Source organism: Vulpes vulpes, chromosome 9 (genome assembly GCF_048418805.1).
Source record: "Vulpes vulpes isolate BD-2025 chromosome 9, VulVul3, whole genome shotgun sequence".
NCBI lineage: Eukaryota > Metazoa > Chordata > Mammalia > Carnivora > Canidae > Vulpes > Vulpes vulpes.
In genome coordinates, this window is record NC_132788.1 from 104758592 (window position 1) to 104894319 (window position 135728).

Sequence of the window (135728 nt, forward strand, 5' to 3'; positions counted from 1 at the left end):
TTTTTCTCCTTTCCCCTTTATTCCCTGTCACTATTTTTATATTCCCCAAATGAATGAGACCATATAATGTTTGTTCTTCTCCAATTGACTTATTTCACTCAGCATAATACCCTCCAGTTCCATCCATGTCGAAGAAAATGGTGGGTATTTGTCGTTTCTAATGGCTGAGTAATATTCCATTGTATACATAGACCACAGCTTCTTTATCCATTCATCTTTCGATGGACACCGAGGCTCCTTCCACAGTTTGGCTATTGTGGACATTGCTGCTATAAACATCGGGGTGCAGGTGTCCCAGCATTTCATTGCATCTGTATCTTTGGGGTAAATCCCCCACAGTGTAATTTCTGGGTCATAGGGCAGATCTATTTTTAACTCTTTGAGGAACCTCCACACAGTTTTCCAGAGTGGCTGCACCAGTTCACATTCCTACCAACAGAGCAGGAGGGTTCCCCTTTCTCCACATCCTCTCCAACATTTGTGGTTTCCTGCCTTGTTAATTTTCCCCATTCTCACTGGTGTGAGGTGGGATCTCATTGTGGTTTTGATTTGTATTTCCCTGATGGCAAGTGATGCGGAGCATTTTCTCATGCTTGCTGGCCATGTCTATGTCTTCCTCTGTGAGATTTCTCTTCATGTCTTTTGCCCATTTCATGATTGGATTGTTTGTTTCTTTGCTGTTGAGTTTAATAAGTTCTTTATAGATCTTGGATACTACTCCTTTATCTGATAGGTCATTTGCAAATATCTTCTCCCACTCTGTAGGTTGTCTTTTAGTTTTGTTGACTGTTTCTTTTGCTGTGCAGTAGCTTCTTATCTTGATGAAGTCCCAATAGTTCATTTTTACTTTTGTTTCTCTTGCCTTCATGGATGTACCTTGCAAGAAGTTGCTGTGGCCAAGTTCAAAAAGGGTGTTGCCTGTGTTCTCCTCTAGGATTTTGATGGAATCTTGTCTCACATTTTGATCTTTCATCCATTTTGAGTTTATCTTTCTGTATGGTGTAAGAGAATGGTTGTTTTTAAAACACCATCTGGTAACAAAGTTAGCCATGCATTTATTAATTCTAGTGCTGGAAATCACTCCCAGAATCCAATTACTTTGAAAAAAAAATGAGTGGGAAATATCAGAGAGGGAGACAGAACATGAGAGATTCCTAACTCTGGGAAACGAACTAGGGGTGGTGGAAAGGGAGGTGGGTGGGGAGTGGGGGTGACTGGGTGACGGGCACTGAGGGGGGGCACTTGATGGGATGAGTACTGGGTGTTATGCTATATGTTGGCAAATTGAACTCCAATTAAAAAATTTAAAAAAGAAAAAGAAATTAAAAATATTAAAACAAACAAAAAAAAGAAAGAAACAACTGCTGTGACCCCCATGCTGCTGGTCTGGGAGTATTCCCACAGGATACGTTCGAGATGATACTATATAAACAAAATCAACCCAAGAAACAAGTAGGTTTGAAAATCATCAAGCAAAGAAGACAATGCAGGTCTTTTGACTACAAGACCCTTCTGGTGACATGCTCCTAAGCAGGATGGTGGAGGAATTTTGCATTGTAAGAGAGCAACACTCTTTTTAATATTTATTCATATGGGAATTATTGAATTCTGAAAATGCTGAATGATGCAAAATCTTCAGGAGCATAAAATACAACCGATTGCCAAGAGAGAAAAACCTGTCAGGTGAATCCAGATGTTGGACAATAAATCTTGGGCAAGGTAGCAATAGCTAGAAGAAGAAAATACACTTTCCTTCATTACTAAAAATCATTCCTTGAGTATTTAATAGCACATGATATACAATATTGAGTAAGGGTCTCAAAGGTCTCCCAGTGACCCCTTCTATCTCTTGAAATAGAAGCCAAGATAGAGAAAGGTCTCAGAACTGCGTTCAGGAGGAAGATACAGATGATGGCATTTGTCCCATCCATGTGTGACCACGGGGGGCGCTGTCCAGAACCAGCTCAGGTTTCTATTCTTTGTCAAATAGCACAGACAGGAGGAGTCTCAGGCCATAGATTACAAAGAAGCAAGGTCTCTTCTAGGAAAAACTTCTGATGACGTCCGTAGTTCCTCCTATTTGGGGAGACAATAGGTAGAACAATCTGAAGAGAAATTAACACCTCAGGAAATGACAAGCCAGAATTTTTCTAAGGTCTTAGCTCAGTAAAGACACCCTAATATCTGACTTTATAACCTTCTCTCCACCCCAAGTGCAATCTATGATGACCTTTTTATTTATCTGAACTTTCACAAACTTTTATAATGTATTTGTTTACCATGTGCCAGGCAGGACTCTAAGCAAGTAACACATATGACCTTGCTTACTTCTCATGATGAGAAAGATACTACTATCATCCTCATCTTACAGACGAAGTCCTGAGGCACAGAGATAGTAAATGGCTAGCGCAAGCTCATGCAGCCTGGAAGTGGTGGAGTTAGGACTTGAATTCAGGCACCTTGACTCCCTACACACAGTGACAGATCACTAAATGCTACAGAGGATCAATAAAGATTGTAAGATTGAATATATGCTTTTTATTTTTTTTACCTTTACTTTTATTTAATTTTTTAGAGTGTGTGAGCAAGTTGGGGGGAGGGGCAGAGAGAGAGGGAGAGAAAGAATCTCAAGCAAACTCCATGCCCATCATGGAACCCAATGCAAGGGTCAATCTTAAGACTCTGATATCATGACCTGAACCAAAATCAAGAGTGGGATGCTTCACTGACAGAGCCAACCCAGACACCCTGAATATGTGCTTTATAGAAGGTAAAATATTGTCCAAAGATAAGAGGATAGGATTACGGTGTGGAGCCTTCTATACAGTTGACTCTTGATAATTTGGTGTTAATAAAAGTAGTAATAAAAGCTGACATGGTTCAGAGTAGAACAAAAAGCTTCCGTGTACACTGTTTTGTTCCTCAGTCCATCAGACATTTCAATGATGAGTGAATTGAGGCTCAGAGAGGTTAAGCCACTTGCCCAGCATCTGCCAGCTAGAGCCTGAAAGAATCCAGATTCCAATTCAAATAGGTGAACCCCAAAATCCATGCTGTGGATTCCACTACGCAACATGTGTTTGGAGACCACATGGGCTGGGACAGTTCTTTTACACAGTTCAGGTAGACACTGTCCTGAACTGCAATCCTTTGACTGCTGGTGATTTCAGCCAAGGGTTGAGCCACTGGCATATGCTGTTAGGACACTATCAGCAGCCAGTTGTCCTCTGTGTGAAAGTACATGTCCCAGGAAGTGGTCCTAAAGTTGTTGATGATCTGGAGGGAATCCCTGTACCCAGATGAGTAGCTCTGAGCAAACCCTGTGGACTTTCCCACTCTGCGTCCTCATCTATAAACAAGGACCTTAGACACTCAGCAAATTAAATGAGCATCTTTTATGGGCTAGGCATACTCTAGGTAGAAGGAAAATGATAGTAACCACATCCCTGAACCTACAGGGGGCAGAGTTTGACCAAAGGTAAACACTTTCATGTTTTCCAGACTAAGAGAAATATCATACAGAGAGGACGTCATGCAGAGAATTAAAATAGAAGGTGGTAATAGACAGTGAAAGGCTGTCACCATGGCCCCTTTCCTGGAAACCAAACTCCCTCCACCCCATGTGTCCTGATTTATCTTCACGGCTCTGTATCTTTCCATATCCCATATCACTTTGTGAAATAGTGTATAATCCATGTTTGGGGGCTCATTGTTGGCCTCCCCCATCAGAATTTATTCTATGAAGGCAAGGATTTTAGTCAATGTATCCTCTGGTGTTTCCTCAGAACCTAAAACAGTGACTGGCAATATGGGACAATTAGTAAATATTTGTTAAATAAATGTTGTTAGATATATTTAAATTTTGAGAAATATCATTTTGATATTTATGTAAAGACTGGAAAGAGAGAGAGAGAGATGAGAGGAGAGAAGAGAGAAAAGAGAAAAGAAAAGGAGAAAGAGGAAGAAAGGAAGGAAAGGAGAAGGAAGGAAGGAAAGAAAGAAGGAAGGAAAAAGAAAAAGAAAGAAAGGAAAACAATTCCATTGGTTTTGGTTTAAAAACCAAAAGCCACCATCATAACAGAGGAAGTAATGCCGTTTCTCTTTTCTTTCAGATCAAGGGACCAGGAAGCTCCTGGCAGTACAAGATTTTGGGTTCAGCAAGTACACAGCACTGCAGAGAAGCTGGTCTTACCATTTTCGTTTGGGTCATAGAGCGAGTTACCTCAGTGCTCTCAGTTTCAGCCCCTCTGCAGATCCTGCTAAAGCATTTCTTATATTCCATTCGCACCTGAGGAATATAGAGGTTTGTTAAGGAGGTGCTTGATAAGGGAGAAAGGACCTTGATTAGCAGGCTAAAGATATACATGGGAAGTCCCATGGCTACCTTCTCATTGGTTTTCTGTATACTCTCAGCTATCCTTTTGTTGATTCATTCTAAAATTCAAGTTCCTCATTACAGAAAAGGTATTTACTAAATGTCAGGCATCACCTACTCCTTCTAGATTGGTGGTGGTGATGATGATCCTGACAATGAGGAGGATGAGGATGGTGAAGGTGATGGTGGTGATCAGGGAATACCTGATGGTCATGATGATGACTCTGATGACAATGAAGATGATGGTGGTGGTGGTGGGGATTATAACAATAAAGGCCACCATTTATTGAACACTAGCAATCTTCAATACACTTTATACACAATATATCATTTCAGTCTGACATAAGCCAAATGAGGAAGGTTCTTCTGTTATCCCCAATTAAAGATAAAAAATCTGAAGCTGTTGGAAATAAATGGACTTGTCTCATATCCTACAGCCAGCATTCAATACCTCTTCATTCTCACTCCAGAGCCCTGACACACTAACCACTATGCTGAACCAATCCTTAGATTTCATGAATTCCTTCCTGAAACATGCTTAACATGTTTTAAGATAGTTAAACATTTCATATTCAACATTATTTCACTAAGACACTTAAGTTATACTTTATTCTAGGTGTGAGAAATACTAAGCATTAAGAAGGCCCTAGATAATGAAAGAGAAATTAATGAAGTGTTATGATGGCATTTTTGCCACCAGCGTTTAATTGCTGGTAGTTCTGATCAATAGAAAAGGGAGAAATGCCAGAAAAAGTTTCCAATCTTCTAAGAGAAATAAAAATATAATGATGACCCTCCTAAGAACTTAATGTGTGCCAAGGACTGTGCTAGGAGATTTATATTGCAATAGCTCATCTAATTCTCAACCCTGTGAGGCAGGTATTGCCACCTATATAGGTGAGAAGTTTGAGGCTCAGAGAGGGTAAGAAGGCTGCCCAAGGTCACAGGGCAACCTACTCAGTAGAAAACCTGACATTAGAGCTGAAGTCTCTCTGTTTTTGGTATATTCAGCCAAATTTTTCAGTGCCCTGCCCTAAAGTGTACTACACTATAAGAGGTTATGTGTCTTTCTAGTGAACTTAGGTATGGCCAAGTAATCTGCTCTGGCCAATGAAAGAAAGATAATTAAGCTACACTTATCAGGATCTCCTTTCCCTTTGCCATGAGAATATCAGTGTTCTAAATAAAGGCTGCCCTTCAACCTATGTTCCAGAGTGAAAACAATGTAGATCAAGCCATGGCTATGTAGATTGGGCAAGAAATAACCTTTATTTTTATAAACCACAGAAATCAGGGGGTGATGGCTATTTGTTACTGCAGCATAATCTCCCTTATCCTGACTGATACATGCTCTGCTATGGACTGAACTATGTCTCCTCAAAATTCACATGTGAAAGCCCTAACCTCCCAGTGTGACTGTATTTGGAGATATGATGCCCTTTATAGAAATGATGAAGATTAAATGAGGTCATAAGGGTACAGCCTTGATCCAAAAAGATTAATGTCCCGAAAAGGAGAAGCATGAAATCTCTCTCTTCCATGTAAGGCCAGAGCAAGAAAGTGGCCCTCTGCAAAAAAGAACAGAGCTCTCACCAGAACCTAATAGCACAGGCACACTGACCTCAGATTTCCAGCCTCTAGAATTATAAGAGAAATCTCTATTGCCCAAGCCATACAGTCTATGGTATTTTGATATCATCTGCAGCAGACAGAAGCACACTCTTAAGAGATAGGTTGGAAAGCGAAGGCTAGTTAGGAGCTAGGGCAGCTCAGAGCACATGGCATACTGAAGCATCACCTAAACCCTCTTCCCAGAAGGAAAGCAGCACCAAATACAAACATAAAACATCAGATAAGGGTGAGAATGGGACCAACCATTCAGTAAGACTTTTTGTCTTGGCGGGCAAGAGACAAAATAATTAGGCTTACCTGGCGATTAAGGAGACAGTGTACCACAAAGAGCAAAATGCCTTGCAGGACATTGATGATGGTGAATGTGTACGCCATGACTAATCTGATCACCTTCCCCAGCTCTTCAACCATAAAAAATCCAAGGCCCCAAGAACAGCCCAGGATAAATAGCTGAGCAATGGCTTTAAATGTTATGACTCTGCAAAGGAAAAGGAGCAATAATGACTATCATTGATCACTATGTGTTGTGCACTGTGGGTTTGCACAAATCACCTGAGTTAAACTTTACATCAACCTCATGTGCTTAAGTGGTTCATGCAAAATCATACAGCTCAAATATGAGAGAAACCCATGTTTCAATCATTATCGAGAATAATGGTTTCTCCTAATCTTGGAAATGATTTATCTGCAAGTCTTTTATTTAGATCTATTGGAAGCAGTGTGGAACATGCCTTCTAGGATATTTTTTTGAAAATGTGTATTGAGGATGATATCATGACTTCAGAACATATATAGCTGTTGGGTTCCTTCAACTGAAAATTGTGTTTTATAAAACAGAACAGGGTTGTTGATGGCAACTGTCTAGGAGAGCTTACGTGTGTGAGAGGATATGTGTGCCTGCACATAGGGGTGTGAGCCTACACTCCTCCAACACGTGTAGAGGGATGAGGAAATACCTAGAAGGGTGATGTTTGACCCTTCAGGATGGAAAACACTAAGGCTAAGAAATGTTAGTTTGGTCTGAGAAGTAGATGAGATGAGAGCTAGGGTCTGAAGTTGGAAAGATATTCATTTAAGTTCTGTATACATGACTCACCAATGCAAGGTTCTAGCCCACTGTTGGGTAAAATAAACATTTGTTCATCTTATCAACGGGGGCTGGTACTCATATCTACCACATAGATTGGAGTTATGAGCAATCAGTGAAAGAATATTGGTAAATTTCCAACATCTACCAAGTCCCTAGTTAACGTCAGTTGCTCTTATCATTAATTTCAATCATTTAGAATAGCACAGTAAGAACTGAACATCTCCAATAAAGGATAACAGAGTCCCTAGAAGTAGGTGGATTTACAAGGTGGGGGAGGCAGGATAACATTGATTCTCTTGGCATGAATTTCATATGATGATTATGTTACACAAAGGAGGCACCCAATAAATATTTGTTGAATAAAGAGATCAAGGAGTACATGAAGCTACCTAAAATTATAGTTTTTACCTCTAGAAGTTGTACCTCACATACCCTTTACCCAGTCCTAGGAAATATTGTATCAGATTTTTGTATGGGTTTTTCTTTCCTAGGTAGAAAGAAACGTAGTCCTGTAGGAGAAACCTGTGGATACCACTGATTCTGGGACCTTCTTACCTGGTGTCCTGAATGGTAGAAACTTCATGATTGAGGGAGGAAAGCTTGCTTCTTAAAATCCACAGAATTTGGAAGTATAACACCAAGTTTATCTGTGGACACAAAATGAAAACCTGAATTGGAATTTTATTTTGAGGCTATGGCAGGCAACTCAATTTGAGATAGACCCAAGAATCTTTTTCCAAAAGATACGGGCTTCATAGAATGCTATGCACATATGCTCTGGTCTTTTATACAGCACATGGTATGTATATGTACCTGTGGCACTTGGTGCTTGATTAGGGTGACTATATAGTTATCATTCACACCAAGTCACCTTGGAAGTTAAAGAGTACTATTAATTTCTATACCGGGATAATGGATGTGATCAGGAAGTTCCTGATGAACAGGAGAACATGTCACTCTGTGCAGAGTAGATACTTGTTAAATATTTGCTGAATGAAGATACATGGGATTTTTAGAAGAATTCCCAGCAGAGGGTTATACTCCATCAAGCAACAAGTGAACCAGGGGGAAGCAGGGAAAGACAGATGAAGACAGCATTTCCAGAAAGAGGAGTTCATCACCATTAGGTTATATTTTCTTAGCTTCACATCATTTCTACTTTCACAGAAAGAATCACACTCTATGCTTGGCCAACCCAGGGCAGGCACTCCCATAAATAACTATCACTAGTTACTCACCAAGATAATGACAGCCACTGGTCCCATGAAACTCCAGATGAACGCTCTATCGAGCTTGAGCCAGCAGCTGTCGAGAGAAGGTTACACATGGGTTCGCATCTGACACAAGCTGTATACTCTAAGTTCAGTTACCCCAAATGTAAGTGGGGGCAAACAGAAGTATTGAAAAGATTAAATGATTACAGCAGCTATATTGCCAAATCTTGATGTTAAGTAGAGTCAGTCCTCTGACTTTGTTCTTTCCTTCAATATTGTGTTAGCTCTTCAGGATCTTTTGCTTCTCTAAATAAACATTAGAATCAGTTTATCAATATCTACAAAATAATTTTCTGGGATTGTCATTGTGAATGCATTGAACCTATAGGTCAAGTTAGAAAGAATTGACTGACTCCTCGGCAATATTAATTCTTCCTCTCCATGAACAATGACCATCTCTCCATTTATTTGAATCTTCTTTGATTTCTTTCATCACGTTTTTGCGGTTTTCCTCATCTGGATCTTGTAGGAAAGATCAAATGAGATCATGTGTATATAGGTTTTGAATATGTTTCCTGGCGAAGAGGTGGGGCTCAGTTAATAGTACCCTATTAGTAACGATTGGTATAAGAGAGTAAAAATAGTAATTTAACTAGAGCAAGAAAACCTACCAATGAAATGAAGTATATTCATGTACGAAGTACGCTGTTGCCCAAGTACTTTTTATTATGTCATGGCTTATGTTGGCAAAGATAGTCAAATTATTCTGAACAGAAACCTGGCAGCATAAAACTATTAAATCTAACAAGTTTGTCAACACTTAGTGAACAGAAAAGCTCCTGTGCTTATGTTCTATACCAAGTGTTACAAATGATAGCCCACAGGCCAAATCCAGTCCACCACTTGTTTTTGTAAATAAAGTTTTATTGAAACACAGCCACATCCATCCATTTAATATGGTCTATGAATTGGCTGCTCTCCCATTCCAAGGGCAAAGTTCAGTAATTGTCACAAATACCATATGGCTCATGAGACAAAAACAGTTACCACTTGATGCTTTATAGAAATTTGGTCCACCCCTGCTCTATGCTACCATAATATCCCCAGAATCATTCTGGCAGGATGTTTGGTTTAAGCTGGAGACAGGGCATCTTTTTTCCTTCAAGGGGATCACCTTCATTACGTTGTTTTAGCACATGCCCGCCTACTCCCTAACAGAAACCCCATTGCCAAAACACTAACATCTTCAACTAACTTTGCAGAGCTTTGCAAACTTCCTTAGTAAGGCAATAATCCCTTTAGTGAAGAATTCTGACTTCAGCTGTGATCTTGAGAAAGTTTCTTCGATGCACTAAGCCCCAATATGACATCATGAACAGTGCTGACCCCACAGGATTACAGGGAGAATGAGATGAAATATAGGCTATCTCTGAGGCATCACAAGCCTTCCAATTTGCTGCTATTGTTACTCTTTTCATTTTGGGGATGAATCTCAACCTCTTCAGCCACTCTTTCAGAATCCTACAGAGCACAGAGGCTACAGGTGGGCTTTTTCATCCTTAAAGTTATTGAATGTACTTTTTGTCCCTAATATCCTGAAGTTGTAATCAAAATTTAATGTGTAAGTACATTTGTCTGAAAGGTACATTTCCCTGTTTGGGGAAATAGGCCCTGGATTTCACCAAGTCTCAAAATGATCCAGCCCCCAAAGATGCCGAGGACCATTTCTCTAGGGATTTCTAAGAGAAAATAGAATTCTGGCTTATAAAGAGCCTGGTTTGAGGAATAATTTACAATGGGAAATGGACTGAAATGTCTTTGGTTTCTGATCATGTGTCAGCCATAGACACCACTTCCACCATCAAGGCATACATCATGCTTACTGTGTGTGTGTTCCATAATTTTGGGGTCCTATTACTGCAGACACAGCCACAATCAGAGCTGGAATCCCATAGCCAAAAGGGTACATGAACTTCTTCTTGAATTTGCCTGCACTGGTGTAGTTGGCCACCTTGAGATTCCTAACAGTGAGGAAGAGATGCAACCCTTCAAGGAGCATCCAGGTGAAGGCGGCCAGGTAGAGGTAGTGCAGCACCCCTGCAATGATGGAGCACAGCACCTGGAGGGGAGACAAGAGTTAGGAATGTCGTTTGTACCCCTGTACCCAAATATGTCCTCAGCATTTAGCATTACTTGGGTGTGGCCTGCATTTTCAATTGTAACACCTGTAATATTTTACCTGGGAGCAACACAATTTGGGGAGCTCTCAGTGACTCCATGCTTACCTCATATACAGGGCAAGCTAGAAATGCCCAGGAATGAATGTCATAGGAAGAGTCCTCAGATCCATGACAGATGAAAGTTGGTAGATGAATAGTCCATGGCCCTGGCCCTTTGTGTGGGTGTGATGCTTATTTTTATGTATCAACTCAACTGAGGTAATGAATGCCCAGATAACAGGTAAAACATTATTTCTGGGTGTGTCTGATAGGGTGTTTCAGGAAGACATTAGCATTTGAGTCAGTAGGCTGAGTAAAGAAGATCACACTGACCAATGAGGGCAGGCATCAACCATTCCACCTGAAGTCTAAAAGTAACATATGGAGGAAAGGAGAATTTGCTCTCTCTGCTTGAGCTGGGACATCAAGCTCTCAGACATTGGTGGTTGTGGTTCCAATAAATAAAACAGACTGTTTTATAAAAACGGATTTTTTTTTTTTTTTTTTTTACAGAAACAGAGTGGGCCAGAGATCAGATGCCTCAGCACTTACTCTGTCAATCTGCTCATTTCCTAATGAGGAAATTGGAGCCCAAAGATCTCACCCAAGATCACACAGCTAGTAAAAATAAAAATGTATTTGCAACCCTGTCTCCAGAGATTGTACTTACTCTTAACCATAGCAATGTACTGCCTCCCAAGGAGGAAAACAGTGCTTGTAACCTTCTGGCTCTGAGATCATAGTCTTTTAGGGTTAAAAGGAGTTTTGGAAAACAGCTAGTTCCAATTCTTACTGGATATTATGATGCCTGTGATCATAATGGAGACAAAAGCTAATGTCGTTAGTATAGCAAAGCCACTGTCACTCAGAATTAAAAACTCCCTCCACCTCTGATTCCAGACTATAGATTGTCATTAGGATGGGACTTCCCAGCTAGAGAATACACCACCCTGCTCCCCTGTTATCAGGTAGGACCATACTACGGATTTATAGCCAGTAGAATGTGAAGGGACATGATTTACACAACTTTCTAAGAGGGCCTGTATAAACCTCCCTGGTGGGACTCTGCCATGTTTTTTCTTTTCAGTTGGGTGAAATGAAAAGGACTCTTGGATGACCTTTAAAGTTGTGCATAACTGTTGGTAGGAATGTGAACTGGTGTAGCCACTCTGGAAAACTGTGTGGAGGTTCCTCAGAGTTAAAAATAGATCTGCCCTATGACCCAGGAATTGCACTGTTGGGGATTTACCCCAAAGATACAGATGCAGTGAAATGCTGGGACACCTGCACCCCGATGTTTATAGCAGCAATGTCCACAATAGCCAAACTGTGGAAGGAGCCTCGGTGTCCATCGAAAGATAAATGGATAAAGAAGATGTGGTCTATGTATAGAATGGAATATTACTCAGCCATTAGAAACGACAAATACCCACCATTTTCTTCGACATGGATGGAACTGGAGGGTATTATGCTGAGTGAAATAAGTCAATTGGAGAAGAACAAACATTATATGGTCTCATTCATTTGGGGAATATAAAAAATAGTGAAAGGGAATAAAGGAGAAAGGAGAGAAAAGGAGTGGGAAATATTAGGGAGGGAGACAGAACATGAGAGACTCCTAACTCTGGGAAACGAACTAGAGGTGGTGGAAAGGGAGGTGGGCGGGGGGTGGGGGTGACTGGGTGACGGGCACTGAGGGGGGCACTTGATGGGATGAGCACTGGGTGTTATACTATATGTTGGTAAATTGAACTCCAATAAAAAATTAAAAAATTAATAAATAAAAATAAAAAATATGTAAAAAATAATAAAATAAAATATTTTACAAAAAATAAACAAATAAAGTTGTGCATAGAAGGGATGCCTGGGTGGCTCAGCAGTTGAGCATCTGTCTTCAGCTCAAGGTGTGATTCCTGGGTCCTGGATGGAGTCCCACATCGGGCTTCCCTTGGGGAGCCTGCTTCTTCCTCTGCCTGTGTCTCTGCCTCTCTTTCTGTGTCTCTCATGAATAAATAAACAAAATCTTAAAAAAAATAAAGTTGTGCATAGAAGACAGAAAAGCTTCCATCAGCCTGAGGTTGGAGGATAGACACTTTTCAAACCTGTTTGTCCACCCTCTATGGTACAGAAGGGGGAAATTAATCACTCTTGTGATAACCCACTGACATTTTGGAGTTTATTTATTATAGGAACTATTGTTACCTTACTTAATACCATCAGCCTAACTCTCAATCAGCTTGATAAATGGCTTCTCAGCAAGTACAGGTCTCATTCAGAGCTACAGATGAGGGGAGTTGAAATGGAAACTTGCTTTTCCCCCTAATACCATCACTGCTGACTCTTTATTTTGTAATTTTTTACTTATTTTAAAAAATTTAAAATTTAAATTCATTTAGTTAACATATAGTGCATTATTAGCTTCAGGTGTAGAATTCAGTGAATCATCAGTTGTATACAACACCCAGTGCTCATTACATCAAGTGTCCTCCTTGATGCCCATCACTCAATTACCCCATCCCCCCACCCACCTCCCCTTCAGCAACCCTCATTTCCTAGAGTTAAGAGTCTTTTGGGGGCACTGGGTGGCTCAGTTGGTTGAACAATCAACTCTTGGTTTCAGCTCAGTCATGATCTCAGGTTGTGGGATCAAGCCCCTCACAGGATTCCATGCTCAGCAGAGTCTGCTTGGGATTCTCTCTCTCTGCCTCTCCCCCTGTTTTCTCTCTCTCTCTCTCGAAATAAATAAATCCTGGGAAAAAAGAGTCACTTATGGTTTGCCTCCCTTTCTGTTTTTATCTTATTTTATTTTTCCTTCCCTTCCCCTATGTTCATCTGTTTTATTTCTTAAATTCCACATATGAGTAAAATCATGTGGTGTTTGTCTTTCTCAGACTGATTTTTAAAAAGATTTTTATTTATTTATTCATGAGAGACACAAAGAGAGAGGCAGAGACATAGGCAGAGGTAGAAGCAGGCTCCCCAGAGAGAGCCCGATGTGGGACTTGATCCCAGGACCCTGGGGTCATGACCTGAGCCAGAGGCTGAGGCTCAACCCCTGAGCTACCCACTCATCCCTCAGACTGATTTCTTATGCTTAGCATAATACTCTCTAGTTCCATCCATACTGTTACCATCACTGCTGTCTCTTGTCTTCTCCCTCCTTCCTCAAGACAAGATGGCTAGATTTGATTATGACAGCAAGGTGATTTGGTTAAATCACCTACCTCAGGCTTAGTTTGATTAATCCCTGTAAGGAAGAGCAGGTGGGCCAGGAAGAGGCAAATGGAGAGCTGCAAGTGGAGGGAGGTACTCATGTTCTGGATGGATCGGCATAGGAGGAAGGTGAGGGCTGCCAGGAGGAGGCACAGCAGAGAGAGGCTCAGCCCCACATAGGTGATCACAGTCAGCACAGGATCCACCTATAACCCACCAAAGGAAGAATCCATTATCGTTCCAATTCTGCAGTTATGTTTCTGATGGAGAGTCTGATAGGCTTCCCAGTTCAGTCCCTTATACAACTGACTTGACCTCTCTGAGATTTGATGTTTCCATCTTCAAAATGAGTGCACTCATAGCATCCAGCACACAAGGCTATCAAGAAACCAAAACCCTAGCCTGGTGCTATCCAAAAGAAATATGTGAGCCACATGTGGAATTTTAAATTTTCTAGTAGTCATACCTTTTAAAATGTGAAAAGAATCAGGTCAAATTAACTTAATCGTATATATTCAAAATATTATCAGTACAATGTATTGAATATAACATAATCAATATAACAAAAATGCAATCAGTTCAGATTACAATCAATGTAAAACAATTGTTAATGAGATATTTAAGAGAGGGGGTCCAAGATGGTGGAGGAATAGACCTTAGTTTCATCTGGTCCTGGGAATTCAGCTAGATAGCTATCAAATCATTCTGAACACCTGCAAACTCAACTGGAGATCTAAGAAAAGAATAGCTGCAACTCTAAACAGTCACCCCCCCCCACCCACCTCCCTTTCCACTACCCCTTGTTCATTTCTCAGAGTTAGGTATCTCTCATGGTTTGTCACCCTCACTGATATTTTCACTCATTTTCTCTCCTTTCCCCTTTATTCCCTTTCACTATTTTTTATATTCCCCAAATGAATGAGACCATATAATGTTTGTATTTCTCTGATTGACTTATTTCATTCAGCATAATACCCTCCGTTCCATCCGCCGAAGCAAACTTAGCAGGATGAGCACTGGGCGTTATGCTATATGTTGGCAAATTGAACTCCAATTAAAATAAATAAATAAATAAATAAATAAATAAATAAATAAATAAATAACCACTTTCTGCAAGGTAGAAGGAGTTGAGAAGTGAATCTGAGGAGATAATCTGGGAAGATAAATCATGGAGGGGAGGGAACATCCAGAACCTGGCTACCGGAAAGTGATATAGCAGCAGAGAGCAAAATCAGAACTTTTAGAAGTCTGCTCCAGTGAGGGATGTCCCTGCCTGAAAGGTGCTCAAGTGGTGAAACCAAGCTGTATCCTAGGTGGAACAGTGTGGTCTCAGGATCCTCAGGGTCATAGGAAGAGTAGGGGTGCTGGAGTATGGTAGAGTTCTCAGGCATCAGAACGAGGAAGCTAGCTGCAATCAGGGAGCCCAGGAGCGGGCTCTTAGTTCAAGGTTGCCATATACCAGAAAGGAACAGAGACAATATACAGAAACAATGACTTTACAGGTAATACAATGGCACTAAATTCATATCTTTCAATAATTACTCTGAGTATAAATGGGCTAAATGCCCCAATCAAAAGACATAGGATATCAGATTGGATAAAAAAGCAAGACTCATTGATATGCTGTCTGCAAGAGACTCACTTTAGACCTAAAAACACCTCCAAATTTAAAATGAGGTGTTGGAAAACCATTTATCACACTAATAGACATCAAAAGAAAGCAACAAGAGGCAATCCTTATATCAGACAAATTAGATTTTAGACCAAAGACTGTAATAAGAGATAAGGAAGGACACTATCTCATAATTAAAGGGTCTATCCAACAAGAAGATCTAACAATTGTAAATATTTATGCCCCTCACATGGGGGAAGCCAATTATATAAACTAATTAATAAGAAAATTAAATAAACACATAGATTATAATACATTAATAGTAGGGGATTTTAAACTCCACTCACTGCAATGGATATATCATCTAAGCAGAAAATAAACAAGGAAACAAGGGCTTTGAATGACACACTGGACCAGATGTACTTCACAGATGTATACAGAGCATTCCATCCTAAAGCAACAGAATACACATTCTTGTCAAGTGCACCAAAAACATTCTCCAGAATAGATCATATACCGGGTCACAAATCAGCTCTCAATCTGTATCAAAAGATTGAGATCTTTCCCTGCATATTTTCAGACTCCACCCTGAAATTGCTAGAATTTATATAGGAATTCAGGAATGTGGCAGGATATAGAATAAATGCATAGAAATCATTTGCATTTCTATACACTAACAATGAGACAGAAGAAAGAGAAATTAAGGAGTCGACCCCATTTACAATTGCAACCAAAACCATAAGATACCTAGGAATAAACCTAACTCAAGAGGTAAAAGATCTGTACTCTAAAAGCTAGAGAACTATTATGAAAGAAATTGAGGAAGACACATAGAAATGGAAAAATGTTCCATGATCATGGATTGGGAGAACAAATATTGTTAAAATGTCTATGCTACCTAGAGCAATCTATACATTCAGCGTAATCCCTATCAAAATACCATCAACTTTTTCTCACAGAGCTAGAACAAATAATCCTAAAATCTGTATGGAACCAGAGAAGATCCCAAAGAGCCAAAGGGATGTTGAAAAAGAAAACCAAAGCTGATGTCATCACAATGCCGGACTTCAAGCTTTATTATAAAGCTGTAATCATCAAGACAGTATGGTCCTGGCACAAAAACAGACACATTGATCAATGGAACAGAATAAAGAGACAAAACATGAGAGACTCACTCTGGGAAACGAACAAGGGGTAGTGGAAGGGAAGGTGGGTGGGGGGACAGGGTGACTGGGTGATGGGCACTTAGGAGGGCACTTGACCGGATGAGCACTGGATGTTATATTATATGTTGGCAAATTGAACTCCAATTAAAAAAAAATACAAAAAAAAAAAAAAAAAAGAAAGAAAGAAAAAGAGCCCCGAAATGGGCACTCAACTCTATGGTCAACTAATCTGACAAAGCAGGAAAGAATATCTAATGGGAAAAAAAAAAAAACTCCTCAACAAATAGTATTGAAAAAATTGGACAGCCACATGTGAAAGAATAAAACCGGACCATTTCTGACATCACACACAAAATTAGACTCAAAATGGATGAAAGACCTAAATATGAGACAGGAATCCTTCAAAATCCTGGAGGAAAACAGAGGCAGCAACCTCTATGACCTCAGTTGCAGCAATTTCTTGCTAGACATGTCTCCAAAGGCAAGGGAAACGAAGGCAAAAATGAATTATTGGGACTTCAAGATAAAAAGCTTTTGCACAGTAAAGCAAACAGTTGACAAAACTGAAAGACAACGGACAGAATGGGAGAAGATATTTGTAAATGTCTTATCAGATGAAGGACTACTATCCAAAATCTATAAAGAACTTATCAAACTCAGCAGCCAAAGAACAAATAATCTAATCAAAACTGGGCAAAAGAGATGAAGAAACAGTTCTCCAAAGAAGACATACACATGGCCAACAGACACACGAAAAAATGCTTCGCATCATTTGCCATCAGGGAAATACAAATCAAAACCACAATGAGGGGATCCCTGGGTGGCGCAGTGGTTTAGCGCCTGCCTTTGGCTCAGGGCGCGGCCCTGGAGACCCGGGATCGAATCCCACGTCGGGCTCCCGGTGCATGGAGCCTGCTTCTCCCTCTGCCTGTGTCTCTGCCTCTCTCTCTCTCTCTCTCTCTCTGTGTGTGTGTGTGTGTGTGTGTGTGTGTGTGTGACTATCGTAAATAAATAAAAAATTAGAAAAAAACCACAATGAGATACCACTTTGCACCAGTCATAATGGCTAAAATGAACAAGTCAGGAAACGACAAATGTTAGTGAGGATGTGGAGAAAGAGGAACTCTACATTGTTGGTAGGACTGCAAGCTGATGCAGTCACTTTGACAAACAGTACAGAGGTTCCTCAAAAAGTTGAAAATAGAGCTCCCTATGACCCAGCAATTGCACTATTTTTTACCTGAAAGGTACAAATGTACTGATCTGAAGGGGCACTTGCACCCCAATGTTTATAGCAGCAATGTCCACATTAGCCAAACTCTGGAAAGAGCCCATATGTCCATCAATCGATCAATGGATAAAGATGTGGTGTATATATATATATATATATATATATATATATATATTCAATGCACTACTATTCAGCCACCAAAAAAGAAAAGAAAAGAAAAGAAAAGAAAGAAAAGAAAAGAAAAGAAAAGAAAAGAAAAGAAAAGAAAAGAAAAGAAAAGAAAAAAAGAAAAGAAAAGAAATCTTGCCACTTGTAACAACGTCAATGGAACTAGAGGATATTATGCTAAGCTACATAAATCAATCAGAGAAAGACAATTATCATATGATCTCACTCATGTGGAATTTAAGAAACAAAATAGTGGTCATACGGGAAGAGAGAAAAAATAAGACAAAATCTGAGGGGGAGACAAACTATAAGAGACTCTTAATCATAGGAAATAAATTGAGTATTGCTGGAGGGGAAGGGGCTGAGGAGATGGGGTAACTGGGTGACAGATATTAAGGAGGGCATCTGATGTCATGAGCACTGGGCATTATATAAGACTGATGGATCAGTGACCTCTACCTCTGAAACTAATACATTATATATTAATTAATTGGACTTAAGCCTAAAAAATAAAATAATTTAAAAAAATGAGATATCTGATACTTTTTTTATATTAAGCCTTCAAAATCCAGCGCATATTTTTTTGCTTATGACACATCTGAGTTCAGATGCTATTGTTTTCAGTGATAAAAGTGAAATGAAGTCCTACCAGTGAAGTTGTATTTAATGGAAAATATTTCACACTGCTTCTTAATTTACATAAATTAAAATTAAATTAAATTAAATTAAAAAGTTGGTTCTCAGTCACACTAGCCACATTTCAAGGGCCCAATAGCCACATGTGCCTGATGATCCTATTGGACAACATAGGTCCCCAAAGTCAAATCCATGAAGGTTGGGATTTCTTTATCTGTTTTGTTCTCTGCCATATCCTCAATGCCTAGAATAGCATCTGGCATATAGTAAGCAGTCATATGCAAATTTGTTGAATGAATAAAATGAAACCATGTATTTAAATGTGTAATATAATGGTTGTCATCAGTAAATGTTCAATAAATGAGAGCGTAAATAAGTAGGAGAAGAAGTTAGGTAATTTCTTTAAGCCTGGCTTATCCTAGATGTGTTTGGGACCTGGGAAGTTCAAGGCCCTATGCTTTTTCATTGGTGGCAGTCAGTTGCCTTCTTTCCCATCTGACTAGCTGTAACTTTCTTTTGCAGAGTAACGGATGTTTGAGTCCAGATTATCTTAGATCCCACCACTGTTGGGGCTGACAACCCAAACTTTCCAATGTTTGAGGGTTTTCTCTGCTAACTTAACCTCACTCTGCCCGTGCCCATGGACATGCCAGAATTAACATTCCCCACCCCCAGATGCACGTTTCAACCAATACCTGAAAGGAGGTGGTGTATAGATACCCCAGCTCTCCTGCTGTTCAGTTAGGATGACTCAGGTGCATCTCCTGCACTGACTCCCAGAGTACTTGAGAGGGAATTAAGTCCTAGATACCCACAGTAGTGACCAGCTTGATAACGTTCTCTGTGTTAGTTTCTATTTTTTTCTTGTTTCATTTCCCAGCCCTTACTGGTGCTTCCTGGAATTACCTCTCACGTAAGATACTTCCACTTGACTCCTTATCTTAGAGTCTTTTTCTAAGACATGGAGAGGACAATATCACAGTTTTTGGGACACAATCAGATACTAGGAGGGGACCATGGATCATGGTACCTTGGGAACAAAATCCATGAGGACAGCAAAGCTGGAAAGGTGGAAGCACTTGCATTTGGTGTGTGAATCATTGCTGTGCACATGGTAGCAGCCCTTTGTTGACCAGGTGCCCCCCTCCTCTGATCCTTCCCAGAAGACGCAGAAAGGTTTTGTTCTTTCACCACCAGGCTGAAAATAGAATAGCATAAAAGTGGAGCTGTTTCTGGTTTTATTATTTCAATTTTATAGGTTAGTCAGGGATGTGTTACATTGGAAAATAGAATAGGAAAATCCCATTATCTAGAACACTAGTGAGAAAGAGTTTCATATGACCACACCTGCTGTGGAGTTTATTCTTCATTTATTCTTCCCTTCTCTGGTCACTTCAGAGCCTCAGGGATTGGCCTTTATGAACTGCTTTCCCCAGGCTCCATATCATTGGGACAACTAATGAGAGGAACTGGTGAGAAGTCCTTAAACAAGAGGAGGAGGAGGTCAAGTGTTTCTTCCAGTTGCTTCTGCTTCAGGATATCTCTGTCTCCAGCAGGGCAACCCTTCTGTGTGCCTCCAGCATGCACTGGGCTCAACAATGCTCATCCTTCCATTGCCTTTTAAGGCTTAAATGTGATAATAGCTTCCCCTTCCCCTGGTGCAAATCTCTGAGTACCTCAACATTTCTTGTTGGTCCTGTTAACTGAATGAGCAGAGTTGGATTCAGTTTCTTGACAGGACCCTGATAACACACCTCTCTGAGGTAATGCACAGAGAAGCAGTCATGGATTTTGCTCACCTGAATATGTTGGAAGGTCAGGAACACAGGTTTAGACAGACGTACTTTTTTCTTCATACTAATGGTGCCACTCACGACACGAGAGTTCAGTTTCATTTCCTGTGTCCCTCTTTCATCATTAAAAAAGGATCCATTCAGAATATCCCCAAAACTCTGATAAGTGATGATTGCAACTGCACTTTTATCTGAGAAAACAGAAGAGAAATCACTTTAGAGGGCATCCATATTATGGGAAATCTATATACTAGTGTCTTGTGTGAGAGTCATAAGGCAAACATTACATTGCTCTTGGAAATCCCTTATGTTGAATCCCTGGGTTGCTCAGTGGTTTGGTGCCTGCCTTTGGCCCAGGGCGGGATCCTGGAGTCCCAGGATCGAGTCCCACATCGGGATCCCTGCATGGAGCCTGCTTCTCTCTCTGCCTCTCTCTCTCTCTCTCTCTCTCTCTCTCTGTCTCTGTCTCTCATAAATAAATAAATAAATAAATAAATAAATAAATAAATATCTTAAAAAAAGAAAAAAAAGGGAATCCCTTATGTTGCCCCACCAATACATTACATGTGGTTTGAGGTACAGCATTTTGTATATATAATACAAATTATAATGCACCACACATTATAAGAGATATATATGTAAAATACCTGTTAACGTATTGTAAGAATATATACAAGCACTTATACCTCAAAATCATGAGGCAAGATATTTGTTCTCAAAAGAGCAAATAGAACTCAGGTAGTATAAGGAAATCACACATTCCCATCTTCCATCTCAAGCTCATTCTGGGTTATCTAATTCAGAAAGTTATGGAAAGGTATGCAGGATGACACATTTCTATTTAATTCATTCTCTCATTCTCCTTCCCTCTCTCTGTCTTTCTCTGTTTCTCTCCTCTCCCTCTCATTTTCTTTCTCCTTTTTGGGCAACAATAATTTAATTCACAGAAGGTAAATTCACATATGATGCTCTGTAGTGTGATGTAGTATTTCTTTTTTTTTTTGAAGATGTAGTATTTCTTAAACTGCAATTATTCCTGGGCCACAATCCCAGTTTTAGCCAAATCCACTTACCACCTGTATTATTATTTACTCCATTAAAAAAAATCAACTCATTTGGAGATCTTTTTCCTCCCCCTTCTCATCCGACAGCTCACAATAAGGAGTAGTGGTTAATCAGTGATTGGGAGTTTTCTGGAGAAAATACAGTAGGTATTTCACTCTCTCCAGAGAACTAGGTCATGCACTCATTCACTAATGTATTTATTCATTCTTTCATCAAATATTTATTGAACATCTAGTGTGTGCCAGACAGTGTTCTAGGCATTTCAATGCAACAGTGAAGAAAACAGGCTGAGTCCTTGCCATAAGAGAGCTGATATTGTAGTGGGAGTGATGGACAACAAATAAATTAAGAAAAAGTGCATAGTGTGCATGCTGTGCAGAAATTTAAATGAGATGATGGAATAAAGCAGGTGTGGCAAACTATGGCCTGAGAATCAAATCTGTCCTACAACCTATTTTTGTACATAAAGTTTTATTGGCACACACATGTCCCTTCATTTACATATCAGCTATGGCTGTTCTCCCACTACAATGTCAGGGTTGAGTAGTTAAAGTTCATCTGGCTCAAGCAAGGCAAGGGAAACAAAAGCAAAAATAAACTATTGGAATTCATCAAAATAAAAAGCTTCTGCACAGTGAAGGAAACAATCAACAAAACTAAAAGGCAACCTTTGGAATGGGAAAAGATATTTGCAAATAACATATCTGATAAAGGTTAGTTTTATAAAGAACTTACATAAAACTCAACACCCAGAAAACAAATAATCCAGTTGAAAGAAGGGCAGTAGATATGAACAGACATTTTCCCAAAGAAGACAGATGGCTAACAGACACATGAAAAGATGCTCAATATCACTCATCATCAGGGAAATACAAATCAAAACCATGATGAGATACCACTTCATACCTGTCAAGATGGCTAAAATTAACAACACAGGAAACAACAGATGTTGGCAAGGTTGCAGAGAAAGGGGAAACCTCTTATACTGTTGGTGGGAATGTGAATTGGTGCAGCCACTGTGGAAAACAGTATGGAAGTTCCTCAAAAAGTTAAAGACAGAACTACCCAACGATCCAGCAATTGCACTACAGGATATTTATCCAAAGGATAGAAAAATACTGCTTTGAAGGGATACATGCACCCCAGTGTTTATAGGAGCATTATCAACAATAGCCAAACTATGGAAAGAGCCCAGATGTCCATCAACTGATGAATGGAAAAGATGTAAGATGTGGGAGATAGATGGCTAGGTAGATGATAGATAGATAGATAGATAGATAGATAGATAGATAGATAGATAGAAAATGGAATATTACTTAGCACAAAAAAGAATGAAATCTTGCTTTTTGCAATGACATGGATGGAGCTAAAGTATATGCTAAATGAAATAGGTTTGTCAGAGAAAGACAAATACTATATGATTTCACTCACGTGTGGAATTTAGAAACAAACCAGATGAACATAGGGGAAAAAAGAAAAAAAGAGGGACAAACCATAGAACAGATTTTTAACTATAGAGAAAAAACTGAGGGTTCCTGGAAGGAAGGTGGGTGGTGAGATGGGTTAAATGGGGGATGGGTATTAAGGAGGATACTTGTGATGAGCGCTGGGTGTTGTATGAAAGTGATGAATCACTAAATTCTATATCTGGAACTAATATTACACAATATATTAATTAACTGGTATTTAAATAAGAACTTGAGAAAAAATGACTATTTGGTCCTTTCACAGAAAAAGTTTGCTGATGTGTAGGACAGAGGAAGACTAGGGATTATATTAAATAAGGTGATCATTAAACACTACTCAATGGAAAGAGTACTCAAGGCAACAATCATCTGCTGCCTTCAAGTGCTGCCTTTTCAGACTATCACATGGAAACAGAGCATGCATCAGCCAGTCCCTTTTAAGGAAGCATGTCAAGCGTTCCCTGTTTGAACCTCAGTGTGTCACAAAGTACTCACTATGTCTCCCAAATTGCCAGGGTAGTGGTCATCATGTAGAGTCTTCCCTACCTTGAAAACTTTCTAAGTCCTTACCTCTTGGCACAATCACCTAGAAATGAGACAACAGTGCCTAGGATTTGAAGATCAGAAGAATCCATCTTAAACACAGTACCTCTTGTGGTTCCTTTGAAAGCATCGGTACAGTTGATATTCATAGTGTTATTTCCAGCTTCCAGAACAGTCTTCTCACTTGTCTCATTGCACCTCTTGATTTCATAGACTGGAAACATTAAGAAAATGAGTCCTGCTTTGCTTGCTTCTCATGCATAAGAAGTTAGTTGAAGAACTCCCTTCTTTGAAAGACTCCCTACTGATGATTTCTTTTTCTGCGTGCATGGTAGACCAGATGGCACTCCCTTTTACAGATGGTCAAAATGGCCCAAGCAGCATACAGTGGCCACAGCAACCCAGGAGAAGGGAGGGAATGGCTATGCTTCCTGGAGAGGTGGCAAGCTCATCCTTTATGTATAATATTTAAAAGATCAAAAAATCTTTAAATAATTATACTGGAGTGCCTGATAAGGGGGTCGGTAACTTAAGTCTTTAAGCAGGAGAACTAAATATTTAAAATTTTCCAAGGAAAGTCACCTGAGAGCAGGTCTGCATTTGGGAAGAACCCCTTGAATGAATTCTCTATGTCACATAAATATAGAAACACAAGGTCTCAAAATAGATCACCTTCATAAAATGTTTTGGTCATAAGGAAATTACTGTTGTTTCTTACCTATACCAAGTGTAGAATTATCATGCTTTCCTGGAGAAGCTAAACCCTCAGTCCATATGTTCACTTCCATTTCTTGAAATAGCTGTGTAGCTATCTTTGCAATCTGCTCTTTGGTGGTTCCATTGTTCCTCAGAATTTCCTTTCAAAGAAATAAAGCTAATTAAGTAGGCTCTTCCTGAAACTTGAAAAAGCAGGAATATACTTGGTTGTGGTTGGATGATCCCAAGAGGCAATAGCACTGATCAAGGTGTAAGCTCTGTACTTTCAACCTGATATGTGTCTTCTCACTGACCACATACAGCCCTGCGAAGGGCATATCATTCACTCCATTGTATTTATGGGAACATGAGGGCCTAAGGATGAGGTGTCTAGAATCCATGAAAAGTGCCTTATGGAGGAAGAAGATAGGAAGAGGATGGGAAGTGGTGACAGGGATAGAGTGAAGCCATAACGCTGGTACTTGAACAACAGTTGAGGCATTGAAAGCCTTTCCCACAGGTTCTCAATGTCTATTGACATTTGAGACCAGATAATGTGGGGGCTGTCCTCAGGCATGGCAAAATGTTTAGCAGCATTCCTGGTCTCTATCCTCTAGATGCCAGTAGCACCCTAGTTGTGACAACCAAAAATGTCCCCAGACATTGCCAGATGTCTCCTGGGAGAAAGGACAAATCATTCCTGTGTGAGAGCTGGTGTGTTCTGAAAGGCAGAGGGGGGCATGGTAGTTATTTGAACAAGAGAATGATAAGGCAAGACTGGCCAGTTGCTTCCCAGATCTAGGCTTCACTTCACTCACCTGAATGTTTCCTAAGGATGATGTCCCCTTACTGGTGCCCTCTGGGGGAAAAAAAAAAAGTAGCCATTGAGTGGAATGTGGGGGGGGGGGGGTAAGACACCTGGCCTACAACCCCTTTCTAATTACTCTCGAGTTGGGTTTCTCCCTGATGCTTCCCATTCTTGCCCAAGCCCCCTCTAAGAAGTCCAAATGTCTTCTTCTACAGTAGAAATTTAAAAGAGGATTAGGGCAAGGCCTCCAGTTCAAGAATTTAGTCAACAGTATTTATTGAACAGCTACTAAAAGCCAGGAATAATACTAAACCTTATGGAAATAAGTTCACAAAGAAACGAAGGGTATTCCCTTGTGGAATTTGCAGTCTGGTGGGAAAGTCACTAGGTAAACAATGACAAATAAATGATTAAGTGATTACAACGGTACAGCATGTTCTTAATATATAGGATAAGATACCTTGGGAGTACACAGAGAAGTCCTAGAATATGAAGGGTTCAGAGAAGGCTTCCCAAAGGAATGAATACTAACTAGGTTAATAACACGGAAATGGTAATAATGCCTGCAGTTGTCAACACAACATGGCATATAAAGTGCCTTAATACACACTATCTCATGTAAAGAAACACAGAAGTTTCTAGAACAGGGTTAGGTAGCTTAAGAGCTAATATTTATTGAGCCTTCCTAGGTGCCTAGCACTGCATGGATATTTTACACACCTTAATCAAAACAGGTAGGTGAGGTGTATTAGTTTCCTATGGCCGCTATAACAAAGTACTACAACCTGGGTGGATTTAAAACAATAGATATTTATTTTCTCATAGTTCTGGAGGTTAAAGTAAAAAATCAAGGTTATTGGCAGGGCCACACTCCCTCTGAAGTCTCTAAGGAAGATCCTTCTTTGCTTCTCCTAGCTTCTGATGGTTGCAACCAATTTTTGGTGTTCCTCAGCTTGTGACAGCCTCTGTGTCTGTCTTTGCGTATCACTCTTTATGTGTGTGTATCTCTACACCCAACGTCCCTCTTCTTATAAGGACACCAGTCATATTGGATTGAGGCCAACCCTCATCTGGCATGACCTCCTCTTTATTACTAGTTCTGCAAAGACTTTCTTTCCAAATAAGATCATATTCCCAGGTTCCAGATGGACATGAATTTAGGGAGATTCAATTCCCCCCAGTATATGAAATAAGTAGTTTTCTGAAGTGACTCTCAGTGATCCCTGCCATTTGGAACCCTCCTCCCCCCGACCAGACCCAGTGGCTCACTGCTAATGAACAGAACACAGCAAAAGTGATAAAGTGTCACTGCTGAGACTGGGTTATAAAAGACTACAACTTCTGTTTTGTTCACACTCTTTCTAGCTATTCTCATGTGCTCACTACAACAAAGCAAGCTGGAGAGGCTGACATATCTAAGATCTGAGGGCAGCCTCTCACCAACTACAGAAACTGAAGGCTTCAGTCCAGTAGCTTTGAAAAACTGACTCCTGCCAGCAACCACATGAATGAGCTTGGAAGCAGATCCACCCCTAGATGAGCCTTCATGTGAGCCTTCATCCTTGCCCAACACTTTGTCTATAGCTGTAAGAAACCCTGGAGAGAAGGATGCAGGGAAGTTATACCTAAATTCCTGGCCAACAGAGACTGTGAGACAATATGTGTTGTTTTAAGCCACTACCATTTGGGTAACTTGTTATGCAGCAAAACATAGCTCAGACAGTAGATGCTATTATTATTCCCACTTACAGGTGAGGCATATAGAAGTTAGGTCATTATCCAAAAAGTGGGTAGATAAGTGATAGAGCCATGAGTTAAGTCCAATCTATTGAACTCAAAACACAGAATTATACTAGGAATGAGCAACTAGTAAACATGCTGTGGTTAGTGAGATCCAGGTTCTCAGTAACACAGAAGCAGCTACAAATAAGAACAGAAGGAAGGCTAGAATGAGCCCTGGTGTTGGATGGGAATTTGAGGTATCAGTGTGAACTCATAGGCTTCGGTATATAGACAGATAAAAAGATACAGAACTTGACGGGATGAGCACTGGGTGTTTTTCTGTATGTTGGTAAATTGAACACCAATAAAAATTAATTTAAAAAAAAAAAAAAAAAAGATACAGAAATTGAATTTAAAGTGAGAGAGGGAGAAACAAGTAGGGAAGTCCAGCAGAAAATCTGAGATGTCATTTTGGAAGCCCAGGAAAGAGACCCAGACAGGAGACATACTCTTGCAAGGCAGCCACATGAAGATGGTGATTGGTGCTGGGGGCTTGCGTGGTACCTTCTGGGAGAAGATTACCAGGAACAACAATGGGATGCAGAACAAGAGCCAGTACAGATCTCTGCTCTCTTACCCTGGCCTGAAATTGATGGAGCCCTCAAAGTCTTCCCACACTTCCTTTGCCATGGTGGAAAGAGTATTTGGAAATCCTTACCATAACATGCTTCACGATCTACTTTAATGAAGCTAGCCACCCAGTTGAAGATAGAATTAGAGATACAGCTGCAGTAATAACTTCCAATTTTATTTCTGCAGTATGCTTTGTTCTTGCACTTTGACAGCCCAGCCTTACACTCATCAATATCTGCAAATCAAGAGAAAACATTATTTTTCATTCTCAGCAAACTATCCCAACTTACTTTGCACAGGGACTCTCAAGTACCCACCATCATTCATAAGCATTTGTTCTTAGATAAGAAGACTCACTATTATAAAAGTGATAGTTCTCCGCCAGTTAATTTATAAATGAATACAATCCTAGTGAAAAACATCTAGCCAGACTTTAAGGAGTAAAACAATGGATACAATCATGCAAGAATAGCCAGAAAAACTCTCCAGTGGGGACTCATTTTACTGGACACTGAAACATACTTTAAAGCCTCAATAAAATGAGTGCTGCTGCTGCTGGGGATTTACCCCAAAGATACAGATGCAGTGAAACGCCAGGACACCTGCACCCCGATGTTTATAGCAGTAATGTCCACAATAGCCAAACTGTGGAAGGAGCCTCGGTGTCCATAGAAAGGTGAATGGATAAAGAAGATGTGGTCTATGTATACAATGGAATATTACTCAGCCATTAGAAACAACAAATACACACTATTTGCTTCGACGTGGAGGGACCTGGAGGGAATTACGCTGAGTGAAATAAGTCAATCAGAAAAGGACAAACATTATATGGTCTCATTCATTTGGGGAATACAAAATTAGTGAAAGGGAATAAAGGGAAAGGAGAGAAAATGAGTGAAAATATCAGTGAGGGTGACAAAACATGAGAGACACCTAACTCTGGGAAATGAACAAGGGGTAGTGGAAGGGGAAGTGGGTGGGGGGTTGGGGTGACTGGGTGATGGGCACTGAGGGGAGCACTCGGTGGGATGAGCACTGGGTGTTATGATATATATTGGCTAATTGAACTCCAACTAAAAAAATTAAAAATAAAATAAAATAAAATGAGTGCTGATATATGAATTGATAAATAGGCTAATGAAATAGACCAAAAGTCCAGAAATAGACCCAAGTATATATGGAGCTTTAGAGTCATGATGATGGTGGTATGTCAAACCACTAAAGAAGGACAAATGGTTCTTTCTATACTTGGATCACACAGTTTGTTAAATCAGTTTAAAACACACTGTGAAAAGCAAGGAAAGAGATAGGGCAAATGCATATACCCTTAGGAAATGGTACAAATGAAGCAAATGAAGCAAAAGGCTCCCACCATCTAAATCCTGGCATGTACTATTTTCCCGTGTCCTGCATCTATCTGCCCCATCTACCTGATGGACCAGAGATGAGGTTCAAACAAAGGGACCCACAGATAGAAGTTGCCCTGAGTCAATGACTTACATTTATTCCCTCTGTTGGAAGGACTCAGGACAAGTACATATAACCAATAGTTGCAACTTGCCCATTAATCTATGGGTTATATCAGGCTATGGGTGTGTGTTCTGAGTAGAGGGTATATGGGCCAAAGTGGTTATCACCAGTGAGTGACTGAATGAAGACTTAATAAATATTAAGTGCTTGTGTATATTTTGTTTATATTTTGTATCTTGGGCATTAAAAGACACTTATTTATTTAATTTGCCATAAGCATTTAGCCCCTATGTGCCTTGTGTATATTTATTGCTTCATGACTATTACTCTTGGTCTCTCCATTCCATTCTATGCTTAACACACACATGCTCTACCCACCAACTACTTACCTATTCTAACACATCTTATGCATTTCATATATCCCATTGGATTTTTTCTTTCTTCTACAGCAGAACCAAATAGTCTCAAACAATGTAACAAATGCATATTATACCACTGCACACTCCCTTGTCTAGAATAGGATTCCCCTTTATCCTGATTCAGAATGAGGGTTTTTTTTTTTTAAAGATTTTATTTATTTATTTATTTATTTATTTATTTATTTATTCATGAAAGACAGAGAGAGAGAGACAGAGACAGAGACACAGGCAGAGGAAGAAGCAGGCTCCTTGCAGGAAGCCCAATGTGGGACTCGACCCCAGGACTCCAGAATTGCACCCTGGGCCAAAAGTAGGCGCTAAACAGCTGAGCCACCCAGGGTCCCAGGATAAGGTTTTTAATAAAATAAAATGAGACCCAGATCTCGCACAATTCTTAAAAATAAAGTCTACATGGATCAAAGATCTAAATGTAAAAATGGAGCCATATAAGTATTAGAATTAAACAGAAGTGAATTCTTTGATTTCAGTGTAGGGAAAAACATTTATTTTTTATTTTTTGGAGAGTACAGGAGGGAGAGGGGCCAGTGGAAAGATAGAGAGTGCATCCAAAGGAGGCTCTGCCCCAGCACAGTACCCAAGTGGGGCTCAATCTCATGACCTTCAAGTTCACTAGCTGGGCTGAAATCAAAAGTTGGACTCTCAACTGACTGAGCCACCCAGGCATCCTGGGGAAAACATTTTTATGATTATTTAAGTACCTTGATAAGTTTGCCTACATAAAAATTTTTTTAATTAGTTGCATGGCTAAAAACATAAACAAACAAAGTCTAAAGACAATTGATAAACAGACAGAAAATATTCTCAATATATACTACTGACAGGGGACCAAAATCTCTAACATATAAAGAACTCAAAAATTGGGAGAAAAAGAAATGAACATTCAATTTTTTAAAAGTAGGGAAAAGACATGAACAGACAATTCAGAAAGAAGATATAAAATTATCCTGTAACATAAAATGTTCAAAATTGTTCATAATTAGGGATGCCTGGCTGACTCAGTGGGAGGAGTATACAACTCTTAATCCCCGGGTCATGACTTCAAGCCCCGTGTTGGGTGTAAAGATTACTTTAAAAAAATTGTTCTTCATAAGAGAGGATCATAAAACATCTATTGATATACCATTTCTCACCGGCAATGTGTTCTGACAACATGCTCTATTGGCAAGGCTATGGGGAAACACGTACTTTCGTGTATTGCTGGGGAATGCCAATTGGTACAAGTTTTCTAGAATTAAATTTGGGATAGCTATTCAAGCTACATATGGATTTACCTCTTAAGTAAGTCACCTCACCTCCAGGACTCTATTCTAAAGACATATCTCCTACAAATATTGGAAAGAGCCTAAGTATTCAACTAAAATGCCCCTATGTAGAATAAGGTTGAATAAACTCTTGTTCATCCACACAGCTACACAACAGAATGGAGAAGATCTCTATGTGATTTGTAGTAATTTCTAGGATATATAATTAAGTGAAAAAGCAAAGTGCAAAAGGGCATTTCTGGTTTCCTGTCAAAGACGTCTAAGTCATGGAAGACAAGAAAAGACTAAGGATCCATTACAGATTGCCAATTCAGGAATGTGGCAACTAAATGGGATCCTGAAATGGTTCTTCTTCTTTTTTTTTTTTTTTAAAGATTTTATTTATTTATTCATGAGAGACAGACAAAGAGAGAGAGAGAGAGAGAGAGAGAGGGGGGCAGAGACATGGGCAGAGGGAATAGCAGGCTCCCCACAAGGAGCCCAGTGTGGAGCTTGATCCCAGATTTGGAAATCAGGACCTGAGCAGAAGGAAGACGTTCAACTGCTGAGCCATCCAGGCATCCCTTAAATGGTTCATGAAGCAGGGAAAAAAAAAAAAAAAAGGCTTTGGGAGTATAACTGTGAAACTGGGGGGAAAGAAGGCTGTTGTTTAACATCCTTATATCAATATTAAATCCTTAGTTTTCATCATTGTAATATAGCCATGTTGTTGGTTAGCCTGAGGTGAATTGGGTGATGGGGTAATAGGGAATTATCTAAGCTCTTTTAAAAAGTTTTAAAAATAGGGATCCCTGGGTGGCTCAGCGGTTTGGCACCTGCCTTTGGCCCAGGGCATGATCCTGGAGTCCTGGGATCAAGTCCCATGTCGGGCTCCCTGCATGGAGCCTGCTTCTCCTTCTGCCTGTATCTCTGCCTCTCTTTCTTTCTCATGAATAAATAAAATCTTAAAAAAAATAGCTACATCCAATGTTGTATGATTCCACTTATAGGAGGTCCCTAGAGGAGTCAAATTAACAGAGATAGAAAGTAGATGGTGGGAGTCAGGGGCAGGGGCCAGAGGAGGGAGAATGGGGAGTTATGTTTAGTAGGGACAGAGTTTCAGTTTTGCAAAATATAAAAAGTCCTGGAAATGGATGGTGGGGATGGTTGCAGAACATTGTGAATGTCCTTAATACCAGGGAACTATACACTTAAAAATAGAAATGATGATATTTTGTTGTGTATATTTTACTACAATTGAAAAAAAATTTTAAATAAATAAATAATCCAATATCATCCAATTCTACTCCCAGGAGGTCCCCAGAGGAGTCCCATCCACAGAGACTAGATGGTGTGAGCGAGGGGTGGGGCAGGGGGTGGGAAGTCAGTGCTTCGTGGGGACAGTTTCAGTTTGGGAGGATGTAGGGTTCTAGAGATGGATGGTGGGGATGACTGCACAACAATATGCATATATTTAATATCACTGAAAGATACACCTAAAAGTGATTAACACGGTAAATTTTAAGTTATCTGTATTTTGCCACAATAAAATAAAATAAATCCTAAGTAGTTTACAATGGTCAGATTTGCCTTCTGAATTTACACAACTCCACCAGTCAGATATTCAGGAGTGGTTTTTCTCTTTGGCACTCAAATAGACCTTTAGAATTTGTGGAAATGAGAAAGGATCTTGGCTAGAGCAGAAGGGAGTAGTGAAAAAGGAAATGGGAATACTAATTGGAGTCAGATCACGGAAGACATTGATTGTCAAGATAGTAAGTTATTCATTTGTCCTCTTGAACAATGAATACTTGAGGCCAGATCATGGAAGATATTGAATGTCAAGATCTGAGTTGAGGCCCAATCATGGAAGATATCTGAGTGCCAAGATGGTAAGTTATTCATTTGTTCTCTTGGGCAACACATTTTTATTGGGCCTCTGTTTTGTGACATTATTCTCTGTCCTCTGCTTAGAGCAACGAACAAAACGGACATGGTCTCTACCCTTGTGGGATTCTCAGAGAGACAAATAAAAACTGGTGCTTGAAACTTCAAGGTCCTGGGAACTCTACCTTCCTCTAAAGAAAGACATCAAACCAGGTTCAGAAGGAGTGAGGGGGACACCAGGGATAGGGCCTTCTCTAGGGGCACTCATACAGCCCTGACATGTTCCACCTTGTAGTACGACTGCGTCTTTGCCTCACTCGCACCCCACACATGCCCCCACCTCAGTCCAGATTTCAGGATGTTGTGGACTGAGTCTCTACCTTCACATTTCTCGTGGGGCTTGATGTACCTCCCCCCAGACGCGGACTGAAATCCATCTTTACAAGCACAGTGGGTGCTGTTGAAGCAGCTGGCGTTTTCAGGGCACACGGGACAGAAAGCTGTAGGGAACACAGGATCCTTTCGTTAATTTACTCATTCATTCAAGAAACATTCTTTGAGCACTTACAATGTCCCAAATGCTGTAGTCAGAAAAATGTCCTTTTGGGAATAGTTCTGTTGGCCTTCACCATGCACCCCTCCCACTGCTGATCACAGATGCTTGCAGTGCCTGCCCCACTCACACCCAGCCTCTGCCACCAACACCACTTCTGCTCAACAGTAGAGCTTCCAGCTGTCAGCATTTGTGGGTCTTTATCTGAGAGCTTTCTCTGGTCACCAGAGTCCTCTGTGCTTACCACATGGCAGGTTATCAGATCCCTCAATCAATGACTGACATGAGTCAGTGTGTTAAACAAACAAAAAAGGCTTTTTTATTATCAGGGAAAAAAAATAAGTGTTGGCAAGATGTAGAGGAACTCTAGCCCTAGTGCATTGCTGGTAGGTGTGTAAAATGGTGCAGCGTTGTGGAAAAAAAGTATGGTAAGTCTTAAAATTTTTCAAATTAGAAGTACCATACAACCCAGCAATTTCACTTTTACGTATGTAGCCCAAAGAAATGAAAGCAGGGATTTGAAGAGATGTTTGCACCCTCATGTTTGTAGCAGCATTATACACAGTAGCCAAAATGTGGAAACACCCCAAGTGTCCACTGACAGATGAATAAACACAATTTGGTCCATCCATACAACAGAATATAATTTAGCTTCAAGAAAAAAGAAAATTTCAACACCTGCTACCACATGGGTGACCTCTGAAGATTAAGATATATAAATAAAGCAGTCACAAAAGGACAACTACTGTTTGATGCCACTTATGGGAGATCCCTAGAGGAGTCAAATTCCTAAAAACTGAAAGTACATGGTGGATCCTGGGGCTGGTGGGAGGGGAAATAGGGAACTGCTGTTTCATGGGGAGAGTTTCAATCTGGCAAGAGGAAAAATGTTCTGGAGGGGGATAGTGGGGATGGTTTCACAACAATGTGAATGTGCTTGATGCCACTGAATTTTATGTTATGTATGTTTTACGAAAGTTTAATAAGATAAATAAGAAGATTAAAGCTTCCTTGCCCATCTAGGAGAATCATGCTGGGATGCAACTCCTGACTACATTAGACTCCCCCTCAACACAGCTCCCCCTCCCCCGCCCCTGCCCAAGTGTAACCTGCTTGACAATGGACCCTTATGGCTCCTCACCTTCCCGAGTAATTTCCCCCCGCTCCCAGCTGGTACTTCCTGGGATCACCTCCCAGATAAATAACTTGCCCTCAGGGTCTTTTCACAGGGTGTGCTTTTGGAAGGGGACCCAACCCAAGACATGGAATTAAAAATAGAAGTATCTCCTGCCATGACTTAGACACAAGCTCTGGGAAAGAAAGAGCAGAGTCCACTGTCCATCAGCTGTGTGACCTTGAGCCAGCTACTTCCCTAGAGAGCTATTGGTCAAGTGAGGATACTGTCCAGAACTTCTTTGCAGAAATGTCAGGATTGAAAGAGATGTGTGTGGGATTGGCTTAGCACAGAGCCTGGTGTAAAGCAAGATGATGGAGAAGGGAGGACAGTCCTTGGGAGCTGCAAGGAAAAGGCAGAAGGTGGCAGAGATTTACACTGTCTCCCTTGAAAAGGGGCCCCTTATCTCCCCTCAAGGCAGGTTATGAACCCTAATTTCCTTTCCCTGGCATTTGGAAATGAGTAAACTCACCTCCAGAATTCTTGGCATCGGATCCTGACAGAGCCAGCAGGACACTAAGACCTGGAACAGAGAGTGGGCGTGGGCAGGGGGGGGGGGGTAGGGGGGGAAGCAGTTCAGCTGGGCTGAAGCCCATGGGGGTTAGGCGCTTCGTTTCCCATTGCCCGGGTGTAGGGCGCTAACTTCACTGCCGGTCTACAAACACCAGAGTCACAGAGGGCATCATATATTCGTAAAGCATGCTAGGGCCATCTGATCACAGCTGTAAGAGAGTCTGCACCCAATTTCAATGTTGAGAGCCCAGGGCTGGGTGGGCTGATCCCCACACCAACAATCAGTGCTCTGACACCAGTTGGGTGTCTTCCGATACAACTCCATTTCAACACCATCTACCCAGAGACAGCATCAGATCCCATAGGCTGAAAGCTCGCTCCCACAAGCCTGCCTCTCACTTCAGAAGCCGTGGAAAGGCTGGGTTGTCACCACCCCCTTCAGTTGTATGAATTTGTTAGAGCAACTCAGAGAACTCCAGAGAAACATTCCAGCTACTAGATTGCTGGTTTATGAGGAAAAAGAATCGCTTGAGAACACTAGATGGAGGAGAGGTGTGGGGCAAGGTACAGGAGAAGGGTGCTGAGCCTCCATGCCCTCTCTGGGTGGCCATTCTCCAGCTTTACCAGCCTCAGCAGCCTTTATCTTGTCCAAGGGACTCGATAAACTTGTGGCTTCACACAGCCACAGCTTTATCAGATCATTGGCCCTTGGCAGTTTATCAGATCATATAGGCCCTTGCTGATATTTCCCACTCCTAACTCTGGGAAACGAACTAGGGGTGGTAGAAAGGGAGGTGGGCGGGGGGTAGGGGTGACTGGGTGATGGGCACTGAGGGGGGCACTTGATGGGATGAGCACTGGGTGTTATTCTATATGTTGGCAAATTGAACACCAATAAAAAATAAATTTATAATTCTAAAAAAAAAAAAAAGAAATGATCATAGGCCCTTGGTGAGGAATTCACCCACCAGCTCCAGCCCCTCTCAGGAAATCAGGGCGTGGGGCTGAAAAGGCCAACCTTCTAATAACATGCCCCAGGCCACCAACCCCACCCTGCCGTTGAGTTTCCCAAATCACTCCGTTACCATAACAGAAGACACTTTTATCCCTCTTCTCTCTGGGAAACGCCAAGGATTTTAGGAGCCCTGTGCCCAAAATGGGGACAAAGCCCAAATACGTTATTTCTTATTATAAATCTTATTATAAATGTGTCCCGATTACTGAAAAGCCACCAGCTCAGAAAGCTTTTTCTCCGAGTCTAGTATCAAAAGGCCAAGTGCCAACCTTCTTTCCATATGCAACAGTCCATCTGGACCTGTCCAGACTTCTAGCCCCACACTGTCCGATGGAGTTATAGCGCAAGCCATATAGCTCCTTTTAAAATTTCCAGTAGCCACATTTTTAAAAGACAGATGAAATTCATTTCATTACTATATTTAACCCAAAAGAGCCAAGCTGTGATCATTTCAATCCACATTCAATATATGACAAATTATTCATTAAGTATTTTATGATCCTTTCTGTATGCAAGATAGTCTTTGAGACCAAGTATGTATTTTGGACATGTGGCTGATCTCCACTCGGGCTAGCTTAGTTTCAAGTGCTCAGAAGCCACATGTGGCTGGTAGCGATGGTATTGCATCGGCCTTGATCCCTAATAAGCACAGGCCTGATCCCTAATAAGCAGTACTTTTTTCTGGAGTAAGAGCAGATATGAATAGCACAGACCATAAGAATCCTCAGAGTCCAAGACTATGGCATATCTGGAATGGATGAGCATGTTTCGGGCATGGTCCATTTTGAGGACATTTTTAGATGAAGCTTTATATTAAATTTGAGGATGAACTCAGAAATGCAGAAAACTTTCTCACACATTTCCTAATATCAGTCCCTCAAGGTACATAGGCAGCAAATAACCAGGCACTTGAAAAATGGGTTTCCCGCATCCTTTCATCGCAAGTTGTTGTGATGGGATCTTTTCCTAAAATCTGGAGGCATCTAGGGGAGCCTGGGTGACTCAGATGGCTGAACATTAGATTCTTGGTTTCAGCTCAGGTCATGATCTTCTGTTAGTGAGATCAAGACGGGCTCTTCCCAAATAAACTATTTACATCTGAGTCTTTATCTCAGTTCTGCTTGGGGAGAGCAACTAAGAGACTCAGTGTGAGAGTTTCTAACAGGACTGGCACACACAGTCATTTTTGCACAAAGTGCCAAATTTGGGGAAGTAACCCAAACTAGGATGCTGCGGTCATGGGCAGAAGAGAATCCTGGGCAGCCCTGGTGGCTCGGTGGTTTAGCGCCGGCTTCAGCCCAGGGCCTGACCCTGGAGACTTGGGATTGAGTCCCACGTTGGGCTCCCTGCATGGAGCCTGCTTCTCCCTCTGGCTGTGTCTCTGCCTCTCTCTCTGTGTCTCTCATGAATAAATAAATAAATAAATAAAATCTTTAAAAAAAATAAATAAAAAGAAGAAGAGAGAATCCTTTGTTGTACTCACCTGAGAGCAGGGGCAGGCATCTGCTTCCCATAGCACTGAGATAGCAGGAGCAACAACAACCTGAGAAATGCTCTCAAGCAAGAGGTGGCAAGGATGTCTGGAATAAATAAGCCCCATGAAAGTCAATTTCAGATGGTCACAGATTTCAGAGGCCAAGTAGCCGATGCTTCTCAAAATCCTTTAATTTCTGCCCATCTTTTGACCCAACAATTCCACTTCTGGGAAATTTTGTCAAGGAAAGGGTGATTGAAGGAGAGTAGGTTATAGGAAACAAGCTTACCACTCAACAAATGGGGAAGAAATATCCTGCTGGAATTTACACACCTGGTCTATTGCAACCAGCAAGATTCAGACTATAAGAAATTCCATAGGAATTTCTTTAACTTCCCCCCAAAATTTAAGGGGTGAAAAACATAGGGGAGATCTAGATTTAAAAAGACTTAGAAATACATCAACCAACTGCAGTGTCTTACTGGATCCCAAATCAAGCACAATTTTTTAATTTTAATTTTTAAAAAGATTTTATTTATTTATTCATGAAAGACACAGAGACAGGGAAGCAGAGACATAGGCTGAGGGAGAAGCAGGCTCCACGTGGGGAGCCCAATGCAGGACCCGATGCTAGGACTCCAAGATCGCACCCCCAGCCAAAGGCAGAAACCCAACCACTGAGCCCCTGTGCAAACTTATTACAGTAATGACCGTATTTCCTGTGCTGCACTTTACAGCCCCGTGACTTACTTATAACTGGAAGTTCGTAAATCTTACTCGTGTTCACTTGTTTTGCTTGCAGGCCAGTGGCTCCCCTGTGGCAACCACCAGTTCTCTATATCTGAGCCTATTTCTGCTTTGTTTTACTTACTTATTTTGTTGTTTCTAAGTATTTTTTCTAGTTTAACTTACATGTATTTAAAACAATTTTACTGTAGTTGACATACAGTGTTATATTTGTTTCAGGTGTACAATATGGTGATTCAACAATTCAATAATTACTCAGTGCTCATCAAGATAAATATATCCTTAACCCCCTTTATTTCACCCTTCCCCCTACCCACCTCCCCTCTGGCAACCACCAGTTCTCTGAATTTAAGAGTCTAGTTTTTGTCTCCTTGTTTTGTTCCTTAAATTCCACGTATGAGTAAAATCATATAGTACTTGTCTTTCTCTGTCTGACTTAAATTTCACATAACATAAGAGCCTCTAGGTCCATCCATGTTGTGGCAATGGCAAGATCCTACTCTTTTTATGGCTGAGTAATATTCCTGTGTATACACATATATCCTGTGTATACACATATATGTATACATATACACACACACACATATAGCACACACACACACTACACACCACATCGTCTTTACTCATCTATGAATGGACACTTGGGGATCCCTGGGTGGCGCAGAGGTTTAGCGCCTGCCTTTGGCCCAGGGCGCGATCCTGGAGACCCGGGATCGAGTCCCACATCGGGCTCCTGGTGCATGGAGCCTGCTTCTCCCTCTGCTTGTGTCTCTGCCTCTCTCTCTCTCTCTCTCTATCATAAATAAATAAAAATTAAAAAAAATGAATGGGCACTTGGATTGCTTCCATATCTTGCCTGTTATAAATAATGCTACAGTTAACATAGGGGTGAATTGATATGTATGTTCTGCTTTGATCTCTGAGTTTGGAATCCTTAGGAGTCTGCCTATGGGTACTGAGGGGGGCACTTGATGGGATGAGCACTGGGTGTTATGCTATAAGTTGGCAAATTGAACTCCAAAAAAAAAGGAGTCTGCCTATGGGGCAATTTTCTCAACACTTTACCCACAGTTAGCTGTTGGCCATAGGCAGTTAAATGAGAACATAACTCAGTGCCGAGGAAAACCGGAGTTTGGCTTGCAAATCAGCAGCTAGTAGTTCAGTCACTTTGAGGTAGTGACTTTGTCTCTGGGCCTGTTTTCTCTCTCTCTCTCTCTATCTCTCTGGGCCTATTTTCTCTCTCTCTCTCTCTCTCTCTCTCTCTCTCTCTCTTTCGGCATCTCATTGTAATTTTATTTATTTTTATTGGAGTTTGATTTGCCAACATATAGCATAACACCCAGTGCTCATCCTTTCAAGTGCCCCCCTCAGTGCCCGTCACCCAGTCACCCCATCCCCCTGCCCACCTCCCCTTCCACTACCCCTTGTTCGTTTCCTAGAGTTAGGGGTCTCTCATGTTCTGTCTTGCTCTCTGATATTTCCCCACTCATTTTTTCTCCTTTCCCCTTTAATCCCTTTCACTATTTTTATATTCCTAGAATGAATGAAACCATATAATGTTTGTCCTTCTCCGATTGACTTACTTTGCTCAGCATAATACCCTCCAGTTCTATCCACGTTGAAGCAAATGGTGGGTATTTGTCATTTCTAATTGGGCCTGTTTTCTCATCTGCTAAATGGCACTGAGAAAGAGCATATACTTCCTAGTATCGCGCTGATGGAGTGAGGATGACCTTTCACAGCAGGTGGCACCTGCCTGGCATATGACAAGTACTAGATAAAGTTAACTGTTCTGGGGACAGGATATGATGATATCAGTGGGGGCGGTCATGAAGGTGATGGTGAGGGAGGAAGTGATGGCGATGTTGGTGAAAGACATTAATGGTGAAAATAGTATAAATGGTAATAGTGACAGCAGAAGGAGTGGTTTTGGTGATGACGGTGATAGTGGTGATGGTGGTTGTGATAATAACATCATAATGTTGATGATGGTAGTGCTTATGGCAGTGATAGTGGTGGTGTTGGTGGTGCTGGTGGTAATGGTGGTTGTGGTGGTGGTGATAGTAGTGGTGATGATGACGGGGATGGTGATCGTGGAGATGGTGGTTACAGTGATGATGATGACAGTGGTAGTCATGCAGGTCTCCCATGCCTTTTTCCTTACTCCAGTTATAAAAATGACTTTATGTGTTAAGGACTGATCCATTATCGAGTGGTGATGAGTGGGGTCCCAAGAGGGTCCCCCAGGAACAAAGTAGTGGCCTGAGAAGGCGCATCCCAGAAAAACCTCTTTGTTCCAAAGGCCCGAACAGGCTAGTCACACATTATGTATTGGCATCTAGCCCGTAAATCAATTTTGCTACAGATAATTCTCTTAGTCTTCTATTCTCACTTCCTAAAAACATTCATGGAACTTCTGTGGTGGGCCAAGTCCCTTACTAAGTGCTTTGACACTATTGTTTCATTGAAAGCTTATAATGTAGATTGAATACTATCTTCCCACTTTTCAAATGATGAAAATTGAGACTCAAAGAGATTCTATCACTTGCTCCAGGTGATGTTGCTAGCAAAATCAAAGCTAAGGCTTGAAAAATCAAGCCTTCCTATAACCCTTGCACCAAGATCCTAAGCCCCAATACGTCCTAGGTGCAAAACATGTAATAAGTATAAGTGAGGCCATTTTGTAGAAGCAAGGAGGACTGTGGAGAACTGAAAACCCTGGGCTCTATCTAGAGACATTCAATTCCACTTTTTCCCCAAATGTGGAACCAGCAGGCCACCAGCTTTTGATCTCTGCGATGGACAATATTGCCTAATTGCAAGTCAAATTCTATGGGCGTCTTCGAGGATTTATACTTGGTCACTTCCTAGATGCTCTCCCTTCTTTCAACATCCATTTTCCTGTTTTGATTCATGGTTCTCTTCCCTTCCAAAAACCTGCTACAGAATATACTGTAAAGAATTTGTGTCCAGGGGCACCTGGCTGGCTCAGAGTTGTGAGTTAAAGCCCCACATTGCATGTAGAAATTGCTTAAAAAAAAAAAAAAGAAAAAAAAAAAAGAGGGCAGCCCTGGTGGCTTAGCGGTTTAACGCCACCTTCAGCCAAGGGTGTGATCCTGGGGACCCGGGACTGAGTCCCATGTCTGACTCCCTGTGGGGAGCCTGCTTCTCCCTCTGCCTGTCTCTGCCTCTCTCTCTCTCTCTCTCTCTCTTTGCATCTCATGAATAAGTAAATAAAATCTTTAAAAAGAAAGAAAGAGAAGAAAGAAAGAGAAAGAAAGAAAGAAAGAAGAAAGAAAGAAGAAAGAAAGAAAGAAAGAAAGAAAGAAAGAAAGAAAGAAAGAAAGAAGAAATTATGCTGAGTGTGTGCAATAAGAACATTTAAAATAAGATCAATCTTCTCAGCGAAATTTAAGTATATAATACAATATTATCAGCTATGGGTGCCATGCTGTATAGCACATCTCCAGGACTTATTTATCTTGCATAACCAAAGCTTTGTACCCTTTGGTCATCACTTCCCATTTCCCCCATCTCCTGACCCCTGGCAACCACCATTCTACCCTCTGCTTCTGTGAATTTGAGAACTATAGCTCCACATATAAGTGAGATCATACTGTATTTGTCTTTCTGTGTCTGGTTTTTGTTTTGTTGTGTGTGTGTGTGTGTGTGTGTGTGTGTGTGTGTGTTTACATATCTAGCAATGCTGACTTGGAGATATTTTTGACTATGACCCACCATAAGAAATATGTTTTACATCAGAGAGCGATAACTCAACCAAGTTTCACAAATCAATATGCTGCATTTGATATTTTATAATTATAGTCCCTTCAATGTCTTTTAAGATGCTGTTTGTTACGCATCGGGTTGGTTTCATGACCCTACTCCTCACCAGTGGGTCCCAGCAGCTGGAAAAACAGTGACCTGCACAGCAAGTCACTCTGGCCATGAATAAAATATACAATCCTTTGACAGTGAGCCTTGCATTTAACTGTGCTGATGTGTTTATCATGGAGGTGAGGTGTGAGGCATGTGACAAAGCTTGTCAATTCACCATGTAACCTTGATAAACCTATTCATCTTTTTAGGTCTTGTTTTCTTCATTTTCAGTAGCAAATTGGTTATATGCTATGTTTGCTTCAGATTCTGTTTCTTCTAACTTTTTAAAAGACATACCTCAGAGATACTGCAGTGTTACTTCCAGAATCCTTCAATATAGTGAATCAAACAAATGTTTTTTTTGCTTTCCCACTGCATATAAAAATATGTTTACATTATACTGTAATCTATTAAGTATGCAATAGCATTATGTCTAAATAAAAACCCCATTCCTTAATGAAAAATCGCTACATTGCTGAAAAATGCTCACCATCATCTGAGCTTTCAGCGAGTCATATCACTGATCACAAATCATCGAAGAAATATAATAATAATGAAAAGTTTAAAATATCACAAGAATAATCAAAACGTGACACAGAGACACCAAGTGAGCTGTCAGACAAATAGTGCCAATAGATTTACTTGATATAAAACTTCGATTTGTGGGGAAAAATAAAACAGTATCTGTGAAGTACAATAAGGCAAAGTACAGTGAAATGACATATGCCTGTGTTTTAAATCACTTTAAGCTCCTTGATATACAATTCGTCATCTCTGTCGAGGTTGCCAAAGTATTTCAGCTTATTCTGCACCACATAATACACACATTGCCCAAGCAGAAGCTGGAAAATTATGCCCATATAGCAACTTTCAAAAAACAAAGCAACAGGACATATAACGAGTACTAGACATTTTTCTAGAAACAGGATAACACATGAAATATTTTCTCTATTTTCTTGAAAGAAGTTAGTCAGTTCCTACTTACCCACAAGATGAAAAATTCTTGCTTCTCATCCAGAATGTAGCTTCTCCGGGTTAATGAGGAAGGAAGTACATCACTTCTTATCTTGAGCTCTACTTTATCAAGGAGTCTTGTGAGTGTGTGTGGAGGCTGGAGGTGTTAGTTGAGCAGCTTGCATAATGGAGAATCCCTTAGTTCTCTTTTCATCTGGGTAATTTAAATAGTGCATTACATTAGAATGGATCATATTAAAGTGCCTCAAAGAATGAATTTGGAAATGCTGATGGTGTTCTGTGCAGAAAATCACATAATGGAGAGCAGCGCCAACTTCTATCTACATCAAGAAAATGGATCCAATGTTGATTGGATCCTTTAGTTGGGGATCCAACTAATGGATCCTTTAGTTGGGGAACTTCTTAGCAAGAGAGTTGAAGGCCAGACTGTGGGGGAGTGTATCCCACTGAGCCAGTATATCTATGTATCACCCAGTTCCCTATCATGGTATCACTTCTGAATTTACCATCTTGGGAAAACAATATATCCATATTCTTGGACTTTGAGAGAGAATTCCTCAATGTAATTACACTCATCTACTTGGCTGATGAAATTCTTGACTGAACCCATTAGTGCAGTGTCCTGAAATTTTCTTCTTGCTCATATTAGAAGAATCTTTGTAAGAGCCAGCACAAATATGGGGGGAAAAACCCACAAAGCCCTAGTTTAACAAGTCCAGATACACATCAGTGATTTACTCCTTATCTTTTTTTTTTTTTACTCCTTATCTTGGTTTTGTTGCATTTATGAAGCATAGCTTTATTTCCCTAACAAATATTTTCCTTTTTTGGTTCCCATTTATTTTATAAATTAAATCAATGCAGTGAGTGGGAAAAATCAGAGAGGGTGACAAAACATGAGAGACTCCTAACTCCAGGAAACAACAAGGGGTAGTGGGAGGGGAGGTAGGCAGGGGGATGAGGTGACTGGGTGACAGGCGCTGAGGGGGGGAACTTGACGGGATGAGCACTGGGTGTTATATGTTGACAAATCGAACTCCAATAAAAAAAATACACACAAGAAAAGATTCCATTTAATCTACAGATCAAGTTATGAGAAATGCCATTTGACTGTACTGAATCTTCCTATCATGACACGAAATATCTTTCTATTTATTATTATTTTTATCTTTCATCTTGTAGTTTTCTTCATATATATCCTGTACATGTTTTTGGTATTTACAAGATGTACAAAACCATCATATTATCTTACTAATGTTAATGGTATTTTGTTTTTAATTTCAAACTACAATTGTTTATTATTTAGTGTGCAGGAAAATGATTGACTTTTGTATAGTAAACTTGTTACCTGCAATTTTGCTACAAATGCTTTATTAGTTGCAGGAGTTTTTTGTTATTGTTTTTCTGGGATTTTACAAACACACACATACATGCAAATAAAATATTCAAATAATCACTTTAGGTATGGTGTGCAGGCAGTTAGCCCCTCCATGTAAAACTCAAAATATTTGCTCCATGTGATACTCAAAATGTTGCTTTTGAAAGACAAATGAAAGAGGGCTTAGGCCTAGCTGACAGTGAAAAGTGTCTGAATGTTAAACTGAAATGCCTGAAAGAGAAGCTCCTGAATTTTTGAGCATTTCATGTGCTCATAGGCTAATTCTGCAAGTGATAGAATATTTGCACAGTTATAAGAATTCCCCATCTTGGTGCATAGGCCTCCTATGCTGACTCTAGACTTGACTGTGTGGCTGGCTTTGTCTACTGGAACAATAGCTAACAGGATGGAAACAGAAATTTGAAAAATGCTTGCATATTGGGGCTTGCCCTCTCTTGCTGCCCCTGAAACCCCAAGATCATCATGTGAATGTGCCAAGCTAGTCTAGTGGAGGATGAGAGCCATGTGGAAGAGAGCCAAGGCTTACTGATCAACAACTCTCCACTCTGATTGCCAAAGTGCCAGATGTAGGAGTGAGACCATGCTAGATCAATCCAGCAACTAGTTGACCAGCCAACTGACCACAAATGCATGAAAGAGCTCATCAGAGATCAGCCAGGCTAGACTAGATCAGAAGAAATGTTCAACCAACCCATAAAATCATGAACAAAACAATATAGTTATTACTTCAAGCAAATGAAATTTGGGGGTGGTTTGTTACACAGCCAAGGCTAAATGACACTCATCACAAAGTGGACCAAAAGAAGTTATTTATTTATTTTTTATTTTTTTATTTTTATTTTTTTTATTGGAGTTCAATTTGCCAACATATAGCATAACACCCAGTGCTCATCCCATCAAGTGCCCCCCCTCAGTGCCCGTCACCCAGTCACCCCCACCCCCTACCCACCTCCCTTTCCACCGCCCCTTGTTCGTTTCCCAGAGTTAGGAGTCTCTCATGTTCTGTCTCCCTTTCTGATATTTCCCACTCATTTTTTCTCCTTTCCCCTTTATTCCGTTTCGCTATTTTTTATATTCCCCAAATGAATGAGACCATATAATGTTTGTCCTTCTCCGATTGACTTATTTCACTCAGCATAATACCCTCCAGTTCCATCCACGTCGAAGCAAATGGTGGGTATTTGTCATTTCTTTTTTTTTAATAATAAATTTATTTTTTATTGGGGTTCAATTTGCCAACATACAGAATAAGACCCAGTGCTCATCCCGTCAAGTGCCCCCCTCAGTGCCCGTCACCCATTCACCCCCACCCCCACCCTCCTCCCCTTCCACCACCCCTAGTTCGTTTCCCAGAGTTAGGAGTCTTTTTTTTAAATTTAATTTAATTTAATTATTATTTTTTTAATAATAAATTTATTTTTTATTGGTGTTCAATTTGCTAACAGAACAACACTCAGTGCTCATCCCATCAAGTGCCCCCCTCAGTGCATGTCACCCATTCACCCCCACCCCCCGCCCTCCTCCCCTTCCACCACCCCTAGTTCGTTTCCCAGATTTAGGAGTCTTTATGTTCTGTCTCCCTTTCTGATATTTCCTACCCATTTCTTCTCCCTTCCCTTCTATTCCCTTTCACTATTATTTATATTCCCCAAATGAATGAGACCATATAATGTTTGTCCTTCTCCGATTGACTTATTTCACTCAGCATAATACCCTCCAGTTCCATCCACGTTGAAGCAAATGGTGGGTATTTGTTATTTCTAATGGCTGAGGAATATTCCATTGTATACATAAACCACATCTTCTTTACCCATTCATCTTTCGATGGACACCGAGGCTCCTTCCACAGTTTGGCTATTGTGGCCATTGCTGCTAGAAACATCGGGGTGCAGGTCCCGGCGTTTCATGGCATCTGTATCTTTGGGGTAAATCCCCAGCAGTGCAATTGCTGGGTCGTAGGGCAGGTCTATTTTTAACAATTTGAGGAGCCTCCACACAGTTTTCCAGAGTGGCTGTACCAGTTCACATTCCCACCAACAGTGTAAGAGGGTTCCCTTTTCTCCGCATCCTCTCCAACATTTGTGGTTTCCTGCCTTGTTTCCCCATTCTCACTGGTGTGAGGTGGTATCGCATTGTGGTTTGGATTTGTATTTCCCTGATGGCCAGTGATGCAGAGCTTGCCAACAAGTGACATGTGCTTGTTGGCCATGTCTATGTCTTCCTCTGTGAGATTTCTGTTCATGTCTTTTGCCCATTTCATGATTGGATTGTTTCTTTGCTGTTGAGTTTAATAAGTTCTTTATAGATCTTGGATACTACTCCTTTATCTGATGGGTCATTTGCAAATATCTTCTCCCATTCTGTAGGTTGTCTTTTAGTTTTGTGGACTTTCTTTTGCTGTGCAAAAGCTTCTTATCTTGATGAAGTCTCAATAATTTATTTTTGCTTTTGTTTCTCTTGCCTTCATGGATGTACCTTGCAAGAAGTTATTGTGGCCAAGTTCAAAAAGAGTGTTGCCTGTGTTCTCCTCTAGGATTTTGATGGAATCTTGTCTCACATTTAGATCTTTCATCCATTTTGAGTTTATCTTTGTGTATGGTGTAAGAGAATGGTCCAGTTTCATTCTTCTGCATGTGGATGTTCAATTTTCCCAGCACCATTACTGAAGAGACTGTCTTTTTTCTGATGGATAGTCTTTCTCGCTTTGTCAAATATTAGTTGACCATAAAGTTGAGGGTCCACTTCTGGATTCTCTATTCTATTCCATTGATCTATGTGTCTGTTTTTGTGCCAGTACCACACTGTCTTGATGACCACAGCTTTGTAGTACAACCTGAAATCTGGCATTGTGATGCCCCCAGTTATGGTTTTCTTTTTTAATATTGCCCTGGCTATTTGGGGTCTTTTCTGACTCCACACAAATCTTAAGATGATTTGTTCCAACTCTCTGAAGAAAGTCCATGGTATTTTGATAGGGATTGCATTAAACGTGTAAATTTCCCTGGGTAACATTGACATTTCCACAATATTAATTCTTCTAATCCATGAGCATGGAATATTTTTCCATCTCTTTGTGTCTGCCTCCATTACTTTCAGAAGCATTCTGTAGTTTTTAGGGTACAGATCCTTTACCTCTTTGGTTAGGTTTATTCAAAAGAAGTTTTTTAGACACATGTTGTCAGACATGGTACCATATGACTTCACCTTCTAACTACAATTGATGGGACCATGGGTTGGTCCATTCAGCACCGACAATCTATGAAGTGGCCCAAGCAGAGAAATCTACCTTAGAGTACTTCTCCAATATTGGATGCATACTGGCCAATCCATTCAGTTTGTTTCTCTCTTGGAGTTAATGCAAAGCCCTAGAGAGGGACACAGATAGTAGAGTGCTCCATGAGACGATGAACAAGCTGAGAAATAACAAAAGCAGAAGCCATCAGAAGGAAAAATCTGTGGATGATCTTCAATCCCTACTAGTTTATCTCAACTTTCCTTGATGGAGCAGTAGACTCACCATAACAGAATCCCAGTCAGTTCCACAATCCAAGGAAGCAAATGCCCAATCTGAGAAACAGGTCGATTGGGTACAGCTGCTTCTCAAATTTTAACAAGCTTGTAACAATTCATTTTGGGTGACTGTGAAAGAATCTGTTTTCCATCCTTCTCCACTCTGTGCACTGGGAGATTGTCCTGTATGGACTGCATTATCAGACTTCTCTTGTGCTCTGTCTTCCAACCTCTTGTTGACCAATGGTAGTTGTGGAAGGAAGGAACAAAGCTGGAGGAGAGAGAGATGGGGGTATTCATTTCCAAGCTCCTCCTTCCTTGCAGGGCCTGCACATTTGGGCAGTGGTAGATTCTTCTGTCACAGGCTAAGGCACTCTCCGGGTTCCTATACCTGTTCCATCCCTTGCCCCTTTGAGCCAAGGATTGATGAGTTACCCCCTATTGCTACTTCCTCCCTCCCCTCTCCCCATCCTTTCTTGGTTTCCATTAGCTCTGCTATGATATTGTGATTTGTACTAAGAAATATACATTTGGCATTCATCCTGTTTCTGGCACAGTAAACTGTGATGCTGAAGGACAGTATCACAAGACACTGAAATGGGTAACAAGCCTCTTTTCACCACAACTGGGTTTATGTTAATGAGATGACTTTTGGAGAGCAACTTAGGATGGGGGCTGGTTGCCTGGGGAACCAAACAGAACTAGAGGGTTGAAACTTCCAGCCCCACCCTCTGACTTTCTGAGAGGGAAGAGATGTTGAGTTTCCATTCAGTCACCAATGGGTGATGATTTGATCAAACAAGCTTGGGTAATGAAGCCCTTCTAAAAAAGATGAGGTACAGAGAGCTTTCAAGTTGATGAACATGTGGAGGTTTGGGGAGGGTGATGCACTTGCAGAGGGCAGGGAAACTCCATGCCCCTTCTCCACATTGCCCTGTGCATCTCTTCCATCTGGCTGCCCCTGAGTTATATCCTTTCATGACAAACTGGTAATCTAGTAATCAAAATGTTTCTCTGAGTTCTGTGAGCAGCCCTAGCAAATTAATCAGACTGCAGGGGGAAACTGTGACCAGCTGGGCTTTTTTTTTTTTTTTTTTTTTTTTTGGCTTCAGAGAGGCGGGAGCTGTCTTGTGGGATCTGACACTGGTTGGTTATTTTTATCACCACTAATATTATTACCACCTTCCCTGCAACCCCATTCCCACCCGACCCACCCTGGCATGTGACTGAGGAGTCCTCTGGCCCCTACGTCATCCGGACAAGGGGCTGGTGGTCCTAGCATCCTGTCTGCCCTGCACCCTGTGGCCACATGGCTTCCTGCCCACGCCCCAGCCACAAGACCCCCTCAGTTCTGCAAACAGGCTTGTACAACAATAAATGGTGGGTTGAATTGTAAAAAAAAAAAAAAAAAAAAAAAAAAAGCCATTTAACATATGGGATCTGACACTGTGCTAGCTCCATGTAGGTAGTATCACAATGGAGTTGAATTGTAGAACACCCAGCTGGTATTAGAGTCTCATTTGGTGGTGAGGGAAAAAATCCTCATTCATACACTAGAATTGGGTTCAGATCCCCCCCCATACATCTCCACACCTGTATAAATAGTCTTCATTAAACCCTCTTCATTTAATTCCTTTGGGTGAGCCGGCTGCTTCTCACCAAGCTGCCACCCAAGACACACCCTGGCACTTACACTGGTTCTACCCATTCTAACCAGAAGTCATGCCTTTCTTATTAACTGTCATGCAAGAGGAAGCCACATTTCAAGAAAAGGAGGAAACATCATCGTTTACCAACATGTGGACATGAAGCACAAAACACAAATGCCACTTCCTCTTTTGTCATTTAACCACTGCTATTTTTTTATTTTTAAAAATATTTTATTTGTTTGTTTGTTTGTTTGACCCACTGCTGAGCTACCCACACATCCCACCCTTTTTTTTTTTTCATTAAAAAAAATTTTTTTAACAGTAGGCTCTATGCCCAACATGAACCTCAAACTCAGGACCCTGAGATTAAGAGTCACATGCCCTACCAACTGAGTCAGCCAAGTGCCCGTTTTTGCCTGTCATTTAAAAATAGTTGTTTCGGGATGCCTGGGTGGCTAACTCGGTTAAGCATCTGCCTTCCATTCAGGTCATGATTCCAGGGTCCCGGGATTGAGTCCCACATTAGGCTCCCTGCAGGGAACCTGCTTCTCCCTCTGCCTGTGTCTCTGCCTCTCTTTGTGTCTCTCATGAATAAGTAAATAAAATCTTTAAAACAACAACAATTGTTTCTCTAGGGCACCTGGGTGGCTCATCAGTTGAGCAGCTGACTCTGGATTTCTGCTCAGGTCATGGTTTCAAGGTCCTGAGATGAGCCCTGCCTCTGACTCCATGCTGAACACAGAGTCTCCTTGAGATTCTCTCTCTTTCCCTCTGCCCCTCTCTACCATCCCCTCACAGCTTGAGTGCTCTCCCAATCTCTCTCTCTTTCAAAAAAACAAAAAACAGTTGTTTCTCAGCAAACTCCCCACACTTTGTAATAGTGATATTCCATAGAATCATTGGCTGGAAATGGAAAATGTGGTGAAGGTGCTCCACCCTGCAGAAACAGAGTTGCAAGAACTGAGCAGAACCCAGTGTGTATGCTCTATCAGAATGGCAGCCTAGACGTAACACTAAAACAGTACTAGTCAGCACCTGGTTCGCTGGAAATCAGCTTAACCTTCTCCTTGGAATATATAGTTGATCCTTGAACAACACAGGAATGAACTGCATGGGTCTACTTACATACAGATACGAATATATATATATATATATATATATATATACACACACACACACACAAACACACATATATACATATATATATGCTGTCCAGTACTGCAAATGTATTTTTCTTATGATTTTTGTAACATTTTCTTTTCTCTAGCTTACTTTATTGTGGGAATGCAGTCTATAATGTTTATAACATGCAAAATAGGGGATCCCTGGGTGGCTCAGCGGTTTAGTGCCTGTCTTTGGCCCGGGGCGCGATCCTGGGATTGAGTTCCGCATCGGGCTCCAGGCATGGAGCCTGCTTCTCCCTCTGCCTGTGTCTCTGCCTCTCTTTCTCTCTCTCCCTATGTCTATCATGAATAAATAAATCTTAAAAAAACATGCAAAATAAGCAATAATTGCTTACTTTATCAGTAAAGTTTCCAGTCAACAATAGGCTATTAATAGTTAAGTTTTTGTATGTCAAAATATACACAGATTTTCAACTGTGTGTGGGGGGGAGTCAGTGCCCCTAACCCCCATGTTGTTCAAGGGTCAGCTGTACTGTCACTTTTGTTTCAAACAAACCTCTTATGCCAAGTGTACTTGCTACCTGTGATCATTTAACATGGCCCTGTACAGGCGGCGACACAACATTCTGACTTTTTTTTTTTAAGATTTATTTATTTAGAGAGAGAGAGAGTAAGGAGAGGGAGCAGCAGAAAGAGAGAGAGAATCTCAAGGAGATTCTCAACTAAGGATGGAACCTGAGATCATGACCTGAGCTGAAATCTAGAGCCAGACACTCAACCAACTGAGCTATCCAGGTGCCCCATCATTCTGACTGTTCTGAAAGGCTTTGAACTATATACATTTTTTTAAATGGTTGAAATGGTGAATTTTATGTCGTGACTTTAATCTTTTTAAAAAGATTTTATGTATTCATTCAAGAGAGGAAGAGAGAGAGAGAGAGAGAGAGAGCACAAGCAGGAGGAGCACAGAGACAGAAGGAGAAGCAGGCTCCTCACCAAGCAGGGATCCCAACACAGGCTCAATTGTAGGACCCTGGGGTCATGGCCTACGTGGAAGGCAGATGCTTAACTGACTCAGCCACCCAGGTACCCCATGTGACTTTAATCTTAATAAAAATATAAAGAGATAAAGAAATTGCTGGTCCCCTTCCAAGTTTAAACAGGGAACCTGGTTGACCTGTTTGGATTTTGGCAAAATTATATTCCTTACCAAATGGATTTTGTTGGACCTTATTTTCCATAAGATCTAGACAATTTTGGCCTTATGTTTTATCTTTATGGTGATTGCTTAGTGACCACAATGTGTGGGAAGAGCAGGATGTGTTGTAATTCATGCAAAAATTATGAATATTAATTCCCCAAATTTCATAACTTAAGCTTTCTAAATTTTATTTTATGTGAAAATAAATTTATAGGATAAGCTGAGGAGGTTTCAGAATTACATGTAATGCTCTTGAGAAAATTTCAGCATAAGGAGTAAGAAAGTGTAATTGATGAAAATTGGTGTACTAGCTCATGAAGCTATGGTCTTCATTCAACGGACAGACAGCCCATGGTGACCTGCAGGAAAGGAGCTGAGAGAGCAAATACTCTGACTTCACTGTCCTCCCAATTTCTGATAACCTGTTGGTGTTTCCCATTGGCTAAACCCAACAGCAAGCCAGAAGCTAATGAAGTCTATCATTATTCTCCAAAGATATCAGGATTGCAGGCAGACAACTGCATGCTTTTGGAGGACTCAGCAGAAGGCACCCAGCCCACTCAGAAAAACAGAAAGAAAAAAATCTAAAAAGTTTGATGCACTGAAAAGATGTTCATAATGTTACAAGTGCAAAAATAAAGATTTCAAATGGTTCACTTTCATGTTTATTGAGTCTCTCCCTGCTACTACAATGTAAGTCCCATGAAAGGAAAGACAATGTACATCTTGCTTAGCAACATAGTCCCAGTTTCTAGAAAATAGAGACTTAATAAATATTCATAAGATGAATAAATGACTTTGTGCAAATCCCTTAACATCTCCAAGACTCCCGAGTTTTCTTATCTACATGTTGCTGGGTGTTTCAGCTGGACAAGAGGTAGAATTTAGATGCTTTTGGCAAACAATCAGGATATACCCTTACAACACTTCCAAATACCTACCTGAACGAGCTGATACTCATGGAGGTTTTGAGAAGAATCCATGGAATGAAAAAGGGAATAGACAAAAAGGTGGAGACTATCCATGTATCCAGCAGACCTTTGTGGTTACTTGGAGGCCCCTTAAGTGAAGGGATAGAATGAGAGGTGGTACCATGTTTATGAGTCAGAAGTGACTCTGGGGATGCCTGGGTGGCTCAACAGTTGAGTGTCTGCTTTCAGCTCAGGGTGTAATCCATGGGTCCTGGGATCAAGTCCCACATCGGGCTCCTTAAGGAAAGCCTGCTTCTCCCTCTGCCTGTGTCTCTGCTTCTCTCTGTGTCTCTCATGTATAAATAAATAAAATCTTAAAAAAAAATAAGTGACTTTGTGCCCAAGTGCAACAGCTCTGGGATCCAGGACACAGTGGCAGACCCATGCTGGGGAGAGAACCTGCTTCCTATAGCACAGGTCAGGATGAGTCTCAGAATTCTGTGGACTGGACCTGGGTGAGGATCACTGTGTTGAGTGGATCAGATGCTTGGAGAAAGCCTGTGATGAACTTTGACAAGGAGATCAAAGTAGAGAAAGATGAGAGAAGCACATCCTGAGCAGAGATGAGATGCCCCACAGCACCCACAAACTCCCAAGGAAGGTTTGTCTGAGAAGTAGGGAAGAGGACAAAACACAATCTGGGATCCTGTGGTTAAAAAAAACAAAAAACAAAAACAACCAGATACATAAATTAAGCCAGTCCACATTTGCAGTACAGGTAGAAACAGCTTGAGAGATTTATTTTTTATTTTTTAAAGATTTTATTTATTCAGGAGAGACACACAAAGAGAGAGGCAGAGACAAAGGCAGAGGGAAAAGCAGGCTCCTTGCGGGGAGTCCGATGGGGGACTCGATCCCAGGACCCCGGGATCACAGCCTGAGCCAAAGGCAGATGCCCAACTGCTGAGCCACCCAGGCATCCCAACTTGAGAGTTTTAAATCATGGATTTGGATAATTTCATCAAAGTTAGAAATTATTCATGAAGTAAGGTCACAGAAATGAGACAGCACAAAAATTAATACTGATTATAAAGTGACGGAATATTTAGGGAGAAAAGTGGTGAGTTCTTTCGCACATTGTCCATTACAGGGTTTCAAAGAGAAGTCATCCCTACCCAGGATAAGCATTGGAAATGTCTCCTTCTGAAGCTTTTCATATTTTTTAAAGATGAAAGCACTTGATTAAAGGCATATTTGGAAATATAAACACCATTACATTCTAGGAGCAATAAAGCCAAATGATAATGGGAAACAACCCTTAAGATCTTTAAGTAAGATGTAAGTTTTATCAAAATGTCTAAGGAGCATCATTTGAAACAAACATTTTAATTTTTTTTATGATAGTCAGAGAGAGAGAGGCAGAGACATAGGCAGAGGGAGAAGCAGGCTCCATGCACCGGGAGCCTGATGTGGGATTCGATCCCAGGTCTCCAGGATCACGCCCTGGGCCAAAGGCAGGCGCTAAACCGCTGCGCCACCCAGGGATCCCTGAAACAAACATTTTAAAATGCAGTTCAAGGGGTGACTGGGTGGATCAGTTGATTAAGCATCTGCCTTTGGCTCAGGTCAGGATCCCAGCATCCTGGGATCGAGCCCTGCATCAGGCTCGATGGGGGGATTTTGCTCAGTTGGGGGGATTTTGCTCCTCCCTCTGCCCCTCTTCCCTGCTTGTGTTTTCTCTCTCTTTGTCTCAAACAAACAAATAAAGTCTTAAAAAAATAATAATAAAATACAGTTCAGAATCTCATTACAATGAACTGTGAGCAAGTATCTAAGTGATTAATACAACTTTCTTTTTCATATTTTGTGGTCACGGGGATGGAGCAAAGTAGTCAATATTGTTGATGTCTGTCGTTAATCTCCTTTTTGGGCCAGCTGTCTGTTTTCTAGACTGGCCTCAGATGAACAGGAGCTATAATACACCTCCCCACCACCAGGAGGGTGGCACACAGCCAATAACTGACTGACACAGGGATATGAAAGGCTGGTCACCCTGCCTCAAAGGGGGACCGACACTGAGGTGCAATCCAGGCGTCAGAGCTCACGTGGGATCAGCGGAACCCAGATCCCTCTCCTACCACATCCTGCTTCCCTCCCCTTCTCTTTTCTCAGAGCACTCCCTCAATAAATTACAGGCACCAAAATCCCCATCTCAGGCTCTGCCTTTAGGGAACCTGCCCTAAATCACCCATTGTCATTTTATAGCTTGTAATGGAATTATCATGCAGTTGTTCTTGGAAATGTGAAAGGGGCCTGTTTCAGTTGCTGGCAAGAGCAGGACATGATTTGGAAAACCAGGAAAATCTGTCTTTCAAGGGGTGGAATATCAGAACGCTGTCCTATTACTGTGCACACTCACAATCTACTACTGGTCTCAAAAGCACTTAAATAGTAGACTTTTTGAATTTAGCTCAAAGTTATTCCTTACATGATTGTTTATCCTGAAAAGTTGGAGATGACACAATTCAGATCAAATGCGTTATGACACATGTATAACGGACCACCACACAACCATCAAAACAAAACAATGTTTTAAAAGGTTTGATGTTGGGGTGACTGGGTGATGGGCACTGAAGAGGACACTTGACAGGGTGAGCACTGGGTGTTATACTATATAACAAATTGAACTCCAATAAAAATATACAAAAAATAAAAATAAATAAATAAAAGTTTTGATGAGTTGAAAAGATGTTCACAACCGGACAAGTGCAAAAAAAAAAAAAAAATGCAGATTTGAGAAGACCATAGGCATACTTGTTCTAGCCTATCCTCAGGTGGGCATGAGACCTCTGGCACTGTCACATTCTGGCTTTCCCTTTACATGTAGGCAGGTGCAACTAACAGAGTATTGTTAATATGTAAGTGTTTTTAGTCAAGGGGTACCAAGGATGTTGGCCCATTTCCTGAAAACTAGCTATAAATCTGCCCCAGACAGTCATGATCAGTGCCAGCACATGGGAGGAGAGAAAGAAGAACTCATCTCAAGCACAATATAATAGAAGACAATCCCTTGAATAAACAAGATAAATACTACATCAACACAACATTTCAAAACATCAAAAATCAATGCAAAAAAACCCACAATAAGCCAAACATCCAAAATATCCAGTGTTATGCCAGGTCATAACAGACCCTGTGGCAAAAACAAAAGAAAAATGTGCACCCTTACACACTCTTTCTTAATGTACTCTTAAAAAAGATTTTATTTATTTATTCATGAGAGACACAGAGAGAGAGGCAGAGACACAGGCAGAGGGAGAAGCAGGCTCCCTGTGGGGGGTCTGATGTGGGACTTGATCCCAGGACCCCGGGATCATGACCTGAGCCACCCAGGTGCCCCTTCAGTGTACTTTTTAATAGATTTTTTTTCTAGAACTTGATTTTGAAAATATTATTGAGCTTACTTCCATTAAAACCAAGGAAGTAGGGATCCCTGGGTGGCGCAGCGGTTTGGCGCCTGCCTTTGGCCCAGGGCGCGATCCTGGAGACCCGGGATCGAATCCCACGTCAGGCTCCCGGTGCATGGAGCCTGCTTCTCCCTCTGCCTGTGTCTCCGCCTCTCTCCCTCTCTCTCTGTGTGACTATCATAAATAAAGAAAAAAAAAATTAAAAAAAAAAAAAAAAAAAAAAAAAAAAAAAAAAAAAGAAAACAAGGAAGTAAAATTTTAATAAATTCTGGTTTGGGGAAAAATAAGATATTTAAATTTGTTTTCAATTCTAAGATCCTTAACTTCAATTTTTCAATGTTTTCTCAATTATTTTAATGTTCTAAGGGAAGCACTTGTATGTGGTCAACAAAAATTTTTTGAATGAATGGATCCTTATATTTATGGGATTGGAGAATGATGTAGTTTTTATTCTGAATCCCTTTTCTCCATGTAGTGGAGGCAGTAGAGGAAGTGGGGGTAAAAGACTATACCAAAGGTAGCTTGATGTTTATAGTAAGAAAAATTATTGTGTGGAGGCCACAGCTTTTACTTACCTTAGAAATATAGAGTCCCTGGGGCACCTGGGTGGCTCAAAGTATCTGACTCTTGGTTTCAGCTCTAGTCATAATCTCAGGGTCCTGAGACTGAGCCTTATGTCAAGCTCTGCGGTGAGGATGGAGCTTCCTTAAGATTCTCTCCTTCTCCTTCTGTCCCCCCTCCCCCACTTACTCTCTCTCTAAAAAAATTAAATAGGAGCATATGTCTCTTAAAAAAAAAAAAAAAATATATATATATATATATATATATATATATATATATACAGTTCCTTAGGGAGACTATATTTTTGACCAATGTGCAACACTGTCATAAAGACATGCCTTTGGAGAAAAGCTCTCAGTTTTTCCTCATTGAGAATGATGCTCTCTATGGGCTTTTCATAAATGGCTTTTATGATATTGAGGTATGTACCCTCTATGCCTACACTGTGGAGAGTTTTCCTGAAGAAAGGATGCTATCTTTTGATTTTCTACATCTATTGAGAGGATCATATGGTTCTCGTCCTTTCTTTTATTAATGTGATTTATTCTTTTATTAATGTGATTGCAAATATTGAACCATTTTTGCATCCCAGGAATAAATCCCATTTGGTCCTGGTGAATAATCCTTTTAATGTACTGTTGGATCCTATTGGCTAGTATCTTGATGAGTATTTCAACATCCATGTTCATTAGGGATATTGGTCTGTAATTATTTTTGGTGGGGTCTTTGGTTTTGGGATCAAGGTAATGTTGGCCTCATAAAATGAGTTTGGAAGTTTTCCTTCCATTTCTATTTTTTTTTGAAACAGCTTCAGAAGAATGGGTATTATTTCTTCTTTAAATGTCTGCTAGAATTCCCCTGAGAAGCCATCTGGCCCTGGACTCTTGTATTTTGGGAGGTTTTTGATGCCTGCTTCAATTTCCTTCCTGGTTAATGGGTCTGTTCAGATCAATGGAACAGAACAGAGAATCCAGAAATGGATGCTTAACTCTATGGTCAACTAATATTCGACAAAGTAGGAAAGAATACCAACTGGAAAAATGACAGTCTCTTCAACAAATGGTGCTGGGAAAATTGGACAGCCACATGCAGGAGAATGAAACTGGATCATTCTCTTACACCATACACAAAGATAAACTCAAAATGGATGAAAGACCTAAATGTGAGACAGAAATCCATCAAAATCCTAGAGGAGAACACAGGCAGCGACCTCTGTGACCTCAGCCACAGCAACTTCTTGCTAGACACATCTCCAAAGACAAGGGAAACAAAGGCAAAAATGAATTTTTGGGATTTCGTCGAGATAAAAAGCAGTAACACAGCAAAGGAAAGCCAACAAAACCAAAAGCAACTGACAGAATGGGAGAAGATATTAGAAAATGACATATAATTTAGAGGGCTAGTATCCAAAATCTATAAAGAACTTATTAAACTCAACACCCAAACAAAACACAAATAATTCAGCCAAGAAATGGGAAGAAGGCACGAACAGATATTTCTCCAAAGAAGACATACAAAAGGCCAACAGACACATGAAAAAATGCTCCATATCACGTGGCATCAGGAAAATACGAATCAAAACCACAATGAAACACCACCTCACACCTGTCAGAAGAGCAAAAATGAACAAGTCAGGAAACAACAAATGTAGGCAAGGATGAGGAGAAAGGGGATTGTTCTTACACTGTTGGTGGGAATGCAAGCTGGTGCAGCCACTCTGGAGAACTGTGTGGAGGTTCCTTAACAAGTTGAAAATAGAGCTATCCTACAACCCAGCAAATGCACTACTGGGTAGTTACCCCAAAGATACAAATGTAGTGAAATGATGGGACACCTGCACCCCAATGTTGGTAGCAGTAATGTCCACAACAGCCAAACTGTGGAAAGAGCCCAGATGTCCATCAACAGATGAATGGATAAAGAAGATGTGGTATATCTATATCTATATCTATATCTATATCTATATCTATATCTATATCTATGAAATGGGATATTACTCATCCATCAGAAAGGATGAATACTTACCATTTACATCAATATGGATGGAACAGGAGGGTATTATGCTGAGTGAAATAAATCAATAGGAGAAAGACAACTATCACATAGTTTCTCTCATATGTGGAATATAAGAAACGGCACAGAGGATCATAGGGGAAGGGAGGGAAAACTGAATAGGAAGTCATCACAGAGGGAGAAAAACCATGAGAGACTCTTTAGGAAACAAACTGAGGGCTGCTGGCAGGAGGTGGGTTGGGGGTGGGGTAATTGAGTGTTGGGCATTAAGGAGGATATGCGACATGAAGAGCACTGGGAGTTACAGGCAACTGATAAATCATTGAACACCACATTTGAAACTAAGGATGTGCTATATGTTGGCTAATTGAATTTAAATTAAAAATAATTAAAATAAAATAAAATAAAAAAGGCTTTGTGCAAATCTTCTAAGAGGAAGAAGTTTAAGCATTACAAATTTATTATTTAAAAAAAACAAATTTATAGATCCGATACCTAAGAGGAAATGCAAACTCAAATCCTTCATTTTGTATATTCCAAATTGTTGCAATTATATACAAAATGTTGATAATCCACTGGTTACTGTATCAATTAGTAATTGCCACAAATAATACTTCATCGCAAACCACTCTTAAAATTCAGTACCTTGGGACACTGGGGTGGCTCAATGGTTGAGACTCTGCCCTGGGCTCAGGTCATGAATCAAGTCCCGCATCGGGCTCCCTGTGGGGAGCCTGCTTCTCCCTCTGCCTATGTCTCTGCCTTTTTCTATGTGTCTCTCATGAATAAATAAATAAAATATTTAAAAAAAAAACCAACTCAGTACCTTAAAACAATGATACTTGATTGCTACTCCTGAGTCTGTGAGTTGGCTGAGCAGGTCTGCTATCTTAGCTGGGCTTGCTCACCTGACTGCCATCAGCTACAAATCGGCCAGGTGGCTGATTGAGGCCAGCCTCAGCTGATGTAATGGGATGACGTAGCTCTCCTCTATGTTTCTCACACCCCTCCTGCAGGTCAGCAGGCATGTTCTCAGGGTGGAGACAAGGATGCAAGAGCAAGTTAACACTAACTCTGGGAAACAAACAAGGGGTAGTGGAAGGGGAGGTGGGCAGGGGAATGGGGTGACTGGGTGATGGGCATTGAGGGGGCACTTGACGGGATGAGCACTGGGTGTTATACTGTATGTTGGCAAATCGAACTCCAATGAAAAAATATGCATAAAATTTTAAAAAACTAATCATGTAAAGGACAAAAAGGAATGCACACCCAATTTTGAAACCCTCTGTCTTTGAATCATTCTACTGACCAAAGCAAATCTCAAGGCCAAGCCTGAGTGAGAACAGTAAGAGGTCACAAAGTGATAGGGAAGGGGTGTAGAGAATAGAGGCCACCTCTTGAGGCCATTGATCCAATCAATCTACCGCAACTGGTGATGGGTAGGAGCTGTGCCATCTCTTGTTTCATTATCCCTTAGAACTGCGGCATCTGTATTGAACACTCTGGACAAGCCAAGCACAGAAGACCAACCTGTCATAAATGAACTCGTGGGTCAGCTTCCCTCTCAAGCTGTGGCTGCCACAAATAATAAAGACTGAGCTTCCATCAACCAAGTTTAATATCGTTATCAAGTTGTCTAACCCATGATCATTACTGAGCTAACTGAATCTTAGGTGGTAAGTTGACTCAGAGTAATTATTTAGTCTTTCCTCGGTATTCCCACACTAAGAATGTCTGTGGTCAAAGGAAGAGAAGGAGAAAGTTACAGGGTCTGGAAGAGGAGCTCTGTGGTCAAGAGCTCACAGCCTAGCTCAACCACTTACAGCTGTGTGATGCTGGGAAAGTGACCTAACTTCTCTGAGCCTCGGTTTCTTCATCCTGAAAATGGAGATTAATCATTCATTTACTCATTCATTCAACATATTTGTGGAGAATCTACTAGATATAATTCCCTGTGCTTATAGAGCTCACAGTCTAAGCTGGAGACGCCTAAGAAAAAGAAGTTATAATACAAGGTTAGAAAGCATGAAGCCCTAGGGACATACAGAGGGACATCTAATCTTACTTCAGGAGATTCAAAGAATGCTCCCTGGTGGAAGTGATGACTGAGATTCAAAAAAAAAAAAAAAAAAAGGTAGAAATTATCTGGATTTTGAGGAAAGGTGTCCTAGGAGGAAGGAATGGTATATGCAAAGTCCAAAAGTCAAGAAGACATTTTTTTTCTGTTTTTAAAAATATTTAATTTAATTTAATAATTAATTTATGACTATTTTTTAAAGATTTTTAATTTATTTATGAGAGAGAGAGAGGCAGAGACACAGGCAAAGGGAGAAGCAGGCTCCATGCAGGGAGTCTGATGCGGGACTCGATCCCGGGACTCCTGGATCACACCCTGGGCCGAAGGCAGGTGCTAAACTGCTAAGCCACCCAGGCATCCCTCTTTCTGGTTTTAAAGACAAGCTCTGCTATCTGCATGGCAAACAGAAGAGTATTCCAGAATATTCTAGAACATTCATGAGTGAGTCCCCAGGGGCTCTCCTTAAAACTCAAGTTCTGGTTCAGCCAATAGAGGGTATGGCCTGCTATCCTGCTTTCCTCACAAGGTGATGCCAATGCTTCTGGTCCACAGACCATACTCTGAGTAGGGAGGTATTAGAGTGGCCATAGAAGGGAGGATATATATATTTTATTGTTCTAATTTTAGTATATGTGCTACCAAAGTGAGCACAGAGTATATCTACATTTTTTTTTATATCTACATTTTAAAGTTGCATCTCCCTCCTCTCTCCCTGGCAATCAAGATTTTATGCAGGATGGAGGGCAACGTGGGATGGTGATAGCTTTGTGAGCAGTGTGAATCCTAGGCAAGTCCCATGAAAGTTCCTGGAAGGAAGAGAGGTGTTGGTTCCCTGAAAGGTCCCAGGAAACCAAAACACTTTCCAAAGTGTGCTGTCATCAAGCGCTGCAACCCTCCATGAAACGCTGGGATTCTCCTCCGTCCAGCACTCCTACTCACCAATGTAACTGCATTAAGTGTTTGTCCAAAAGTAGTTGATTGGTCTATGTGTTTTATTCACCCCCTTGGGGCCCATAATTATTGTTTTACTGACCATTTCTTTCAAAGCAGGAGGAGGCTTTGTCAAAGGGTATGTCAGTCAGTCATATGGTAAATCATTAATTGAGGGGCTGCTCTGTGTTCTGGAGAGACACACTTGCAGTCACGCACCCGCGAACTTGGGAGAACCCAAAATAGTAGCCAGATAATCTTGGTCATGCCATTGCACTGGGATCTGTTTCTTCCAAACTCTGGAAACTCAAAGAGCAGAACATGGAAGATGGACTGATAACCTAGAAGAGAAAGTCTTGTTTCCCAGAGAGTGCCGGGGCTGGCAGGATCTTGCATCTGTGCATCAAGCTGTGAAGAGATTTCAGAGTAGGCTCCCGTAGGCATCTGCTTTCCTCAGATGTTGCTCCATAGCACATATGAATGGAAGAAGAGCTTTAATCCTGTGAGAGAGAAATCAGAATTAGAATCAGCAGGATTAGGATTAGAAATGTGATTCCAGGGGTTTTATGAATACACGGGTCTTCTGTAAATACAGAGAAATGTGGCAACAAACACTGGAAGGACAAACACTAAAATGTTAACATTGATGGTCTCTAGTGTGGCAGACACTAATGGCAAACTTGAAAGCTCTTCTCAACCTCTTCGTCATCAATAGCTTCCACTCTAGGGGCAAAGAAGCCAAATGCGTGTTTTGTTAAGTTCCTTTGTAACTCTGTGTTGCCTGTGATACAATTCTGACCAACTAGATGAAAGGGAAATCCCCTAAGGGGTTTCTGGGAAAGCTTTTCTTTCCTGTGAAAGAGAGAGTTTGCTGCTTCTGTCCCATCCCTCTTCTGGCCTTCAACATGGTTGTGATGTCTGGAGCTATGGCAGCCATCTTGCAACCATGAAAATCATTTGATGAAGTCAACATATTGTTAGTGGAATGGAAAAGTAGGGAAAACCTAGATCCTTTACAACACCCCTGAGCAACAGAACCCGTATCAGAAACACCTAACTCTGAGCTTCTATTCTTGGGGGCAAAAAAAAAGAAGAAGAATTTCCTATTTAAATAAGCTACCACTGAGGTGGGCACTTGATGGGATGAGCACTGGGTGTTATTCTATATGTTGGCAAATTGAACACCAATAAAAAAAAATTTATTTTAAAAAATAAGGCAAAAAATAAATAAGTAAAAACTAAAAAACATAAATAAGCCACTGAATCTTAGTTTCTTGTGCTTAGAATAAATCAGTGAAAATATAAAAAATTCTAATGGAGGATGGAAGAGCTGTCGTAAATTTTTTTTATAACCCTGTAAATTTTAAATGGCAATGGTAGCAATGCAAAAATATGTGGGATTATGTGGAAAAATCAGTTTTGCCTCCATTTGCACATTCATTTCAATGTTTCTGAAGTCATATATGTGAAATATAATTCATATGTTAATATATATCGTAATTCATTTTTATAATAGATAATTATGAAATTTTATATATTATATATTATAGTATAATAATTAGATAATATATAACTTCATAATTATATATATATATATATAATCTTATTTATAATTATCAACAAGAGAAACTGGCAGATGTTATTACTGGCTCAAAAAAGACGGGCACTGAGGAGGGCACTTGCCAGGATGAGCACTGAGTGTTACATGTTGGCAAATTGAACTCCAATAAAAAAAAAAACGAAAAAGAAAAGAATGCAAAGAACAGAGATATGTATGTATTATATAATATATATAACATACATATATAATGTAAACAAAAGATATAAAACATATACTTGTATATAATGTACATAATATGAGATATATATGATACATGTTAAATAATACATAATGTATATTACATAGTGTATATATATATATATATATATCTTCTGTGCATTCTCTTTTGAACCAGTTCAACATCTGCCTCACTCTCACTGATTAGTGAATAGAATAAAATCCTTAATGTATTCTCATGTTATGTCTGTATGAGTCATCATTTCATCTTTTTTAGCTCACACAGGTACTAAGGGGCAAAGCTGGGATTTGAGCCCAGGCAACCCTGGGTCCTAAACCCCGACTCTTGAACACCACACTTTATTAAATGTGCTAATATACATGGACACTCTTAGCTCACAGTAGGTACCCGGTGCATAGTGGTGTCTGGTATTGCTAAGAAGCAGTAGTTCCATTTGAACAGAACTGCATAAAACACACAGTCTCTCACCGTCTTAGAAGTGGAGGGGACAGAGGACAGTAATATCCCTGTGGTCTGGGACTCGGAACTGGGTTTGATCTTCCTGGTAAGGCATCTCCTATATTCTTCCTGTACCTGGAGGAAGAGACACATCACAAGAAGATGAATTAGTCCTAGATGCAGGGATGTGGGTTGTCAAAGGCATATTCCTGGGAAGGATGGGGCTGGGAAGGGCAACAGTTATGTACCTGGCGGTTGAGCAGACAGTGAATGATGAAGATGAAGGCTCCCTGCAGGCTGTTGATGATGGTGAATAGGTAGGCCATGATACGAGCCATGGATCCAATCTGGAAGATGCCCAACACCCAGGAGCATCCCAAGATGAAGAGCTGGGCAAAGGCCTTGCATGTCAGTAACCTAGGGGAGAAGATTTGGAAAGGATAAAGTTCTGGGCAGTGGCTGTTGTCCTCATGGACCGTACTCCCACCACCAGTCTGAGGCTGCCACCATGTCATCTGCTACCTAGGTGAGAATAAATATGGGGTGGTCTCCAAGCTCAGAGGAAGGGAAATGGGAGTCCCATCAGCATTTAAAAGGCAGATGGCCTACAGATACACGTAGCACAAAGATGTGTAGACACATATATTTAATGCAATATTATTGATAGTGATGAAAATGCTCAAAGGACCTACAGGTCCAAGAACTGAGGACACATTAAGTGAGTGGTAATACCATAGTATGAAATACGAGGACTTTTTTTTATTTAATTGAAGAAAAACTCGCATAACATAAAATTCACCATTTTAACCATTTAAAGTGTGCAATTCAGTGGCATTTGGCACATTCACAATGCTGTACAATCATCATCACTACCCAGTCCTAAGATATTTTTATCACCCCCAAAAGAAACCCCACACCTGTCATGCACTCATTCTTCTCCCCCTCCCCTAACTAAAACAACCCTGGGGTCCACCCATTGATGAACAGATAAACAAAATATGGTCCATCCTACCCTGGAAAATTATTCAGCTATTAGAAGGAATAAAGTACTAAAACCTGCTACAACATGGATGAACCATGAAGACATTGTCAGTGAAGGAAGCCAGTCACAGGAGAACACAGAGTACATGATTTCATTTATAGGAAATGTCTAGAACAGGCAAATCTATAGAAACTAAAAGGAAATTATAAAACCATTTTTCAAAAGATTTTATTTTTAGGTAAATCTCTACACCCAACATGGGGCTTGAATTCACAACCCTGAGATCAAGAGTTGCATGCTGCACTGACTGAGCCAGAAAGGTGCCCCATAAAGCCATTTTTAAAAATGGTATAAGAGTGACCATATACAGGCCCTGGATACCATGGAAACTGTGCCTCAGTTTCCTAAAATTGGTGTAGGGATAATAATACAATACCTACAGGGTGATATTACTTGTTCTGCAGATTAAATGAGATAACAAAACTCCAAGGGTGCTTGCCAGAGTGTCTGGCCCAAAAACATTTTTGTTAGTTGTTTTTTAATCATAAGCATTGATATGAAGTCAGCTATGTATTTATGTGAGGAAAACCCAAAGTTCAGAATGATATGTATAGTATCCTATCATTTATGTAATAGAAGGTGAATGTGTAGGTATAGAATATTCTGGAAGGAAGCTCAATTCAAATGATAATGGTTGCTTAAGGTGGAAGAGAATCTGGAGACCTGGGGATCAGGGGATTACTTTTCATGTGTTCCCTATGGAGCCTGCTTCTCCCTCTGCCTGTGTCTCTGCCTCTCTCTCTCTCTTTCTCTCTCTCTCTCTGTGTCTCTCATGTCTCATGAATAAATAAATAAATCTTAAAAACTTTCTTTCTTATCATTGCATGTATTAACTCTTTTATACTTTTGTATCAACTTTTTAAAAATAATTTTTAGAAAAAAATTATTTCAGATGGGATGGATGAGGGATTGGATACTGACAGGAAAACAAGCAAAGGACATCATATGGTTCCTGACAATAAAACCTAGACCAGCTCCCCACAGGGAACCTGCTTCTCCCTCTGCCTATGTCTCTGCCTCTCTCTGTGTGCCTAATAAATAAATAAAAATATTTATTTATTTTTTATTATTTTTTAATTGAAGTTTGATTTGCCATCATATAGTATAACACCCAGTGCTTATCCCATCAAGTGCCCTCCTCAGTGCCTGTTACCCAGTTACCCCACCCCCTACTCGCCTCCCCTTCCACTATCCTTTCTTTGTTTCCTGGAGTTAGAGTCTCTCATGGTTTGTCCCCCTCTCTAATTTTTCCTACTCAGTTCCCCTCCTTTCCCTTATAATCCCTTTCACTCTTTCTTATATTCCCCATATGAGTGAAACCATATGATGATTGTCCTTTTCCGACTGACATACTTCACTCAGCATAATACCCTCCAGTTCCACCCATGCCAAAGCAAACGGTACTTTAAAACAAAAAATCCTAGACAATATCTGACTTTGCTAGATCTAATGAATATTAGTTGAGGCGTGCCTGGGTGGCTCAGTTAGTTAAGGATCTGCCTTTGGCTCATGTCATGATCTTGGGGTTCTGGGATTGAGCCCGCATCAGGCTCCTTGCTCAGCAGGGAGTCTGCTTCTCCCTCTCCCATGTCCCTCCCCCCACTGCTTGTACTTTCTATCTCTCTGTCAAATAAATAAATAAATAAATAAATAAATAAATAAATAAATAAAATCTTTTTAAAAAATTAGTTGATTGATCAAGAAACACAAATGGTCTATAAGAGTATGAAAATGTCTCACATCTGACTCCTAACTCTGGGAAACGAACTAGAGGTGGTGGAACAGGAGGTGGGCGGGGGGTGGGGGTGACTGGGTGATGGGCACTGAGCCGGGCACTTGATGGGATGAGCACTGGGTGTTATTCTATATGTTGGCAAATTGAACACCAATAAAAAATAAATTTATTTAAAAAAAGGAAAATGTCTCACATCTGTAAGATTAAATAATACGTGCAAAACTAAAATAATAAAATAGTATATTTAACCCATTAAATTAGCAAAAATGACACAACAAAAATGATAAATCCTGGTGTTGGCATAGCTGTAAGTAAATAAGCACTCTTGCAAATGGAAACAAATTTTCTGGAAAATAATTTGCGATATATACTAAAAGTGTGACAATCCAACCTGCCATTTGGCCTGGGCAGTTTCATGCCTACCATTATGAACAACCACAGGCATGGAAAAAGATCTATTAGGGTATTCAAGACTGCATTCTTTATAATAACCCTCCTCCCCCCAAGGCATCAGAAACAACTCAAATGTCCGTGAATAAGGCATGATTTAAGTAAGTTGTGCTGTATCCTTACACTGAAATGCTTTACAAAAAAAAAAAAAAAGATATTGTCAAAGAATGTCTAGTTAAATTGAAAAATATCCATGCTATTAAGAGAAAATGGTTATAAAAATGAATGACTCTATTTTTGTAAATATCACATATAATTATGCACAGTAGATGAGTTAGAAAATGTACTAATAGTTTCAATATAGGAAACAGTCTTCCTAGTAACTGTGTTACTACTTCATAAGCCAGATAAAGTGGACAATGTTAACATCCCCATGGTAAATAAGGATAAGGAAAGAGTTTCAGAGAAGTTATGTAACTTGTCTGAGGTCACACAGCTTGTAAGTGTCAGACCTGGTGTTTGAGACCCCAGATCTAGACTCTGAGCTGTTCTGTCCTGGACACCAGGACCAGGCATACAAAAGGGACTCAGTGGATGTTTGTGGGGAGAATGAAGGAGACTGGGAAAGGAGAGAAAAGGAAGAAGGGTCTGCACCTGTTGTCTTTGAGCTTGGAGACTTCAGCGTTGACGCTGGAAAGCTTCTGCCTCAAGATACACAATGTCCAAGTTAGGAGGATGGAATTGATCTACAAAGTCAAGCAGAAAGGGCTAAGAGATTGGAGATACACACAGACAATGGCCAGACCACCTGTAAGAGACCCATAGTCTTCAGTAACCACCCCAGGAAGCAGTTGACCCCAAACAACCAGCTCTTGAGTGGTAACTGATAGCCTCCCTAATTTCTGCCCTCACTTCCAACTTAGGACCGAAAGGAAAAAACCAATATGCTGCCCTAAGCATTCACATTGAATGCGCTGCTTTGAGTTAGGCTGCCTATAGAATCCCGATGCATACAGCCTCTGATCAGGCCACACCAGAAGCCATCCCTGTTTTATCCCTATAAAGCCTTGCCACTCCTCTGACTGCTTTTGAGTCTCTGCAAAGTGCAAGTGATGGTGGTTGGCTCCCTTACTATAGCAATAAATAAGCCTTTGCCGGTTCTTATTTGGGTGATTGCCCTGGGACCTCACAATGTGATCTTATTTGGAATTAGGGTCTTTACCAGAGGTGACCAAATTAAAATGAGGTCATTACAGTGGGCTCTAATCCCACATGACCTTATAAAACAGGGATATTTGATTGTGGTGATTATTTCACAATGTATACATATGTCAAAACACCAAGTTACACACCTTAAATATATACAATTTTTATTTGTCAGTTACACCTTAGTAAGGCTGGAAAAAAAAAAAAAAAAACCTCTAGGCTTCCCTTTGCTTCCATCCCACTGTTTTCTTTTCCTCCCTGACCATCAAATACTCTTTTTTTCCTCCAAAATAAAAATAAATAAATAAAAATCATTTTTGAGATCCTAAAAAAAATTTTTTTTTGCCTCCCTTTTTTCTCATTTAATTCTGATCCTCAGAAGACAATAATAAACCCATTCTTTCTGCAACACAAAGGACAGATAAGATTGTAGTCCCTTCCAGGGGATTTGCAATGTTGGCAAGAAAAAAAAAAATCAGAAGTCAAAGAAATTACACTCTAACTTGGAAATCTCAAGAACTGGGGATCAGAAGGGAGAATGTTTGAGAGGAATACGTGACCTTGGCTATCCACCTTCCATCGGATCCCTTGGGTCTCCTTATCACACTGTGCCAAGCAATTTGCTTACCACGATGATGGTACAGACTGGCCCCAGGAAACTCCAGATGAAACCCGTCTCCGTATTCAGCCAGCAGCTATGGAGAGAAACAGAAGTCAGTGCTTGTCTCAGAGTCTTGACCCTATAAGTTACTCACAACCCAACAAATGCACTAATGGAGGAGAGTATAGGGAGATGACCCTGAGATGAAAATTCTCATGATGAGACAGGCTACAGTTCAATTTTCTCTGGGCCTCAGCAAGTCTTATTTCAGACCTTCTTCCTGGGTAAATGTTCCTGGAGTATAATTTGATGTCCTACATAGAGCTCATCCTCACTTCATAACTTTTGTAACCCCTTCCTCTCTGTTCAGACCTCCTCACTGGTACACTGGACCTTCAGATCCCAGCTCAAATGTCACCTCCTCTTAAAAGCCACTTCTGACCATCCCTACCCGTGGTCCTTCTCTAGCAGAGCTTGCTGCTTTTCTTTTTTATTGCATCTATCAGTGTCATAAGTTATGGTGGTGTGTTTCCTTGCAAACTGTTCTTCTCTCTCTACCAGACTATAAGCTGGGTGAGAACTCAGACCTTGAACTTTCGTTCATCTCTGAATACCCAGCACTCAGGGCAAAGCCTGGTGTGGATGAAGTATTCTATAATTATTTCTTAAAAGAAATGAAGGGAGGGAAAGATGGAGGGAGGGAAGGAGGAATGGAGGGAGAGGAGGAAGAGACATGCCATCATGTCTCTAGTAATTGGTTTTCACCATCTGACAACCATTCCACCACAGTCCGTAACAGCACTCCAATATTCCCTTGTGGAAGTGTGCCTCCCCCAAAAGAGAAGGAAAATAATCAAGTTTGGCCAACCAGGCGTTCTCTCCCTGGAACAGGAGTCTCCAGGTAGCAGTAGATAAAAAGGTGGAAAATGCATGGAAAACCATTTCAGTTGATACTGGACTATTTCCTTATCAGCTTCTGCATCTCTGCATGGAGGCATCAGACTAAAAGCTCTAAAGAATTAGTTCTCCGAGAGCAGCCCTCAACCAATGGCTGCTGGGAGGGAGATGATGAACAACTGGTGGGTTATTGGAGGTCCATGCCCTACACAGTTTCCCAGAGGTACCCACTGGATGGAGCCTGTTACCTGCAGCTGTACCTGCTCAGAAATGCACTCCATATTTCCAGTTCTTCCTCACTGCCTGGTGCTTCTTCCTAAGGTCATCTCAAATCCTTGTCAACACTACTCCCCTCCTCCAAAATTTTCTGTGGTTCTCACCACCTGGAAGGTATGCCCCAAATTCCATGCCCCTCCCCTAGATCCCCCTCTTTCAGCCCAATCCACCTGTTCTCCAAACACACCTTGAGCCCTCCCTTGGGAAGCTATTGCCCTCACCTACTGTCGCCACTCCCCTTCCTCTTTGCCTGTGTATGTTTCAGTAGGGTTTTCAAGGCTCATTCAAGTTCTATCTCCTCCAGGAAGCCTTCCATGAACTTTCCGACTCCCATATGCTATTATCCTTCTCTGGTCTGTGTCAGTGCTTTATTACCCACACCAGAATCAGACACTTCAATCATGGTAGCCTTGCACTGTCACCACCATCTCCTGACAAGACAGTCAGGTCTGAATTCAGTTTGGACACTTTCTAGCTATGTGGCCCAGGGCAAGTTCTGCAACTGTGCTGAGCCTCAGTCTCCTCCGGAGCTACCATTTATTAAGCTGTTACTTTAGGTACCACCATATGCAGCAGCCCAGGCTGTGTACTGCACAAATCCAGGGGACACTATTCATACTCCTAGTCCTCGCACTTAGGATTTCAGTTGAGAAGTACCAGAGATAAATGCATGTTTGTAAAGCTTGCAGGATTTAGATTTGATGAGTGCTCACTTATTATGGATTCCTTTCCCTCACCTCTTATCTCATGACCTCACCTGAAATATAAACCATCAGTAGTAAGCAGGGAGGAAACCTGGATATTTAGTTCCCTAACCACAGCTCAGCAATGCCTCTAACACAGGGTGATGAGCACAGGCCCTGGGATTGGAAAGACCTAGATTCATGTCCTCACACAGCCCCTTTCTCATCGTAGTGGCAAGAAAGCCTGTCTTTCCTCATATCTAAATTAGAATAGCACCACTATCTCAGGGGTCATAGGATCATTGACATGACACAGTGAGTTACAGTCTCTGCACTAGCCGCATACTGTTTGTCCTGTCATTTACCTGATTTTCAAAGTCGATTCACTTTTTTTTTAACTTATACAATGGAATCACATCTATGATATCATGAGTTTGGTTGGTATGCTAGCAATTTTTTCCCTAATGTCCTATAAGATAACTACGAAATTATTTTTAAGTTATACTCACCAACATACTACCCCAAATCCTCTCCCATGGAACCATGTGACAAACAAACGTTGCTTTAAAACAGACAATGGTGATGATGATGATGATGATGATGATATGTATATAGTTTTATCCTATGCCAGACACTGGTCTAAATGTTTTGCGGATAATAACTCATTTAACCCTCACAACACTATGATGTAGGCATTGCTACATCAGCCCCTATTGTATGGACGAGGAAATGGAAGCATATAGAGGTTAAGCAACTCGCCCACAGCTAGGAGGTAGTGGAGCAAGGGTTCAAACCCAAGCAGGCTGGCTCCAGGATCCATGATTTTAAAATTTACAACCAAGTTCATTGTTTACACCACCACCATTATCTCTACTACGGTACAAATAGTGGCTCCTGGATTCATGCAGTGCACAACCCGTGCTACCACTATACATGGCAGCTCTGAGACCAACAAAACATAAAGAGCTCAATAAACGGTAGACACAATCATCACTACTGTTACTGCTCTTCTTGTTGTTCATGTAATCAATTATCCTCATGAACCCTGGCAGCAGGCTCTTCAGGGAGAGAGGATATCACTTACCGATTATGCATTCCATAACCCTGTGGTTGAACACCGACAGAGACAGCCACCACTAGCCCTGGGATCCCATAGCCAAAGACACAGAGGTACCACATCTTGACGTGGCGGGAGCTGAAGTAATTCACCACCTTCAGGTTCCTGACCATGAGGAAGAGCATCACAGCCTCTATCAGCATCCAGAAGAAGCAGGCGAGGTAAAGGTAGTGCAGGATGCCTGCAATGATGGCGCAGCCCATCTGGAGAGGAGAAGCATGCACACTCAGGATGCCCTACCCAAGAAGCAACAGTGGGGCACTACTTTGACTGGAGTTCCCGAACCACAGCCCATCCATTCATCCCACAAACCTTTACATAGAGATATTTTCCCTACAGGTGCTACCATCCCTTGGGTAGGGGGATAAGTCATCCTGGTTTACCTGGGACCTGTTCTTCCCAGGACATGTGACTTTCAGTGTTAAAACGGAGAGAGTTTTGAGAAGAATGGTTAGTTGATTGAGTGTGGGGGGTCAGCACAGTGTAGCCATTGGGATGGCTGCCTGTTTTGTAAATGACGTTTCATTGGCACATGGCCACATCCATCTCTATATTTTCTTTGAAAAAAAAAAAGATTTTATTTATTTGTTCATGAGAGATGCAGAGAGAGAGAAGTAGGCTCCCTGTGGGGAGTCCAATGCAGGACTCGATCACAGGACGCCAGGATCCCGACCTGAGCCAAAGGCAGATGCTCAACCACCGAGCCACCCAGGCATCCCCATCTTTATATTTTCTATGTCTGTTTTTGCACTAAAACAGCGAAGCTGAGTGACTACAACAGAAACCCTAGGATCTGCAAAGCTAAAAATATGTATACCTGCCTCTTTAGAGAAAAAGTTGGCTCACTTCTGGTTAAATGATGGCAGTGACACATGCTACTAGCATTGAATTCTCAAGGGGCCTGGGAAACTAAACATTCCACAGTGAGGGAGGTGATTCTGCACAAAAATGATCACCCCAGGCAAAATGTCACTAGTGCTCCTTTCGGAAAAATCCTAAGAACCTACTATGTTTCTGGTATAGTTCAAGGGGATAAATTGGCCAAAGTTCTTGCTCTCATGGGGCCCATAGCCTAGTGGGAAGGGTAGATATACAACAAGTAAAATACCAAATAATCAATATGGTTTCAAATAAATGCTGGGTATGAAAGCAAAATAAACTGATAAGGGATAGAGTTTCTCAGCTGTAGCATATTGACATTCATAAAAATATTACCAGATTATTTTCTGTCATGAGGGCTGTCCTGTACATTGTAGGGTGTTTGGCAGCATCCTTAGTCTCCACCGGATGCCAGAAGCACCCCCTCCCAGTGATGACCACCAATAATGTCTCTAGATATTGCCAAGTGTCCCCTAGGGGGCAGGATCCTCCAAAGTTAAGAACCAATGGCTTAAAATATAATAGGAGAGATCGCCACAATATATAATATGATCAGGGAAATGATTTTAAACTGAGACCTATCACAAGAAGAAGTCAACCAGGTGAAGAACTGGGAATAAATATTATCAAAAGAGGGCATGGCACATGCAAAGGTCCTGAGGTAAGAATTAGAGTAGAGGTTATTGAGTAGGATGGGGGGGGGGCGCTGATGTGGAGATGGTGGGGTTGGGTGAAGACACAGCCTGAGGGGTGTGAGACCTTGTTATGAATTTTGTCCACTCCAGTGAGGAAGAGAGCCTTGGCCAAGAAGAGGCACACGCAGAGGTGCAGGTGGAGGTAGGTATTGTGATTTTGAATGGAACGACACAGGATGAAGGTGATGATGGCCAAGACGAGACACACCAGGGAGATGATCATGCCCACGTGGCTAATGATGTACAAGGAGAAGTCCATCTGTTAAGGAAAGAGATACACCACTCAGAGAGGGGCTGACATTCCTTCAGGCAGGAAAAAAAAAAAAAAAAGAATTATCCAGTCTCCTGACCAGGGCAGAAAGGGCTCAGGAAACTTTTCTCCCTTTGACACTTGGAGTGAACTAGATATTGTCCATTATCAACCTCTGGAACCCATCAGCACCCATTCCCACCCTGTCCTGTGCCACTCCCCATGTCATACTAGAGCAAGATGTCTATAAAGGACATTTCCCAGAATCTTCTGGAGCTAGGGTCCTAGATGTCATTTAGGTTCTCCAATGAGATGTTTGCACAGTTTTGGAAGTTAGGATGCCGGCAGGTACCAGCTTTCTGCAGACTGGAGCAAGCTATGAGTGGGCTCCACATTCCAGATGCTCCTTTTTCGATTGCATGGATGTGGGGTGATCTGCCTCATAGATGTGGGTCAATTCCTGACCTCTGCATTACAGCTGCATAGGGATGATCTTGAAGAGTTGGGGTGACCCAACTCGCATCCCCTGACTTCAAATCCTCCATCCCTCTCTGTGACTTTGCAAGCATCCCATTCCCTACCTGAAATACCTAGAATGGTTACCATTTCCTGGCCTGGACTAGGGCTGTTACACAGGCATTCAGAGATAGATGCCCCAACTTCTGGGAGTGGAAATGGCAAACTGAGTCCTTCACCTATTCACAATTATTTTTATTCACTATTAACTTCAATGTTTTGAATTCCTCTGCATGTTAAAGATGTGCCAAGACGCCATCTCACAGCTACTCCCTATGATTTTGTGACAGACATGGTGACTGAGAGAATGGACTACAGTTCTGCTAGGTCCGAGCTGTGTGAGCTTGGGCAAGACACTTCACTGCTGTGTGCCTCAGTTTCCTCATCTGTTAAAAGAGGATATGAACAGTAATTGCCCAGTAGAGTTGTTGTAAGAGGATTCAGTGAAAATACTTCAAGTGCTCATGGCTGTGCAGGAAATATATCACATGTTCTGTATAGCCTTCCTCTCCACTGAATCTACCCACTCATCAAGGTTCATGTTCCAACCCCTCCCCGATTGATTGCTCTCACCAACACACTTCTGAATTCCTATAGCACAACTTCTTGTACCATTTACATGGTTTTGTGGAAAGACAGCTCTGGAGCCAGACTTTCCTGGGTTTGAGTCTCGTTTCCACCAGTTTAATTTCCTAAGTAGGTGGATTATGGAGCCTCCGCCTCTATCCTGTAAAATGGCCTGAAAACACTTGACTTAAAATAAAGGGTTTAACACAGTAGGCACTCTGTAAATGGGATCTGTGATTATTTTTCTCCCAGAGCATCTGCTTAGGGTCATTTCTCATTTTATATATGAATATCATGGCTTCTCAGCCAGACTCTGAATTCACCAAGGGCAAAAGTATCACACACTCCATCTGTCCCCCCATGACTCCCTCCCACAACACCCAAGACCATGAGAGACACACAGTGGATGTTTACTCAGTATTTTCCCCCCTTGCATTTGGAGAGCCAGAGCGCAGAGAATTGGTACTGACCGTGAGCTCCCCATAAGCCATGATGATGGCCAGATTCACCATTTGATTACAGCTGCAGACAGTATGCGTCTCAGAAGCTTCAAGGACCACACAGCCAGAAGACGTCCACCTACCAACCTCCACATTGGTGTCCCAGGAAACGCAGATAGGTCTCTCAAATTCCTGCTTAGGCTGTAAAAGGAAAGGCTCTGGTCATCCGAGACTCTGTTTCAAATGGATTCAGTATGACTGACTTCAAGAATCATTTGAGGCATGAAGATGCAGGTATGTTTGGGAGGGAAATGCAATATTTCCATGCACAAGGATAGAGAAAGGTCTCAGATACCAGGTCTGCCTCTACCACTGACTTAGTCATAGCCAAGGTAAATAAAGTCCTTGTAAATGATCCTGCACCAACATCACTTAATCTGAGCCCAGTTTTGCCTGGTGATGGATGGAAGAATGCCACATAGGAATAGGAGAGCCCTCTGTTTTGAGGTAGATTTTGGGGATCATCTTGAGTTGCAAGAAACTGTGGGAGCTTGCTGCCTTCATGAGTCCCTACCAGAAGTGAAAGTTAAGCCCACTGGAGGATGGAGCATTCTCAACAGGTAGATGGGGGCTCAGCAGGGACCTCTTCACAAACCTCAATGTTCTCCAGTGTGTAAATGATTGGGTCAGAGAAGCCATCCGTCTTCTCACCAGTCATGATGCCTTGTACAACTCGAGAATTCATCTTCACCTTCCTCTGAGAGATGGCCGAGGGCATCTGTTGGTCTTTGAAGAAGCTCTCATCTAAAAAAGACTCCATACCCAAAAAGGAGACAAAAGCCACCCCAGTGGTCCCTGTGATTTCCCCCAAAGGCAAAAAAAAAAAAAAAAAAAAGGAGGGGAGAGAAAAGGAATAATTTGCTCAGCAGTGATTATAGATGATCTGACATGTACATATGCACACATGCTTTAATATCCTATGCATCTCTACCTCCACTGGCCTGCTCTGAGGATTGCCACACCAGTGGAACCAGGAGACTCCTAGGTTGGTGACCCTCTCTAGAACCATTTAAAAAAAAAAAATCCTGAGGTGCTACCACCTGAGAAATGTTGGCTGCATTTAAAAATAAGTTTGAATTTGTGCTTTTAAGGGACAATCAAACTGAGCCATGGGAAATAAGTTCTCCTCCCATATTTATGGTTATTCTTGTTGCATCTCTTTGGTGGGCTTCCCCTTTCAACATTGGTGGTCTTCAGGGACATCCCAGGCTTCCTCCCTGAGCCCTCCCAATAGCAGATAGATTGGGGAGTGACTAACAACAGCCCCCAGGCCAATCTGGCCATCGCCTCTTTGTATAAATAAAAGTTACTGCAACACAGCGACACCTGTTCACGTATAAACACCTTTGCACTGTGAGGAACTGTATTGCCCTCAATGCCTAAAATACTTACCAACCTGCCCCCTACAGGACAAGTTTGCCAGTACCTGACACAGACAGCACTGTCCACTAGCAATATAACTTGATCCACATAAGTCATTTTAAATTTGCTAGTAGCCACATTTCAGAAAAGTCAAAAACAGGTAAAATTAATTTTAATTATATTTTAATTCAATACATGCAAAATATTATCATTTCAACATACAATCAATATAAAATCTCACGTGAATGAGATCCATTCTCATGAATGAATCTTCATTTTTTGTACTAAGCCTTCGGAATCCGGTGTGTATTTTATACTCACAGCCCGGCCACATTTCAAGTGCTCAATAACAAAAGGTGGCCAAATGGCTGCTGTGCTGGAAAGTGAACTTCCTAATACTCCACTATTGTGAGAATATTTATTTAATATCTGACTTCCCCAGCAGATGGAAAACTCCCTGAGGGCCTGGGCCTCACCTCACTGATCCCCTCATAAGTCTTGGCACCTTAGCGTTGAGTGATAAACATTTGCTGACTGACTATACCATTACCACTCTCCTTGATTCCCAGAAGCAAGTCTATACCTGTGGATTTAGATTCTTCAATGGTGGAACACCCAATCTTCATCTCATCCCCTTTGGCTTTAAAGTGAAAGGTCATATTCTCTTCAATGCATTCTTCCTTGATAATTTTGCTTTCAAGTTCTAAAAGGAGATAGGGAGACTTTGCCTGAGGTCACTCAGAAAGTGAGTCCTGAATTCAGTTTCTGTCCAAAAACCTTATATGTACCCAGTTGCAAGCAAAGAATAAAAAGGCCAGTTCATCATGGGGAAGATCTTGAGCCCCTTGTTGAGTGACAAGAGGAAGGGAGCACTAAACTAATTAGAAACCCAGTTGGACCCATAGGAGAGAGTTCTCGCCCCAAAGCAGGTGCATCAGGGAAACATGGGGTTGAGATAAACAGTGATGGAAAGCAACAGTCCTAACCCTCTGGCTACACCATGAAAGCTAGCAATGCTCCCCCCAAGCCTGGCCCTCTCTGGCTGACTTAGCCTGCTGTATTTTTCTCAATAGCACTATCTGTATCTTGTACACTAGATGTTTGTTTATTGAGGGACTCGGATAGTTGTTGAATCAATGACACACTCCAAACCATACCTGGCAACACTCTTAACTCAATGTGGAACATGTTGTTAATATCCTTGAACTGGCTTTTCTGTGAGTTCAGAGGTTTGAAACAGTTGGGGAAATGGGATATGGGAAAGCCATGGAGAATTGCATCGCCCAAGCCCCCCTCCCCGCATCAGCACCCAGGTGTAACCTCGCCATCTTACCTAATTGTTCTGTCTGAATAGTCTGACTGACATTTGCCGAGGGTTTCAGGAAAGCTGCCAGGGTGGTGCTTTTCACACTCTCCAGGACCACAGTGGCCAAAGCGGATGTCTCTTCTTTGGTGAAGTTGGATGTGGATGTTTGTTCTAGCACAGAGGCAAAGCTCTTGACCGTACTCTGCAAGGAAATGTGTTTGCACACTATGTCCTCGCACCCTCTTCCCCTACCCCTGAAACAGCAGCTGTTCCCTCTCTTTCTCCCCGCTCCTACTCCCTCCCTCCCTCTCTCTCCCTCCTTCTCATTCTCTCTCTCTCTCTCTCTCTCTCTCTCTTCTTCCTCCCTCTCTCTCTCAAGAGAGTGGGTTCATAGTCTAGGCCAATGAAGAATTAAAAGGGCATCTATTCAGCTTCCTTTCCCTGATCCCCAAATCCCCCTGGGATGCAAAACGGTATAGCTTTAAATCAGCACCTGTAATAGTATTGCTTGCATATACCTCTGACCCAGTAATTTCCCCTCCTGGAATTAATCCTTCCAGAAATGCTAAAAAATTGTGTAAGGACCTAGTCCAGTGATATTTATTTCAGCATGGCTTGTGATAGCAAGAAGTCAGAAAGTCTAAATGATGTCCAACAGATTGGCTAAATAAATGATGATGGAATCAAATTGTGGGATAGTATGCAGCTGATAATAAAAGAACGGATATATTTTTTTTTCAGTGAACTTCTTGCTTGACATTCAAATTCTGTTTTTTTAATTTAAATTCAATTTGCCAACATACAGTATAACACCCAGTGCTCCTCCCATCAAGTGCCCTCCTCAGTGCCCCTCACCCAGCTACCACATTCACCCACTCAGCTCCCCTTCTGCAACCCTTTGTTTCCCAGAATTAGGAGTCTCTCATGGTTTGTCTCCCTCTCTAATTTTTCCCACTTAGTTCCCCTCCTTTCCCTTATAATCCCTTTCACTATTTCTTATATTCCACGTAGGAGTGAAACCATATGATAATTGTCCTTCTCTGATTGGCTTATTTCACTCAGCATAATAAATCCTTTTTAAAAAATCATGAAAAGAATTTCAGTGAAAACTGGTGAGAGTACAACTTGAGAGACGTTCATTCTGGAGAAACAGGATGCATTGAGTGCTGTAGCCATATCTCAAGTGCAAGGTATGAGTTTGGGGTCCCTCCCCACCAATACAGAAAAATCTCAGGTGGAATCATCCTGCAAAAATGTGGTCCTCAATTCTATGCCTAAGGAGACCTCATTCAAACTCCCTTTGAAATGTGAAATCTATTTTCACCTGGGAACATTATTTTATTTCCTTGGGAAAGTAAAGAATTGACAGGCAAATTAAGACTTCATTGTGTTAACTTTCAATTTTGAAGGTTTTATGATCTTTGGCATAATCTGGAAAGTGGTGGTTGAAAGGGTTTAGAATAATTTGACACATTAGAGAAGCTAACTGATTATCCACGTGATTTCACTGCCAAAACAATTAGATGTGTGATAAATGTGTATTTAATATGAACCGTGTAAGAGAACACAGCTGTTGATAAATGGGTTTGAACATTTAAAAAATCTAAATTATTACATTTATACATTTTATTATTTGGATTTATATTCCCTTGAAGGCACACCAACTTCACCTTTTAGGTTTGTAAATCTTTCTCAGTAGGTATTTGAAATTTGGAGGTAAATAAGAATATTTGTAAACATAGTCTAAAATGAGGGAATCTAATGAAATTTGTAAAAATGGCTCATCACTTACGGAAATTTAATCTGAAAACCCTATTAGTGAATGTACACTTGATGAATAAATGTGTTATACCAATAAATTAATTTTAAATCAAATTACAAATGAAAGTATTATTCTTATTTTGGTACAAAACCAACCAAATTTATTAATAAATTAACAACAGCTACAGTTGTTAAGTCTTAAAAAAAAAAAACTAAGTTTTGGGATCCCTGGGTGGCACAGCGGTTTGGCGCCTGCCTTTGGCCCAGGGCGTGATCCTGGAGACCCGGGATTGAATCCCACGTGGGGCTCCCGGTGCATGGAGCCTGCTTCTCCCTCTGCCTATGTCTCTGCCTCTCTCTCTCTCGTGTGTGACTATCATAAATAAATAAAAATTAAAAAAAAAACAGCTAGGTTTAAAATCTACCATTGCAATCAAGGAGTAATCCCGGCTTTAGATATTTATCATGGAGAAATGAAAAATTTGGGACACATACCCCAGATAGACATGCAGACACACAAGCCCTATGTGAATGTTTATAGCAGCTCTACTGATAATTGCCCAAAGTTGAGATGGGGCCAGGAGAAAGGGGAGATGGTTAAGTGGAAACAACTCAGATGCTTTCCCCAGATGAATGGATAAACTGTGGTACATCCATAAAGTGGGATACTACTCAGCCATAGAAAGGAATAAAGCACCCACATGTACTTTAATGTGGATGAACCTTAAAAATATTACACTCAGAGTAAGAAGCCAGACACAAAAGACCATATTTTGTAGGACTCCTTTTCACAACACATCCAGAACAGGTATGTCTACAAAGTTAGAAAGCAGAGGCTGGGGGAGGGAGGAATGAGGAACAGCTGGGCCTAAGTTTCATGGGCATAAGTTTCCTTTTGGGGGGATGCTGGTGGTACATTCACACAATGTTGTGAATGTAGACAGTGTCACTAACAGTTATTTAAAAAATAAGAATTGGAACTCTTGATCACAAAGGCATTATGCTGAGTGAAAGAAGCCACATCCTGTGTGATTCTATTTATATAACATTCTTGAAAAGACAAAATTCTAATGACAGAGAAGAGTTGGGGATTTACGGGGGCTGGTGGTGGAGGGACCATCTGGCAATAAAGGGGAAGCCCAAGGGAGGAAAAGGAACTGTTCTATGTTCTGATTGTGGTGATAAAATCACCTATCATCTATGTTCTGATTGTGGTGGCTAAATAGAAATCTATTTAGGTAATAAAAGTCATCAAACTGGACAGAGAAGGGCAATTTAACTGTATGTTAAATTTTAAAACCTTACAACTATATAACAAATTAAATTTTAACTCAGCCCATTAATTAGAAAAAGGACTTTCTGTGCCCAAAGTGTCCCCCATGTTATTCGAAGCTTGAAACACAATTACAAAGACTTTGCTGTTACCTTCAGAGAAACCACGGTGTTTCTTTTTTCACAGGCATTGTCCAGAACGTTGAAGGTGGCGTTCATTAGTGTGCAGAAGGAACCCTGGGCCCCAGAGGAGGAGAATGTGTGAGCACTGATCCATCAATCCCTCAGCATGTCAAGTATACAAATTGGCCGTCCAGCCCACTGTATGGGCTCCTAAGGTGTCCAAGAGGCTCTAGAATTCTCGGGAAAATAGAAACTCACCATTTGAGCAGAATTGGAGCTGCCTCACTCTTCAATGAATAAAAGAAACAAATGCAAAGAAACAGCAAAATGACTTAGAGGGGTCAAAGATGGGGGACTGCGTGGGAAAAAAACAACCCTAGTGGTCCAAATGGAATATTATTCAGCCACAAAAAGGAGTAAAGCATGGACACTTGGTACAACGTGGTGAACCTTGAAAGTACTGTGCTCAGTGAGAGAAGCCACACACACACACACACACACACACACACACACACACACACACATCATGTACTGCATGATTACATTTATATGAAATATCCAGAAGAGACAAACTGAGGGATACAGAGAGGAGATCTTCCTCACCACAACTTATTCACAAAACAACAGCAGTGGTCCAAAGTGCATGGGAATTCCAAAGCTAATTTATAAACTCATATCAAAAATCATGACATCAATTCCTGAACATAATCATGGAGGCTTTAGTCCCCAAAACAACTTCATTAGAGCATCAAGACATCCAAATTCCTCTTTGCCTGGCTCTGGGACTGTGAATCACCCCTCCCACACCATGCAGACATAGTATCAGCACTCTCACTGGTAAGGAGACTCCAGCATCCTTTCTTCTTTCAGTAAAAGAGCTCCCAAGTTTAAGATAGACAAATGCCTTCCCTTCCCATCTTTCCTTGAAGTCAGATATAAGCAGAAGTGACACTGGGTTATACTTTTAAAGAAAAGAACTATGCCTTTCACTTCCCCCTCCTCCCTGTCCACCAGCCGAAATGCAGATGTGATGGCAGGGTCTGGAGCAGCCATCTGGGACCACAAAGTGGGAGGCTTCTGTTGATGATGGCAGAGCATTTACGGAGCCATCATATCAGCTCTCCACAGTTGACACTCAGGTTGTTACAAGGAGAGAAATAAACTGCTATACAATTTAGGTCACCATTATTTTGGTCTTTGTTAAAGCTGCAAAACAACATCCTACCTGAGTGGCTTCTAGGAACTTCTAGAAGTTCTTCTAGGAAACTCAACCTAGGAACTTTCAAAAATACTTACGTGTTCAAGTTCTACGGCTGCTCCCACTTGGCATAGCTGGACCCACTCATTGTCTGGTATCACATCTTCTTTACACTTGAAGGGAATCCCTAGGAAGAAGCCAAAAGCAACCAAATTAAAGCTCAACCACAGCAAGCTATGATTAAAAGACAAGTCTGATTTCATTACCCCCTGCTTCAAATCCTCCCATTATTATTATATTATATTATATATATATATTATATATTACATGACCGTGGAAATGAGCAAACCACAGCTACACACTGAAACATCAGGGACTCTGAGAAGCAGGATACCGAGTGAAAAGAGCAGGTCAGAAAAGACGATACAGAGCACAATGCCATTTTTATATTGTTCCAAAGCAAACACAATGTTTAGAGAAACATTCATGGGGGGGCATTTTTAAAGTAGGGGCATTATAAACAAAAAGTTTCAAGTAGTCCCCTCTGGGGAAGACAAAACGGAGATCTAATAATGGGGAAGGAACATGCAGGAAACACATGGCATTGATAATGTTCTAGTTCTCATGTTGGTAAGGGCCTCAGAGGTACCCATTTTATAATGACACTTCATTGCCTCCATAGAAACTACCCCTATTTTTAATGTATCAAGTCATCCACAAATTTAAAAACTTAAACCTTTCACAGTTCTTCATTGTTCTCAACAAGAAAAAAAAAAAAAACCTCTAAAATTCTTCACATGGCTCACCAGTTCCTGCAGGAACTGACCTCTGCCCACATTCTCAGATACACCTAATGCCATTTCCCCTAGCCCTCTTTATGCCTTAGCCTCAGAGCCTTTGCACATGCCACAACCTGGCACACTGAGATCTCCACCCTTTGTCTGGATAATTCCTACTCTTCCTTCAAGCTTCAACTTAAATATCACTAGCCCAGAGTATATCAAATATCTCATTACTCACATTGAAGCACAGTATAATTTTTGTGGAGTCACACTGATTGTGCTTACTAAATAATTATGTGTGTGCTCTCTGCTCCTTCCCTAGACTATAAACTACATGAAGGTGTATTTCATGTCCGATATATCCAGGATTAAATCCTCAGTTTCTAGTGCTGGGGCCTGATGACTAATTAATTAGTAGATGCCCCAAGAATAATTTATTCATTGATATAATTAATGAGGGAACAAATGCATTAGAAAAGAAAGAATTGTGGATGAGGTAAGGGTAAGAGGAAGATCCAGAGTTTGCAAAGATTGAGGATTTCACAACCAAACCAAGACACAGATTCCACTACTAAGGGACACAAGGAGATGCTTACTATTGCAGGTGAAGTTCAAGGAGCCTCCTGGATTAGGACGAAAGCCCTCAATACAGCTACAGCTGTAGGAGCCCAGGGTATTGGTGCAGACAGAATTGGGGCCACATGGTGATGGATCTTGGGAGCATTCATCAATATCTGCAAAGAACTTGAGAATATCAAACAACCCAGAAGAACCAAGAGATACGTCTTTCCAAGGATGTTCAGCAAACCCTCATTTCACCTCTACATTTGACTTCTTGGTCTGTGAAGCTTAGCTGTCCATTGCTTGGTATAAAGCCAAGAGAGCAGTTACAAAAGTAGCTCCCAGGGCTGTTGGTGCAAGTTGCATTGGAAAGGGCACATGTGGGAACACCTGGATGGCTCAGCAGTTGAGCATCTGCTTTTGGCTCAGGTCGTGAACCTGGGGTCCTGAGATCAAGTCCCGCATCAGGCTTCCCCTAGGGAGCTGGCTTCTCCCTCTGCTTGCCTTGCTGTGTGTGTCTGTGTCTATCATGAACGAATAAATAAAATCTTTTTTAAAAGGAAGGGCACAAGTGAAGGCACTCATCAATATCTGTAGGGTAGAGAATGGGCATGAGGCAGGTGGCTAGCAATCCTACAAAAGTCACATTTCCAAGGCATGGAGTTGTCCCTAAGACATGGTGTCCCAATCAAGGACATTTCCCAGAAATCTCTGCATCTACATGGGGCCACGAGACTGGTTTTCATTTAGAGAAGGGGAGCAAGTATGACGTTTGTCACTTCTAGACCAAGGTGGTACAAAGTAGATGTCCCTTCTGTCTCTTTTCTCACCACTGGCTGAACCAGCAATTCCAAAGTCATAAGTGATATAGGAACCAACAGATGTGAGGAAAATGGATCCCTTATCACCATGTGGAGAAAAGCTGCCCACTGGCCAGATATGTCTATGTTGGATGGTAATGAGAGTCAGAAATTCTTTTATGTTAAGCTAATGATTCTCAACTGAGGGAGGCTTGCCCCATGTACCCCTGCCAGGGGACATGGACAATATCTGTAGACTTCTTTGGTTGTTTGACTGGGCCAGGGTTAGAGGGTGTACTACTGTGATCTAGTGGGTAGAAGCCACAGATACTGCCAAATATCCTATAGCACACAGGACAGTCCTCCACCACACCTCTATCTATCTATGCCTCTATCTAGCGCAGAGGATCACTGGAGAAGGGAGGGAAAACTGAGTGAGAAGTCATTAGAGAGGGAGAAAAGCCATGGGAGACTCTTAACTCTGGGAAACAACCGGAGGGCTGCTGGATGGGAGGTGGGTGGCGGGATGGGGTAATTGGGTGATCGGCATTAAGGAGGGCACCTCGTATGAGGAGCACTAGGTGTTATTATACACAAGTGACATGTGTTACACTACATCTGAAACAAAGAGTACTATATGTTGGCTAATTGAATTTGAATACAAAAAAGGAATTATCTAGCTCAAAATGTCAATAGTGGCAAAGTTGAGGAAACCTGGCAACTAATACTAGTTGATGCCAGGTCACCGCGACAATAAGGAGTTACCTCTCCCTCTGGGGGGTTCTGAGCCGTAGAGGATATATGGAATAGAATGTCCTGGGGGAAAAAATCAGGAGGGAGGTAAAGGCCGAGCAGGCAGGAACAATTCTATTCTCCTAGGATGTAGGTAAAGACAGAGTTGAGGCCACAAATAGTTGAGTTCCTGGCACATTTGTCCACATCTAAGCAGAAAAGTGGTCTAAGTCAAAAGGATGAAGCATGCCAAGGCCTTGGCAGTGCACAGCCCCACCCTGCCTCAAGCCAGTGAGTCTCCTAGGATCTGCTCACATCCTCTTAAACATTGCTGAAAGGAAGTGCAAAAAGGCATGTCTGTGACCCACACAAATCTCCAGATGAGGCTCTCTAGAAGCTTGGGATAAAATCCAAGCTCCTCATTAGAACACGGCAGACATCAAGAGTCTGGTCCCACCTAAGCTCACCTAGCTCACCTTTCTCTTCTAATCCCTTAGTCATTCCTGATCCAGATTCATTGACTACCAGTAGGTTCATGAAGTCTCCTTCTCTGCTCCCTCAGGCCTGAACCCACTTGCCCCACTCTGTCTTTAATACATCTCAATTCCTTTCCAAGGAATCACTACATCATCAGTAATAATAATTGAGAGGCGTCTAACTGGAGGCATAGAGAGCATGGACAGGTTGGGCTCAAAGCCTGGCTCTGTGCCTGTTCATTGTGTGTTCCAGGGGGCTGTGGACTCAGTTAGGTCTCCCCAAATTCATATGGCAAAGCCCTAACACTCAGTGGGAACACGGGCTCTTGTAAGATGATTAGATTAAGATGAGATCTGATAATAGGATTAGTGCCCTTAAAAGAAGAAAAGGGAAGTTTTCAGGCTTCTTAGGCCTGGGAAGAGGCTCAAGAATGAGACATCTCCCCAGACTGTCTTGAGTCAGAATCTGGGAATTTAAGGATTAAGTCCATGCTGGCCCGATGCAAGCCCCCATGCTGGGTTGCTGGACATTGCAGCCTCATTTGGAGCTGAAATTGCATGATGGTTAGGCACAGGGTGTGAAGTCACATTCAGCACAGTGTAGATCATGACTCCCCTACTTCCTATCTATTTGACCATGGGAGAGTTGCTCCACCACAGAGCCTCCACCACAGAGATTCAATTTCCTCATCTGTAAAATGGGTATAAAATACACTGACGCCATCAGGTTGTTGGGAGGACAATGGGTACAAGAATGGAAAAGCTTAACGCTTTCTGGGATTCGGCCTCCAGGCCTCTGTACCTGCTGTTTCCTCCTCCTGGAACACCAATCACTAGAAATCCAATATTCACTCCACCATGCCCTTCACATCTTTTCTCAAATACCAGCTTCCCAGCATAGCCTTTCCTTACCACTCTATTAAAAAGTAGAAACTCACTTCCAGCTCTCTCTCCATATCCACCTTTCCTGCCTTATTTATCTTTATTTCCTTCAAGTATTCTTGGCACATAATATGTTCATGTATTTATGTTACCGTCTATCTACCCAACACTAAGTGATGAGCTCCAGGAGAACAAATAGCTTTTCCTCTGTTATTCACTGCTGTATCCACCATACCTAGATTAGTGTCTGGCATATACTAGGTGCTCAGGCATGAGACTAAATTCTGGCTCAACATATACAAGCAGAGGGTGGCAAATAGCTCCAAAGCATAATGACCATAGAAATGGCTATCCTCCTTGACTCTTTCCTGTACCTATACCATGGGATGCAGATGGTGCACTGAGATGTGACTTTGCCACTCCTCTTTTAAGATGTGGAGCTTGCTTCCCCACATCTTGAATCTAGCTGGCCTATACTTGTACTGGCCAATAGAATGCAGCAAAAAATTATGTGGTGTCAGTTTGAAACTTAGACTTTTAGAGGCATATTTGCTTCTGCTCATACTTTGGGCACCTTGCTTCTTCCATATGAACAAGCACAATACTAGCCTAAGGAAGAATGAGAGAGAAAGTTGACAAGAGAGGGATTATCCCAGAAAACCCTAGTGACAAGGGAGGCAGTCCAGCTGAGTTGAACTAAGCTGACCCAAAGCTGCCCATGGACATATGAACAAGCCTATGAGAGACCCAAAGAACTGACCATCAGAGCCCAACCCAAACTTCCAATGCACAGAATAGAAAGCTAAACAGATGGTATTTTTCTAGCCACAGACCTTTGGTTGTTACTCAGCAGTATCTAACCGCTATGAATGGATCAGAAAAATTAGAAAGGATTTCCAGTATTTCTCACTCCAAGCCAAGGGTATGTGATAAGGGCTTGGTCACTCCGTGCCTTGCTTGATGGAGTCACCCTCTCTACCAGTGAGCATGGATAACCTAGACTGCACCAACTTAGGAAGATGGAGCCCTTGTATCTTGTGTGAATATTCTGGCTGTAGTTTGGAGGATGGATTCAAGGAAACAAGACTGGAGGAAGGAAAAGCCCAGTGAGGAGGTGGCTAAAATAATAGTTGACCCTAAACCAGGATGGGGAAGATGGAGGGAGTTAAGACATATTTAGCAGGTAAATTCCCTAAGATATGATGACTGCTAAATATGGAGGGGTGTGGGGGTTTGGCGAGTCGAAGGTAACTGTCAGGTCTTGAGTCCAATACTTCTTAGGAAAAAATTCTGAAATTTGAGTCTGAACACCTCCTAGGACAGAGATTCTCTACCTCAGAACTACTGGCATCTGGGACCAGATTATTTTTGGGTGTAGAAAAGCTGTTCCATGCATTGCAGAGTATTTAGCAGCATCTCTGGCCTCTCCTCACTAGATCACAGTAGCACCCATAATGCCTTTGAACAATACCAGTTGTGGCACTCAAAAAATGCCTCCAAGCATTGCCAGAATCACCTGAAAGGGAATCACTGCAGGGACAGATCCCTATATTACTCACAAGTACTGCCAGACCCACTGCTTGTCTCAAGGTAGGCCTCAGCAAGATTTCAAATCCTGGCTCTTCTAGTGAACAGCTGTGTGTCCTTGGGGAAGTCACTTCAATACTCTGAGCCTTAATTTCCTCATCCCCAAACAGAAGATCATAATACCTACCTCACATGATCATCAAGTGAGGTGGTTCTTAATGGATTAAGCAGGTAAATAAAGAAAAGCAGGACCTCCATACCTTCACAGATGGAGTTGTGAGCGATGAATCCAACATGGCATCTGCACTTATAGCTTCCCAAGGTGTTGATACACTCAGCATGCTCTTGGCAGACCCCACGGGAGAGGCATTCATTGATGTCTGAGGAGCAGTGGAGGAGAGTGAGCAGACCCAAGATGGTGTGTCTAAGGTGAGAGGCCCACGTACCCAGCTCAAGAGAGGTCACTGTCCCCCAGAGACCCATGCCTGAGAGCATTACCTGTGCAGATGAAACGACCTGGATTTCCCAGGATCCAGTAATTTCCAGTGGGAGAAGAGAAACCAGGCCAACAGCTGCACTTGTACCTCCCCAGAAGGTTTTCACAGACTGAGTTGGGACCACATGGTGGGGGGCTTTGAGAACACTCATCTATATCTGGATCCAGAAAGAGGTGGAGTTACAAAATTGCCTTATCTTGTGTAGCACATTGTTTTTCAAGATGGCAGAAATGATGTCTGCCATGCTGTATGCCCTTCATTCTATGTGTATTTGTAGTCCATCCAGCAAGCCATGGGGTTTGTATTCACTCCCCTTGTATCTGAGCATGATGGGACTATGAGGGTGGTGACACTAAGTCATAAAGATACCATGCACTTCCTCCTTGTTCTCTCGGACTGGCCACCATACTGTGAGGAAGCCCAACCAGCCATGAAAAAACAACTTATGAGAACAAGAACCAGAGCTTCAGCCCTCAGCCCTGGTGGGGCAGACAGCCCAAGGCCAGCACCAGCTGAGCAGCCATGTGAGTGTGCTCTCTTTCAAGTGGATCCTCCAGCCCCCACTTGAGCCAACTCAGCTGACACTGCATGGAACAGAGACAAGCCACGTCACCAAACTCAACCAAAATGACAGATATATCCATGAGCAAAATAAATGATTGCCCTTGTTTGGGTGACTAAGTTGGCAGGAGTTCAGCTACTCAGCAGTAGATAAAAAAGAAGTAGCTTAAAAAGAACTTAAAAAGCCCATAGAGCAATTTACTCAGTGGAGGGCCCATAAAATTGCAGTCGTGGTACAGTGGGGTGGTCCAGCGCCAAGTCTCCTTCAGCCCTGCTCTGCCAAGTCATCCTAAACCCTTGCAACATCCATGGCATGCAAATACAGCTTCAAGGTGAGTTTCTTATAGCCTCTCCCAGAAAACTGGGCCTCTCCTACACAGAAATCTGGAGCTGCCACTGTACATCAGGATCAAACCTCAGGAATGTTCGTTCCACCTTTCTGTGAAGTAGTAAAACATTAGGAACAAGCGATAAAGGCTGATTAAATCTGGGGTTGACATAAAGAATAAGGAATGTGTTCCTTCGTTCCACAGATATCACCTGACTACTCACTAGATATCAGGCACCACAAAGGATAAGGTGGATGAAATCCTTGCTGTGGGATCCATACTTTGCTAGATGGGGAATGTTGATTTGAATCCAAAGTTTGAAACAAAGGCCCATCAGGACTACTGAAGCTTACTGAATAACCCATAAATTGTAACCCCAAAATAAAGAGGGTTTGGGGGCTCACAGGGAACTACAACAATAGAAACCAATTATCTTCTTCAGAGCCCAGAAAACTATAGCTTGTGAGGCAAATCCAGTCCACTGCCTGTTTGTATAAATAGTTTTATTGGGACAAAGCCACATCATTCATTTATTGGGACAAAGCCATATCATATATGGCTGCTTTCCCACTACAACTGGGGTATTAGTTTCTGAGACAGATCCTGTGGCTTGCAACCTCCACAATATTTACTATTTGGTCCCTGACATAAAAAACCTGGCTGACCGCTGGTCTTATCCAGAGGTGACAGTCAGATATTGACTGTTGAGGGGAGAATCAAGATCTAAAAGGAAGAAATGCAGACAAAGAACTTCAATCTTTCTAGGGACTATCTCAATTCATATGACTTATGTTAGTGATACTTCCTGTATATGCACGTAGCATACGTGACTGCATTTAATTTTCCCAAAATCCTTTGACGTAGTTATTATTCTATAGTCACTCTACAGATGGGAACATTGAGGCTTAGAGAGGGTAAATACCTTCCCCCAACAGCTTACAACTAGATGACATGATTCAGAGATTGCTGTTAGATTCTGCAGGATGTGGGTTTGGAGGCCAGTTCAACCAACATGACCATGAATGCATCATTTTGGGGCTCCAAGCAGTTTCCTCATCTGTACACCGGAGATTATCATGATGCCTGCACTCAGTTTCATGTAAAAATACACAGAGAGACACACCTGGGTGGCTCTGCGATTGAGCGCCTTGCTTTGGCCCAGGGGGAGAAACTGGATGACCTGGATCTAGTCCCACATCGGGCTCCCTGCATGGAGCCTGCTTCTCCCTCTATGTCTATGCCTCTCTCTCTCTCTCTCTCTCTCTCTCTCTCTCTCTCTGTGTGTGTGATGAATAAATAAATGAAATCTTCAAAAAAAATGCACAGAGAGCCCTCGACAGGGGACCGGTACTCAGTGAATGTTAGAAATTTTTGCTTTCTGCTTGGAGAGGCAATGAAAAGGAGTTCTCCCAAAATGAAAGCAGCCGCTATTTCTGCATATAAACAAATAGCATGGTTTTTACTTTTATTTCCATCCTAATGCCAGCTCCGAATCATTGGAAGTTTTAGAGCAGGAATTGTTGTCATTATAGAAAAAGAAAGGAAAAAATGGTCAGGGAAGGAGAGAGGGAGTAAATAATGTTTGGGGGAAAAGAAAGAGTACCTACATCCACTACCCCACCAGCTTCTACCCGATTTTCCTACAAAATGCTGGAGGGTTTCAAGGTTGCATGTACTCACCTATGCATGTCACTCCTGGGCCCTTAAATTGCTTCACTCCATTGCTGGGTAGAAAACCTCGTTTGCAAGTGCAGTAGTAACTATCCGAAGTGTCAGTGCATTTTGCATAAGCTGGGCACGTGGTGGTATCTGCACACTCGTTCACACCTGGGCAGCACAGAAGCAAGAAGTCAGGTTAGAGCCTCAGGGTGGGTTTCCAGAGGAGCATGAGAGAGTAAAGGGGACTGTTGTAGGCTGAACTATCTCTGGAAGACCTAAGCCTTTGTCCCTGGGAATGTAACCTTATTTGGAAATAGAGTCTTTGTAGATATAATTAAGACCTCCATGAGGATGTGTGGGAGGCCCCTTAGTGTGATAAGAGATGTAGAATGTCCCTTAATCGGATATGATGATGATTTTTAAGAAAGGGAAAAGAGGCACATGGACAGCTCAAGGACAACAGTACCTGGTGACAGAGGCAGAGACTGGAGTCATGTGGCTACAAACCAAGGAACACCAAGGATTTCTGGCCACACCAGGACAAACTCTCCCAAGAGGCTTCAGAAAAAGCATGGCCCTGCAGACACCTTAATTTCAGATTTCTGGGCCCCAGAATGGCGAGGGAATAGAATTCCCCTTGTTTTAAGCCCTCTGTTTGGTGGCAACTGGTTATAGCAACTCTGAGATACTGCTCAATGCTGTCAGGGACCTTGGAGACTCTACACCCCTGCTGCTCCAAGAGTACTTCATGGGCCAGGAGCACCAGCACTGCCTGGGAGTTGGTGGCAATGCAACCTGTCAGGCCCCTCCCCAGAACTGATGAATCAGAATCTGCATTTTTACAAGGCCCTGGGTGATCTGTGTGCACAGGAAAGTTGAAATGCAGTGACGTGGACACCTGCTACTCCAAAGGGGGTCCTCAGACCAACAGCATCTGCCTCCCCTGGATCCCAGGTCTGGAAAAAGCAAATGCTGACTCTGCTGGTCAAGAAAGAGGCCTGAGATTCTGTGTTTCTCACAAGTCCCTGAATGAATCTGATGCTGCTGGTCCATGGACCACGTCATGGGCATGAGACTAGACAGAAGAGTCTGAGACTTAAAATTTCAGCCTTGGAAGCACAGAAGACCCAGGTTCAAAACAAAAACAAAACAAAAACCTCTAGCAGCAAACCATCAAGCAGAGAACAGCAGTCCTTCCCCAGACCCACATCCCCTACTTCCTTGTAGTAACATGACTTCCAGTTAAAGACTGCGTTCTCTGTGCGTCCTGCAGCTAGGTGTGGCCTGGTTGCTAAGTTCTGCCCAATGGGCATGCACAAAAGTGATATGCACACTGTTTGGCCATGCTCTTAATGAGAATAAATATCTTCTCTACTTCCCCTATCCTCTTCCCCCTTGGCTGAAACATGAACAGAGGAGGCTGATCTATCCTTCACCATGAGAATAATGGCATGGAAAACCACATACTGAGGGATAGAGAGGCAACAAGTGGAAGGCACCTGGGAGCTGGGATGATCAGGGCAGCCTTGTCACCCTGTTCCATCTACAGTTTGGAGATTTATGAAAAGAATCAATGCCCAGAAGTCAGTGGCATTTCTATACACTAACAATGAGACTGAAGAAAGAGAAATTAAGGAGTCAATCCCATTTACAATTGCACCCAAAAGCATAAGATACCTAGGAATAAACCTAACCAAAGAGGTAAAGGATCTATACCCTAAAAACTACGGAACGCTTCAGAAAGAAATTGAGGAAGATACAAAGAGATGGAAAAATACTCCATGCTCATGTTTTTGGAAGAATTAATATTGTGAAAATGTCAATGTTACCCAGAGAAATTTACACATTTAATACAATCCCTATCAAAATACCATGGACTTTCTTCAGAGAGTTAGAACAAATTATTTTAAGATTTGTGTGGAATCAGAAAAGACCCCAAATAGCCAGGGGAATTTTAAAAAAGAAAACCATATCTGGGGGCATCACAATGCCAGATTTCAGGTTGTACTACAAAGCTGTGGTCATCAAGACAGTGTGGTACTGGCACAAAAACAGACACATAGATCAATGAAACAGAATAGAGAATCCAGAAGTGGACCCTCAACTTTATGGTCAACTAATATTTGATAAAGGAGGAAAGACTATCCACTGGAAGAAAGACAGTCTCTTCAATAAATGGTGTTGGGAAAATTGGACATCCACATGCAGAAGAATGAAACTAGACCACTCTCCTACACCATACACAAAGATAAACTCAAAATGGATGAAAGATCTAAATGTGACACAAGATTCCATCAAAATCCTAGAGGAGAACACAAGCAACACCCTTTTTGAACGTGGCCACAGTAACTTCTTGCAAGATACATCCACAAAGGCAAAAGAAACAAAAGCAAAAATGAACTATTGGGACTTAATCAAGATAAGAAGCTTTTGCACAGCAAAGGATACAGTCAACAAAACTAAAAGACAACCTACAGAATGGGAGAAGATATTTGCAAATGACCGATCAGATAAAGGGCTAGTTTCCAAGATCCATAAAGAACTTATTAAACTCAACAGCAAAGAAACAAACAATCCAATCATGAAATGGGCAAAAGACATGAACAGAAATCTCACAGAGGAAGACATAGACATGGCCAACAGGCACATGAGAAAATGCTCCGCATCACTTGCCATCAGGGAAATACAAATCAAAACCACAATGAGATCCCACCTCACACCAATGACAATGGGGAAAATTAACAAGGCAGGAAACCACAAATGTTGGAGAGGATGTGGAGAAAGGGGAACCCTCTTGCACTGTTGGTGGGAATGTGAACTGGTGCAGCCACTCTGGAAAACTGTGTGGAGGTTCCTCAAAGAATTAAAAATAGATCTGCCCTATGACCCAGCAATTGCACTGCTGGGGATTTACTCCAAAGATACAGATGCAATGAAACGCCGGGACACCTGCACCCCAATGTTTATAACAGCAATGTCCACAATAGCCAAACTGTGGAAGGAGCCTCGGTGTCCATCGAAAGATGAATGGATAAAGAAGATGTGGTTTATGTATACAATGGAATATTACTCAGCCATTAGAAATGACAAATACCCGCCATTTGCTTCGACGTGGATGGAACTGGAGGGTATTATGCTGAGTGAAATAAGTCAATCAGAGAAGGACAAACATTATATGGTCTCATTCATTTGGGGAACATAACTAATAGTGAAAGGGAATAAAGGGGAAGGGAGAAGAAATGTGTGGGAAATATCAGAAAGGGAGACAGAACATAAAGACTCCTAACTCTGGGAAACAAACTAGGGGTGGTGGAAGGGGAGGAGGGTGGGGGGTGAGGGAGACTGGGTTACGGGCACTGAGGGGGGCACTTGACGGGCTGATCACTGGGTGTAATTCTATATGTTGGCAAATTGAACACCAATAAAAAATAAATTTATAAAAAAAGCTGCAAATACAGAGAAATGAGCACAGGAAAAAAAAAAGGATGTCCTTCTAAGAGCTAAATTTCTAAGTTGTTGTTTGGTTTCTGTGGAAACCGTCAAAACAACATCCTAGCCAGTCCAGCTCTGGGACAAGTGATTGCACCACCCTGGACCTCAGTTTGCCTGTTTAGTCCTCACCGTCACATCCAGTGGGTCCACAGGCCCTGTTGGTTCTCTGTCCAAAGAGCATTTGGCATCTACCTGCTTTTCTCTATCACCACGGCTATGCTTGGTACAGATCCTCCTCTGGATTCTGCATCCCTAAATCCTCCATTGTCCACTGCAATCTCTTCTCCACATAGTAGCCACCTCTGAACACGTATTTGATCATCTACCCCTACCACTGCCTGTTGCACTCAGAATTCAAATCCAAATCACTTAACAGGACCCACAAAGCCCCAGGGACCAGACCCAACCACATCTTTAAGCCTCGTTTCCTATTACTCTCAATGTCCAGGACTTCCCACTGCAGGGCCTTTGCTCGTGTTCTTCCCTTTGCCTCTGCTCATCTGGCCAGCTCCTATTCACTCCTCAGGTCTTGCCTTAGTATCTTTCCCCCAAAAACAGCCTCCCCTGACACCTCGAAATCTACATGCGCTCTTTCTTTATGACAGTTATCTTAAATATAGTTGATTTTTTGTATCCTTAGCTTTTTAATGATCATTTTCCCCACCACACCAAACCCAGATTGATTCCATTGTGAAGGGACACAAGGAGATGCTTACTTTGGCAGGTGAAGTTTGAGGAGCCTCCTGGATTGGGACGAAAGCCCTTATTGCATCTACAGCTGTAGGAGCCCAGGGTATTGGTGCAGACAGAATTGGGGCCACATGGTGATGGTTCTTGGGAGCATTCATCAATATCTGCAAAGAACTTGAGAATATCAAACAACCCAGAAGAACCAAGAGATACATCTTTCCAAGGATGTTCAGCAAACCCTCATTTCACCTCTACATTTGACTTCTTGGTCTGTGAAGCTTAGCTGTCCATTGCTTGGTATAAAGCCAAGAGAGCAGGTACAAAAGTAGCTCCCAGGGCTGTTGGTGCAAGTTGCATTGGAAAGGGCACATGTGGGAACACCTGGATGGCTCAGCAGTTGAGCATCTGCTTTTGGCTCAGGTCGTGAACCTGGGGTCCTGGGATCAAATTCCACTCAGGCTTCCCCTAGGGAGCCTGCTTCTCCTTTGCCTGCCTCTCTCTCCATGTCTCTGTGTCTATCATGAACGAATAAATAAAATCTTTTTAAAAGGGAAGGGCACAAGTGAAAGCACTCATCAATATCTGTAGGGTAGAGAATGGGCATGAGGCAGGTGGCTAGAAATCCTACAAAAGTCAAAAGTCAATCCTACAAAAGTCACATTTCCAAGGCATGGAGTTGTCCCTAAGACATGGTGTCCCAAGCAAGGTCATATCCCAGAAATCTCTGCAACTACATGGGGCCACATGACTGGTTTTCACTTAGAGAAGGGGAGCAAGTACGACATTTGTCACTTCTGGACCAAGGTGGTACAAAGTGGGTGTCCCTTCTGTCTCTCTTCCCACCACTGGCTGAACCAGCAATTCCAAAGTCATAAGTGATATAGGAACCAACAGATGTGAGGAAAATGGATCCCTTATCACCATGTGGAGAAAAGCTGCCCACTGGCCAGATATGTCTATATTGGATGGTAATGAGAGTCAGAAATTCTTTTATGTTAAGCTAATGATTCTCAACTAGGGAGGCTTGCCCCATGCACCCCTGCCAAGGGGCATGGACAATATCTGGAGACATCTTTGGTTGTTTGACTGGGCCAGGGTTAGAGGGTGTACTACTGTGATCTAGTGGGTAGAAGCCACAGATACTGCCAAATATCCTATAGCACGCAGGACAGCCCTCCACCACACAGAGCTATCTAGTGCAGAGGATCACTGGAGAAGGGAGGGAAAACTGAGTGAGAAGTCATTAGAGAGGGAGAAAAGCCATGGGAGACTCTTAACTCTGGGAAACAACCGGAGGGCTGCTGGATGGGAGGTGGGTGGCGGGATGGGGTAATTGGGTGATCGGCATTAAGGAGGGCACCTCATGTGATGAGCACTAAGTGTTATTATACACAACAAGTGACATATGCAACACTACATCTGAAACTAAGATGTACTATATGTTGGCTAATTGAATTTGAATATAAAAAAGGAATTATTAAAAAAAAAAAGGAATTATTGGGGATCCCTGGGTGGCTCAGTGTTTGGCGCCTGCCTTGGCCCAGGGCACGATCCTGGAATCCTGGGATCGAGTCCTGTGTCAGACTTCCGGTATGGAGCTTGCTTCTCCTTCTGCCTGTGTCTCTGCCTCTCTCTCTCCCTCTCTCTCTGTGACTATCATAAATAAATAAAAATTAAAAAAAAAAACATCCAGGAGGTGAACTCTCATCAGAAATAGCACAAATGGGAAGTGCCTGGGTGGCTCAGTCAGTTAAGCACCTGCCTTCAGCTCAGGTCATGATCCCAGGGTTTGGAATAAAGCGCCTGCTTCTTCCTCTCTCCCTCTGCCCCTCCCCCAAGCTCATGTCCTCTCTCTCTCTCTCTCTCTCTCTCTCTCTCTCTCTCAAATAAAATAAATATTCTTTTAAAAAAAGAAATAGGAAAAAAAAAAGAAATAGCACAAATGGAGTTTATATTTTGCATATGGAGCCGGACTAGGTGCATGGTTTTCCAAACCGTATTGACGGAGAAAACCTCCCTTCATGCAAAATGAAACTTGTTGAGTAGGTAAAACAAATAAAAGCAGTGATAATTGGACCGGAATGGGGTCCTGAAAAAATGTCTATGAGCCCAGAGTGCTCTATTAATTTATATAAGGTCCCTTTCAAATGTGCCTCTCTATTGTCCTGCCTCTAACAATGTCAGCAGCTGGTGAAAATAATGAGTGAAAAGAAATAGAACATTTTTTAATGAAAAGAAGCATGCATTTCCCCTGGGGGTCAAAGAACATAAGACATGTTCTGCAGTAGAGTAGATCCTCCAAAGACGGCCACCATCAATTCCTCCACTTCCTGTGTGCCCTTCTTGCTTCCCCAGTCAGATAGTGAGTTAATTCCCCCTTCCTTGGCATCTACGCTAGCCCCATGATTGTGACCAGGAGAATGAGGCAGAGGTAATGTTCTGTGACTTGTAAGCACAAGTCTTATAAGAACCCAGAGTTTCTGCTTTCTTCCCCTTGTACATTCCCTTCCTGAAAACCAGCTTCCATGATCTGAGGAAGCCCAAGAAGCCATGAGGATGGGCCCATGAGGAAAACTGAGGGGCCCAGCTGATCTCCCAGCCAGAGACCGACACCAACTACCAGTCATGTACACAAGGCCATTTTGGACCGGGCAACCATCCCAGGGCCCCCAGAAAACCCAAGTGGTCAGCCAACAGAATCATGAGCAAGCACAAAGCAGTGGGAAGCCACTATATTTCAAGGTAGTTTGACAGCCATTGAAAATTCTCAGCATGGCTGAGAGCATTACCTGTACATATGAAATCTTCTGGTTTCTCAGGAGTCCAAACAGCAGGCGAAAAGTACCCAGGCAGGCAGGAACAATTATATTCTCCCAGGATGTTGGTACAGACAGAGTTGAGGCCACAAATAGTTGAGTTCCTGGCACATTCATCCACATCTAAGCAGAAAAGTGATCTAAGTCAAAAGGATGAAGGATGCCGAGGCCATGGCAGTGCATAGCCCCACCTTGCCTCAAGCCAGTGAGTCTCTTGGGATCTGCTCACATCCTTTTAGACACTACTGAAAGGAAGTGCAAAGAGGCATGTCTGTGACCCACACAAATCTTCAGATGAGGCTCTCTATAGCTCTGGAATAAAACCAAGCTCTTCATTAGAACACGGCAGACATCAAGAGTCTGGTCCCACCTAAGCTCACCTAGCTCACCTTTCTCTTCTAAACCCATAGTCATTTCTGATCCAGATTCATTGACTACCAGTAGGTTCATGAAGTCTCCTTCTCTGCTCCCTCAGGCCTGAACCCACTTGCCCCACTCTGTCCTTAATACGTCTCAATTCCTTTCCAAGGAATCACTACATCATCAGTAATAATAATTGAGAGACGTCTAACTGGAGGCATAGAGAGCATGGACAGGTTGGGCTCAAAGCCTGGCTCTGTGCCTGTTCATTGTGTGTTCCAGGGGGCTGTGGACTCAGTTAGGTCTCCCCAAATTCATATGGCAAAGCCCTAACACTCAGTGGGATGGTGTTTGGACATGGGCCCTTGTAAGATGATTGGATTAAGATGAGATCTGATAATAGGATTAGTGCCCTTAAAAGAAGAAAAGGGAAGTTTTCAGGCTTCTTAGGCCTGGGAAGAGGTTCAAGAACGAGACATCTCCCCAGACTGTCTTGAGTCAGAATCTGGGAATTTAAGGATTAAGTCCATGCTGGCCCTATGCAAGCCCCCATGCTGGGTTGCTGGACATTGCAGCCTCATTTGGAGGCTGAAATTGCATGATGGTTAGAGCACAGGGTGTGAAGTCACACTCAGCACAGTATAGATCATGATTCCCCTATTTCCTGTCTATTTGACTGTGGAAGAGTTGCTCCACCCCAATGGAGGCTCATTTTCCTCATCTGTAAAATGGGTATAAAATACACTGACACCATCAGGTTGTTGGGAAGACAATGGGTACAAGAACGGAAAAGCTTAATGCTTTCTGGGATCCAGCCTCCAGGCCTCTGTACCTGCTGTTTTCTCCTCCTGGAACACCGATCACCAGAAATCCAATATTCACTCCCCCATGCCCTTTATATCTTTTCTCAAATACCAGCTTCCCAGCATGGCCTTTCCTTACCACTCTATTAAAAATAGACCCTCACCTCAAGCTCTCCCTATCCAGCTCCTGCCTTATTTATCTTTATTTCCTTCAAGTATTCTTGGCACATGATATGTTCATGTATTTATGTTGCCATATATCTACCCAACACTAGGTGATGAGTTCCAGGAGAACAAATAGTTTTTACTCTGTTATTTACTGCTGCATCCACCATCTCTAGAATCATGCCTGGTGTATACTAGGTACTCAGGAAGTATTTGTTGAATGAGTGAGTGAGTGAGTGAGTGAGTGAATGAATGAATGAATGAATGAATTACATTGGCTTGGCAGGTGAGGGCTGTAAGCTTGGCTAAGACTCATCCTAATCCCTCCCATACCACAGCTGTCTTGGCAAACAGACTTGGACCTCGTTTGCCAACAGACTCCTTCCACCTACCTCCACATATCTCTCCTGAACCCAGGAGGCTCTTATTTCCACCACTAGATTCAAATCCTACATTGCAGACACAAGAGTAGCTTCCAAGACTGTTGTGGCAAGTGGCATGCTCTGGGCAAGTTCTGGGATCAGCACATTCATCCACATCTGTTCAGTGGAAATGAAAACCCAAGTCAAAAAGGTGTTTTCCCCACGCCTTGAATCTAGCTGGTGCCTATGACTTTCACTGAACAATAGAATGCAGCAGAAATGATGTGGTGTCACTGCTATTCAACATAGTACTAGAAGTCCTAGCCTCAGCAATCAGGCAACAAAAAGAAATAAAAGGCATCCAAATTGGCAAAGAAGTCAAACTCTCCCTCTTTGCAGATGACATGATACTATACATAGAAAACCCAAAAGACTCCACCCCAAGGTTGCTAGAACTCATACAGCAATTCAGCAGTGTGGCAGGATACAAAATCAATGCCCAGATCAGTGGCATTTCTATACACTAACAATGAGACTGAAGAAAGAGAAATTAAGGAATCAATTCCATTTACAATTGCACCAAAAAAGATAAGATACCTAGGAATAAATCTAACCAAAGAGGTAAAGGATCTGTACCCTAAAAACTATGGAACGCTTCAGAAAGAAATTGAGGAAGACACAAAGAGATGGAAAAATACTCCATGCTCATGGACTGGAAGAATTAATATTGTGAAAATGTCAATGTTACCCAGGGAAATTTACACATTTAATGCAATCCCTATCAAAATACCATGGACTTTCTTCAGAGAGTTAGAACAAATCATCTTAAGATTTGTGTGGAATCAAAAAAGACCCCGAATAGCCAGGGGAATTTTAAAAAAGAAAACCATAGCGGGGGGCATCACAATGCCAGATCTCAGGTTGTACCACAAAGCTGTGGTCATCAAGACAGTGTGGTACTGGCACAAAAACAGACACATAGATCAACGGAACAGAATAGAGAACCCAGAAGTGGACCCTCAACTTTATGGTCAACTAATATTCAACAAAGTGGGAAAGACTATCCACTGGAAGAAAGACAGTCTCTTCAATAAATGGTGCTGGGAAAATTGGACATCCACATGCAGAAGAATGAAACTAGAGCACTCTCTTACACCATACACAAAGATAAACTCAAAATGGATGAAAGATCTAAATGTGAGACAAGATTCCATCAAAATCCTAGAGAAGAACACAGGCAACACCCTTTTTGAGCTTGGCCACAGTAACTTCTTGCAAGATACATCCACGAAGTCAAGAGAAACAAAAGCAAAAATGAATTATTGGGACTTCATCAAGATAAAAAGCTTCTGCACAGCAAAAGAAAGTCCACAAAACTAAAAGACAACCTACAGAATGGGAGAAAATATTTGCAAACGACCTATCAGATAAAGGACTAGTATCCAAGATCTATAAATAACTTATTAAACTAAACAGCAAAGAAACAATCCAATCATGAAATGGGCAAAAGACATGAAGAGAAATCTCACAGAGGAAGACATAGACATGGCCAAAAGGCACATGGGAAAATGCTCCACATCACTGGCCATCAGGGAAATACAAATCAAAACCACAATGAGATCCCACCTCACACCAGTGAGAATGGGGAAAAGGCAGGAAACAACAAATGTTGGAGAGGATGTGGAGAAAGGGGAACCCTCTTGCACTGTTGGTGGGAATGTGAGCTGGTGCAGCCACTCTGGAAAACTGTGTGGAGGTTCCTCAAAAAGTTAAAAATAGACCTGCCCTACGATCCAGCAATTGCACTACGGGGGATTTACCCCAAAGATACAGATGCCGTGAAACGCCGGGACACCTGCACCCTGATGTTTATAGCAGCAATGTCCACAATAGCCAAACTGTGGAAGGAGCCTCGGTGTCCATCGAAAGATGAATGGATAAAGAAGATGTGGTCTATGTATACAATGGAGTATTACTCAGCCATTAGAAACGACAAATACCCACCATTTGCTTCAACGTGGATGGAACTGGAGGGTATTATGCTGAGTGAAATAAGTCAATTGGAAAAGGACAAACATTATATGGTCTCATTCATTTGGGGAATATAAAAATTAGTGAAAGGGAATAAAGGGGAAAGGAGAGAAAATGAGTGGGAAATATCAGAAAGGGAGACAGAACATGAAAGACTCTTAACTCTGAGAAATGAACTAGGGGTAGGGGAAGGGGAGGTGGGCGGGGGGTGGGGGTGACTGGGTGACCAGCACTGAAGTGGGCACTTGACGGGCTGATCACTGGGTGTTATTCTATATGTTGGCAAATTGAACACCAATAAAAAGTAAATTTATATAAAAAAGAAAATATCAGTGAGGGTGACAAAACATGAGAGATACCTAACTCTGGGAAATGAACAAGGGGTAATGGAAGGGGAGGTGGGTGGGGGTTTGGGGTGACTGGGGATGGGCACTGAGGGGGATGAGCACTGGGTGTTATGCTATATCTTGGCAAATTGAACTCCAATAAAAAAAATTTTTTAAAGAAATGATGTGATGTCAGTTCCAAAATTAGATTTCTAGAGATTTATTTGCTTCAGCTCATTTTTATCATTCATAATGATATTGATGGATCATCCCTGATAACCCCCTTCATGGGAGGTCACCAGCTGAGATGAAACATGCTGACCCATAGCTGACCACAGATATATGAACAAGCACATGAGAGACCCTAGGAACTGACCAGCAAAGCCCAACCTAAACTTCCAATGCACAGAATAGAAAGCTAAACAGATGGTATTTGTTTCTAGCCACTGGCTTTCAGGGTAACTTGTTACTCAGCAGTACCTGACCGCTACAAATGGATCAGAAAAATTAGAAAGGATTTCCAATATCTCTCACTCCAAGCCAAGGGCATGTGATAAGGACTTGATCACTCCATGACTTGCTTGATGGAGTCACCCTCTGTACCAATGAGCATGGAGAATAGTAGTACTGCACCAGAAACAGGAAGATGGAGCGCTTGCATCTTGTGAAAATATTCTGGCTGCAGTTTGAAGGATGAATTCAAAAGGACAAGACGAGAGGAAGAGAAAGCCCAGAGAGGTTGGTAAAGTAGTAGCTGAGCCTGAACCAAGATGGGGAAGAATGGAGAGTTTTAAGACATATTTAGCAGGTAAATTCCCTAAGATATGATGACTGATTTAATATAGACATGGGAGTAGGGGTAAAGAGTCGAGGGTAACTCTTAAGACTCAAGTCCAATACTTTTTAGGAAAAATTCCTAAGATTGAATCTGAGCAACTCCTAGGACAGAGTTTTTCTACCTCAAAACTACTGGCATCTGGGACCAGATTATTTTTGAGTGTAGAAAAGCTACTCCATGCATTGCAGGGTATTTAGCAGTATCTCTGGCCTCTCCTCACTAGATCACAGTAGCACCCACAATGGCCCTTGAATACCACCATTATGACACTCAAAATGCCTCCAGACATTGCCAGAAACCCTTAAGAGGATAGAACTGCCAGGACAAAGCCATTCATTACACTCAAGTACTGCCTGACCCACTGCTTGTCTCATTGTAGGCCTTCAGCAGGACTTCAAATCCTGGCTCTTCTAGTGAACAGCTGCGTGTCCTTGGGGAATTTACTTCAATACTCTGAGCCTTAATTTCCTAATCCCCAAACAGAAGATCATAATCCCTACCTCACATGATCATCAAGTGAGGTGGTTCTTAATGGATTAAGTAGGTAAATAAAGAAAAGCAGGACCTCCATACCTTTACAAATGGAGTTGTGAGAGATGAATCCAACCTGGCATCTGCACTTGTAGCTTCCCAAGGTATTGATACAGTCAGCATGTTCTTGGCAGACCCCACTGGAGAGGCATTCATTGATGTCTGAGGAGCAGTGGAGGAGAGTGAGCAGACCCAAGATGGTGGTCTAAGGTGAGAGGCACATGTACCAAATGCAAGTGGTCACTGTCCCCCAGAGACCCATGCCTGAGAGCATTACCTGTGCAGATGAAACGACCTGGATTTCCTGATATCCAGTTATTTCCAGTGGGAGAAGAGAAACCAGGTGAACAGCTGCACTTGTACCTCCCCAGAAGGTTTTCACAGACTGAGTTGGGACCACATGGTGGGGGGTTTTGAGAACATTCATCTATATCTGGACCCAGAAAGAATTGGAATTACAAAATTCTCTTAAACTGTGCAGCACATTGTAATTTCAAAGATGGCAGAAATGATGTCTGCTATGCTGTATGCCCTTCATTCTATGTGAATTTTTTCTTTTGGGAAAAAATTGTGAAGTTTGAGTCTGAGCATCTCCTACTATAGAGTGTCTCTACCTCAGAACTACTGGTATCTGGGACCAGGTTAGTTTGGGGTGTAAGGAAGCTATTCTATGCATTGCAGGGTGTTTAGCAGCATCTGTAGCGTCTCCTCACTAGAACAGAGAGCACCCACAAGCCCCCTTGAATACGACCAGTTATGGCAATTAAAATGCCTCCAGACATTGCCAGCATCCCTTGAGAGGATATGACTGCAAAGACACAGCCCTTCATTACTCTCCAGTACAGCCTGACCCACTACCTGTCTCTTAGTAGGTCCTCGGCAGTACTTCAAATCCTGGCTATTCTAGTGAACAGCTGTGTGTCCTTGGGGAAGTTACTTCAATACTCTGAGTCTTAATTTCCTCATCCCCAAACTGAAGATCATAATCCCTACCTCACATGATCATCAAGTGAGGTGGTTCTTAATGGATTAAGCAGGTAAATAAAGAAAAGCAGGACCTCCATACCTTCACAGATGGAGTTGTGAGCGATGAATCCAACCTGGCATCTGCACTTGTAGCTTCCCAAGGTGTTGATACACTCAGCATGCTCTTGGCAGACCCCACGGGAGAGGCATTCATTGATGTCTGAGGAGCAGTGGAGGAGAGTGAGCAGACCCAAGATGGTGTGTCTAAGGTGAGAGGCACACGTACCCAGCTCAAGAGAGGTCACTGTCCCCCAGAGACCCATGCCTGAGAGCATTACCTGTGCAGATGAAACGACCTGGATTTCCCAGGATCCAGTCATTTCCAGTGGGAGAAGAGAAACCAGGCCAACAGCTGCACTTGTACCTCCCCAGAAGGTTTCTGCAGACTGAGTTGGGACCACATGGTGGGGGGCTTTGAGAACACTCATCTATATCTGGATCCAGAAAGAGGTGGAGTTACAAAATTGCCTTATCTTGTGTAGCACATTGTTTTTCAAGATGGCAGAAATGATGTCTGCCATGCTGTATGCCCTTCATTCTATGTGTATTTGTAGTCCATCCAGCAAGCAATGGGGTCTGCATTCACACCCTTTGTATCTGAGCATGATGGGACTATGAGGGTGGTGACACTAAGTCATAAAGATACCATGCACTTCCTCCTTGTTCTCTCGGAACTTGGCCACCATACTGTGAGGAAGCCCAACCAGCCATGAAAAAACAACTTATGAGAAGAAGAACCAGAGCTTCAGCCCTCAGCCCTGGTGGGGCAGACAGCCCAAGGCCAGCACCAGCTGAGCAGCCATGTGAGTGTGCTCTCTTTCAAGTGGATCCTCCAGCCCCCACTTGAGCCAACTCAGCTGACACTGCATGGAACAGAGACAAGCCACGTCACCAAACTCAAACAAAATGACAGATACATCCATGAGCAAAATAAATGATTGCCCTTGTTTGGATGTACTAAGTTGGCAGGAGTTCAGCTACTCAGCAGTAGATAAAAAAGAAGTAGCTTAAAAAGAACTTAAAAAGCCCATAGAGCAATTTACTCAGCGGAGGGCCCATAAAATTGTGCAGTCGTGGTACAGTGGGGTGGTCCAGCCCCAAGTCTCCTTCAGCCCTGCTCTGCCAAATCATTCTAAACCCTTGCAACATCCATGGCATGCAAATACAGCTTCAAGGTGAGTTTCTTATAGCCTCTCCCAGAAAACTGGGCCTCTCCTACACAGAAATCTGGAGCTGCCACTGTACATCAGGATCAAACCTCAGGAATGTTCGTTCCACCTTTCTGTGAAGTAGTAAAACATTAGGAACAAGCGATAAAGGCTGATTAAATCTGGGGTTGACATAAAGAATAAGGAATGTGTTCCTTCGTTCCACAAATATCACCTGACTACTCACTAGATATCAGGCACCACACAGAGATCAAAGGTATAAAGTGGATGAAATCCTTTCTATGGTAACCATACTTTGCTAGATGGGGAATGTTGATTTGAATCCAAAGTTTAAACCAGGGCCCATCAGGACTACTGAAGCTTACTGGATAACCCATAAATTGTAACGCCAAAATAAAGAAGGTTTGGGGGCTCCAAGGGAACTACAACAATAGAAACCAATTATCTTCTTCAGAGCCCAGCAAACTATAGCTTGTGAGGCAAATCCAGTCCACTACCTGTTTGTATAAATAGTTTTATTGGGACAAAGCCACGTCATTCATTTGTATATCATCTATGGCTGCTTTCCCACTACAACTGGGGTATTAAAGTTTCTGAGACAGATCCTATGGCTTGCAACCTCCACAATATTTACTATTTGGTCCCTGGCATAAAAAAGTTGGCTTGGACTGCTGGTTATATTCAGAGGTGACAGTCAGATATTGACTCTTGAGGGGAGAATCAAGATCTAAAAGGAAGAAATGCAGATAAAGAACCTCACTCCTTCTAGGAACTATTTCAATTCATATGACTTATGTTAGTGATACTTCCTGTATATGCACGTAGCATACGTGACTGCATTTAATTTTCCCAAAATCCTTTGACGTAGTTATTATTCTATAGTCACTCTACAGATGGGAACATTGAGGCTTAGAGAGGGTAAATACCTTCCCCCAACAGCTTACAACTAGATGACATGATTCAGAGATTGCTGTTAGATTCTGCAAGATGTGGGTTTGGAGGCCAGTTCAACCAACATGACCATGAATGCATCATTTTGGGGTTCCAAGCAGTTTCCTCATCTGTACACTAGAGATGATCACAATGCCTGCACTCAGTTTCATGTAAAAATGTACTGAGAGCCCTCCACAGGGGACCAGGTATCAGTGAATGTTAGAAATTCTTGTGTTCTGCATGAAGAGGCAACGAAAAGGAGTTCTCCCAAAATGAAAGCAGCCGCTATTTCTGGACATAAACAAATAGCATGGTTTTTACTTTTCTTTCCATGCTAACGCCAGCTCCAAATCATTGGAAGTTTTAGTGAGCAGGAATTGTTGTCATTATAGAAAAAGAAAGGAAAACAATGGTCAGAGAGGGAGAGAGGGCGCAAATAATATTTGAGGGAAAAGAAAGAGTACCTACATCCACTACCCCACCAGCTTCCACCCGATTTTCCTACAAAATGCTGGAGGGTTACGAGGTTGCATGTACTCACCTATGCATGTCACTCCTGGGTCCTTAAATTTTTCCATTCCATTGCTGGATAGAAAACCTCGTTTGCAAGTGCAGTAGTAACTATCCAAAGTGTCAGTGCATTTTGCATAAGCTGGGCACGTGGTGGTATCTGCACACTCATTCACATCTGGGCAGCACAGAAGCAAGAAGTCAGGTTAGAGCCCCAGGGTGGGTTTCCAGAGGAGCCAGCATGAGAGAGTAAAGGGGACTGTTGTAGGCTGAACTATCTCTGGAAGACCTAAGCCTTGGTCCCTGGGAAATAACCTTTTTTGGAAATAGAGTCTTTGTAGATGTAATTAAGACCTCCATGAGGATGAATAGGAGGCCCCTTAAACTGATATTATTGGCATCCCCATAAGAAAAGAGGCACATGGACAGCTCAGGGTCAACACCTGCACCTGGTGACAGAGGCAGAGACTAGAGTCATGTGGCTACAAACCAAGGAACACCAAGGATTTCTGGCCACACCAGGACAAACTCTCCCAAGAGGCTTCAGAAAAAGCATGGCCCTGCAGACACCTTAATTTCAGATTTCTGGGCCCCAGAATGGTGAGGGAATAGACTTCTGTTGTTTTAAGCCCTCTGTTTGGTGGCAACTGGTTATAGCAGCTCTGAGATACTGCTCAATGCTGTCAGGGACCTTGGAGACTCTACACCCCTGCTGCTCCAAGAGTACTTCATGGGCCAGGAGCACCAGCACTGCCTGGGAGTTGGTGGCAATGCAACCTGTCAGGCCCCTCCCCAGAACTGATGAATCAGAATCTGCATTTTTACAAGGCCCTGGGTGATCTGTGTGCACAGGAAAGTTGAAATGCAGTGACATGGACACCTGCTACTCCAAAGGGGGTCCTCAGACCAACAGCATCTGCCTCCCCTGGGTCCCAGGTCTGGAAAAAGCAAATGCTGACTCTGCTGGTCAAGAAAGAGGCCTGAGATTCTGTGTTTCTCACAAGTCCCTGAATGAATCTGATGCTGCTGGTCCATGGACCACGCCAGGGGCATGAGACCTCTAGATAGAAGAGTCTGAGACTCAAAATTTCAGCCTTTGAAGCACAGAAGACCCAGGTTCAAAACAAAAACAAAACAAAAACCTCCAGCAGTAAACCATCAAACAGAGACCAGCAGTCCTTCCCCAGACCCACATCCCCTACTTCCTTGTAGTAACATGACTTCCAGTTAAAGACTGCGTTCTCTGTGCGTCCTGCAGCTAGGTGTGGCCCGGTGGCTAAGTTCAGCATGCACAGAAGTGATATGCACACTGTTTGGCCATACCCTTAATGACAAAAGGCATCTTCTCCTCTTCCCCTTTCCTCTTCCCCTTGGCTGAAACATGGACAGAGGCGGCTGATCTATCCTTCACCATGGGGATGATGGCTTGGAAAACCACATGCTGAGGGATGGAGAGGCAACAAGTGGAAAGCACCTGGAATCTGGGATGATCTGGGCAGCCCTGTCACCCTGTTCCATCTACAGTTTGGAGATTTATGAGAAGAATGTCCTTCTAAGAGCTAAATTTCTAAGTTGTTGTTTGGTTTCTGTGGAAACCGTCCAAACAACATCCTAGCCAGTCCAGCTCTGGGACAAGTGATTGCACCACCCTGGACCTCAGTTTGCCTGTTTAGTCCTCACCGTCACATCCAGTGGGTCCACAGGCCCTGTTGGTTCTCTGTCCAAAGAGCATTTGGCATCTACCTGCTTTTCTCTATCACCACGGCTATGCTTGGTACAGATCCTCCTCTGGATTCTGCATCCCTAAATCCTCCATTGTCCACTGCAATCTCTTCTCCACATAGTAGCCACCTCTGAACACATATTTGATCATCTACCTCTACTGCTGCCTACAGTGCCGCCTGTTGCACTCAGAATTCAAATCCAAATCACTTAACAGGACCCACAAAGCCCCAGGGACCAGACCCAACCACATCTTTAAGCCTCGTTTCCTACTACTCTCAATTTCCAGGACTTCCCACTGCAGGGCCTTTGCTCGTGTTCTTCCCTTTGCCTCTGCTCATCTGGCCAGCAACTATTCACTCCTCAGGTCTTGCCTTAGTATCATATCCTCATTAAAGCCTCCCCTGACTCCTCGAAAGCTACACGTGCTCCTTCTTTCTGACACTTATAGTTGCTCAATTATTTGTATGATTAGCTTTTTAGTTATTATTTCCTCTGCCACACTGTGAGCTCCAGAAAGAGAAAGAGAAAGCCAGAGGTGGAGGCAGGCTTCTAGGTGCCTGGGAAGAGACTTATTTGATACTACCATTCCTGTGGTTGTCACAATAACGACCCTTCCAAAGATGACCACATCCTAATCCCTGGAACCTACGAATATGCTATGCCTGTGGCAAGAGAGCCTTAAGGTTTCAGATGGAATTAAGATTAGCAACCAACTGATCCTGAGCTGAAGAGATTAATCTGGAGGTTATTCTGGATTATCCAGTTGGGTCCAAGGTAATCACAAAGGTCCTTATAAATGGAAGATGGAGCCAGGAGAGGCAAAGTGACGCCCTTTGAGAAAGACCTGACCAATTAATGCTGGCTTTGAAGATGGAGGAGGAAGGACACAAGGCAAGGAATTCAGGTGACCTCTAGAGGCTGGAAGAAGTGAAAAGACAGATTATCCTATAGAACCTCCAGAAAGGGACCCCTGGGTGGCTCAGTGGTTGAGCATCTACCTTTGGCTCAGAGGGTGATCTTGGTCCGGTGATCAAGTCCCACATCAGGCTTCATGTGAGGAGCCTGCTTCTCCCTCTATGTCTCTGCCTCTCTCTCTTTCATGAATGAATAAATAAAATCTTTTAAAAAAGAAAAAGAAAAAGAACCTCCAGAAAGGAACACAGCCCTGCTAACACCTTGATTTTAGCCCAGTGGGACCCACTTTGGACTTCTGACCTCCTCCAGACCCATAAGGTAATGTTTTTTGTTGTTTGAAGCCACCAAGTTTGTGATAATTTGCTAGAACAACCATAGGAAACTAATACAATTACCATTACACAGATGTGAACAACTGAGGCTCAGTGAGGTTAAGTAACCTGACCAAGGACACACAGCTGGTGAGTGGCAGCTCCAAGCCTGTTGAAACCTGAAGTGAGCAGTTTTCATGAATGCTACCCAAGAAGAGGTAGATCTGGCCAAAAATGGAATCAATTTTCAGGTAATTTCTAAAACAATTCTTTGTAAAAACTTTTGTAATTGGTTAAGTCTGTAACTGATTAAGCCCTGATGGACTCTGAGCTCCTGAAGTCAAGGACTTATGTCTGTGTCATTCACTGCTGTGTGCTAAATGCATACACAGTGCCCAGTACACATTTGGTGCTCAGTAATACCTGAAAAACTAACGATTAGAACAAAGAGCATAGGGAGGTGAGTGAGCTATGATGGTACTTGGGGCAGAGGAAACAGCAAGTGCATGAGGGGCTCAGGGGCAGGACCACGCCTGGAGATGTGGTGGAGTTACAGGGGGGCCAGTGTGGTTGGAGCAGAGTGGGCAGGGGGGCAAGGGAGGCCTGGACATGGCCAGATCGTGTTAGATCTCCTTGACTGCTCGCATACCTCAGCTTTCTATCAGAGAGCAATGGGTGCCATGGGAGAGTCTGAACACAGGCAGGACACAACAGGACTGCAGTTTTAGCAGGATCCTGTGGCCCCTGGCCGGAAGATGAACTGCAGAGGGGCAGGAGCAGAATGACCAGGGAGGAGATGCCTGCACCTGTCCAGGTAAGCAAGGAGGGCAGAGGCAACCCCACTGGGAAGAATGGAAGGCAGATTAGGGGTCTATCCTGAAGGCAATGTTAGCAGGATTTGCCAGCAGATTGGATGGAGGGTGTGAAAGAAAGAGGAATGAACACTAATGCCAATACCAATCGGTAGAAGGGGAAAACACCTTATAAAGTGCTGCACAGGGATCCCTGGGTGGCGCAGTGGTTTGGCGCCTGCCTTTGGCCCAGGGCGCGATCCTGGGGACCCGGGATCGAGTCCCACGTCGGGCTCCCAGTGCATGGAGCCTGCTTCTCCCTCCGCCTGTGTCTCTGCCTCTCTCTCTCTCCCTCTCTCTGTGACTATCATAAATAAATAAAAATAAAAAAAAAATTAAAGTGCTGCACAAACATTAAGGGGTGGATTATGCTTAGGGTCCTGAAGAGTCAGCTCTTTACTTCCTATAACATGCTTTGTTTATTTCACTTCCCTGCAGGACACCTCAATTGCATCTCTTCTCATTAACAACTTCCTCTTTCGCCTGCAGAGGCAACATTGTTCTTTGCAAACTTCCGGAATATTGCCACTTACAGTCTCTCATTCGAGTTTCCCATTATTCTCTTACTCTGGCTCAATTGCTCACAACTCACACCCAGCCCAAACCAGAATCGCAAACCAGCCCTGTGTGACTGGGCACCCGCCAACCTCTCCAGCTCATCTCCTACCTTGTCCCATCTGCCATGCTCACCTTTGCTCGGTTCCTCAAATTCCTTCTGGTCTCAGGACCTTTGCATGTCACCCCAAAGATCTTAGGACTTGCCAGCTTCCCTAATCATGTGAACCTTATTATTTTTCATAATAAACCTTTTATCTGAGGCACCTGGATGGGCTCAGTAGTTGAGCATCTGCCTTTGGCTCAGGTCATGATCCCAGGGTCCCGGGAGCAAGTCCCGCATCGGGCTCCCCGCAGGGAGCCTGCTTCTCTCTCTCTCTGCCTATGTCTTTGCCTCTCTGTGTGTCTTTCATGAATAAATAAATTAATTCTTTAAAAACTCTTTTATCTATAAAAGATATGTATCCATCCTATTGGTTGTATCTATATGTATCCATTCTATTGGTTCTGTTTCTGTGCATGACTCTAACAAATACAAATACCTGCTATATGTCAGGCCCTATTCTAGGTACTGTGGATTCAGCAGTGGAACAAGTTACACAAAATTCCCCCCCCCCCCCCTTCACAGAGCTGATAACCTGGAGAAGTGAGGGTGAGGGATCTAATGTCAAAAATAGAGTAGTTGCAGAGAAGATGACACATGAGCTGAAACATAAAGAAGATGAGGGAAGGACCAAGTATATATGTAGGTCAAGAACATCCCAAGCAGAGAGCACAGCTTGAGCAAAGGCCTTGGGGCAGGACAGGGCCTGGGGTATTGGAGGAACAGTGAGGTGTGTGTGGCTGGAACAGAGAGAGTGAAGGGGAGACAGGGATGAGGGAGGGGCAGGGAGGGGATAGGACAGGTCATGTGGGACCTTAGGGGCCTCAGAGAGGACTTGGGCTTTTACCCCATGGTGGTGGGAGCTGTGGGCAGAGGACGCAGGACCTGACTTGGGTGCTGTGCTCCCTGGTGTCCTCTGTGGCCACTTCAAGGGCTAAAAGCCAAGAAACCCCTTCAACAATCCACCTGAGCAGACACATGATCCTCAATCATGAGCAAAACAACTTAATGGATGATCACCTAATTGACCGAAGCATAAAGAGATTCCAAGAGGCAAAAAGGCTTTTAAAAACAGAACTAGAGCTTCCATTTCATTGGTGCCTCCCAAGCACCAGGCCCCTTCCATGCATTTCCTGCAGGCCCCACAATAATGCTTCCCGGTGTAGTAATCCTGGTTTTCGCCAGGGCTTTCTTGGTATTCACACTTGAAGTTCACAGTCCCGTGAACCCCCTCCTGGTCAGAGGCAAACCACGACAGTTGGTCACCCTACTTCAAGGTAAACGTTAGGGGTCCATTTTACAGATGTGGAAAAAGATCCCCAAGAGAGCTTGCATAGCCTCTCCTGGGTCACACCACCAGTCAAAATGCAAGAGAAGAGCAAGTAAAATGGGTGAAGGTTGGCAAGGCAGCCCGGGGTCCTGCTCATTGTCCTGACTGTGCCCACTCGCTAGCTACCAACTTAGGCCCAGACAGCAAGAATCCGATAATTAAGGTTTCTCTGAGGAGAGGGAGGGTTGACATACTTGTGCACCTGCTATGTTCCCAGTACAGTCTGAGGCCCCACCTGTATCTTACCTCATATAATGCTCATCAAAACCCAGTTGGATTAACCCCTCTGACCTTCCTTTTCATGGGAACTGAAGTCTTAGGGAACTTGCTGAAATACCTGAGCACCAGAACCAGGATTCGAACCCAGGAAACGTGATTCCAGAACCCACCTCTTAACAACTGCACATATGGAGTCGAATCCTCACAATTATCCCATTGGGTGCGAGTCATTGCAATACCCGTTAATCAGAGGACAAAACAGAGATGAAGATGCTTGCCCAAGATCTAGTTGCCTTCATTCCTGGGGGAGTCTCCTACCAGAATGCGTGCTCCGCAGCTGCCAGCAGCCCACGAGCAGAGCAATGAGAAGCCACTAGATCCTTATTCAAAGCCACCCCTTTGAAAGTGGCTGTGAGCCTGCCAGGCTGTATTTCCCTGAGTGCCAGTGATTACCATAGCAAGTTACGAAAGCAGGAATGGGTATGTGGAGGGGAAAACCCCAGCTTCCTGGGGGTTCTCCTACATCAGCTCATGAGCTCTTCACATGTTGCCAGGTAAGAAATGGTGGGACAGTGGTCACTCTTGGCAGCCATCCCCCAACTGCTTTACTAGGATGGCATACCCATCCCCCAGGGAGTGACAGGCAGACAGGCGTAGGAGTGTTATAGTGCAGCCTCCCCTTGGCCCCCCAAGGTGAACCTCTGGGTTGCGCTTCACATTCCAGGGCTCCCTGTGAGACCAGGCTGTGGCTGAAGCTCTCCTGAAACACCTTCTGGGTGGCTAGTTTCTCTCCCCACTGTGTCCTGCTTTCCTCATTCCCCTGCAAGTGTTTCCTGAGAGTCTTCCCTCAATAAATTATTCACACAAGAGTCCTCTTATCAAGTTCTGCTTCTACAAAAACTGCTGGAGGGGAGGTGGATGGGGTAACTGGGTGGTGAGCATTAAGGAGGGCATGTGATGTGATGAGCACTGGGTGTTATATGCAACTGATGAATTATTGAAAACTTCATCTGAAACTCATGATGTACTATGTATTGGCTAATCGAATTTAAATTAAAAAAAGAAAAAGAAACTGACCAAAAGCAGACAGTAATCCTTATTTTGGTGCATTTTTTGTTTTGTTTATATCTTTTTCTAAGAAGATAATAATTGTAGAACTAAATGCAAACAATGCAGAAGCATATAAAATTAAAAATGAAGAGTTCTCAGTCCCCCATCCTTATACCCAGGGGCAAATGCTGCCTAAAGCTTAGATCCCCCTTAGCTTAGAGGGGATCTCCTCCAGGTTAGATACTCTTCACAGGCTCAGTCAAGCAAGTATATTATTAAATTGGAATAAGTTTATAAATTCATACAGTTTTATTAACACAAGTGAGATCATACAATATACAATCTGTTGTGCTCTCCAGAATAGTAGATACTAATCATATATGGCAGCATTTTAATCTATGAGAATTGGGGCGCCTGGGTAGCTCAGTTGATTTAGCCTCTGCCTTTGGTTCAGGTCATGGTCTCAAGGTCCTGGGATCAAGCCCCACATCGAGCTCCTTGCTTAGCAGGGGAGTCTACTTCTCCCTCTCCCTCTGCCCTTCCCCCTGATCGTGCTCACACTCGCTCTCTTTCTCTCTCCCTCACCTTCTTTCTCAAATAGATAAATAAAATCTTTAAAAAATAAATCTATGAAAATTAAATAAAATGAAGCATTCCATTCTTTGATCCAATTAGCCTTATTTCAATTGCTCAGTAGCCACTTGTGACTGACTAGCGACTACAGTAGATCCAGAACATGTCCATCATCGTAGAAAGTTCTGTTGGAAAACCCTGTCGTACTCTTACTTGCTTTTTCACTTAGGAATAGGTCTTGCAAACCCAGGGCAGCAAATTGGCCAAGCATGGGAGCTGGGTGATGGGTACATGGGAGTTTGCTGTACTATTTTTCCCTACCTTTGAATGTCTAAATATTTCTATAATAAAAAGAGAAGGATATGTTTGGGGCAACTTTCCAAACCAGTCCATACACACCTAACTCATACTCTAAAAAAAATTATTTATTTATTTATTCATGAGAGACACAGAGAGAGAGAGAGAGAGAGACAGAGAGATAGGCAGAGGGAGAAGCAGGCTCCCTGCAAGGAGCGGGATGTGGGGCTCAATCCTGGGACCACAGGATCACAACTGGAGCTGAAGGCAGATGGCCAACCGCTGAGCCACCCAGGCATCCCTAACTCATGCTTTTGAGCAGCTGTGTAGGTTCCGCTGTGTCCATGGGCATTAACTGTCCCATGGACACAGTGGCTTGGTAGTCAAAGGTCAAGCAGAAACTCCACACTCCCCTTTCCATGGTCTGGAACTGTCACTAGCAGGCAGCTTACCCACCACAGACTACATTTCTCAGCTCACCTTGTGTCCAGGTATGGTCATGTGACTGTGAGCAAATATGACATGCATCATGCATATTCCCTCCCCCTATGATCTACAGAAGACTCTGAGCCCCTAGCATGGCTGAGCCACAAGACAGACGGAGTCCAGGTCTCTGAATGACCACTTTGAGGAAAGGCACCCACTGGCCAGAAATATCTACGTCGGACTCTTAAACAAACAAAAATTAAATTTCTTTTTATTAAGCCATTGACAGCTCTGGGTTTGTTACGGTAGCTAGGGTTATCCTCACAAACACAAGGTTTTATCCAACCAGTACCCTGAGGTAAGCAATGACTGTTTATTCCAAGTTGTTACGAGAATAGTATAACGTGCATATCCTTGAATGTATGGTGAGGTATCTCTGTATGTTGTACAAATATCTCTTTGGAATAAATTTCTGGATTATGAATTGCTGTCTCAAAGTGTATATGCATTTTTGAAAGATTTTATTTATTTATTCATGAGAGGCACAGAGAGAAGCAGAGACATAGAGGGAGAAGCAGGCTCCTCACAAGGAGCCTGATGTGGGAATCGATTACACCCTGAGCCAAAGGCAGAGGCTCAACTGCTGAGCCACCCAGGCACCCCATGTATATGCATTTTTATAGTATTTTATTAGGGATGATATATAGAGAAAAGCACAAATATCGTAAATGTGTGCTTTGATGAACTATCATAACCTTTCCTGTGCTTATGCATTTTTTATTCCAGTAGTGCCCAGTCTTCTCAAATGTTAAGAAACTCACATTTACAAATTCCTTGTATGTGCCTCGACTATATCTCTTGCACTCTCTATGTGGGGTCGTATTCTTTCTTTTATTTATTTATCTACCTAACTTGCCTGTGCTGTGTCAGGCCCAGGCTGGATCCCAGAACTGCAGAGACTGATACAATGACTTCTTCACCAGCCAAGGACTTTTTGGATTCAATAATAATGATCAATTTTTGTAATCCAGGTGACCTTTTTGGAAATACAGTGATATGATTTTCTCTTTTCCACTTATATGGATGTGAACCTCCCTTCCCACACATTCTGCCAAAGGATTTACTCTCACTCAGGAAAAATTAAGATGTCTTAGCAGCAGGCATACTTGAAAGCAAAACAGTAATGTTCAGGTTTTAAATACCAAACTGGATATTTGGGTTCCAAGCAAGACAATAATCTTGAAAGCAAAGCCTTATAAGATGAATGAGTTTTGGGTATCTAGTATACAGCATGGTGACTCTGGTTAACAATACTCTATTATATACTCGGAAGTTGTTATGAATAGATCTTAAATATTTTTACCAGAAAAAAAAAGTAATTATGTGAGGCAATGAAGAAATTAGCAAACACTATGATGGTAACCATTTCTCAATATATGTGTACATCAAATCAACATGTGTATACCTTAAACTTGCACAATATTAAATGTCAGTCATATCTCAATAAAATGATTTTTCAGGGACACCTGGGTGGCTCAGTGGTTGAGCATCTGCCTTCGGCTCAGGGTGTGATCCTGGGGTCCTGGGATCAAGTCCCACATCGGGATTCCCAAAGGGAGCCTGCTTCTCCCTGCATCTGTGTCTCTGCCTCTCACTTTGTGTCTCTCATGAATAAATAAATAAAATCTTCATTAATAAAGATTTAATTCATTTATTTATTTTTGTATATTTTTATTGGAGTTCGATATGCCAACGTATAGTATAGAATTCAGTGCTCATCCCATCAAGTGCCCCCCTCAGTGCCCGATACCCAGTCACCCCATCTACCCCTGCCCACCTCCCCTCTTTAAAAAAAATGATTTTTCAGTAGCCAGGCTTGGAGGACTGGAAGGTAAAGCTTTCATTAAGCTGTGGTGTAAAGGAAATACCTATCACAAGGGAAAAGAAAAAATTTTGGGATGCTAATACAGAGAGATGAGAGGGACCCACCAGGACCCCCATTCCTCTGCCACCTCACCTCAGAAACTTCCAGATAGGAATGGGTGAAACTAGGGGTATCAAGGCTAGGGACTGACTTCTCCCAACAAAAGCCAGGTGGAGTTTCCCAGCCTAGAAGAGAGGCTTGCTTTCTGTTGCTGTCACATCCAACAGGGTATTAAAGCCAAAGATTAGAACCCACAGAGGGAGGTAGCTAGTAGGTTGTCCAAGAAAACTCTCTTGGTTTTCTATAGACTGAACATAGAAAGCAGAAGCTCTTGCATGGACTCCCAGGGGGTGCAGAGCTGCTGAGAGGACTACCAGAAAGTAAGGTGAGCCCATGTTGTACCAGTAGACAAAAAACACCCCATCCAGAGTCCCCCCTTGACAGCCACAGGATCTTGTAAGTTGCCCCCATACTAACACCCAGTAGCCATCTTGAGAGGACCAAGATGAAGGTAGGAAAGATTCATTAAGGAGGGCACGTGATATGATGAGCACTGGGTGGTACATGAAACCGATGAATTCCTTAACTCTACATCTGAAACTAATGATGTACTACTATATGTCGGCTAATTTAATTTAAATAAAAAAATTTTTTGAAAGATCAATTCTTTGTACAACACAGAGTTTCCCCAAATAAGGCTGAGCCAGGAAGCTGAGTCATTAAGAACACTAAAAACTGGCAATGTTTTTCCTCTCCATCCAGTAGGAGCTTACGTAAAAGACAGGAACACCCAATACGTTTTAAAAATGGATTTTTTCCCACATTGAGTTGTGGTTTGAGTAAATTCCATTCCCATTCCCACCGTACTACCATTTATGAAGCTCTTATCACATGTACCCGGCGGTTAACAAAGTTACCTACTGTAATTTAAGCTTCACAATATCCCTGTGAGATAGGAACCCATGTTGACTATATTTCACAGCTGAGGAAAGTAAGAATCAGAGAGGTTTTGTGTGACTCACTTGAGGTCACACAGTGAATCCAAGGCACAAAGATAAGAGCCTGAAGCAGGAACCCGGAGACCTGGATATTATTTACCCCTTGCTCTGACACTACCTAGCTCCCAGCAAGTGTTCAGCTGTGGCTCAGCCTCCTGAGACAGAAGGGTCCCCTTCCCAGAAAACATCCTCCCACACATTGAGCATATGGATTCTCTTTGACCAACTTACCAACTGCCATTGATTCCAATGAAAACATAACCCAGATGAATATACCACAATACCCTGTGAAAAAAGAAAATAAAAATACCATGAACCATCAAGAAGCAAGATGGACTCAACCTGAAAAAGTACTCCTGGAATGGCCTCATATAAACAGGTTTGATGACCCTAGATGGGAGATCCACCTGGAGTGATAAACATACAATATTTCACGTAATACTTACAGCAGCCATTCCTGTTTTTCTGCACTCTATGTTTTTCATTTTGTTTGTATCATCTTCATTTTCTTTTCAATTACAAAAAAAAAAAAGTCCCAGCTGATTTTCAAAAATGTACACTAAAACATGTATTCTCAAAAGAAATGACATCTCCCCCAAGAGGGCAAAACTTGGTTCTTAGGGAGAGATGAAAAAAACCTACTGTTTTTTGTATGAGACATATATAGAAATAATACATGTAATAATACATAAATAGGGGAGCCTGTGTGGCTCAGTGGTTGAGCATCTGCCTTTGGCTCAGGTCATGATCCTGGGGTCCTGAGATCGAGTCTTACATCAGGCTCCCTATAGGGAGCCTGTTTCTCCCTCTGCCTGTGTCTCTGCCTCTCTCTGCGTGTCTCTCATGAATAAATAAAATCTTTTAAAAAAAAAAGAATACTTTAAAAATACATACATAGATGTACAGTATATCCGTAGCATTAAAATGGCATGGATGGTCAAGTGGTTAGTTTTTAAAATGTCTAAAAGGCAGTGCAGCTGCCCCAACATTTAGCTCTTTTCTGACATTACTCCATGACCCCCACCACCACCACCATCATTCCCATGACCACTGTCCAACCTCCAGCACTCCCACCACTACCCCACCATCCCCATGACCACCACCCCCACCGTCACCCCCACCATCCCCACCATCAATGTTGTCATCACTACTCTTTGCTGATTAACTTCAGGGAAGAACAAGGGGCCTAATAGCTAATACCAGTGCCAACACCCAAGAGCGGCAACTTGGCATTCCTGCATTTGGAGTCCATGAGTTATCTGCTCCTTCTCTAAAAAATTTTGTTTATTTATTTATTTATTTATTTATTTATTTATTCATGAGAGACACAGAGAGGCAGAGACGCAGGCAGAGGGAGAATCAGGCTCCCTGCGGGGAGCCCGATGTGGGACTCAATCCTAGGACCCTGAGCCAAAGGCAGATGCTCAACCACTGAACCACTCAAGTGCCCCTTACCTGCTCCTTCTAATGACACCTGCCAATCAACAAGTCCCACAGACTCAAACTCTTGATATTCCCATTCATTACCACCAACCAAAATTCTTTTGCTCATTAATCATTTTAGAGGGAACAGAGCATTGTTTTTAAGCATACCGACTCTGGTGTCAAATGCTTGGGTTTAAAAATCTGGCTTCACTAATTGCTGACTACATGGATGTGGCAAAGTTATTTAATCTCTTTGGGCCTAAGTTTTCTCTTCCACAAAGAGATGCACTGGGCCACAGCCAAGGAAGCCCGCACTTATTGCTCAAAATGTTGTCCCTTGTTCATAGATTTGAAGCGGTAACTAAAACTCGAAAGGTAGGAAGAAAATCACAACGTAGACCATAAATAAAACCAGTACAAACTGACATTTGAAGAAAGGGAAATAAGAGAATAGACAGGAAGGCTCCACCTCATGGCTCAGGCCTCAGCACAAATGTCACCCCCTCTGAGAGGTCTTCCCTGACTTCCCTCTTCAACATAACCCCTGGTCACTCTCTTCTTTTGTGGCACTATCACTGCCTGAAATGCTTTTGTGTACTTATAATTTAGGATAGCATAGTGTAGTGATAAGCAATAAAGTTTACACATCCTGGAGCCAAACTGCTGGCTCTACCCCTTTTAGTTAAGTCGTTTTGGGCAAGTCATCTAATATCCTTTGCCTCAGTTCTCTCCTTTGTAAAATGGGACTATTAGTGACCCAGTATTGGAGGAGTTTTATGAAGATATTTGAAGAACTTACAAGGGTGGTAGATGGGTGGTTGCTGTCATGGCCAGTGGCTTCTTTTCTATCTGCCCTTCCCATGAGGATGTCAGCCTCATGACAACAGGAACTACTTGCTTACCACTGGTCTCCCCTCAGTACCTACAGCAGCACATAGTAGGTGCTCAGAAAATACATGTCAAACGAATGACTATAAATAAAATCTTCCCTGACAGATGGAATTCCCTATCCTGAGTAATTTTTGCCAAAGATCTCCCAATGAAGGTATTGGCAATGTCTAGCCTAGAATTGGGGTCTCAGGCTGATCACCCCATGGCCCTCCCTTTTTCCTACAGTCTATGTCTAGCGCAGGCTTCCCCCAACCCTCCCACCACCATTCAGCCCCATACTCACCCCAGAAGAGGAGCAAGTTGAAGCTCCACATGATGCCCTGCTTCTGTCATTCAAAGAACAGAACCTTTCCTACATTCTGAGACTTTTCTGTAAACAGAGGGTGTAGGAACAGGGGAGGGGTGGAGCCAGAATTGCTCAATGCCACCAGAGCAAGACAGCTTTTTGCTGAATTGCTGCTAGTTGAGGACAGTGTGGCAAGCCCCTATTTTGTCTTTCCACACAGGGAAGAGAAGTTGGTCCAGCTGGTGTGTCACTGTGTCCTCTCTCTCTCTCCAGTCTCTCCCCTTCCATCCACTCTTGCTTTTCTTTCCCTACCAATACTTACCTTCTCAATCTTCTTTCATTGCCCCCAACTGTAAATGAGCTACCACCACTTGTCCCCAATGAAGCAAATCTCAGACTCAAAGGTCTCTTCCCAGCATGCCCCACACAAATAACTGTCACAGACATCATGGACCAGGTGTTGTGCTAGACCCATTGCCAACAAAATTTAACTTCATCACCTCACATCAATATCATCAAGTAAGGATTCTGACCCCCACCTATTTACAAAAAAATAAATGAATAAAATTAATAAGGAAACTGAGGCATGGAGAGGGGATGGGACTTGTCCAAGTTTACTTGGAGTTGAGATTTGGATTCAGGACCCTTGCTTCAAGGTCTAACACCTGAACCACCCCATCTACCCCCAGCTCTCCTACATCTGACCCCTACACAGCAGCATTCTGCCGCATTCCCAGGTCTAACACACCTTCACATACAAAATCACACACATGGAGGTCTAGTAATCCCTCAGCCAGGGTCCCCAGAAACAGACACTGAGACTGAAATTCTAGTGAAAGTAGTGCTTCAGGGAGGTGACCCCAGAAGACTCCAGCTGGGGACGGAGGCAGTGAGATAGGGATGGGAAAGGGTCTCCGGTGGCCATGCCATCTAGCAAGTTGCACTGGAGCTCGATCTCACTGGAGACCTCTGAAAGGCAGCCCAGAGTAGTCTTCAGTTACCCCAACAGAGGGGCAAGGAAACTGAGGTATCTACCCCACTAGCTACTGCTGGTCATGGATTAAGGCTTAAGTCAACCCACAACACCTCAGGCCTGGCCTTCAAGCAGATAGAATGTGCATAATCTGAGTGTAACCCTGTTGATAACAGAATACAATGGCTGATAGTTGTTGGTCCAGTGTGCCCTGGGGCTTGAGGGTCACAGGCACCAAAAGCATCTGCCACAAGCTAAAACTGAGGCACAAAGACCAGCCCCAAGTTCTTGGGAAGAAAAGCCCCACATATATCTGCATTTTCCCTTTTTCTCTGTGCAAAGCAAAAGACCCACCTTGCAACTGAAGATCACTGAAGAAGAGTCATCAATGGTCCCCTGTGGGTGCATCAAGGGACCCTGCCTGGTGAGGCTACAGTTAAGAGCCAGTATAAAAACAAAGCAAATTAAAAAAATAAAAATAAAAAAGCAAATTTCACCAAGAAAGAGGATAAACAAAAGCTGTGTTGTGTTAAGGTGAAGCACTGGAAGATACATAGACTCTAGAACCAGATCACCAGGGGTTCAAATCCCATCTCCTCTGCTTGCTAATCATGTGTGGTCCCAGACGAGTTCTTAATCTCTCTGTGCCTCAACATTTCCATTTGTAAAACAGGCCCAATAATAACAGGTCTACTTCAGTGGGGCTGCTGTGAGCATCTGTGAGGAGTGGGCACACATGAACAGAGCCTGGCATGCAGGAAAAACTCCAAGTGTTGGCTAATACAGCCACAGAAGCTGGAATCAGATGTAGGCTCAAATTCTTACTCTGCAGGTATTCTCAAAGTGATCTTGGGAAGTAACTTGCCTTTCTGGGCCTCAGTTTTTTCATCTGGAGAATGAAGATAACCATAGGCCATGTCCCAAAGGATTGCTATGGAGGGGACTCCACAATGTGGGGTAATATTGCCCACTGGAAGCAACTTCTGGGGCTTGCATTTTCTTCTATAATCCTTGTTCAATGCATCCAGGTGTGGTCACTAAACAAACAAATGCAGTGGTTTTAACTTCATCCACAAATTCTTTGATACTCTTCCCTTCAAGAGGGGGAGCCTAATCCTGCCCTTCTTGAGGGGTGGCTGGACTTAGTGAACAGCAAAGGAGAACATGACACTGCTATCTGAGACATCTGAGGTTCAGAGGGTCACTGTGGCTTCCTGCTTGCTCACCCCTTCTGAGATCATTCACGGTGGGGGTGGGGGGGACTCATCACCATGTTGTGAAGACACTCTGCAATAGTGGGGAGAAGCCCACATGAGGAGGAAATGAGGTCTTTAGCCAACAGCTTAACTGTGACCTCACAGGCGGACCCTGATCCAGAACCACCCAGCTGAGCCACCTCCAGATTCCTCACCCTCTGAAACTATAAGAAAATAAAACCTGGTTATCTAAAGCCATCCAGTTTTGTAGTGTGCAGCAAGAGACAACTGGTATACCTAGAAGCAATTTTCCCCATCAGCAAATGAGGACACCACCAGTTTCATAGGGTTTGAGGTTTAATGTAATAAAATCACAAAACTCCTGCCCGACACAGATTAAATGCTCAATAATATTCACTGTTATTCTCTAACTTGATCCTCAGGGCACCAGAAGGCATTTCAGTAAGGGAGTGAGCAACAGGCTGGGGCTTTACAGCTGCTGCGCTCTGGACTGGGTGGGAGCTGTGGAGAAGGCTGGGCTGCAACGGGGGAGGAGAAAAGCATGATGGTCTTGCCTACGGCAGGAGCTGTGGAGACAGAGAAGAGTTTAGGAAGCAGGAAAGGTGGAAGTGGGGAAATGTCTGGTGAGCAGGGAGTCTGAGACAGAAGGAATAGCTGACATTCAGAATGGGGACAGACATGGGATGAGGACAGGTGACTTCCCTGCCCCCACCGTAACAAAGCACCACAAACGGCCACTTGAAATGACACCAATTCATTACATTACAGATCTGGAGGTCAGAGTCCCAAGTGAATCTAAGGGGACTGAGTTCAAGATGTCAACAGAGCTGCATTCCTTCTGGAGGCTCCATGGAAATCCATGCCTTATCCTTTCCAGCTTCTGGAGGTCCCTTTCTCTGTCTTCATAGCCAGCAGTGTAGCATCTTCCAATCTCCCTCTCTCTCTCCTTCAATCTCCCTCTCTCATTCTTTCTCTGACTTTCCTTCTGCCCTCTTAAAAGGACTCTTGTGATTGCATTGGACCCACTCAAATAATCCAGAATTTCTTCTTAACTTAATCCCATCTGCAAAGCCCCATTTGCTGGGTAAGGTCACATATTCACAAGTTCCAGGGATTTAGATGTGGACGACTTGGCAGGAAGGAGCCTTATAATTCTACACATATGCGAGTCTGGGGTCCTGGTCAGGGATAGAGGATCACAAGATGCCAGTCACCCTTTATTAAACCCCAAACAGCTGACCAAGGCTGTAAAATCTGCACTTCAGAGATCCTGCCAATCCACAGACAGGCATAGAGGGAGAAGAGGAAGGATGAAGCAGAGGAAATGCAGTTTCTAGACACGTAGACACGTGGCTTGATAAACCTAACCTAAATTTTTCCCAGAAAGGGGGGAAATAAGGGGAAAATCAGATTTAAGAAATCAGCCTGGAGGAGCCCCAGAGGCACCACTCTTCCCCACACTGAATGTTACCAGGGCCGCTCTAGAACAGCCCTACCCAACTTAACCATATTCCTCCTATACTCTAGATCCTCCTATGGCTCCCTATTATCCTCAGGATGAACTCCACCCTCATTAACATGGCACTCAAGACCCTGTCTTGTCTTCCACTGGTCTACCCTGCTGCCCTCATTTCTCCCCGTCCTCCCAAAACCATAGTTATCTTAGACCAACTGAATGAAGCCTCTAGAGCAGATGCTCTTGATGCCCTATAGCCATCTCTTAGCAGGTGGAGCACCCATCCCCCAGCTGCTGTGAGTATTGCCTACTAATAGCTCACAGCTTCCCCTTCCCCAGTGTCTCCACAAACCCTCAGACCCACCCCAGCTAGTAACCCAAGGTCACAGGGCCACAAACGGCAAGCCCCACAGTAAGATCAACTCATGGTGGTATTTAGGTTCCAGGTTCCCCATGGGGTCGGGCTGAGGCGAGCTTCCGATGTGAGACCACCTCTTTACTCAGCTCTTTTCTTCCGTCCCACTTGGTCTCCCTCACCCTGCCTCTGCTAAACACTCTCCCCAGCAAACCCCACGCATGAGGTCCCCACAGTAGGGCCCAAGCTCCCAAATCCCCAACCGAGGGCCAACTATGTTAACATTTTTCCAAACAGGTGCATTAGAAAGTGGAGGATGAGTAACGTATCCTCCAGACTGAGAAGGCACTTTAAAACCAAAAAACAAAGCAAGCCACTCTATAGCACTTACACAGAGTTGTGTTCAGGGTAACGTACTGACAGGTGTATTGACAGGCGACTATCCATGGGGAAGACGGTCATTCTCCACAACTACTCTCCGCCCAGTCCAGAAGTAATCCCCAGCTTTTAGGGAGCGAGGGCATGGCAGTGAGGCCACCGGACAGTTACCTAAAGTGGGGCCTTCTGTGCATCACATTAGGGAAGATCAGAATAAGCCTTCCCACTTCCCGATCAGAGCATACATTAACATCCATGGGGCCTAGAACACATAGTCCCCAGCGAGGTCAGTGCGTAGACATGAGCAAGACAGAGGGCCCGAGATGGAGTCAGTGTTGTTAGCACTCCTACAAGGTGATATCCAAAATAAAAGGTACCTGGTCGAAGGAGGGCACTGACCAATCAGAATGGACATTGGCTGTGAACCCAAGACAAGATCCAGGGGTCACATCTGGTGCTAGCCACTAACCCTTCGGCAGCTGGATCATGGGATATCTTATGGTAAAGGCTAGATATGCTGTTGGCTTGGAGTCACAACTACTTACCAACCAGAACAGAAATATTTCCATATCTTTTTAAGCTTAAGGTGTACAATGTGTTGATTTGATTTGTTTATATATTGCAATCTGATGGCTGCCATAACATTAACTAATACCTCCATCATGTCACACAATTGCCAATTTTTTTTCTGGTGAAAACATTTAAGATCTAGTATCTTTGCAACTTTCAAGTATATAATACAGTATTGTTAACTATAATCACGCTGCTATGCAGAAAATCCCCAGAACTCATTCCTCTTCTAACTCCGAGTTTGTACCCTTTGACCAACATCTTCCCATTTCCTCCACCACCTCCACTTCTGGTACGTGTTTCACTTCTTTAGATTTCACTTAGAAGTGATAGCACACGGCATTTGTCTTTGTCAGAAGATCCACCCATGTTGTTACAAATGGCAGGATTTTCTTCTATCTCATACTGAAATAACATTCCAGTGTGGTGTGTGTGTGTGTGTGTGTGTGTGTGGTTGGGTGGGTGGGTGTGTGGCATGTTCTTTATCCATTCATCCATTGATAGAGACTTAGATTGTTTTCATGTCTTGGCTATTGTGAGCAATCCTGCAATGGACATGGAAGTACATATTCTCTTTTTGATATCCAGTATTAATTTCCTATAATTATATACCTAGAAGTGGGATCACTGGACCATTTAGTGCTTGTCCAAGAGAAATAAAAACACATATACACAGAAGGAGTCATACACAAATGTTCACAGCCGTTTTGTTCACAATTGCTGAATGCTGAACAGAGTTCAGAAGTCCATGGACAGGTGATGTGTCTACATGATGAAGGCAGGAGCTACTAGGACCCTCAACAGTATGGATGAATCTCAAAGATCTCATGCGAGGAAAAGAAGCCAGACGTGGGACACCTGGGTGGTTCAGTGGCTGAGTGTCTGCCTTTGGCTCAGGGCGTGATCTTGGAGTCCCGAGATGGGAGTCTCACATCAGGCTCCCTGCATGGAGCCTGCTTCTCCCTCTTCCTATGTCTCTTCCTCTCTGTGTGTGTGTCTCTAATGAATAAATAAATAAAATCTTTAGAAGAAGAAGAAGAAGAAGAAGAAGAAGAAGAAGAAGAAGAAGAAGAAGAAGAAGCTGCCAGACGTAAAGGACACAAAGAGTAAATACTTGAAGAATTCTGTATTCGGGCTCTCCAGAGAAGCAAAAACAAGAGGAAAGAGGAGAGGGATCCCAAGGAGTCTGAAGGTTGGAAACTCAGGCAGGATTTCCAGATTTCTATGCTCGTCTGGAAGCAGAATTCCTTCTTCCTTGGGAGACCTCAGTTTTTGTTCTTAAGGCTTTCGACTGGTTAAATGAGACCCACGTACGTTATGGAGGGTCATCTGTTTTCTCAAAGTCCACTAATCTCAGTGCTAACCACATCTTTAAAATACCTTCACAGCAGCATCCACACTGGTGTTTGACCACACAACTGATCCCCACGCTGCAGCCAAGTGGACACATAAACTTAACCACCACAAAGTCCAACAACAGGAAATTCTAGAAAATTCTAGTTGGTGAGTGGGAGGGGAACAAATCAGTGGTTGCCTAGGGCCAGGAGTGGGGGGTGTATGAGGGAGGAAGAACAAGGGGCTCAAGGAAATTTAGGGAGATGATGGAAATGTTCTGCATCTTGCTTAGAGCAGAGGCTTTCAAAACTCATCAAATTTTACACTGTGAAAGGAAGCAGCTTGTACATAAATCACTGCTTGATAGAGTTAAGATTGACTGCAAAATTTTTTAAAAAGCATCCACCATGCCACCAAATGATTTTGTCATGCATTAATAGAAAGGAATCAAATTATTTTATGCTATATAAAGCGACCGGAAGACATGCATTTTGAGTTTCTTCAGTGAAGTGAGGTCTCTTCCATTTGTTTTCATCTAGAGCTGATCTCATTTCACAGTGATGAATACATTTGGCCTCGAGAGCTGCAAAGCAATCTAAATCTGTAATTCCTTAAAAAATATTAACCAGAAAACAACCAAACACAGTACAGTTTCTGTTTCCTAACTGCCCTGTGAACTGATAAGAAGTATTTCTTGGGAATCCCTCCTCCTCAACAGTTAGAGCTTGGTCACCATGTTTGGAACCAACATCGTCTGCCATTGTGGGAACTCGCAGAGGATTTGCTTTTGCATCTCCCTGGGAGGGGATACCTGGCCCTTGCAAGCTAGTTTTGCTGCCTCCACATGCTCGATCTGCGAATTTCTGCAGCAACTCTGATCCTCGAGTGGCTTCTGTGATTGTTGCATCTCCCAAGAGGCAGAAGCAAGAGCTGGAAGGGCTGCTATCTACTCTGGACCTCATTCGGATGCTGCCAGAAGTAGAACCAGAAGAGGATATGGAAGTGCAGAAGCTTTGAGAGGTTCAAAATAAGCATCGTATTTATTCCCCAAACACAGGGCCCCAGAGTTCAGGCAAATGGGGCAGAATTTGAGGGAAGTGAATCTCCAAGAATGTAAGTGGTGGCGTAAGAAAACCGTGGTGAACACGGGGTTTTTTTCTGTCCCTCACCGGATGCCAGGGTTTCTGTGCATTGTTCTGTGCAAATGTCCCTGGCTGAGGGGAAGTGGAGACCAAAGCTCATCCTACGCCTGGTTGCACACCCTGGGAGTGGGCCTGCATCTGACAATGGCGGGGGTGGGGAGCGCCTTTTGCTAATTTTCACAAAGACTCCTGGCAACCATGAGAGGCTACCAAAGGAAGTTCTTGGAGGGGTTTTTAATTTTTACATTTAAAAAAAATTTATTAATTTACTTATTCATGAGAGACACAGAGAGAGAGAGAGGCAGAGACGCAGGCTGAGGGAGAAGCAGGCTCCATGCAGGGAGCCTGACATGGGACTCCATCCGGGGTCTCCAGGATCACACCCTGGGCTGAAGGCAGGGGCTAAACCACTGAGCTACCGGGGCTGCCCTAATTGTTACATTTTTTAAGAAAATATTGATCTCACCAAGCTCATTCTTCAGACTTAAATAGAGTGATGTTGAGAGAGAGAGAGAGAGAGAACTGTCCTATGCCTGACTTCCTTGCCTGAAATTCCATATTACTCATTCCTTTGGATAAAAGCATTTCTCTTCCAGAAAATGCAAAGCTCTGACTTAACGGGCTCCTGAGAGCCTTTGCATTTGCTGTTTCCTCTGCTCAAAACGCATGTTTCCTCCCCGTTTTCCATGCTGAGTGCTCTCCACGAATTTGGGCCTCAGCCATCCATTGAGGAACAAGCCCTGCCCCCATCGAGCCGCTGAGGGCCTGCTACTCAGCATTATTTTTCTCCACAGAGCTGACCTCCAAACTCAAATTGAGGACACTTCATGACTCAGCTTTATCTCCTGCCCCTTTCTGCCTGCGGAGACCATTGTGGCCTGGGCAGGAAGGAAGGTACAGCTCATATGCGGCTCTGTGGACCGTCCTACAGAACCAGCCTGACGCCTGGCCTGTCTGATGTCTATCAGATGGGCTGGGGGGTTAGGGCGGCATTTATATATTTTTCTGCCTTCTTATATTTCTTATGTTGTCCTTTGCTTTCTCTTTTCTTTTTTTTTTTTCAGGGGCAGGAAGGGGCAGGTGGAGAGAGAGAATCTAAAACAGACTCCACGCCTACCACAGAGCCTGACACAGGGCTCGATCTCACCACCTGAGAATGTGACCTGAGCTGAAACCAAGAGTTGGATGCTCAACTGACTGAGCCATCCAGGTGCTCCTTTATGTCTTTATTTTAATTTTTATTTTATTTTTATATCTTTCTTTCTTTTTTTAAAAAAAGATTGTATTTATTCATGAGAATACACAGAGAGGAGACAGAGAGATAGCCTGTCTGATGTCTATCTGTGCTTTTCCCCAAATGGATCAGAAATGGGGAAGACTCGGAGCGTCTGGGTGGCTCAGTGATTGAGCGTCAGCCTTTGGCTCAGATCATGATCCCGGGGTCCTAGGATCGAGTCCCCCATCGGGCTCCCTCCGTGGAGCCTGCTTCTCCCTCTGCCTGTGTCTCAGCCTCTCTCTGTGTGTCTCTCGTGAATAAATAAGTAAAACAATAAAAAAAAAAAAGAAAGCAAACTCAACAGCAAAGAAACAAACAATCCAATCATGAAATGGACAAAACACATGAAGAGAAATCTCACAGAGGAAGACATAGACATGGCCAACAAGCACATGGGAAAATGCTCCGCATCACTGGCCATCAGGGAAATACAAATCAAAACCACAATGAGATGCCACCTCACACCAGTGAGAATGGGGACAAGTAACAAGACAGGAAACAACAAATGTTGGAGAGGATGTGGAGAAAGGGGAACCCTCCTGAACTGTTGGTGGGAATGTGAACTCGTGCAGCCACTCTGGAAAACTGTGTGGAGGTTCCTCAAAGAGTTGACAATAGACCTGCCCTACGACCCAGCAATGGCACTGTTGGGGATTTACCCCAAAGATGCAGATGCAATGAAACGCTGGGACACCTGCACCCCGATGTTTATAGCAGCAATGTCCACAATAGCCAAACTGTGGAAGGAGCCTCGGTGTCCCTCAAAAGATGATGGATAAAGAAGCTGTGGTCTATGTATACAATGGAATATTCCTCAGCCATTAGAAATGACAAATACCCACTATTTGCTTCGATGTGGAGGGACCTGGAGGGTATTATGCTGAATGAAATGAATCAATCGAAGGACAAACAGTATATGGTCTCATTCACTTGGAGAATGTAAAAAATAGTGAAAGGAAATAAAGGGGAAAGGAGAAAAAATGAGTGGGAAATATCAGAAAGGGAGACAGAACATGAGACTCCTAACTCTGGGAAACGATCTAGGGGTGGTGGAAGGGGAGGTGGGCGGGGGGTGGGGGTGACTGGTGTTGGGCACTGAGGGGGGCACTTCATGGGATGAGCACTGGGTGTTATTCTATATGTTGGCAAATTGAATACCAATAAAAAATAAATAAAAATAAATTTTAAAATAAATTTTAAAAAGAAAGAAATGGCAAAGACTGGAGACAAAGGAGGTGATGATGCTAATGATTTGGGAATCAGCCGTGGCAGGTGTATTTGTACCATGGAAATTGAAATGTGCTGTCCCAGCATCCACTGATTAAATCCTCTTCCTCCATCACCCCGCCCCCCCCCCCCTCCATCTCCTGCAGCTTAAAGTTCAAACCCATAAGGCCGACTTCCAGCCTTGCCTTAAAGTCTGGTCTTTTTTTTTTTTTTTTTTTTTTAACAGTCGAAGGCAGAAAGGTTTGCATGCGAAGGCCACGTTAGCCACTAGATGGCAGCACACAGCCGCAGACTGATGCCTGAGACACAGGGATCCACCTTCTGTGACCAACGGGAGCAATCTCCAACACCAGGGAAACCCAGGGTTCTGGGCCCCTGAGGAAGGGTTGTCCTCAGGTAGATAGTCCTCGGGTATTATGATGGGGCCCTGCATGAACATCTGCCCCAGAAAGAAACTCTGGGGGGTGATAGATATGCTAATGTCCTTGATACTGGTAATGATTTTACAGGTAGATACAGTTAACCCCAAACTCATTGTGACATATACGTTCAACACATACAGCTTTTTAGGTACTGATCATACCTCAACAAACCAGTTTTAAAAAGAAGAAAGGAGGGATCCCTGGGTGGCGCAGCGGTTTGGCGCCTGCCTTTGGCCCAGGGCGCGATCCTGGAGACCTAGGATCGAATCCCACGTCGGGCTCCCGGTGCATGGAGCCTGCTTCTCCCTCTGCCTATGTCTCTGCCTCTCTCTCTCTCTCTCTCTCTGTGACTATCATAAATAAATAAATAATTTAAAAAAAATAAAAATAAAAAAAAAATAAAAAGAAGAAAGGAAATCTGCCCCATGCCTGACTTCCCTGAACTTCCACCATTAGAGAGTTATTCCTTTAGCTTAAACATTTCTCTTCCGGAAGATACATGGTACTGACTCAACAGCCCAAGTGCAAGCCCCTGGAAGGGATTGCAGAAATGGGAAGGGCCTTCAGACCAGAGAATAAAGGCTCTGGCTAGAGCCCCCTCCACCCACAATATGTTTTGCCACCTTTTTAACAGTATAAACACGAACTTGTTCCCTCAAAGCCCTGGAATCCTAACTCTCTATTTCTCCCTCTTGCCCTGTCCTAGTCTCTGGAGGCTGGGAGTGCTCGTACCCAAGAAGATCCTGAGATTAAGACTTCCGTGGGCCCCTCTGGATGGGTCCTTCCGTGGAGTTTTGGGTGAATGAGAAGGTGCGCCATCGGTCGGCGTGATGGTGCTGAGAAGCTGCAAAGCCAAAAGCACCAGGAGCCCTTTCTGATGCCCAACCTGCACTCGTGAACAAGCACACACGTGCAGACACACACAGAGATGCACACATACACACTCCTTCCTCTGCTCTCTCCTGCTCTCTTCCCCAAGGAGGGACCCAAATCCGCAGACCAGGTTGGGGCGCTACTTGTGCCTGTCCACCAGGGGGCAAGCTTGGCTTTAATTTGGGGCCATTTGCAGTGGAAATGTCCCCGATTTGTGTCTTGGCCTTTAGGATCCCTGCTGTCTGATCCAGGGGCTGCCTCTCTGCCATTTGGAGTCAGCCTCCACCGACTTCAGGTGTGGAGGTCTTCATCTGAATTTATGAGTTCCCAGGACCGGGCGCATGCGTGAGTCTATTTGAGGGTGTGTGTGACTGTCTACTTCCCGCACCACCTGTTGGGCGTGGAGGTAGCCGTGTAAGGAAGGATTCCAGGTGTGTCCCTGTGTCTGGCTGAGCCTCCAATATATGTCTCCGTGTCTATGTAACCAGCTTTATATGTGCACGTGTGCACACATGCCTGTGATTGCCTGTAGAAAGAGGGTGTTGGTATTTTTGTATCTGTGCGTGTTTCTATTCATTTGTCTGTTTTTTATGTTTTTGCAGGAATGTTTGGGTCTGCAGTCTGTTGGCCTGTTGCAATGCAGGGCGGGCAGGGGAGGGCAGCGGGGTGTTACCCTGTCTGTGTGTCTCTAGAGCTGTCTGCCTACAGTTGTATGTGGGCAAATGCTTCGTGCCTGCCCGCATCCATCTGTGTGACCACATGCCAGGCTCTGTTGGGTGTATTTGGCCATGTGTGTGTATTTGGAGGTTGTGTTTCTTCATGACCATCTCTGTGTGTCTGTCCTGTCGTGGGGTGGGGGTTCTTTATGAGGGCTTTCGTGTGCATCTTAGGTGTGTGTTATGATTTGAGGTGATTCCCCTCAAAAATCCACATGTTGACGTCCCAAATCCCCAGTATCTTCAGAATGTGACCTTGTTTATAAATAAGGCCTTTGTGGATAGAATGTACTGAGTTAAATTGAGATCATCCTGGAAGTAGGGTGGGCCCTTCATCCAGCCTGATAGGAGTCCTTAAAAGAAAGAGGGATTTGGACATAGACATGCACACAAGGAGGACAGAATGGGAACGCTGGATTGTGCCACGAGCCAAGGAACTACCAGAAGCTCAGGGAGGCGACCAGAACAGATCCCTGCGTGGCATCTCCAGGCCAAGTACAGGCTTGCCAACCCCTTGATGCTGGACTTCTGGCCTCCAGAACTGAGATAGTAAGTTTCTGCCGTTTGAACCACCCAGTCAGTAGTCCTTTATTACAGCAGCCCAAGGGAGCTGCAGGGTGTGTGTGTGTGTGTGTGTGTGTGTGTGTGTGTGTGTGCGCGCGCACATCCCCAGGCAGACAGGTGTAACTGATTGCCAGCATCAGAGAACTTCCGAGTTAGGGCATTGGGGGGCCGCTATGTGCTCCTTTAACTCTCTGCCATTAGTTAGCTCCTTTAACAGCTGTGCCCTGGAACCCAACTCCCCAGCCACCAGCAGGCCTCCCCAGAGCTCACCTGAGGCCCCTCATCATCTCCACCACACCACCAAGAAGCAGCTTCCTCCAGCAAGTGTCTTCAGGAAGCCGGTCACAGCCTCTCCCTTCCTGGCCCCCTGGAGGGACACCTAAGAAGGCAGATCTTGCATCAGGCCTGACCTGGGCTCCGTCTGACAACTACTTCAGCCCCACTCCGTCCCCTACTAAGAAAAGTCAACCCTTTGCAGTTCTCATAACCCACAAAGCACACCATCACTTCCACCTCCCCCTAAAAAAAAAATGTCCCTGCATTTTTATTAAATACTCCAGCTCATTGCTCAGGTACCACCCTAGATGTTTCCTCCTCCAAGAAGTCCTCCCTGACCGTCCCCTCAACCCAAGCCTGGGTGAGGCATATGTCTCCTTTCCCATAACCCCTTGCTTCCCTCAACCTGCAACTCCTCACTGCTTGCCATGATCACCTGGTTGATTGGTAAGAGTCCTCATTAGATTGTATGCACTTGGCAGGCAGGTCTGTGCCTGATTCATTCACATGGCACAAAGCTGGTGTGCGAGTTTGCTCAGGCTGCCGTGACAAAGTGCCACAGACAGGACAGCTTATAAAATAGACATTTACTGTCTCAAACCCAAGATCAGATATTGGTTGGGTTGGTTCTTTCTGAGGCTGCTCTTCTTGGTTCACAGATGATCTGTGGATGGGTCTGTGTCCCCATACCTATAAGGACACCAGTCATGTGGGATGAGGGCCCATCCTCATGACCTTATTTTAACTTACTCACCACTGTCAAGACTTCATCTCCAAAAACGGTCACATTCTGAGGTCCTGATTAGGACTTCAACCCATGAATTTGGAGAGGGTTCAGGTTCACCCAGAACAGCTGGTGTTATTAGCTGCTTATCACCAACAGGAGTGAATAAATCAATGTTTGATACAAAGGCCCCTCCCGTTGATTCTGGCTTTGTTCTGAGTATTCACACCTCTCTCTGAGGATTAAACATTCCTGTTCTGTTGATGCTAGTCTTAGCCATTCAACTCGCTTTAGCCAATGAAATGCAAGAGGAAGTAGTACGCCATTCCCTGGAAGAAACTTTGAGAGCCCCTGAGCGGTCCTGCCATCTCTCCTTTCTTGCTGCCATGAGTCTGGCATATCCTGAGCCTGGAATGTCTCAAACTGCGGGGCTACTCCTGCAATGCCTTCTCCTTCCAGAAACTTCTTCAGCACAGTTGAAGCTAATACCTGAAGGAGCTATTTGTATGACAGACCGGAAGTCACATGTGGCTGCAGCAACACTTAGCCTAAGGCGAGGGATGATAGTTTGCCCTATAAAGACCCCCAAGTCGGGGCTGAGAGCCCAAAGCATGGCTGGCATCAAAGTTCAGCCTGGGTCTGGTGGATGGTGATGCTCAGGACCTCCAAGAACAAGTCCATGACCTCTACCTCATTAGCACCACTGAATTAGACAGCCCGGGTAGCCTCCTTAGAACTTTGGTAAATTCATGATGTGGCTCAGGGAGGGGAGTCATTGAGGAAGACAGAAGCCCTCTCGTAGTCCTTGACCTCTGTGATTCCAACACCCCCATTTCCCATTACACGGTCCTTCAAACATAGAAAGTTCTTCCAGACTTCAGAGTCCAGATCATCACCTGGCCAGGTGCATGCAGGTGCTGTCTGGGCACTGGTTTCCTGGGGTTGAGGACAGAACCAGAAAACTCTAAGGTTCCCACCAGCCACTGGAGTGATGGTTAAGAAGGTGGCTTTGCATCTTGTTACCAGCCAACTCTGCACCCTCAGACAGGTGGTTTCCCATCTTTCTCTAGTTCAGAGAGGTGAAGTCACTTTTCCAAAATGTTACAGCTAATTTTACAGGAACAAAGCTCCTTGGGATCTTCCCAGAGCTGTGGTCATGACGCTCTATTGCGCATGAGGCTAGTTGTGAGATAGCATTGGATGGTGCGTGTTAAGCACTGGCTTGACATGGGGCTGCCTCTGTTATTAGAGTGTGGGGAGTAATATTTAGAAGTATTAGCTCTTTTCCCCAAAATTAACATATAACCTATGGCCCTTCCCTAGCCCTGGCCACCATCTTTTTTGCATCCAAAGGGGTATTTCTACAACCTGCAGGAGAGTTA

General features: G+C 42.8%; 2 protein-coding genes across 5 annotated transcripts; both read right to left on the bottom strand.

Annotated features, from left to right (window-relative positions):
- Nucleotides 1-1753: 1753 nt before the first annotated feature.
- Nucleotides 1754-42771, bottom strand: LOC112912545 (putative adhesion G protein-coupled receptor E4P). Its single transcript, XM_072721625.1, has 17 exons — nucleotides 42661-42771; nucleotides 37059-37155; nucleotides 34520-34570; nucleotides 32701-32820; nucleotides 27368-27517; nucleotides 24938-24978; nucleotides 24142-24280; nucleotides 23530-23637; nucleotides 20356-20540; nucleotides 19587-19754; nucleotides 13755-13949; nucleotides 10195-10430; nucleotides 8336-8402; nucleotides 7653-7744; nucleotides 6305-6485; nucleotides 4193-4288; nucleotides 1754-2076 (listed from the first exon to the last, which is right to left on the bottom strand). Exons 2-17 carry the CDS (start codon nucleotides 37087-37089, stop codon nucleotides 2020-2022), a joined length of 1917 nt encoding a protein of 638 aa, XP_072577726.1. The 5' UTR covers nucleotides 37090-37155; nucleotides 42661-42771; the 3' UTR covers nucleotides 1754-2019.
- A 17981-nt stretch (nucleotides 42772-60752) lies between these two features.
- Nucleotides 60753-120976, bottom strand: ADGRE1 (adhesion G protein-coupled receptor E1). Of its 4 annotated transcripts, none has more exons than XM_072721619.1 (27): nucleotides 120840-120976; nucleotides 118472-118525; nucleotides 106995-107141; nucleotides 104630-104785; nucleotides 104392-104511; nucleotides 103603-103758; nucleotides 103368-103487; nucleotides 99630-99776; nucleotides 97883-98032; nucleotides 95120-95257; nucleotides 90933-91079; nucleotides 88364-88519; nucleotides 88126-88245; nucleotides 83484-83621; nucleotides 82204-82292; nucleotides 80938-81021; nucleotides 77779-77953; nucleotides 77029-77148; nucleotides 75679-75878; nucleotides 75054-75224; nucleotides 73315-73509; nucleotides 71644-71879; nucleotides 68731-68797; nucleotides 67551-67642; nucleotides 63978-64146; nucleotides 63760-63864; nucleotides 60753-61992 (listed from the first exon to the last, which is right to left on the bottom strand). In XM_072721619.1, the coding sequence occupies exons 1-27, from the start codon at nucleotides 120868-120870 to the stop codon at nucleotides 61987-61989; spliced, it is 3489 nt and encodes a 1162-aa protein (XP_072577720.1). In that variant the 5' UTR covers nucleotides 120871-120976; the 3' UTR covers nucleotides 60753-61986. The 4 variants fall into 4 exon arrangements, with proteins under 4 accessions (XP_072577720.1, XP_072577721.1, XP_072577722.1 ...); XM_072721620.1 differs by lacking the exon at nucleotides 120840-120976 and adding an exon at nucleotides 120465-120588; XM_072721621.1 differs by lacking the exons at nucleotides 88126-88245; nucleotides 88364-88519; nucleotides 90933-91079; nucleotides 95120-95257 and having other exon boundaries at nucleotides 120840-120927.
- Between the last annotated feature and the right edge of the window lie 14752 nt (nucleotides 120977-135728).

Coding starts and splice junctions, on each gene's coding strand:
- LOC112912545 (XM_072721625.1), bottom strand. CDS start 37,089: ATGGGAAGCAGATGCCTGCCCCTGCTCTCAG. Junction 34,571..37,058: donor ATGCCTGCCCCTGCTCTCAG/GTGAGTACAACA, acceptor TCTCTGTTCCAG/GTCTTAGTGTCCTGCTGGCT. Junction 19,755..20,355: donor TGACCTTCCAACATATTCAG/GTGAGCAAAATC, acceptor TTCTATTTTCAG/CCTGGTGGTGAAAGAACAAA.
- ADGRE1 (XM_072721619.1), bottom strand. CDS start 120,870: ATGTGGAGCTTCAACTTGCTCCTCTTCTGGG. Junction 107,142..118,471: donor ATTGGAATCAATGGCAGTTG/GTAAGTTGGTCA, acceptor TGTGCTGCCCAG/ATGTGAATGAGTGTGCAGAT. Junction 88,520..90,932: donor CCCAGGAGTGACATGCATAG/GTGAGTACATGC, acceptor TTCTGGATCCAG/ATATAGATGAGTGTTCTCAA.